This window comes from Wyeomyia smithii, chromosome 2 (assembly GCF_029784165.1).
Source record: "Wyeomyia smithii strain HCP4-BCI-WySm-NY-G18 chromosome 2, ASM2978416v1, whole genome shotgun sequence".
In the NCBI taxonomy this organism is placed as follows: domain Eukaryota; kingdom Metazoa; phylum Arthropoda; class Insecta; order Diptera; family Culicidae; genus Wyeomyia; species Wyeomyia smithii.
The window spans coordinates 135,318,623-135,462,801 of NC_073695.1; the positions used below are offsets into that span (position 1 = coordinate 135,318,623).

General features: G+C 39.6%; 5 protein-coding genes across 5 annotated transcripts in view; 1 reads left to right on the forward strand and 4 right to left on the reverse strand.

Annotated features, from left to right (window-relative positions):
* The first annotated feature begins 20,068 nt into the window (after positions 1-20,068).
* LOC129719926 (uncharacterized) lies at positions 20,069-20,644 on the forward strand. Its single transcript, XM_055671338.1, has one exon. The coding sequence runs from the start codon at positions 20,069-20,071 to the stop codon at positions 20,642-20,644; it is 576 nt and encodes a 191-aa protein (XP_055527313.1).
* Positions 20,645-44,909: 24,265 nt separating this feature from the next.
* Positions 44,910-45,674, reverse strand: LOC129719928 (uncharacterized). Its single transcript, XM_055671340.1, has one exon. The coding sequence runs from the start codon at positions 45,672-45,674 to the stop codon at positions 44,910-44,912; it is 765 nt and encodes a 254-aa protein (XP_055527315.1).
* Positions 45,675-47,653: 1,979 nt separating this feature from the next.
* Positions 47,654-48,064, reverse strand: LOC129719929 (uncharacterized). The gene has a single exon (XM_055671341.1). The coding sequence runs from the start codon at positions 48,062-48,064 to the stop codon at positions 47,654-47,656; it is 411 nt and encodes a 136-aa protein (XP_055527316.1).
* Positions 48,065-48,863: 799 nt separating this feature from the next.
* Positions 48,864-92,283, reverse strand: LOC129719930 (uncharacterized). The gene is made up of 11 exons (XM_055671342.1): positions 92,082-92,283; positions 91,948-92,022; positions 91,701-91,880; positions 91,403-91,627; positions 91,194-91,334; positions 90,838-91,128; positions 90,278-90,670; positions 90,046-90,226; positions 89,931-89,985; positions 89,318-89,872; positions 48,864-49,451 (listed from the first exon to the last, which is right to left on the reverse strand). Exons 1-11 carry the CDS (start codon positions 92,104-92,106, stop codon positions 48,864-48,866), a joined length of 2,709 nt encoding a protein of 902 aa, XP_055527317.1. The 5' UTR covers positions 92,107-92,283.
* Positions 92,284-143,254: 50,971 nt separating this feature from the next.
* LOC129719931 (uncharacterized) overlaps positions 143,255-144,179 on the reverse strand; it is a 25,146-nt gene continuing 24,221 nt past the window's right edge. The window contains exon 3 of the mRNA XM_055671343.1: positions 143,255-143,946. Within this exon, the coding sequence (XP_055527318.1) occupies positions 143,255-143,946 (692 nt within the window). The remainder of the gene's footprint in view (positions 143,947-144,179) is intronic.

Genomic DNA, 144,179 nt, shown 5'->3' on the forward strand with positions numbered 1-144,179 from the left:
AGGGCACAAGCAATAAAAATCACCCGATCGGTGGCGAACGTTAATCAAGTGTAGATAAAAAAAAAACAACTTAAAAATCTCCCGAACGTTAATCAAGTGTAGATAAAAAAAAACAACTTAAAAATCGCCCGAACGTTAAAAACAAAAAACGAAAAACAAAATAACAAACAATTTACAACAAACTCTGAAGCAACCTGGAGCGTGCATCGGCAACCTGGAGAGTGCGTCGGCAACCCGGAGAGTGCGTCGGCAACCTGGAGAGTGCGTCGGCAACCTGGAGAGTGCGTCGGGATAGAGCGCGCCCTTTTTTTCAGCAGCAGTGGTAACAACAACAACAATTTTAAAAAAATATTATAAAATTAATCCTCTAAAAATTATTATAACAATTTGTTCGCGCCAAAACTCCCGCCTCAGCTGGGCATTACTGTCATCCGTGAGTGACCAGCTGAGGCCCAAGCGACGCTCATTTGCGCGCGCTTATTTAAGCTTTGTTCTGGCTCGACAAAGCTGCCGCTCGAGAGGCAGCCTATAAAAGCGCTCTCCACAGCAGCGTTAGTGTTCATTTTCTGTTAGTCGTTAGTGGTTAGTCGATAATCGTACGGTGGCAGCGCCGTCACGCTGCCCCGTTGTAAAAATTGTACCGTCTTAAATAAATGTACAGTAAGCTAAGTGAACAAGTGCGTTGCTATCGTTCTGCACGAAAGAAACCTTCTCCCTGGACCTTAATTGCCCATCGTGGTGCCAAAGGGCGAAAATTAACACAACGTAGGGCCGTGCGCGATCACAATTATTATTATATGAACCCTCCAAAAGTTATTATGACATGAATCCTCCATGGAGCAAGTTCGATATGATGTTGAATGTCACTTAGCAGCATTAAACACCATATCAAACAATTTCGCAAAGGCTCTCCATAGAGTTTATAGGAAAAATTTCCGAATAGAAAAAAAATTAAAGCCCTCCAAATATATCAGCAAATTCAAAAATCCTTATAAGGATATATAAATGAATCACGAAACGCTGTTTACAGACTCCGAATTAACATTTTTAGTAAAAGCCTTTCGACAAAAATATAACGATATAGTGGTATTAATAAAGCTAAAACTACCATTTACGAAGAGTAGCTTAAGTATCAGATCTATTGCAATACTTTACATTTTTCACACTAAATTAAAAAAGAAAACAAACCGAAAAAAGAATATCAATTCAATTATGGCTAAAGAAGACATTAGACTGGGCACAAATATCTTAAATACCAATATAATTCACTTAGGTGAAATTATGAAGACAAATTGAAAATGACAGAAGCGTTAGTCACCTTTTCGACCGCTAGGTGCGCCACTTCTGATTTTGTTCTTCACGACATGCGAAAAAGAGAACCTTTTGACAATAATATTACCCTAATGGGTACACTGAAAAAAATGCACATATTATTGTGAAGTGGATTCGGCCGAATATTTTCTAATAATAAAGTTCGCCTATGTGTGAGGCAATCCATGGGTGGTGTTCCACGGTTTGTACGTTTGTCGACCTCCCACAACATTTTGAGTTGTAAAATGGCGACTTCCGGTGACTGGAAAACTGCCGAAAATGACCAAATACCACCTAATATGTGTGTTTCTTTAACCAGAATGACGCTCAGAGGCCAGAAATTGTCTCCAAATGCCATTTTAAAATCCAAGATGGCGACTTACGGTTTCTGAAAAATAGCCTGAATCGACCAAATACCACCCAATATGAGAATCACCGGATCCAGAATGATACAAGAAGCTAAAAATTTAACTCAGACACCAGTTTGAATTGTAAAATGGCAACTTCTGGGAAACAACGGAAATAACCGAATACTACTACATATGGATATGTCCGTAATCGAAATGATGTAACGCAGCCCAGCATTGACCCTGGACACCATTTTGAATTCGAAGATGACCACTTTCAGTTTCTGGGAAACAACGAAAATAACTGAATACCATGCAATATGAGTGTTTCCGGAATAGAGGTGATGTACTAAAGACAAAAGTCGAGTATGCTGTCATTCCGATAAAACCAATAATTTCAAACGATATAAACAAATAGCAAGAAATCAATGAATTTGGAATGTTGAAAATTATTAAATTAAACACAAAAATAGGCGGGACGAAGTTTGCCGGGTCAGCTAGTAAATACATAAATATGCTGGTTAAAGCAAAGCTCCAAGTGATGAATACGAAGATAAGAACTCGAGAGCAAAAAATTCGGAGGGATGAAAAAAACAAAAACTACTTTCAAAACGAAGAAAACTAAACATTAAATAATAGTTCTTGCATAACAGTTGTTATCACTAATTATGTTTGTTTTGTTAAATATCTTTTATATATAATAAAATAAAGCTTTTAAACCAATTACAACATTACATGTATCCATACTTAAATTGTTAAACTGATAGAACATTCAAGTGTTATCTAAACTAAAAGTTGCACAACAACCATATACGACTATTGACAACCAATGTGCGGTTTCTCCTTTTATCTTTTCCACGAGGTAATTGAAACATTCATTTGTGGCCTGATTATTGAGCTTGAGCTTGAAGTTACACAGGGAACCACGTATACAGCAACTTGGGATTAGTTTACCATTTACACGTCGTGGCCTGATTATTTGAATATTTCTTCTTCGTGCCTGGGTAAGCTACATCTATTATATTATCAATATTTAACTCCCGGAATGGCGTTAGTTTTACATACAAACAATATACGCACGAAATCTGCAACATATTTTTTATAATCAAACAATATACGTACGAAATCTGCAACAAGTAATTTTTTTCACATGATTTGAGGTTTTTTCTGTGAAAGTATGAAATTGAGTCAACTAAATCTAAATTTGAGTAAATTCAGTTTCGTGTGTGAAATTGTCGGTCACACGCTCACAGAAATTCAACAACAATGCACAGTGGTACAGTGAGGCAATGTAGGCGGACATAAGTTTTTCGATGCGATTTTGTGGTGTTAGAGTAAATTTTTTTCTAAGAACTTGTTTCTTATATTTAGTCTATTTTTATGTGCAAATGAAAATTAGGGTGGTCCTGAAATCGACTAAATAAAAAAACTAACTTTTTTATTTGCAGAAATAAATGTATGCATTCATCGGCACAGTTGTAGATCAACTAATTTTAAGCAACTTTCGGTATTTCTTCAAAATATTTATACAATATTTGTTCTTTCAAATGATACCAAAATTTATAATTTTATTTGCCCTTAACAGAGACATCAGTATTTTAAAGGGCCTATTTTTAAAATAGAAAGAGTGAAAACTTTTCATCTGTACAATATATCGACAATGTTTTTTCGTCAAAATTGGCGTATTTTTGATTAAAGTTACCGAAGAAAATTTTGTTTATAAATTTGAATTGAAAAAATAGAGCGAAAAGACTGTTTTTGGAAACCAAATTTAATGTCTACAAAAAAGTTTTTTTTTACAAAGTTACTTAGAATTAGTTGATCTACAAGTTTGCCAAAGAATGTTTACAATTATTTATGCAAATAAAAACAAGTTAGTTTGTTTTTATTTCGTTGATTTTAGGACCACCCTAAGTTTTATTTGCACATTAATAGAGGACTATGCATAGGCGTAGCCAGGGGGGGGGGGGGCAGGGGGCCGTTACCCCCCCCCCCCCCTAAACGTTGACACTGGTGCAGAATTTTGTTTTCAATAATTCTAATAGCACAAAACGACATCTTTAGCCCATAGAAACATCTGTGTAAAGTAACAGCCAGATCAAAAATAATTGATTGAAATGCTTGCGCTATATTGCGTGAAATTGCACAGGTTTTTCAGTTGATTCACCAAGGATATTGCAGCGGCAAAAGTACCGGGCAAATCCGCCTGCATCAACTAGCTTGGAGTATTGGAACCGAGCTGTGACAATTCCTTACCTTGATTCTCTTGTAACCTCACTGGAAACACGGTTCGATGAAGAAAGTGCACCTGCCTACGCGTTGTCCTTGCTCTATCCCGCTAACGTAATACGCATGTCGTTGGAAGAGTAACTTTTTATGAAGTTGACAATTTTGTTGGAGAGGTGAAAGTTTTGTATCAACATTGCAGCAATATGATAGCAGATCGTAAGAACTTGGAAGAGTTGGATCTTATAGACCTGCTAGCTAAAGCCCATTCTTTCTTCCCTGCGACTGAGAAAGCAGTTAATATTGCACTTGTTCTACCATGGAAACATGCACGATTGAACGCTCGTTCAGCACATTACGTCGGGTGAAAACCTGGCTGAGGTCAACAGTGTTTGAACAGCGGTTGAGTGCTCTCTGCTTGCTGAGTGTTCATCGGCAGATGGTCAACAACAATCGTGAAAAGACACATGAACCTCTTTCGGAACGTTTGACGTTTGATGCCCGAAGATTTTATTGAGAATATTGACTGTGTCTTCAATCTTCACGTCCTTGGGAAGCTTTGACAGGATGTAGTTGAGATAGCGGCTGTGCGAATGGGTGTCCAGCTTCCGGAGAAGTAAACGTACCTTCGCCGCATCATTCAGCTGGCCTGCATCGTTCTCGAAAAGGTTCTAGTAGCGGTTAAACAACAACGTCCGAACGTAACTCCATTTTCCTCGTCGAAGACAAACTCGATGATGTTTGAAGAGATGGACTCCAAAATCTGCTCCGGGGTTTGATACTGACGCTGCTGCTGATGGACCGCTATCCGCTGTAAAATTTGGGCCATCTTGTGAATCATATCTCGAATTCCCGGTTGCGGCTTGGACAAAGAATAATCAAATTTTCCACTCTGATGTCAAGGACAACTTTTCACTGGTTGCCTTGACGTAAGAATTCTCAAAGACTAGTATTTATTTCTATTTTTCAAAACACACTAAAGTCGCTTTTTACGCAAGGGATACGTGCCCCGTAAAAAAAACGCGTAAATTCCGGAATCCGCGTAAAAAAACGCGTAAATTTCGAAATCCGCGAAAAAAACCCACGTAAAAACAACCGCGTAAAAAGCGACCTTAGTGTACCATTTTTTTTATTTCTAAAATTTTGAAGAGCTTGTCCCCCCCCTATTTGAAATTCTGGCTACGCCCATGGGACTATGTATAAGAAACAACTTTTTACAAAAACTATGGCTTTAAACCGCAAACCAAAATCGCAACGAAAAGCTTATGTCCGCCTAAATTGCCTTACTGTACCACTGTGCAATGAGTTTAGTTACCTTTCTCACCACAAGAGAGGGTGTTCCCTGTCTGTCTTCACGGAAATATATGGGAAATTCTAGAGTGAACTATATTGTTATTATAAGATATTTGACCGAGGTATAAATAGCGATCCAGCACGTGAAATACCTTCTCTTCTACACCGTCACGGATGGTATTCAGTACTCTAAATGAGCCCCTAATAGTGCGTTGCCAATTAATACATGAATTTAAAATTAAAGTTAAAAGTTAAATATAAGATTTAAAAATGTAGTTGTAAACTGGAATAATAATAAATTAAGTGAAATTAAACTGCAAAATCAAGAAAAAAATCAATCAAGTGTAAAGCTAAATAAACGTGTTATATGAACTGAAATAAAACAAACTTAAAAGTGATCTGTGAAGAAACTAACGCAGCCACGTCTGCTGTTATCCGCTGAGATATCGACATCTATGTTACATTTGTGGTTTACTAGGAAATCTCTTCCTAATATTCCATCGGTATGAATCGGGAAATCATTTTTACTATGTGAAACATATGTGGTATTTTAAAGTCATTTAATTTCACGTTTGTTTGAGTTGTACCCATTGTCTTTACATCTCCATGACCAATACCGACTATATTGCATTTTTGGCTAGGATAGTAAATTTGGGTTTTGTTTACTAATCCGCACTTGACGACTGATATATCGGATCCGCAATCTACAATGAATGATAATTTCACATCCGACATATCAACCATAAGCTGGACGTAGTTGGTGGCAGATACATTTATTGTATATGCTGCCCCAACTGTACCCCTAAAGGGTGGATATTTTCATTATTTGGCTGTGGCATATGTTGTTGGTTTGGTGGTAGAATTGGAATTTGCTGGATTCCTTGTTGAGCAACTGGTTGGTAAACCACACCGTTATGCTGCGCAAGATACATGTTTGGATTGAATTGACCTCTGTGAGCAAATTGTCCACGTTGATGATATAATCCTCTACCTTGATGGTATCCTCTGTGAGTATTATTACCGTTTACTTGGTGGTTTCCGCGAAAATGGTTATAATTTCCATTTCTTTGGAAATTATTATAATTTCTTCTGTTGGGTCCAAAATGCCCACGACCCTGTCCACGACCGTTTGGAAAATTTCTTGAATTTTCCCCACAATTTTGTTGTTGCCAATTTCTTGTTACAAATATTTGTGCATTTGAATTGGATTGGTTTGCTTTTTCGTGAACGTCATTTTCGAGCACCTTTTGTAATGCATCACCAATCTTGATGAATGCTTCAGATTTCAAGATGGTTTTCGTTTCTGCGTATTTTATACCATTAATGAGGGCTTCGACACCTCTTTTTGTGGCCATAGCATGCGCCCTATCTACTGGAATTTGTTCCCTTATGTAGACAGATTTTAGCTGTGACGTGACTTTTTCAATCTTGTCACAGAAATTTTCCGTAGAATCTTTCTGTTTGAGTGTTTTTAATTTTGCGGTTAAATTATCGGATGTAATTTTCGATTCACAATGTTGCTTTAATGTATTTAACAGACCTTTTAGGTTGATAGCATCAGTAATCACTTGGCGAGCAACACCCGCCAGTCGCGTTTTTACGAAACGTAATACCGTAAGTTGAGCCGCCTCTTTTTGTGGGGCAGTGGCGTTGGCAAAATCGTTTGTCACAGTATCATTGAATAAATTTACAGCGTCTATAAACGCTTCTAAATTCTCTGGAGCACCGTCGTACGTTTGCACGAGTGTGGTGCCCAGCAAATATCTTAAAATAACAATATAGTTCACTCTAGAATTTCCCATATATTTCCGTGAAGACAGACAGGGAACACCCCCTCTTGTGGTGAGAAAGGTAACTAAACTCATCGCACAGTGGTACAGTAAGGCAATTTAGGCGGACATGAGCTTTTCGTTGCGATTTTGGTTTGCGGTTTAAAGCAATAGTTTTTGTAAAAAGTTGTTTCTTATACATAGTCCCATGGGCGTAACCAGAATTTCAAATAGGGGGGGGGGGCAAGCTCTTCAAAATTTTAGAAATAAAAAAAATGGTACACTAAGGTCGCTTTTTACGCGGTTGTTTTTACGTGGGTTTCTACGCGGATTTCGAAATTTACGCGTTGTTTTTACGGGGACTTCGAAATTTACGCGTTTTTTTACGCGGATTCAGGAATTTACGCGTTTTTTTTACGGGGCACGTATCCCTTGCGTAAAAAGCGACTTTAGTGTGTTTTGAAAAATAGAAATAAATACTAGTCTTTGAGAATTCTTACGTCAAGGCAACCAGTGAAAAGTTGTCCTTGACATCAGAGTGGAAAATTTGATTATTCTTTGTCCAAGCCGCAACCGGGAATTCGAGATATGATTCACAAGATGGCCCAAATTTTACAGCGGATAGCGGTTCATCAGCAGCAGCGTCAGTATCAAACCCCGGAGCAGATTTTGGAGTCCATCTCTTCGAACATCATCGAGTTTGTCTTCGACGAAGAAAACAGAGTTACGTTCGGACGTTGTTGTTTAACCGCTACTAGAACCTTTTCGAGAACGATGCAGGCCAGCTGAATGATGCGGCGAAGGTACGTTTACTTCTCCGGAAGCTGGACACCCATTCGCACAGCCGCTATCTCAATTACATCCTGTCAAAGCTTCTAAAGGACGTGAAGATTGAAGACACAGTCAATATTCTCAATAAAATCTTTGGGCATCAAACGTCAAACGTTCCGAAAGAGGTTCATGTGTCTTTTCACGATTGTTGTTGACCATCTGCCGATGAACACTCAGCAAGCAGAGAGCACTCAACCGCTGTTCAAACATTGTTGACCTCAGCCAGGTTTTCACCCGACGTAATGTGCTGAACGAGCGTTCAATCGTGCATGTTTCCATGGTAGAACAAGTGCAATATTAACTGCTTTCTCAGTCGCAGGGAAGAAAGAACGGGCTTTAGCTAGCAGGTCTATAAGATCCAACTCTTCCAAGTTCTTACGATCTGCTCTCATACTGCTGCAATGTTGATACAAAACTTTCACCTCTCCAACAAAATTGTCAACTTCATAAAAAGTTACTCTTCCAACGACATGCGTATTACGTTAGCGGGATAGAGCAAGGACAACGCGTAGGCAGGTGCACTTTCTTCATCGAACCGTGTTTCCAGTGAGGTTACAAGAGAATCAAGGTAAGGAATTGTCACAGCTCGGTTCCAATACTCCAAGCTAGTTGATGCAGGCGGATTTGCCCGGTACTTTTGCCGCTGCAATATCCTTGGTGAATCAACTGAAAAACCTGTGCAATTTCACGCAATATAGCGCAAGCATTTCAATCAATTATTTTTGATCTGGCTGTTACTTTACACAGATGTTTCTATGGGCTAAAGATGTCGTTTTGTGCTATTAGAATTATTGAAAACAAAATTCTGCACCAGTGTCAACGTTTAGGGGGGGGGGGCAACGGCCCCCCTGCCCCCCCTGGCTACGCCTATGCATAGTCCTCTATTAATGTGCAAATAAAACTTAGGGTGGTCCTAAAATCAACGAAATAAAAACAAACTAACTTGTTTTTATTTGCATAAATAATTGTAAACATTCTTTGGCAAACTTGTAGATCAACTAATTCTAAGTAACTTTGTAAAAAAAACTTTTTTGTAGACATTTAATTTGGTTTCCAAAAACAGTCTTTTCGCTCTATTTTTTCAATTCAAATTTATAAACAAAATTTTCTTCGGTAACTTTAATCAAAAATACGCCAATTTTGACGAAAAAACATTGTCGATATATTGTACAGATGAAAAGTTTTCACTCTTTCTATTTTAAAAATAGGCCCTTTAAAATACTGATGTCTCTGTTAAGGGCAAATAAAATTATAAATTTTGGTATCATTTGAAAGAACAAATATTGTATAAATATTTTGAAGAAATACCGAAAGTTGCTTAAAATTAGTTGATCTACAACTGTGCCGATGAATGCATACATTTATTTCTGCAAATAAAAAAGTTAGTTTTTTTATTTAGTCGATTTCAGGACCACCCTAATTTTCATTTGCACATAAAAATAGACTAAATATAAGAAACAAGTTCTTAGAAAAAAATTTACTCTAACACCACAAAATCGCATCGAAAAACTTATGTCCGCCTACATTGCCTCACTGTACCACTGTGCATTGTTGTTGAATTTCTGTGAGCGTGTGACCGACAATTTCACACACGAAACTGAATTTACTCAAATTTAGATTTAGTTGACTCAATTTCATACTTTCACAGAAAAAACCTCAAATCATGTGAAAAAAATTACTTGTTGCAGATTTCGTACGTATATTGTTTGTTTATAAAAAATATGTTGCAGATTTCGTGCGTATATTGTTTGTATGTAAAACTAACGCCATTCCGGGAGTTAAATATTGATAATAAAATAGATGTAGCTTATCGAGGCACGAAGAAGAAATATTCAAATAATCAGGCCACGACGTGTAAATGGTAAACTAATCCCAAGTTGCTGTATACGTGGTTCCCTGTGTAACTTCACTAGCTCAGATCCATCACGGGAAGCAACTACGAAATATGCGGCCGTCAAGCTCAAGCTCAATAATCAGGCCACAAATGAATGTTTCAATTACCTCGTGGAAAAGATAAAAGGAGAAACCGCACAATGGTTGTCAATAGTCGTATATGGTTGTTGTGCAACTTTTAGCTTAGATAATACTTGAATGTTCTATCAATTTAACAGTTTAAGTATGGATACATGTAATGTTGTAATTGGTTTAAAAGCTTTATTTTATTATGTTTAAAATAGTTTATTTGACACGGCACGATACAATTTATGTTTAACTGAGCCAAGTACATTTTTTTTAATTCTAAATTAGCAGGGAAAAGAGGGAGGCACATTTTTTATATCTCGCTGCCGACTACGAGCTAGTGGGGATTTAAGGTGAGAGGAGGGGAATTAGAATTTTGATTTTAACTATATTGAGTTACAGGATTTATTTATTTGTACATGGCTAAGCAGTGATGTTCCAGTTGAACAGTTTTGGTCTGAGGTGTCTGCGTGAACATGAAGATGCCGAGTCTTCGATTTAGTGTCTCCAGCATGGTGTATCATTTTCATTCAGTTTATAACGGGAATTGTAATCTAGCAAATAGATAAGAAAAATCAAATTTTAATTCCAGCATTTTTTATAAGCCCGTATAGCTGTGTCATGTACTGGAGATCACCGCTTCCCAGAATGTCTCTAACGGGTACGTTCGGTTGTTTTCCTTGGGCCCGAAGGGAATCTATAAGCTCGGACCTAACACCACAGTATTCGGTACACGACCAAACAACATGCTCGATGTCATGGTAGCCATCGCCACAAACGCAGTGATTACTGTCTACAAGCCCTATACGAAAGAGATGCGTGTTTAACGTGTAGTGATTGGACATAAGTCTGGACATCACGCGAATGAAGTCCCGACCTACATCCAACCCCTTGAACCATGCTTTCGTCGATACCTTAGGAAAAATGGAATGTAGCCACCGTCCCAGTTCATCTGAGTTCCATGATAATTGCCAACTGTTGAGTGTTCTCTGACGCAAAATGCTATAAAATTCATCATAAGCAATTGGTCTTTCATAAATATCGCCATCAATAGCACCCACCTTAGCTAAAGAGTCAGCCTTTTCATTACCCGGAATCGAGCAATGAGAAGGGACCCACGCTAAGGTAACCCGGTAATTTTTATCTGTTAAAGCACTTGAAAACCGCCGTATTTTCCCCAGGAAATACGGGGTGTGCTTCACAGGCTTCATCGATCGCAGAGCCTCAATGGCACTGAGACTATCTGTGAAGATGAAGTAGTGGTCTATGGGCAGGGTTTCGATGATCCCAAGAGAGTACTGAATAGCAGCAAGTTCTGTGACGTAGACGGAAGCATCCGGAGCATCGAGTTTGTAAGAGGCGGTAAAATTTTCATGATAAACACCGAAGCCAGTGGACTCATCTAGATTAGATCCGTCAGTGTAAAACCTTTTATTATAACTAACATGTTTAAACTTATTGGAAAAAATCTTAGGGATCTCTTGTGGTCGCAATTGATCCGGGATACCAATAATGTCTGTTTTCATGGTGGTGTCGAAGAATATAGCATTGTCAGAAGTACCTAAAAGTGCGACATTGGAGGACACGTATGAAGAAGGGTTATTATCTTGAGCCATATAGTCAAAATATAAAGTAATAAATCTGGATTGAGATTGAAGGTCGACAAACCTCTCGAAATTTTCAATTACTAATGGGTTCATAACTGTGCATCAGATTAGCAACCGGTAAGAGAGATTCCAAAAGCGATGTTTCAACGGGAGAATACCTGCTAGCACTTCAAGACTCATCGTATGGGTCGACTGCATGCAGCCCAAGGCAATACGCCAACAACGATATTGTATTCGCTCCAGTTTGATCAAATGTGTGTTTGCTGCGGAGCGGAAGCAGAAACACCCGTACTCAATTACAGACAATATCGTTGTTTGGTAAAGCCTTAGAAGGTCTCCTGGGTGGGCTCCCCACCAGGTTCCGGTAATCGTACGAAGAAAATTAATCCTCTGTTGGCATTTTCGTGTTAGATACCTAATATGACAAGCCCAAATGCATTTAGAGTCGAACCAGACCCCGAGATATTTAGCGACTAAAACCTGAGAGATCGTTTTACCCGTTAGTAGGATAACCCAGCTGAGCTGGGTTATGCTTCCTAGAAAAAACGACCAGCTCAGTTTTCTCCGGAGAGAATTCGATACCCAGCTTAAGAGCCCATTCAGACAAATTGTCCAAGGTATCTTGCAATGGTCCTTGCAGATCGCTAGCCTCGCTACCAGTAATGGATACAACGCTATCGTCTGCAAGTTGCCGTAGCGTGCATGAATTTGCAAGACATTCATCGATGTCATTGACGTCAAAATTATATAAGAGAGGACTTAAACATGAGCCCTAAGGGAGGGCCCATGTAACTTATTCGGGAAGTTGTCGAATCGCCATGTGAGAAATACATATGCTTTTCTGACAACAAATTGAGCAAAAAGTTATTCAAATTTGGTGAAAGTCCCTGCGATTGAAGTTTTGCGCTTAAAACTTCTACAGAGACAGAGTCAAAAGCCCCCTTAATATCCAAGAACGCAGAAGCCATTTGCTCTTTTCGAGCACATGCGAGTTGAATTTCAGTAGAAAGCAACGCTTGGCAATCGTTCGTCCCTTTGCCCCGGCGAAAGCCAAATTGAGTATCTGAAAGTAAACCGTTTGTTTCGACCCATTTGTCTAACGGTAAGAGGATCATTTTCCCCATTAATTTCCGGAGGCGAGAGAGCATCGCAATCGGCCTATATGAATTGTGATCAGAGGCAGGTTTCTCGGGTTTCCGAATAGCAATGACTTTTACCTCCCTCCAGTCGTGCGGAACAATATTTAGCTCGAGAATCTTGTTGAACAAATTCAACAAGCGTCTTTTTGCAGAGTCGGGTAGATTCTTCAACAGGTTGAATTTTATTCTATCTAACCCTTGAGCCTTATTGTTGCACGACAGGAGAGCCATTAAAATTCCAACATCGAAAATGGAGGCTCTTCCGTAGTTACTAATAACGCGTCGCGAAAGGTTTTCTGTTCCGGTACAGAGTCGACAACGCGTTTACAAACCGCCGCCAGTATCCGCGTTTTTTCGCTTTCATCAAGCTCTTCATCTGCCTGTCGAGTACCTCGTACCTTCGAAGCAGCTTAACAGAGCCGTACTTTCGGTAGTCCTTATACGCCGAGGACCTTCGTGCGTACAGTTCAGAGCACTCTTTGTCCCACCATTTGGTAGGAGGGCGCCGTCTAATCGTTACCCCGGGTATCGGTTTCGTCTGAGCTTGAGTCGCGGCGTCGATGATCAAGCCAGAAAGGAGCGCGTATTCTTCCTCCGGAGGAAGTTCCTCGTAAGTCTCGATGGATTCCACAATAATCGTCTCATAAGACTTCCAATCAATATTACGTGTAAGGTCGTATGAGATATTGATTGGATCCGGGGGAGTTGAACCATTAGCAATTGAAATAACGATTGGAAGATGATCACTACCGTGGGGATCATTGATTACTTTCCACTGGCAATCTAACGCTAGTGATGTCGAGCAGAGGGATAGGTCAAGCACGCTTTCACGTGCTGGAGGATTAGGTACACGTGTCGCTTCCCCAGTATTCAAAACTTCAATATGACAGTATTCAAAAGTGTCATATTGAAGTCGTCGATTAAGTTACAGATTAAAGAAGACCAGCGGGGGCCTAGTGTGGTTGGTAACGTCTCAGCCAACCACGCTCGATGCCTGGGTTCGAATCCCACCGCCGACATAGGTGTCGATGGTTGTGAGGTGGCGTGATCCACTCACAACCAACCAAACTGGTCTAGATTCAATCCTAGCCGACACCGGGAGATTTTCTGAGGCGAAAAATCTCTGGGATCACGCCTTCCATCGCATGAGGAAGTAAAGCCGTTGGCGCCGGTCCGTTAATTAACGGGTCGTGAGTTAGGGTCCTGGGTGTGGAGTCGCCTCCCTGGGCGTCGGTGATTGGCCACAACAGTGGCGGAGCTAGACCGACGGAAAATAAGCGAGAATAAAAAAAAAAAGATTAAAGAAGATCGGTTGTCGTCGTACAGCGACCCCCATAGCGAACAGTGAGAGTTAAAATCTCCCAATATCAAAAAAGGCGCAGGAAGCAACGCAGGAAGCTATATCAGTAAGTTGCCTCTGTTCTATCCGCGCAGACGGGGGAATATATATCGAAGCAAGGCATAGGTCTTTTCCATTCATATTCGTTTGAATGGCAACGACTTCAATATTTGAGATCGAGGGGAGGTCGATTCTAAAAAAAGAATAGCACTTTTTGATCCCTAAAAGTACCCCTCCTCCGTGTGAGTCTCGATCTCGACGAATAATGTTAAAATCGTGAAAATTAAGTTGATCGTTTGAATTGAGAAAAGTTTCACAGAGCGCAAACGCGTCACAATTGTTTGTGTTTATCAAATGAGAAAATAGATCGAATTTGGGGATGATACTTCTGCAATTCCACTGTAATACAGTTATAAAATTCCTTACCTCCTTCGACGTATTAGTCATCGAAAGATATCATAGCTGAAATGAGGGGCCAAGTTGCTGCTAGTTGCTTCAAAAAGGTTTTCACTTCAAAAAGGTTTTGCTTCAAAAAGGTTTTCACTGTGGGGAGGAGGGCAAGAAGAATATTTTGAAGGGGATCTGGTATGTTGAACGTTTTAAATATCCAATCCACAATATCAGAGAAATTTATAAACCCTGTTTCTTTTCTATTTTCTGATTGAGCAAAGGGTGCACGAGAGGTTTTTGGTGCCCCAGGAAGCGGTGGGTACTCCTGGTTTGAATTGAAATTAAAACCAGGAGGTACTTGCTTCGGTTTTTTCCACTATTTCCTTTTTGTGTTGGCTTATTGGTCATTCCGCTAGGGGTTATCTTACGACCTTTGCGAGAAAGATTAGGAGAGTTAAGCATTCTCCTCTTCTTAGATCCTTCTGGCATGGCATAAGAACACCCTTCAACGGGATCGTCAGATGTAACCTCATCGGTTGGCAAAAAGGAAAAGATGTTTCCTGTCGAGGGTGGCTCAGCCCTCTTAAGCATTTCTGCAAAAGAGCGCTTTGATCGTTCCTTGAGGGAACGCTTGATTTTTTCCTCGCGCTGTTTGTACGCGGGACACGCCGAAAGGTCATGCCGAGTTCCTTCACAGTAAAGACACTTTTCAGTATCCTCACTGCAAGCGGTCTCAGCATGATTGCCTCCGCACTTGCTGCAGCGTGCCTTGTTGCAGCAGTGGGTGGCTGTATGACCTAACTGCTTACAGTTTTGGCAATGCATGACCCGCAGTACGAACAGGCGTACAGGCAGACGAACCCTGTCCAAAGAGATGTAGTTCGGCAGTGCAGATCCGGCGAATGTTACACGGAAGGAATCCGAAGGGAGGAATTTCTTCTTCCCTTCTTCGATGGATACTGAATGCAATTGCTTGACATCCAGTATCTTTACATTTTGAATCAGGGGGTTCTTGAAGCAGCCAACCCCGTGACGCAAAATGTCATCGACCGTGAGGTTTCCTTCGGTAACCACACCGTCGATCTCCACGTCCTTGGCAGGGATGTACACGCGGTACTCTCTCGTGAAGAGCTCGTAGCTAGCAATTGCATTTGCTTGCTTCAAGCTACTCACGACAATTCGCAGTTTGTTCGGTCTAACCTTAATAATTTCGGTTACATCCGAAAACTGTTTTGTCAGGTCCTTGCCGATTTGTATTATATTAAGAGGCTTCTTAATGGGCCTGAAAAAAACTATGAACGGACCTTTCGAAGCATCTGGGTAAGCTTTCACCCGTATTTCAGGTACCCTTGGTACAGGGCTAGGTAGCGGGGATGGTACAGGGGAAGGCAGGGGGGAACTGCAGGGGGAGATTTCAATCTCTTCCCCATTTGTTTCCACATCCAGGAATAGTTCCATCTGGTTGTTGTCCATTTTTGCGGGAGCGTTACGCTCTATCGCACACAAACGATAATTATCCGAATATACGGGGGATCAAATAATTGGTATTAAATAAAAAAAAAAACAATTTTTCAAGTTAAGATGGATCAAATGAAAAAAAAGACAATCGTATTGGGGACGAAAAATAATAATAATAATTATAATAATAATAATAACAATTATAATAATAATAATAATAAAAATAAAAATTATAATTTTAAAGCGAATACTTCACCGAACGTCTAGGTCTTTTGCCTACACGGTCTTTTGCCTGATGGCTGCTAGTTGGATCAATCAGGAAGAGTGTCTCAGCAAAACAAACAATGCCGGCATCGAATGATCCCGTTCTGTGTTGTATCACGGTGGTATTATTTGCGCGCGGCCTTGTAGATGAGACTTGCAGTTGAATCCACTCACTCGGCCGTATGGAGATCCGTGATGCTAGCGGGGTACCAGCGGTGCGAGGGAATGTTTTTGCTGCTATGATTCCAGCTGCGTGACCGGACCGGCCACTGGCGGAGTAGCCTGCCAGTGCGCAAAAGATGCTTCTGCTGATAAACTGCAGGCTATTGTTGTCGCACAGGGCACTGCACAAGAACGAACCGATAAAACAATACCCGTCGAACGACAACTCGTGTGCCGTATTGTTATATTTCGAATCAACCGGAGTAAAACAATTTGCGTCTGTTCGAAACGAAAGCAAGACAACGAATGCTTTATTTCATTATATATAAAAGATATTTAACAAAACAAACATAATTAGTGATAACAACTTTTATGCAAGAACTATTATTTAATGTTCAGTTTTCTTCGTTTTGAAAGTTTTTTTTTGTTTTTTTCATCCCTCCGAATTTTTTGCTCTCGAGTTCTAATCTTCGTATTCATCACTTGGAGCTTTGCCTTCACCAGCATATTTATGTATTTACTAGCTGGCCCGGCAAACTTCGTCCCGCCTATTTTTGTGTTTAATTTAATAATTTTCAACATTCCAAATTCATTGATTTCTTGCTATTTGTTTATATCGTTTGAAATTATTGGTTTTATCGGAATGACAGCATACTCGACTTTTGTCTTTAGTACATCACCTCTATTCCGGAAACACTCATATTGCATGGTATTCAGTTATTTTCGTTGTTTCCCAGAAACTGAAAGTGGTCATCTTCGAATTCAAAATGGTGTCCAGGGTCAATGCTTGGCTTCGTTACATCATTTCGATTACAGACATATCCATATGTAGTAGTATTCGGTTATTTCCGTTGTTTCCCAGAAGTTGCCATTTTACAATTCAAACTGGTGTCTGAGTTAAATTTTTAGCTTCTTGTATCATTCTGGATCCGGTGATTCTCATATTGGGTGGTATTTGGTCAATTCAGGCTATTTTTCAGAAACCGTAAGTCGCCATCTTGGATTTTAAAATGGCATTTAGAGACAATTTCTGGCCTCTGAACCTCGAACTGGCCTCGAACTTTATTATAAAATATTCGGCCGAATCCACTTCACAATAATATGTGCATTTTTTTCAGTGTACCCATTAGGGTAATATTATTGTCAAAAGTTACTCTTTTTCGCATGTCGTGTAGAACAAAATCAGAAGTGGCGCACCTAGCGGTCGAAAAGGTGACTAACGCTTCTGTCATTTTCAATTTGTCTTCATAATTTCACCTAAGTGAACTATATTGGTATTTAAGATATTTGCCTCGGTGATTATTCTACACTTAGAATAATTTTCACGTCAATATTACCGGAAAAGTTATGTGAATATTTTCCACTGTCATTTTCACGTAGATTTTACGTGATTGTCATTTGAGTTCATCATGATCTGGTGAGATGATTTATCCTATGAATCTTATACAGCATCAACTACCGGTAAAATGGAAAGCATTCGATTATCTGCATGTACTACGTTTGATACAACGTAAAATTCCAAATTTTGTTTCCCCAATTCTTAAAAGACGGCAAATAGTTTTTAGAAATTATAGAAATATGTTGCTTGATAAATCGCACGGCCATGCAAAATCGGCGATTCGTAAATGAATCAAACGACATAAAAACCGGACAAATATTACGACATTTGCCGGCGATAACTAGTGTAAGCTGCAACTGTTTATGTATAGGAAATTCCTCGACCTTTGAACTAAATCTGTGTGAAACCTGTAAGCTCAAGGCTCGATGTCAAATTCGTACGGTTTTTCGATAGCTCACTATTGGCAAGCCGTAGAGAAATTCTATTTTATTGTCAGAGACTGAATTAGACAACAGCTTGATTTCTGTGTATTTTCACATAGAGAGTTCACGCGATACTTCTTCTATGACATTCTGTTTGACGTTGCCAAGTTTACGTAGATACTACGTGATAAAACATAGTATGCATATGATTTTCACGTAGATGTTATGTTTGTCACATAAATCATGTAAAATGACAGAAAATGAATAAGTACAGGAAATTTCACGTAACAATAATGTGAAAAATATTTTGAGTGTAGCTGGCGGAACTAGTGATGTCCGATTACTTCTCGATTAATCGAGTTAATCGATTATTTGCGGAAATATTCGATTAATTTTTAATCGAATAACTGACTTTTCGATTATTGAATAATCGAATAGTTGACCCCGATTATTGTTCGATCTTAGTTCAACTTTGTTCAAAAATGGGAAAATTGGTGATGCCAGCGGTGAAGAAAACACAAGAGGTTTCGAAACCTCTGTTCTCACTTATTTTATATAATCCATTTAGTTGAAAATTGTAGTTGTCGACTGGCGACAATTGATTTTACTCGCATGCCGCACATTATACATTGTACCTTACGTCGCAAATAGTACGCTGTATAGCGCATTACATCCCACGTAAGGATATTTAAAGTCGCGATTTCGATTTAGTGCTGCGACGTTGATATTTCATTCAAAATTATAAAAATGCGCGCACGAACGAAAACTAAACTTTTTTTTTTGCGTGTTCACAAACAAAACTCTTGGCGTCGCACAGTGGCGGGTCTCCGAACAAAAGTCGGACAAAACCCAAAATGTTCATATAAAAAGCAGAAAATCCATATCAGGTTGATTTTTTTTCTGGAAAATTCAATTTTGGTGTCAAAAATTCAAAAAGTTGGAAAAATATCTCCCTAAAAAAAAAATAAAAAAATAAAATAACTAACATTATTAAAATTACGGCTAAATTACGTCGGTTAAAATTACGGCTAAAATTACGTCGCAGTGTTTTTATGTATATCATTATTTATTCATACTCCCATCTTTTGTTATGTTCGAGGAATCCGTAGTCATCAGCGAAACTGAGGATAGTATATATAATATAAAATATATAATAATAATGATTACGGTGTACCCTGGGCTTGGTGGCTAGCCTATAGGGCGCGTACTCCCGAGTGGCGGATGGGAGTGGGAGATGAAAAGAGTTAGTCATATTTGTTATTATTATTGTTTTTTATTTTATTTTATTTATTAATTTTTTTTTCTTTCTTTTTAATTTATTTATTCATTCTACATGTATTAAGACTACTTTGGCTATCTCCTATGTGGGGAAGATTCTTCTTGGGGCATCCTTAGCGGTGCGCTACCATTTGAGTTGTTATGGCGGCTGTGTATATCGCGGCTGTTGTGTTTATTCACGCGGGTATGGGGGCGCGCCGATGGGGATGCCCTTAGTCATTTAGGCTAAAGACACCAGTTTTGAGAAATGTTCCTCACACGTGGACCAAACCACCGTTTTATTTATCTATTATGTTTTATTTTATTCATTTATTTATACTCTATTATCTTCTAATCAAATCTATACGTTTTTATCTTCGATTATCTATATGAGTATGAGTGTAAAAAGCAAGTTGTGATAGGAAATATTTGCAGCGTGCAAGTGTCGAATCGTCACACAGTGTATGATGCATTTTGAACACATCGTGCCGGCACGGCTCTTTGTCCTCAAAGTAGCATAGTGATGTACCGAGTAAGTGTGAAACGTCAGCTGCGGTAGAAAATATTTAGCATGTAAACCCATGCAGCGTACGGGTGTCGATTTGCACTGTATGTAACGCATTTCGAAGAGAGTTTGCAAGCACTGTTTTTAATTCCCTCTTAAAGTTAGCATAGCATTGTGGCATGTGGTTTAGGAGATTATTATATATTTGAAGTAAAGTGAAAATAGTTGAAAAACAGAATAATTGAGGCGTTCTTGAATAATTACAAACTTATTTCGGCGGTACAGTGGTCAGCTATTACTATATATTTAGCAATATACATAGTTAACACTGGTAGGTAAATGCACATCTAGTCATCACTGTTATGTTTTTTTTCTTTATGATTCTGTTGAAATATTAAGTATGACTGAATTATGTCAACATGTTATCATGCTTGCCCGATTAGGTTCGAGATGGAGATTATGCGCTACAATGGTGGAGCGGTTTCGGTACGTGTCATACCGGGCGATGGACATTGTTTGTTCGCAGCATTGGTTCACCAATACCACAGAATGGAAATAAACTCAAAAGAACATAGAGATGCCACGCTAGATATACGGAAACGTATAGAAAATCATATAAGAGAAAACCTTGAAAGATATGCACCCAGTCTGACGTACGCTGCAGGATTGGATTACGGAGATGCTAATCAAGGACTGTCAGATTTCTTATCTCGATTGGGTAATGGAAAAGAATGGGGAGGCGAGGAGTCTATCACAGCAATGACTGAAATATACAATTGCAGGATTGATGTATATTGCGAACAAGGAGCCAGGATTAGCTTCAATGAAAGCGGAGCAGCCAACCGAACCCTACGTGTCGCGTATCGGATTGGTGGGCGAACATCAAAAAGTGTGGAGCGATCTCATTATGACAGCGTTGTGCAGTTACTGCGGAATGACGCTACAGCAGAAATACTATCGACAAACGGAGCGGAGGAAAATCGTAACATCGGGACGGGAACCTTACAACAGTTACTAGAGAAGTGAACCCTGGTGACAACATAACGTTATTTGGTACAGGAAATACTTGCAGGGAAGATAAGATTAGACATGATGGACATGATGGTGAAGCGGAATACACACATACAGTGAACGATTCAGATAAAGGGCTGAATCCAAGAATGAATCGTATAGGTAGTAGTGTGCGAGTTGAGCATGGTTCGGGTGGCACTGAAATTTCAAAATCAACTCCAGGCTTATATCAGCAACCGCTCCAGGACATTATAAACTGGAATCGCAACGCAGTACCTGAAAGCTCACAAATATCCGCTCGTTCTGAACCAATCTCCGGATTACCGCAATTTGCTGCTCCCGACGTCGGAAATAAAATCATGGTCATCAACTGGAATGTAAGAGGTGCAGCTGATCCGCAAAAGCAACACGATTTGGATAGACATTTCGCAGCTAGTGGATATGCGATCATAGCATTGCAAGAAACGCGCATGGCGTCATGTGTGATAGACACGGCTCACTACAGATGGTACAATGTCAACGACGATAATGATATGCGTGCTCGTATGGGAGGTGGCACGGCAATACTAATACACCGCACACTGAGTATTGATAACAATTTCCGGAGAATCAGCGCAAATTCATGCTCATATGTATGCGAATTTTTTGGACAAGCGGTGGTAATAATATCCACATATATAAGAAATGCAACGTCCGTCCCTGCACATGAGTTCGCGATACTCACGGGGTATATTATTGCTCTACCTAGATCTCTGCAGCAGAAAGTTATGATACTGGGTGACCTAAACGCAAGAATAGGTTCTGCGGAACTGACTGATGATGATCGACAAACAATCTTCTGCACGCATCTAGTAATTTAAATGGCCATTCTTTAAAGACCTTCCTACACTCTTTTGGTATGCGGGATTATACCACAATGAGTAAATCACAATCAGTACAAATCACTTGGGCCAACCGTCACACGTTCTCACAAATCGATCACGTATTAATGCATTATATGGAACACGTAACACGCCCCGATGTTGTTGCTTATTTTCACCCATCAATTATTAGCGATCATAAAATTTTAAAGTGCACCCTTAAGCGAGCCAAACCTATACAACCAGCACCAGTAACAAGAAGCGCTCCCCACCCTACTAAGCGTATGAAACTTGATTTAGACCAGCTTAAGAACGATGAGGATACGAGAGAAAAGTACCAAAATGTCTTGGATAATTGTTTACAAACCACTAATTCATCAGCAACCGTTGACTCACAGTGGAAGCGAATTGAGACAGCAACGCGCAATTCTGCACAACGATGCCTACAAACACCTCAATCGCCACTCACTCCTCGACGCCTTGCTAAGTCGAAACAATATTTTTTAGCACGACAACGTCTGATGGCAAACCGGGATAACGTGGAGTTGAAAAAACAGTGTGTTGAGGCCCGGAAAGCGAAACAAAAGGCATATGAGGATCATTTTCATGAGAAAGTTGAAAAATTCTTGGATTCCATTTCGAATGGAAACCCGTTGGCGCAAATGTCACAAACTTTCCGTTTTATCAAGCAACATAAACAGACCAGCTGTAGTCGCAAAAGGAAGTACATAAGTATTCAAGAATGGAGTACCAAACTAAAGAAAATTGAGTCCACTACATATTCTCCGATGTTACTGGATGAACGTGGCGCTTGCCCAGGACCTGCACCGACACAACAGGAAATTGATAACATTCTTTTCAAAATGCGTAACAATTCAGTACCAGGACTGGATGGATTGGCTATTGAGCTGTTCAAATATGGCTCCGCAGATCTAAAAAAGCGCTAGAGAACTATTGTCAGAAGTGTTTCGCAGCAATATAGTTCCCGAATCTTGGCTCTCAACGTTGCAGGTTCCAATCCCGAAGGTATCTACGCCCCGATCAGTCGACGACTATAGGCGGATAACACTGTGCGCATCGATCTACAAGGTACACACTAGTATACTACTACAACGGCTAACTGCGGAATTGCCACCGATGATGTCATATCAAATGGGATTCCAGCGTGCGCGTAGTGCATCGGATCAACTGTTTGTGTTGCGCCGTATATTGGATGAACGATGGCGAAAAGGAACCGCTACGCTGTTGATATCGATTGACATCAAACAAGCGTTCGATTTGGTTGATATCAGCAAACTGGGCACCATCCTTCTCGACCTAGGAGTAAACCCTGCATTGGTTAATCGGATATTGACGGCATGTACGGTGGAAAGGACATCCATACAGTGGTTCAACCAGAGAACCCCAGTAGTGAACAAAGGCAGAGGTATCAAGCAAGGTTGCCCTATCAGCCCAACACTTTTCGTTTTGATTCTGCATCATGTCTTAATGACGCTGAAGGAATTTATCCCAGAGTTGAACTTTGAACATCTGGAACGGATACGTCTGCCCTGCGTTTTAGCATATGCAGATGATATTCTTTTGATATGCGAATGTGAAGAAGATGTGGAACGGATGATGGCAATTCTAGAGCCCCTTTTACAATCTGTGGGACTGGAAATTAATATGACCAAAACGAAAATCTTGTATCGGGATCCGTACTTTACGAACAACGTGTCACCCCCGTGTACCAAAGTCTATGGACGATTTTCATTGTGCTGTGTCACGAAGCTTACATATCTGGGAGGGGTTATCACAAGCAGCTTATCCAGAAAGGAAACCACTGCAGATCGCATTAAAAAAGCTAATAAAGCGTTCCATCGTCTATGCCGATTTCTGAAGAAGCACAAATTGAGTTGGGAGGTGGTGCGACGTTTATATCATAGCCTGATCGCCCCAGTATGCACTTACTCTATGGAAGTAGCAACTATACTTAAACAGAACAGAAATGCACTACGAGAAATGGAAAGTACCATGCTAACGATTCTAAGATCTTTATGCTCGGAGACCAAGAGTAGTTCTGATAATGATCAATTAGCCCCACAAATCTTGGAAGGACACACGGTAAACAATAAAATTCGCGTCAATAGACTAAATTTCTATGGCCATCTCATTCGCGTCAGCCAACAAGGGGTTTTAAAAAAAGCTCTTAGATATCACATAAATGGCCCTAAGAAAATGGGACGACCGGCTTACACGTGGAAAACCTGCATCCAACAAGATATAGAACGAAGCGGCGTATCAATCGAAATGTGGCAAGAATGGGCTATGGATAAAGAAAAGATGAAGACCGAAACAAAAAAACTATATGCAAGCTTGATCGAATCGGAATATGATGACAGCAGTGAATCCGAATCGAATGATTCGTGCGAAATTCTACCAACACCATTTGAGGGATATATTGATGATAACGACTCGCCGTTTGAGGGCTTTGAAGAAGAACCCGGTCATATGTAAATAACCTGTTTTTCATTTTATTCGTCTTTTTTTTTTTACGTAAAATTACGTCTTACTTTAGTAGGGTGCGATTCCGAAAAATCGAAAATAGAGTGAAACGGCAGAATGAAAGATTTCAAATGCTTACAACTTTGTTACCACTGAACGGATTTTAGTCATTGATGTGTCGTTGGATAGAGAAAAAATTTCTCTAGTTTATGAAATCAATTCCTGAAACATTTTTGCATAGTAAGTGGTTCAAATTCATAACCATTTTGATAATAATTTAACCAATCGCGTGCCCGCAATTATGAAATCCATCCACTTCCCCAGCACAGCCGACACTAAAGTTGTTGTTGTTGCTTTGTTCGCACGAGTACCAAAGACACACCAGCATGTAGAAATTTAGTCTTCACTGTCTATTCGAGCGCTGCGGATGGACCAACAGAGGAATCTGGCGGACTGCATTGGAGGTGGAGAAGCTTTGAACAAGCTTCTATCCAGCGTCATACAATTGCTCAAGAAGGTGTTCTGTCGAATGTCCAAGCTGTTCTGCTCCCGAAGAAAACAATTCAAAAATCAATTGGAAAAGTAGCGGCTGTCCAATCACGAGCTCGCTTTCAATTCCGCACCGGATAGTTTTCTCACAAACGCAACAATATTCCCGCTCCCGTTCTCGTGTTGGATGGAAGCAGACACCAAGAGTGCAATTGTTGCGTGATTGATATTGCCGATAGCAGACATGAGTCTGAAGGTCGAAATTCCACTGTGATGTCAAACTATAACCGTCTTTTGAAGATGTTACATCCTTGTTAATGAAGTGTTGTGAATTTTCTTAAATGGATCCAGCATTGTCAGCAGAACGTGCCGAACTTTTCTGTTCACAACCGGATTAGTTTCGTTTATACCGCTGGCTGTACACAGTATCAAAGAATTGTGGTGAACATCAAACTACTGCGCATTTGCAGCGGCTTCTAATCACAGTTGTAGTTGAATTGAAACCAATTATGCTCTTCCAAATACATATAGTAGCCTTTAGAAAGGCCGTTTAATGCAATTGCAAATTTCATTCGCTTATCGCATAAATGCGTCAAGATCAAATCGCGTACAATATCAACTCTGACATAATCGAATGGGTAACGATTTTTCTTTTTTCATGAACTCATGAGCACTGTGTCTATAATAGTATTTATATTATCAAGAAAAAATTTTCATTAACTTTCCAATTGCTTATTAGTCCTGATAAAGACTGTTTAGATACTTTTAAAGCAATCAATGCCAAAATAATAAAGAGCAAACAAATATCGAAGCCAGCATCCACTTCCATTTCCTGCCGCTCCCGGTTGCCGTTTGCTTTTTACGCCACCACAGCAAGCCACCTGCACACCGTCCGTGTGCGAGCTGTATAGCACTATCCTCTGCTGTTACTTCTGCAGCACATTGAATCGACGAACAAAAATGACACCATCCGCTTCCCTGCCGCCTGCCATCGAATGACCGAGTCTGCCGCTTGCTGTCCGCTTCCTCTCCATCCTCTGCTGCTGCTGGTGCTTCTGCTTCAGAAGTTAGATTCGAAATGAACGCGCGCCGCGTGTCTGTACTGCTTTTATGCATGAAAACACGATGTTCCCCCACCATGCGTCAGGGTCAGATCGCGTACAATATCAACTCTGACATAATCGAATGGGTAAGCCTTTCTTTTAAGCTCTCTCATTCTATAACCTACGTGAAATTTTTTTCGCATTCCTTTATTCTGTCATCTGCGTAGCCCAACCCTCTCTTCATTATTTATCCAGTGAGGGTATATAAGAAAATTTCAACCTGTTTTCGGTATCAGCTTATCACTAACTCTTGTTGAGATAGTATTAGTCAACTTTAACTAAAGCTCTTTCACAACATATCTGGACGCGGTAGAGGTGCCAACGTGAAGGGAAAGGCAAAGTCCCGTTCGTCTGTGCTGGTCTTCAGATCCTGGTAGACCATATTCACTATCTGTTGCGAAATTAAACTATGCCGAAGACGTCGGTACATGTACTACCGCAGCAGTGGTGGAATATGTGGCTGCTGAAGTATTGGAATTTTGGAATTGGCAGGAAATGCTGTCCGTGACTATAAGAAGACCCGAATTTTTCCGCGTCATCTGTAATTGGCCATCCGTAACGATGAGGCGTTGAACAAACTTCCGTCTGGTGTCACCATTGCTCAGGGAGATGTTCTTCCGAATAACCAAGCTGTTCTGCTTTCGAAGAAAACAGGAATGTAGCCATCATAATAAGAATAAAATCCTAGCTTTGCTCAAATTACAACCAACCCGTCCTTTTAAGGGCGACCACATGTTTTCAAATGAAGCAGTGAATGAATTTTCAACATTCCAGTGCTACTACAGTACATGAAAGTTTACTATCAATAGAAAAATCAACGCAAAGAAATCTATTGACAGCTGCGTGATGTGTGAACTGTTGTGAAATTGGCATTAGTGCAATTTTGAATTACACAAATTCGAACCCATATGGGATATTTAAGAGATGGTGTTATGAGTACTTTATTCATTAACAGTTAAACCGTAGAGGTGACAAGTATATCGTCTATACAAGCGTGTTTAGAAAAAGTTTTTTTTGTAATGTCTCGAGGGCTACAATCATTACACTTGCGGAATCATCGCAAGCGAGTTCGCGAGCAAGCGAAAGCGGAAGCTGGCGTGAATAAGCGAGCCATGACGGCAACGGAGCGCACAAGGCTGCATCGCAAAAAGAAGAGGGAAGCAGGGGGTACTTCGGCACATGAAGTGGTCGATCCTTTGGCCGAAATGGTCCGTCGGACGAGGTGGCCAGACCTTCGCGTGAAGTGAGTTCTTCGTCGCTTGAAGCCCAATTAACTTAAATTTTTAGAACGAAGCAAAATAGGTTATACCTGTAGGTTGGAGCTAGGTTTGTTTTTTGATTTATAAAACATTTTTGGCGTGGGACTTACTTTAGTAGAATGGCATGCTGTGGAAAGAGTAACGAAAACGTGCCCTCTTGAAATACTATAGCGGTAACAGATGTTGTGATATCATTTTCAAAGGCTTACAGTGTCAGAGCCACCACCCTTTTACATGATTTAAACAAACAATAGTAGACCTTATGATTAATGATTTGTTGCTGCATTGTTAATACAAACTGTGCGTAATTTTACGTCAGTTACACGGTCGTATCTGGGATACAACCTCCTACTATTACTTTTTCGTCTTCTGTTTCTTATCTTCTTTATTTAATTTGACCATGTCTGTCCGAATAATATAAAACGATTTGCAGAGCAAATTTTTCGTATTCTATTATTTTACACTCTGGATTATAACATGTTCAAATATCTAATTAGTACGTGAGGGTACTGGGCATATAACATAATAACAAGGATTCTCTAGCACAATTCACTGATGTTCAAATATCTTGTTTTCTCTCTTTGCATGGATATATACATCTCACATCATTGCGCCCCAATGAGAATAATTACAAAAGCGACCTAGAGACAAGAAATTGAAGAGATATGATTCCGGCAGAAGAAAACATATAAAATATAAAAAACAGGAGGAAATGGAGAGGAAATGAAACAAATGTATGTGAAGGTAACATTCAATATCGAAGGGTAAGTGCAGTGAAAAATATCAGCTCCAGCAGGTAAGAACATTAACAAAAAGCTTAACATGTTTCAGATACTGCCTTTCACACTACATGCACATATATACATACATACATCACACTACATAAGAACTCATACGCAATTTAATTGCGTTAATTAAATGATGTAAGGGGGTATTACATCCTTGTCTCTATCCAGTGATGTGCGCTTGGGTTGCAACACCTGGCACGGTCATCTCCTTTTTCTGAAAATATGGAGATTGGATAGACTTTTGGCCCTAGCAGCCCCACCATGATCCCAAGATTAAGATTAAGATTAAGAATAATAATGATTACGGTGTACGGTGTCAGTATAGTCAGTTTCTGGCGAAGTGAATATGGGAAACCAGTATAAACTGTCAAAATGTGAACCAGCAGATTGTGTGCCAAATTTCGCAGATGGAAAACTGCTCGGCATAATCAATAACCATAAACGAATGATAATCCATATGGTTTAACGATAACCCATACAGTTGTGACTATATCCCGAACTAGTTGTTAACCCTCTAGTGCCCAATGCCGCCATTTGGCGGGCTTCAGTCGAACCTCTAAAAAGCTTCAATGAATACTTGAAAAGTGTTTATAATGATTCATAGTGATTTTACCGAAGCCCGTCTAGAAATTAACTTGGGCACTAGAGGGTTAAGCACGTTTTGTGGTTATTGATTAGTTATGCGGGGCGATCATGTAGTACTTAAATAGATATCGATTTTAGCTAAATTAATACGTCGCATTAATTTAGGAAATAAAATGTTTAATACGTTAAACTAGAATACGTGAGTAGAAAACAAAGAATTTTTCATTCATATAAGATCAATGTTGTGTGTAATAAGCAGTCTTTAAAAAAATCCACTGCCATTAAGCATCTGTTCTGCCTTTTTTCACGCTATACTATTATAAGAGAAATGTGCATTCGAAACGAACTATACAGTATATTATATGTTGAAATATGCAAAATGGTCCCATTTTAATAGATTTAAAAAACTTGAGTCTAAGTAAAAATTTGTCGTTTAACATGGTCAAAAGGGGGTTGTTCATGTGTTTTCATACTAGTAAAAATACAGTGTCTATATACGTGAGTGAATAATTTGTGACGTGTCACCATCGTATTATTGTAATCAGGGATACCAGATATGCAAATTTATCTGAAAATGAAGATTTTTAGAATCCGTGTGCAGACTTTTTTTGATTTGTCGATATTTGCAGTTTTTTCAGAGAGCAGATTTCATATTGAATTCAAATTTAATTTTGAATATTGAACTTAAATTTCATAATAAATTTTCGGAGTAGAATTAAATGGAAATATTACCTATTCTCAATATTTAAAAACAGGTAACATCGATCAGCTCAATAGCATCACACAGCAAATTCAAGAAGATTTTTTTGTCAAACTTGGTCTACATGTCGACAAACCGCACGCTGGCTTCGGCAGTAGCAATAACGGTGTTACAGCAAGACGTTTTTTCCAATGCAGAATTTTCTTTGGAGATAACAGGAGTCGATATTAATTTAATCTAGCGATTTCAGACGCTGCTAGCAACGATTTCGAGTGGTGAAAGAATTGATGCATCAAAATTTAAGTCCAACGCTACCGTTTATTATTACCTACGTAAAATTGTATGGATGTTCAACAACAGTACACAAATTACTAATTCAAGGATGTGAAATAATCGTTTAATCTTCGAGTCTCATTGACAAACTTTCGGAAGGATCCCAGGAATGCATGAATAAAGCAATCCGGAAAACACGAGAAAATAAATGCCTAGAAAGGATCACGTGAGAGAACTATCGGTGACATGTTTCGTGAGCTGCTAATTGCGTCAGATCCGGTAGTTCCGAGTTTTAGACACAATAACAAATCGAAAAGCACTTTCACATAAGAGGTGGAAGATTTATTAATTTTCAGTCATGATGATACTGACGATGACGAGTAAAATGTTAAAACCTAATGCAATGGTTTGAAAAATTAATATTCATGTCAATTTAATATAAATATATGTGTTATTTTACCTTGTTTGCACACCTGAACGTAAGCCAATGAAGTTCTTCTAGAACAATTGAATGAAACTACCAACTACTTCTGTAAAACAACGTAACTTTCACAAATCACCATGCGCCTTCATTCAAACTATTTTATTTTCAATTAAAATTTTTGTTCAGCGTGGCAGAAAGGGGCAAAATGGGACCTTAATATTCGAAAAGTAGAGAAAATTTCCTATGAAATGCATACTATGCGACCTGTGGGAACCGATGGGTCAGATCGTACAGCACACGTTTGCGCAAAAAAAAAGTTTTTTTCAGACCACTCAATAGGTATTTCAAACATTTTACAAAAGTTATGATGAATTATATAAAAACATTCAACACGAAATACAATTCTGATTATTAATCTTCAAAATTCAACCTATCGCATGGAATTCGAATAAGAATTAGGTGAGTATTTACTAGTCGAAGTAAACCCCAATATGTGAGCGAAAAAAATCATTAAAATAACATGACTTAACAACGTTTAAAGTGCTCACAAAAATTCAAATTCAATCTAATTGCCTTGATATTTGGAAAACACGTTTTTCAATACATTAGAACTTTTAAAAAAATATAGAATATCAATAATTAGAACTTGGGTTTTGTCCGGCTTCCGGCCATTGTGCGTCGCGACTACGAAGTTAAAAAAGATTTAAAGGGCTGTTCGCACTTACGCAAACTCACATAAGCGATTGTTGAAATATGTGTGAGTGCCAGAGATAAAATATTTCCTTCCCTCTTTTTCGCATGCAAGAACCGAACGAATTCGCGTTGACCCAATTATAGTATGGAACCGAATTCAAGGACAGATTCCAACACTTCATAAGATACCGATGAAATACATGCCAGTTCTAGGAGCATCCGTTCCTTCAGAAGTCTATTCAGCAAAGCCGGTCAAACGATTACAAAGCTGCGAAATCGGCTCCCTAGACCCCAACTAGAAATGTTCCTAATCTAACACTTGATAGGAGAGGATGCATGGTTCTACTGACGGCACCTACTCACGTCACAGGATGTCTAGGGAGTAGGGACATTCATTGTCATTCGAATGTTTAGCATTTTTGAGATAAATGTTTCTTTTCTAGCTTTTCAAACGTTAACAAGTAAATTTATACGGTGGTTCCTATTTATTGATTCGTTTGCCTAATGTTTAGGATGTAGGATTCGATCACTTAAATCTAGTGTAAAGTTTTTCGTACAGCAAAATCACTTGCAAACAAATGCACAATTGCAAAACTGAAGAATTAAATGAATCGGATAAATACTTTCTCGAAAATTCATAAAGATAACTAATTTAATTTATTTCGTCAATTAATGTAGACTACAATTCTAATGTATACGTTAATCTTAAGCTATCGAGTTCTAGCACGTAATGCGCTTTTTAATGCGTTCCGGGACATGGTAACGTCTATAATCTCGCAGTGTTTGTTGTATGCGTTCATGATGCTGTTAATTGGTCCATGTTTGGCGTACAGTGACCGGTAATTATTGTTAGTAAAAATATTGCGCGTTCTTAAAGGACGAGAAGGAGCATAAAAGTTAAGAGTTTCCAGCAGATTTGGTGAATTAACACGTTGTGAGATCATATCGTTTACAAACCTTGTGTTCTGTTCGTCAAATAAGATTCAATCCATTTCACGAGTTGGTTATCTAGTCCAATGCGTTTTAGTTTGAAAATCAGTAATGTTATATCGACTCTATCGAAAGCTTTACTATAATCGGTATATAATGTTTCAACGTAGTTACCTCTATCCATTGCAGCGAGTGTGAAATTAACGAATTCTAATAGATTAGTAGCTGTGGACCTTCCTTTGAAAAAACCATGTTGGTTGATTGTAATACTATTTTTCACCTGTTCGAAAATTCGTTTATTAACGATTGATTAAAATAGTTTCGGAATACAAGAGATGATTGCTATGCCGCGATAATTTTTTATATCAGAGCGTTTACCTGACTTAAAGATCGGGATGAGAAATGATTTTTTCCACATGGAAGGAAATTCACCTGTTTTGATTGAAAGATTGAAAAGCCAAAACAGTGGTTTTACAAAAGAAGAAGCAAATGTTTTAAGCATAGATGGTGGAATTCCATCTGGCCCAGCACCCTTAGTTGCATCTAGGGATTCTAATGATGTTAATATTTCTTGAACAGTTATATTTTGAACTGATACACTATTGGTACAATCAGGTAAATGCGTGAAGTAGTTAAAATCTCTATTTTCATCCGGGTTTTTGTAAACGGTCTGGAAAAATTTCGCAAATTGGTTGCAAATAAGCTGAGATTCGGTACTTTCGTTACCTTCAAAATGCATGCGTGATGGAAAATTATTAGTTTTCATTTTTTCCTTTGCAAAACGGTAAAACTGCTTTGGATCAGATTTGATATTACTTTCAACCCTAGAGTTATAATTCTCATAAGCTAATGAGATTTCTGCATCTAGTTCGCTGCATATGTTCTTGTATCGTTCCAGATTGGTCTCACATTCATGGTGTTTGTACATTTTATGGGCTTTCTGTTTTTTGTTTTTCAAGTTTTTGATCTGTTGCGTGTACCATACGGGATCTTTGAAACAAAAGTTAGTGCGTTTTTTCGTCCTAGGAACTGTATCATTTATAATTTCGTATAATAGAGAGAGAAACGTATTCGCGGCTTTTTCAATATCCTCTTTGCCTCGCAAAAGTGATTGCCAGTCGACTGCACTGAGTTTACGGTCGATTTCTGTTATATTAGCTTTTTTAAAGTCATACACATACTCAAATTCACTATCATTGGGACGTGATCTAGTGCTATCTATGTTCAATGAATACTCAATGGCTGTATGAAATTTCTCATTTTTCCATAGAGGATCAACGGCTTTATCTACGCTTAAATCTTCAGTGCAGTTTGTGAACAAGAGATCTAAAAAACAGTTTAGTTCATTTCGTATTGCGTTTACTTGATATAATCCTAACTGACTGGTCGTGTCGAAAATTTGCTGCAGTGCCTCGTTATCTCCTACTATAGGAAGCAACAGTGATTCGTTATCGCAGTCCTTGATGAAGTCTGCACCTTTTTGATTGAAATCGCCGTATATATAAATTTTAATTTCCGGGTCAGAGTTACAAATTACTGAGTTGGCGGTTTCTAAAAATAATTCATAATATTGTTTTTTTGCAAATTGTGGAGGGAAGTATACTGATGCAAAAATGTGGCATTGACCGTTTAATACAGTTTTGACCCAAACATCGTCAAATTCTTTATACTTCATCGTTGGGACCAACTCTGCATCGAACTTTGTCTTGACGGCTACTAGTACACCGCCACCAGATTTTTTATCAGTTAACAAAAGATCACGATCGCTTCTGAATACTTGATAACTGTTTCCAAAAACCTCCTCACTCTTTATACTTTCAGACCAACTTGTTTCCGTTCCTATAATGATTGAATACATACAACCACTAATCTTTTTACTAAGAATATCAATTTTTTTTGAACTACTCATTCTGTTAAAATTCTGGCAATAGATTACAAACTCTTCAGAGCCACGTCTTGAATTACTCTCTTTCTCATCGAAAGGGGTCATTATTTCCGAAAAATCGGTCTATAAAATTTGTCGGCACTTTCCCTTGCGCGTTGCAGGGATTGAATCCTCTGGTTGTTCAAGTGTCTACTATAAGAATTAAGGTCTTCGGAAGCCGCTTGTTTCGAAGAAAAATTTCCTGAGCTCCTCCGCAGCTACTGGTAGTCCCTCTGATGCCAAAGTAATTTGTATGCTGGTTTTCGTCATACCGTCGTAGCAAACCGTTGGGTCTTTGTCATGCATGTACGCAAGGTAAAGACGTACAAGGTGCATAATTTTTGGATCTCGTAAACGCGCCTTCAGAAAACGCCCGTCTCCAACAGCTGATTGTTGTGTTAGGTTGACAACAGGAGGCCGCATGGGATCGAGCGACCACGATGTTGGGTGCGATTCTAATGTTGCTTTCGAAGTAGTGTTCTCATTTGGTGGCGATTCAATATTATGTTGGTTCTGGTTGTCTGAACGGTAAGGGTTTATGGTTTCACCCTTCCGGAAGTTGATGAAATTTGGAACTGCGAGGCCTGCTATAGGGTGGTCAATAGTTGATGGTGGTCTGGCAAATTTAACTTTGGCGGTTGCCAGTAATTGTTTATCCGATCCATTGACACGGATCTGGTCGTTTTGGTAAGTGTGTGTGAACTTGTGGTTGTTGTTGATATAGTTACTATTCGTTGTCTTGTTACTGTTGCTGTTGGTGGTATGGTTTCGATTGTTGTTGAAGTTTTTCGATTCAATATTTTGTCGCCTCCTGCGTTTCCTGTTTCGTCTAGATTTTTCGGCAGCCTTTTCTTGGAGCCTACGAGTCCGTTGTCTAGCATCATAATCCGACCAGTCTGGCATCCAGCGCCATTTATTGCCCAAAAATCGCCATCCTGGCGAAGAATGGTCCGTTATGGGCTTCGTAGCTTTATTGTTAGCTGCCAAAGTTTGATTTAATTCTTCATGCAGTGACTTGTGTTGTTGTGATGCGCTAGTTTGATTAATTTGGAGACTAGTAATAGCTCCAGAGACAAATTTTACCTCGTCGAGAATTTCACGAAGAGCAGAATCAGCATTAGACTGCGCTGAACCGGTTTCAATTGTAGCGAGTAGTTTGTTTATTGACCCTGTCGTTGAGTTTGTAGCTGCTGCTGCTGCTGCTGTCGCTGCTGACTTAGCCATCGCTTCAACAGCTGCTGAGGTGTCCGAATGTGTATCAAGAAGTGTTGACATTTTGTTTTTTATTTCTGCGGCACTGGCTTTGTTGCTGCTCGCGGCGTTGGTGATGGTAAGTTTAATTTCATTCAGGCTTTTTTCAATATGCTCCAGCAAGTTATCATGAGTCGCGCTGAGATTTTTATAATTTGAAAGCAGCTTATGGTTTACTTCAAGCGTCTTTCCGATATTTTCTGAGATGTTTCTGAGATGAGATGTCAGAGCCTTAAGATTTAGGTCGGTCACGAACTTTTCCTGGCAGTCCTGACATAGCGGCAGCATAAAAGTCCGCAGGATTTCCTCGTGATTTCTTTGTGCACCTATGCACGCAGCATGAAATGTTCGGTTACAGATTCCGTGACAACGCCAGAGGTAGCGATTGTCACCTTGCGCACAGTTTACGATACCGCACTTCATTGCACTCGCGACGTTAACAAATGACCGTATCAAGTAAAAACAAATAAACTACTTTTGAATGCTTGCGCGCGTTCCACACGTCGTCGGTTGGATGAAAAAAAAATGTATATATATACTATAGCGCAGCACGCGCGTCCGAACTCGACGACGGTCCGACAAAAATTCCAGCGTGCGCGTAGTGGATCGGATCAACTGTTTGTGTTGCGCCGTATATTGGATGAACGATGGCGAAAAGGAACCGCTACGCTGTTGATATCGATTGACATCAAACAAGCGTTCGATTTGGTTGATATCAGCAAACTGGGCACCATCCTTCTCGACCTAGGAGTAAACCCTGCATTGGTTAATCGGATATTGACGTCATGTACGGTGGAAAGGACATCCATACAGTGGTTCAACCAGAGAACCCCAGTAGTGAACAAAGGCAGAGGTATCAAGCAAGGTTGCCCTATCAGCCCAACACTTTTCGTTTTGATTCTGCATCATGTCTTAATGACGCTGAAGGAATTTATCCCAGAGTTGAACTTTGAACATCTGGAACGGATACGTCTGCCCTGCGTTTTAGCATATGCAGATGATATTCTTTTGATATGCGAATGTGAAGAAGATGTGGAACGGATGATGGCAATTCTAGATCCCCTTTTACAATCTGTGGGACTGGAAATTAATATGACCAAAACGAAAATCTTGTATCGGGATCCGTACTTTACGAACAACGTGTCACCCCCGTGTACCAAAGTCTATGGACGATTTTCATTGTGCTGTGTCACGAAGCTTACATATCTGGGAGGGGTTATCACAAGCAGCTTATCCAGAAAGGAAACCACTGCAGATCGCATTAAAAAAGCTAATAAAGCGTTCCATTGTCTATGCCGATTTCTGAAGAAGCACAAATTGAGTTGGGAGGTGGTGCGACGTTTATATCATAGCCTGATCGCCCCAGTATGCACTTACTCTATGGAAGTAGCAACTATACTTATACAGAACAGAAATGCACTACGAGAAATGGAAAGTACCATGCTAACGATTCTAAGATCTTTATGCTCGGAGACCAAGAGTAGTTCTGATAATGATCAATTAGCCCCACAAATCTTGGAAGGACACACGGTAAACAATAAAATTCGCGTCAATAGACTAAATTTCTATGGCCATCTCATTCGCGTCAGCGAACAAGGGGTTTTAAAAAAAGCTCTTAGATATCACATAAATGGCCCTAAGAAAATGGGACGACCGGCTTACACGTGGAAAACCTGCATCCAACAAGATATAGAACGAAGCGGCGTATCAATCGAAATGTGGCAAGAATGGGCTATGGATAAAGAAAAGATGAAGACCGAAACAAAAAAACTATATGCAAGCTTGATCGAATCGGAATATGATGACAGCAGTGAATCCGAATCGAATGATTCGTGCGAAATTCTACCAACATCATTTGAGGGATATATTGATGATAACGACTCGCCGTTTGAGGGCTTTGAAGAAGAACCCGGTCATATGTAAATAACCTGTTTTTCATTTTATTCGTCTTTTTTTTTTACGTAAAATTACGTCTTACTTTAGTAGGGTGCGATTCCGAAAAATCGAAAATAGAGTGAAACGGCAGAATGAAAGATTTCAAATGCTTACAACTTTGTTACCACTGAACGGATTTTAGTCATTGATGTGTCGTTGGATAGAGAAAAAATTTCTCTAGTTTATGAAATCAATTCCTGAAACATTTTTGCATAGTAAGTGGTTCAAATTCATAACCATTTTGATAATAATTTAACCAATCGCGTGCCCGCAATTATGAAATCCATCCACTTCCCCAGCACAGCCGACACTAAAGTTGTTGTTGTTGCTTTGTTCGCACGAGTACCAAAGACACACCAGCATGTAGAAATTTAGTCTTCACTGTCTATTCGAGCGCTGCGGATGGACCAACAGAGGAATCTGGCGGACTGCATTGGAGGTGGAGAAGCTTTGAACAAGCTTCTATCCAGCGTCATACAATTGCTCAAGAAGGTGTTCTGTCGAATGTCCAAGCTGTTCTGCTCCCGAAGAAAACAATTCAAAAATCAATTGGAAAAGTAGCGGCTGTCCAATCACGAGCTCGCTTTCAATTCCGCACCGGATAGTTTTCTCACAAACGCAACAATATTCCCGCTCCCGTTCTCGTGTTGGATGGAAGCAGACACCAAGAGTGCAATTGTTGCGTGATTGATATTGCCGATAGCAGACATGAGTCTGAAGGTCGAAATTCCACTGTGATGTCAAACTATAACCGTCTTTTTAAAGATGTTACATCCTTGTTAATGAAGTGTTGTGAATTTTCTTAAATGGATCCAGCATTGTCAGCAGAACGTGCCGAACTTTTCTGTTCACAACCGGATTAGTTTCGTTTATACCGCTGGCTGTACACAGTATCAAAGAATTGTGGTGAACATCAAACTACTGCGCATTTGCAGCGGCTTCTAATCACAGTTGTAGTTGAATTGAAACCAATTATGCTCTTCCAAATACATATAGTAGCCTTTAGAAAGGCCGTTTAATGCAATTGCAAATTTCATTCGATTATCGCATAAATGCGTCAAGATCAAATCGCGTACAATATCAACTCTGACATAATCGAATGGGTAACGACCTTTCTTTTTTCATGAACTCATGAGCACTGTGTCTATAATAGTATTTATATTATCAAGAAAAAATTTTCATTAACTTTCCAATTGCTTATTAGTCCTGATAAGGACTGTTTAGATACTTTTAAAGCAATCAATGCCAAAATAATAAAGAGCAAACAAATATCGAAGCCAGCATCCACCTTCATTTCCTGCCGCTCCCGGTTGCCGTTTGCTTTTTACGCCACCACAGCAAGCCACCTGCACACCGTCCGTGTGCGAGCTGTATAGCACTATCCTCTGCTGTTACTTCTGCAGCACATTGAATCGACGAACAAAAATGACACCATCCGCTTCCCTGCCGCCTGCCATCGAATGACCGAGTCTGCCGCTTGCTGTCCACTTCCTCTCCATCCTCTGCTGTTGCTGGTGCTTCTGCTTCAGAAGTTAGATTCGAAATGAACGCGCGCCGCGTGTCTGTACTGCTTTTATGCATGAAAACACGATGTTCCCCCACCATGTGTCAGGGTCAGATCGCGTACAATATCAACTCTGACATAATCGAATGGGTAAGCCTTTCTTTTAAGCTCTCTCATTCTATAACCTACGTGAAATTTTTTTCGCATTCCTTTATTCTGTCATCTGCGTAGCCCAACCCTCTCTTCATTATTTATCCAGTGAGGGTATATAAGAAAATTTCAACCTGTTTTCGGTATCAGCTTATCACTAACTCTTGTTGAGATAGTATTAGTCAACTTTAACTAAAGCTCTTTTACAACATATCTGGACGCGGTAGAGGTGCCAACGTGAAGGGAAAGGCAAAGTCCCGTTCGTCTGTGCTGGTCTTCAGATCCCGGTAGACCATATTCACTATCTGTTGCGAAATTAAACTATGCCGAAGACGTCGGTACATGTACTACCGCAGCAGTGGTGGAATATGTGGCTGCTGAAGTATTGGAATTTTGGAATTGGCAGGAAATGCTGTCCGTGACTATAAGAAGACCCGAATTTTTCCGCGTCATCTGTAATTGGCCATCCGTAACGATGAGGCGTTGAACAAACTTCCGTCTGGTGTCACCATTGCTCAGGGAGATGTTCTTCCGAATAACCAAGCTGTTCTGCTTTCGAAGAAAACAGGAATGTAGCCATCATAATAAGAATAAAATCCTAGCTTTGCTCAAATTACAACCAACCCGTCCTTTTAAGGGCGACCACATGTTTTCAAATGAAGCAGTGAATGAATTTTCAACATTCCAGTGCTACTACAGTACATGAAAGTTTACTATCAATAGAAAAATCAACGCAAAGAAATCTATTGACAGCTGCGTGATGTGTGAACTGTTGTGAAATTGGCATTAGTGCAATTTCGAATTACACAAATTCGAACCCATATGGGATATTTAAGAGATGGTGTTATGAGTACCTTATTCATTAACAGTTCAACCGTAGAGGTGACAAGTATATCGTCTATACAAGCGTGTTTAGAAAAAGTTTTTTTTGTAATGTCTCGAGGGCTACAATCATTACACTTGCGGAATCATCGCAAGCGAGTTCGCGAGCAAGCGAAAGCGGAAGCTGGCGTGAATAAGCGAGCCATGACGGCAACGGAGCGCACCAGGCTGCATCGCAAAAAGAAGAGGAAAGCAGGGGGTACTTCGGCACATGAAGTGGTCGATCCTTTGGCCGAAATGGTCCGTCGGACGAGGTGGCCAGACCTTCGCGTGAAGTGAGTTCTTCGTCGCTTGAAGCCCCAGGTAGGCCTTGCTCAAAATACTAAAGGAAAAAGTTTTGTGAAAAGAGTCGTGGAGGTAATTACTAATTTACTATCCAATGAACTTAAATTTTTAGAACGAAGCAAAATAGGTTATACCTGTAGGTTGGAGCTAGGTTTGTTTTTTGATTTATAAAACATTTTTGGCGTGGGACTTACTTTAGTTGAGTGGCATGCTGTGGAAAGAGTAACGAAAACGTGCCCTCTTGAAATACTATAGCGGTAACAGATGTTGTGATATCATTTTCAAAGGCTTACAGTGTCAGAGCCACCACCCTTTTACATGATTTAAACAAACAATAGTAGACCTTATGATTAATGATTTGTTGCTGCATTGTTAATACAAACTGTGCGTAATTTTACGTCAGTTACACGGTCGTATCTGGGATACAACCTCCTACTATTACTTTTTCGTCTTCTGTTTCTTATCTTCTTTATTTTATTTGACCATGTCTGTCCGAATAATATAAAACGATTTGCAGAGCAAATTTTTCGTATTCAATTATTTTACACTCTGGATTATAACATGTTCAAATATCTAATTAGTACGTGAGGGTACTGGGCATATAACATAATAACAAGGATTCTCTAGCACAATTCACTGATGTTCAAATATCTTGTTTTCTCTCTTTGCATGGATATATACCTCTCACATCATTGCGCCCCAATGAGAATAATTACAAAAGCGACCTAGAGACAAGAAATTGAAGAGATATGATTCCGGCAGAAGAAAACATATAAAATATAAAAAACAGGAGGAAATGGAGAGGAAATGAAACAAATGTATGTGAAGGTAACATTCAATATCGAAGGGTAAGTGCAGTGAAAAATATCAGCTCCAGCAGGTAAGAACATTAACAAAAAGCTTAACATGTTTCAGATACTGCCTTTCACACTACATGCACATATATACATACATACATCACACTACATAAGAACTCATACGCAATTTAATTGCCCTACCCCCTTACATCCTTGTCTCTATCCAGTGATGTGCGCTTGGGTTGCAACACCTGGCACGGTCATCTCCTTTTTCTGAAAATATGGAGATTGGATAGACTTTTGGCCCTAGCAGCCCCACCATGATCCCAAGATTAAGATTAAGATTAAGAATAATAATGATTACGGTGTACGGTGTCAGTATAGTCAGTTTCTGGCGAAGTGAATATGGGAAACCAGTATAAACTGTCAAAATGTGAACCAGCAGATTGTGTGCCAAATTTCGCAGATGGAAAACTGCTCGGCATAATCAATAACCATAAACGAATGATAATCCATATGGTTTAACGATAACCCATACAGTCGTGACTATATCCCGAACTAGTTGTTAACCCTCTAGTGCCCAATGCCGCCATTTGGCGGGCTTCAGTCGAACCTCTAAAAAGCTTCAATGAATACTTAAAAAGTGTTTATAATGATTCATAGTGATTTTACCGAAGCCCGTCTAGAAATTAACTTGGGCACTAGAGGGTTAAGCACGTTTTGTGGTTATTGATTAGTTATGCGGGGCGATCATGTAGTACTTAAATAGATATCGATTTTAGCTAAATTAATACGTCGCATTAATTTAGGAAATAAAATGTTTAATACGTTAAACTAGAATACGTGAGTAGAAAACAAAGAATTTTTCATTCATATAAGATCAATGTTGTGTGTAATAAGCAGTCTTTAAAAAAATCCACTGCCATTAAGCATCTGTTCTGCCTTTTTTCACGCTATACTATTATAAGAGAAATGTGCATTCGAAACGAACTATACAGTATATTATATGTTGAAATATGCAAAATGGTCCCATTTTAATAGATTTAAAAAACTTGAGTCTAAGTAAAAATTTGTCGTTTAACATGGTCAAAAGGGGGTTGTTCATGTGTTTTCATACTAGTAAAAATACAGTGTCTATATACGTGAGTGAATAATTTGTGACGTGTCACCATCGTATTATTGTAATCAGGGATACCAGATATGCAAATTTATCTGAAAATGAAGATTTTTAGAATCCGTGTGCAGACTTTTTTTGATTTGTCGATATTTGCAGTTTTTTCAGAGAGCAGATTTCATATTGAATTTAAATTTAATTTTGAATATTGAGCTTAAATTTCATAATAAATTTTCGGAGTAGAATTAAATGGAAATATTACCTATTCTCAATATTTAAAAACAGGTAACATCGATCAGCTCAATAGCATCACACAGCAAATTCAAGAAGATTTTTTTGTCAAACTTGGTCTACATGTCGACAAACCGCACGCTGGCTTCGGCAGTAGCAATAACGGTGTTACAGCAAGACGTTTTTTCCAATGCAGAATTTTCTTTGGAGATAACAGGAGTCGATATTAATTTAATCTAGCGATTTCAGACGCTGCTAGCAACGATTTCGAGTGGTGAAAGAATTGATGCATCAAAATTTAAGTCCAACGCTACCGTTCATTATTACCTACGTAAAATTGTATGGATGTTCAACAACAGTACACAAATTACTAATTCAAGGATGTGAAATAATCGTTTAATCTTCGAGTCTCATTGACAAACTTTCGGAAGGATCCCAGGAATGCATGAATAAAGCAATCCGGAAAACACGAGAAAATAAATGCCTAGAAAGGATCACGTGAGAGAACTATCGGTGACATGTTTCGTGAGTTGCTAATTGCGTCAGATCCGGTAGTTCCGAGTTTTAGACACAATAACAAATCGAAAAGCACTTTCACATAAGAGGTGGAAGATTTATTAATTTTCAGTCATGATGATACTGACGATGACGAGTAAAATGTTAAAACCTAATGCAATGGTTTGAAAAATTAATATTCATGTCAATTTAATATAAATATATGTGTTATTTTACCTTGTTTGCACACCTGAACGTAAGCCAATGAAGTTCTTCTAGAACAATTGAATGAAACTACCAACTACTTCTGTAAAACAACGTAACTTTCACAAATCACCATGCGCCTTCATTCAAACTATTTTATTTTCAATTAAAATTTTTGTTCAGCGTGGCAGAAAGGGGCAAAATGGGACCTTAATATTCGAAAAGTAGAGAAAATTTCCTATGAAATGCATACTATGCGACTTGTGGGAACCGATGGGTCAGATCGTACAGCACACGTTTGCGCAAAAAAAAAGTTTTTTTCAGACCACTCGATAGGTATTTCAAACATTTTACAAAAGTTATGATGAATTATATAAAAACATTCAACACGAAATACAATTCTGATTATTAATCTTCAAAATGCAACCTATCGCATGGAACTCGAATAAGAATTAGGTGAGTATTTACTAGTCGAAGTAAACCCCAATATGTGCTTTCTGAGCGAAAAAAATCATTAAAATAACATGACTTAACAACGTTTAAAGTGCTCTCAAAAATTCAAATTCAATCTAATTGCCTTGATATTTGGAAAACACGTTTTTCAATACATTAGAACTTTTAAAAAAATATAGAATATCAATAATTAGAACTTGGGTTTTGTCCGGCTTCCGGCCATTGTGCGTCGCGACTACGAAGTTAAAAAAGATTTAAAGGGCTGTTCGCACTTACGCAAACTCACATAAGCGATTGTTAAAATATGTGTGAGTGCCAGAGATAAAATATTTCCTTCCCTCTTTTTCGCATGCAAGAACCGAACGAATTCGCGTTGACCCAATTATAGTATGGAACCGAATTCAAGGACAGATTCCAACACTTCATAAGATACCGATGAAATACATGCCAGTTCTAGGAACATCCGTTCCTTCAGAAGTCTATTCAGCAAAGCCGGTCAAACGATTACAAAGCTGCGAAATCGGCTCCCTAGACCCCAACTAGAAATGTTCCTAATCTAACACTTGATAGGAGAGGATGCATGGTTCTACTGACGGCACCTACTCACGTCACAGGATGTCTAGGGAGTAGGGACATTCATTGTCATTCGAATGTTTAGCATTTTTGAGATAAATGTTTCTTTTCTAGCTTTTCAAACGTTAACAAGTAAATTTATACGGTGGTTCCTATTTATTGATTCGTTTGCCTAATGTTTAGGATGTAGGATTCGATCACTTAAATCTAGTGTAAAGTTTTTCGTACAGCAAAATCACTTGCAAACAAATGCACAATTGCAAAACTGAAAAATTAAATGAATCGGATAAATACTTTCTCGAAATTAGGCTAATTGAATTATTAAATATATTAAATAATGTGATTTCAAACCGAATAGTCAAAAAGTGTCTTAAAAAAGTTTTAAAATGTTGTAAAATTGTACAATATGTTTTGCTGCGAAAAAGCAAAGTTTAGGTGTTACACTATTTAACACAGAATTTGCAGTAGAGATTCGATCCTAGGCTTGTTCGATGAACCAGCTTCGTACATCGAAATCAAGAGGTAGGCCACGGAATATTTCTAGAGCTTTCTGCCAGATTTGTCAGTAAAATCTAGAGATCAAGTTTATTGGTAACTGACTGTTGGTCAGCACTAACATTTTATTTTTGAACGTAGGGCTAACGCAATCAAATAATTGATTATCTCGATTAATCGAATATCTTGTGTCAGTTAATCGAGTCCGATTCGATTAATCGAAATCGATTAACAATTAATCGATTAGTTGAAAAAATCGGACATCACTAGGCGGAACAAGGAAGTCAACAAATGACAATCGGCATTCTGCATCGATGACAGTTTGATGGGATGACTTCGAAAATTCGATGACCGAGGGATCTTCGCACAAGGTTGTTTATAATTTTGACAACCAGGCCGCGCTGGTTTATTCGTATGCGAACATCCTGGCCCCTTCAGAAATCACCATTTCTGATGACTATTGGTTGCTGTTCCCGTGATGACAGACGTTGACTGTTGACGTTTCCGCTTCTGCTCGAAGTGGTTATTGTTATCGGCGATCGAACGTGGTTCTTCCAGGGCATCATTTTTGCATTGTTTTTTCTCATTTCAGGTAGTTCAAATGTTGAATATGCATCGGGATGAAATTAGCAACGAAATTGGTAGATGAGATGACTCATTGCTGTTGTTTTGCTTAGGTTTCTGGTCGACTTTCGGTTGGTGTTGGTGATTCATTAGACGGTGCGATTGGCAGCAGGCAAATTTTGCTTACAGGACGAGTGTAATTACCTTGGGCGGTGTGGAGTGTGACCACTCGTATGATTCCATCGGCTCCTGGATGTAATTGATCCTAGCGGTCGGCCAGAGCATTGGTGGCGATCTTTCGTCCATAAGCAGGACCAGTTGACCCGTTTGTAGGTTGATAGGTGGGTCGCACCACTTTGTTCTTGGCTGTAGAGTGGCTAAATATTCCAGATGCCATCGCTTCCATATTATCTGGAATTTCTTTTGAACTAGCTGCCAATTGTTGTATTTTCGGGTAGTTTGCCGTCCCCATAGAGATCAGCGCTGTTTTTATTGAGACTGCTAAGCCGAAACAAAATCAAATTTAGTGTCACAGTCGAATCCCCGTATACAATTTCAACATGGCACATACTGCACGCACCACTTTCTACACACAGGTCGAACAACAATACGATTATTCGACCGTTCAACTGTTCAAATCATTTGCTAACAACATTTCGAAGCTTGGTAACATGCAAAGCCGGAAAGAATTCCTTCTGCAATGTCGGCGCTCTGGTGTTATACCAACGCACATCGTACAATCTCTACACTCTCTGTGTGCACGAATTGCTAGCATCACGCAGCCCATACAGCCGTAAGTTGTCTAGGCAAATCGGACGTTTCCAGAAGTCGCTACTTAATATCGAGATCCAAGACTCGTTCCATCGTATAGATACCCTACGGAAAGAGCTGTTACACACCAAACAACAGATTGTGAGATTGGCAGAGCCGGACACTTATGCCAATTGGTTAGTCGATTACAAGGAGCTTCCGCAAGGTCAAAATCAGGAATGGATTTGAGTGCGGAACCAACCAAAAAATGACCAGGAGTAAGGACCTCGTCGTCCGTTGGGTCATCGGTTAGGGGTGTAAGAGGACGTGAATTCAAGCAGCATTCGATCTGCGTCAATAGTGTTTCCAAATCGTCGTGGGCGATTAGAGTAGTGCCGAGAACCCGCACAAAATGCTTCTGAGCGGAGTGGATGGCTGCCTCCCACAGGCCGCCAAAGTGTGAGGCCTTGGGAGGGTTGAAGATCCACCGTATGTTGTTGGCTGCACATTCGATGGCTAGTGCTTGGTGGTGTTGCTTGTCTTTGATTAGGTTGCGCAGCTCGTTAGCTGCACCGATGAAATTTCGTCCGTTGTCCGAGTAGATTGTGTGGCATAGTCCTCTTCGTGCCACAAATCTTCTCAAAGCCTGCAGGAATTTGGCCGTAGTTAAGTCGGTAACCAGCTCTAGATGAGCCGCACGGGTAGCGAAGCAGATGAACACTGCAACAAAAGCTTTTTTGGGACCGGCGCGACGGTGGGATGGTTTTAGCAGAATAGGGCCCCAGTAATCTATACCGGTGGTGGAGAACGGTCTGCTTGCTGTGACTCGGGAGGACGGTAATTCCGACATAAATTGCTCCAGCAGTTTGGGACGTGCTTTTACACAGGTAATGCAGTCTCGAACAACGATTTTCGCCAAGTTTCTGGCCCTGTGATCCAGTATCGCAGGCGGAGAACATTCACCAGTAGCTGAGGGGCGGCGTGCAAATGGTTGTGGTGTAGCGAACGAAGCAAAAGAGTGGATAGTGGATGTTTTCCTAGTAAAATAATTTGATGTTTACTATCGTAAGGTTGGGGCGCTTGAGTTAGACGGCCCCCGATTCTCATCAGCTGATCACTGCCAATAAAGGGTTGAAACCAACAAAGTTTGGATTTAGATGTGATTGGTCGTGAGTTTTGCAGTGCAGTTCATTCCTCATTGTACGACTGTTGTTGTACCAGACGAATGACGACGGCTTCGGCTTCTTGTAGCTCTTTTGAGCTAAGGAACGGATGTGCTGGTGATGTAGACAGCTCGGAAGTTGGTTTGTATCTTCGAAAGAAACGGCGACAATATGCAATGATGCGTAGTAGTTTATTGTAGTTCGAAAACTTGCTCACTAGCGAATTGATAAATGAAGGTGCGGTGACGGCTGCTGTTGCGTTCACTGGTACCTGGCGTGCTTCAAGAAAAACATCCTCGTTTTGTGTAGATGTCGATTGGTTTGGCCAGAAACAAGGGTCGAGCTGCAACCATGGTGGCCCGTGCCACCACAGGTCGTCGTTCAGAATTTTTTCTGCTTCTGTTCCGCGGGAGATGCAATCCGCGGGGTTGACTTGGCCAGCAACGTGATTCCAAGTGCAGTGTGACGTTGCCTGTTGAATTTTTGATACGCGGTTGGCAACGAAGGTGACCCATGTGGTAGGAGGTGCTTTCAACCAGTTGAGGATAATTGTTGAGTCCACCCAAAAGTAGACTTTGCCAGAATGATTAAGAGATTTGTGGACCTGTGGGAACAGCTCCGTAGCTAGGCGGGCGCCACACAATTCCAAGCGGGGAATAGTCTGCTGCTGAAGAGGGGCAACGCGAGATTTAGCTGTTAGGAGTGCAACTTTGATTGTGCCGTAAGCGTGGACAGAGCGAAAATAGCAACATGTGCCGTATGCATGCTGTGAAGCGTCTGAGAAGAAATGGAGTTCAATCGATGACGGAGTTTCGGAGAGAAACCATCGCTCGATTTTCAAATCGTTCAGTCGCGGAAGTTGATTGCAGGAGGTCAGCCATCGCTCCTTGATGGCCGTTGGTAATTGATCGTCCCAGCCCCACATCTCTCCAGCGTCATTTATTAAAGTCCACAGCTCTTGCATGAATAGTTTTGCAGTCATGATTACGGGCCCCACTAGTCCAATGGGGTCGAAAAGTCGGGCAATTTTCGAAAGAACATTTCTTTTGGTGCTAATAATTTCCGCAGAATCAGATGTTAATGAGACACGGTAGCGATAATGGTCGGTGGCAGGTTCCCAATTTAATCCGAGTGTCCTTATGCATTGGTCACGAGAGAGATTTACTGATGGTTCTAGAGCCAGCTTATCAGGGGAGACGTCACGAAGAACTGCAGGTTCGTTAGATGCCCATTTACGTAGGACGAATCCTCCTCTTTCAAGAAGTGAGGTAAGTTGTTCTCGAAGTTCGATGGCGTTCTGTATGCTTTCTGCTCCGGAGAAAAGGTCATCCACATAAAAATCCTTGCGCAGGACTTGAGCAGCTTCTGGAAAGTCGTGTTGTTCGTCGTCGGCCAGTTATATTAAAACTCTTGTAGCTTGGAAAGGTGCACAGGCTGTCCCATAGGTAACCGTTTTGAGCTCGTACGTGTCCAGTGGTAAATCAGGTGAGCTTCTCCATAGGATTCTCAGCAAAGCGGTGCCGCGGTCATCAACCAAGACCTGGCGGAACATTTGTTTAGCATCAGCAACTAGCATAACGCGATGAGTTCTGCAGCGAATGATGATGGATCTCATATCATCTTGGACGATGGGCCTCACCATGAGTGCATCGTTCAGGGAAGGGCCTTAGCTCGTTTTCCACGACGCATTATAAACGACGCGATCTTTGGTGGTCGTGCTTTCTTCTCTGATAACAGCCTGGTGCGGAAGATGGTAGCAAGGGTTGGGCGGTGTTTCGTAGTCGTCGACTTTTTTCATATATCCCAAGGTGGCGTATTCGGTCATAAAGTCGACGTATTGTTCACGAAGGTGCAGATTCTGAGCCATTCGCGTTTCCATGGCTCGAAACATTCGGAATGTGGCGCGACGGTTGTCGCCAAGCCGGGCCAGGACATCAGGTTTTACGGGTAAGCGAACAATGTATCGTTCTTGTTCGTTACGAGAGATGATTTCTTTGAAGTGAGCTTCACAGGCGGCTTCCTCGACAGAGTGGCATGACGACGGATTTCTTTCTTCAATAGTCCAGAATCGTTCCATCATTTGCGTCAAATCGCCGATGGTGGAAACATTTGCGACGAACGGTCTGTTAGATTTTGGGCTGGAAATTCTTCCTGAAACTACCCCACCGAACGTAGAATTAATGAGAGGCGGAAGATCATCGCCAATTCGAATTCGACCCGTGACGTTAAAGACCTCGAGAGAGACATCTGCCCCTAGAGCTAGATCGATTACTTTGCGACTGAAGAAAGCTGGATCTGCAAGCTGGATCCCGGGCGGAATGTTCCAAGTAGAAGCATCGATGGAGGTGGAGGGTAAGTCCAATGTCAACCGGGGTAAAACTAAACATTCAACTGTAGTAGAGTAATTGCAGACTCGTGATCGGATTTGTGGGAGAACTGCAAACTTAGCGTTGACGGTAGCTTGACCGATTCCAGAAATAGGGACGATAACCTTTCTGCGTTTGATTTTTACTGTTTGGAGAAATCTTTCCGACACGAAACAGCACTCACTGCCAGAATCGAGGAGTGCTCTAACTACATGCTCAGTCCCATTATCATCGACGAAAAGGACCACGGCGGTGGCGAGAAGTACACTAGTATGTTTAGTTTCAGTAGCGGCGCAGCTGGGAATCTCGTTAACAGTCACTGTGGCTGATGTTCGTGGTTAGGTTTCAGAAGTGAGATTTACTGTTGACTTCGACGACGCTGTATGATGTTGGCTCGCAGCCATAGCGGGTTCAGTGGAACAAAGTTGAGTATGGTGACGGTTTTTGCATTTGCGACACGAGCTGGAAGACTGGCAGTCACGAACGACGTGTCCTTTACGCAGGCAATTTCTACATAGTTGTAGACGACGAATGGAGAGGAGCGAACTCGAAAAGGGCGTTAAGGTACGACTGTTTCAACCGTGGCTTGTTCTTATAATGCTCTTCCAATAAATTCCATGCAACGGAATAATTTGAAGCTGTGATGGGAATCGTTTGAACAAGTTTAAGAGCATCACCGGAGAGCGAAGAGCAAAGATAGTAAAATTTCTGTATATTAGACAGATCGTTAGATGAGTGCACCAGAGAGATATAGAGGTTATGGAAATTCAGCCAATTATACAGACTTCCATTGAAAACCGGAAGTTTTATGCCTGGTAGACGAACGTGGGATGGCGTAGGGCCTTGCTGGTTTGAAGTAGAAGTCGAAGCGGGAGGTGTTGAAGACGACTGTGGCGATTTATTTACGGACAGGAGAAACCCTTTAACCCTGTAGTACGCCGATTCGTAGGTGGCTCGATCCTTCAGATGCTGTTCCATACCGGCTTCATCTAGAGTTTCTAGTTCCGACTGAACAGTAGAGAAGTCGGTCCACACTTTGTTCAGGTTCTCCAGGCGAACCGGTACTTCTGGAGCGTGTTTGATCCTCTTGGTAGTTATCTGCAAACGTTGTGATGTGCGAGAAAAACGTCTGCAGACTCTGCATTCGATTTTTAAGGGCCTTCACTCGTCGCTCGTTAGACATGATGGCGGGAGGTCAGACGAAGGCCAGAACGTAAGCGAGAACGTAGATCGATCTGTGAAATCAAAAGAAACGCGGATCACAAACGTGACAGGTTGTAAAGATTTGGAAATATAATCACCTTCTCAAGGCAATTTATATGCCTTGTATTAGAAATTTCAGCAGCAACTCGAACTTATGCCGGACTACTTCAGGTAGTGGCCAAATCCACGGATAGCAAGTTCACGAGATTAAGGGGTGTTCCAGATGACCGATGTAGCGAAGCAGACGAACACTTCAACAAAAGCTTTTTTGGGACCGGCGCGACGGTGGGATGGTTTTAGCAGAATAGGGCCCCAGTAATCTATACCGGTGGTGGAGAACGGTCTGCTTACTGTGACTCGGGAGGACGGTAATTCCGACATAAATTGCTCCAGCAGTTTGGGACGTGCTTTTACACAGGTAATGCAGTCTCGAACAACGATTTTCGCCAAGTTTCTGGCCCTGTGATCCAGTATCGCAGGCGGAGAACATTCACCAGTAGCTGAGGGGCGGCGTGCAAATGGTTGTGGTGTAGCGAACGAAGCAAAAGAGTGGATAGTGGGTGTTTTCCTAGTAAAATAATTTGATGTTTACTATCGTAAGGTTGGGGCGCTTGAGTTAGACGGCCCCCGATTCTCATCAGCTGATCACTGCCAATAAAGGGTTGAAACCAACAAAGTTTGGATTTAGATGCGATTGGTCGTGAGTTTTGCAGTGCAGTTCATTCCTCATTGTACGACTGTTGTTGTACCAGACGAATGACGACGGCTTCGGCTTCTTGTAGCTCTTTTGAGCTATGGAACGGATGTGCTGGTGATGTAGACAGCTCGGAAGTTGATTTGTATCTTCGAAAGAAACGGCGACAATATGCAATGATGCGTAGTAGTTTATGGTAGTTCGAAAACTTGCTCACTAGCGAATCGATAAATGAAGGTGCGGTGACGGCTGCTGTTGCGTTCACTGGTACCTGGCGTGCTTCAAGAAAAACATCCTCGTTTTGTGTAGATGTCGATTGGTTTGGCCAGAAACAAGGGTCGAGCTGCAACCATGGTGGCCCGGACTACTTCAGGTAGTGGCCAAATCCACGGATAGCAAGTTCACGAGATTAAGGGGTGTTCCAGATGACCGGAGTGCGCGGCCCATCCGGCTCGAAGGACCAGATGTCGATATCTCAGTGGATAACAGCAGACGTGGCTGCGTTGGTTTCTTCACAGATCACTTTTACGTTTGTTTTATTTCAGTTCATATAACACGTTTATTTAGCTTTACACTTGATTGATTTTTCTCTTGATTTTGCAGTTTAATTTCACTTAATTTATTAATATTCCAGTTTACAACTACATTTTCAAATCTTAGATTTAACTTTTAACTTTAATTTTAAATTCATGTATTAATTGGAAACGCACTATTAGGGGCTCATTTAGAGTCCTGAAAACCATCCGTGACGGAGTAGAAGAGAAGGTATTTCACGTGCTGGATCGCTATTTATACCTCGGTGATTATTCTAGCTGGCGGAGCAAGGAAGTCAACAAATGACAATCGGCATTCTGCATCGACGACAGTTTGATGGGATGACTTCGAAAATTCGATGACCGAGGGATCTTCGCACAAGGTTGTTTTTAAGTTTGACAACCAGGCCGCGCTGGTTTATTCGTATGCGAACAATAGATTATGACTCTTGGTTTCTCAATCTGACTCAAAATTTTGAAACAATTTCTATTCCCATAATGAACAGGCAAGTCAAGTCAAGTATCCTACCAGCTAGGTGTGAGATAATTAAACAACTCGACAACATGAATATTCAGGAAGACAGTGTAATTTTCTCTGAAGAAATATACCCCGGAGTAATTTGCAATAATACTCTGGTAAACAAAAACAACTGTCACGTTAAAATTATAAATACTACAACTAAGGAAATTCAATTACCAGAAAACTTTTGCCCTGAATATGAATCCTTAGCAAATTTCTATTTTTGTTCTATTCGAAACAAAACGAACGAAGAAAATCTTAATGAACGAGCAAAGAAATTAAATAAGGAGCTTAAACTCGAAAGCAGTGAGCCTCTCATAAAAAAAAAATTGGAAAAACTTTGCAATGAATTTAATGACATATTTTCACTTCAAGGTGACTTGCTTTCAGAAAACAATTTTTACAAACAAAGTATAACCCTCAATAACCCAAAACCAACTTATAACAAAAATTACAGATTACCGGAGTCTCAAAAACATGAAATAAATGAACAAGTACAAAAAATGCTAAATGAAGGGATAATTCAAAATTCGACCTCACCTTACAACTCGCCCATCTTACTTGTGCCAAAGAAAACAGATTCAAACGGAAGTAAGAAATGGCGACTTGTAATCGAATAGCGACAGTTGAACAAAAAAATAACTCCAGACAAGTTTCCACTCCCACGGATAGATGAAATCCTAGATCAATTAGGTCGAGCAAGATACTTTTCTACACTTGACTTGATGTCTGGATTTCACCAAATCCCGTTGGACCGAAATTCTAACAATACACAGCCTTCTCCTCTGATAAAGGTCATTTCGAATTTAATAGGCTACCTTTCGGTTTAAACCAGGGAGATTTACCGCTGTCAAATTTCATATATGTGTGCGTTATCGCAGATCAACTCTGGTCCATGAAGTTTGTTGGTCCATGACATTTGATATATTACCAATGTGACGATAAAACATCACCAATTTTCGTTAAAAACTTGTTGCTGTCTTAAAATTTCACTACGGAACGCATTATTAATAAAAGTTTTCCGCGATTTCTCGAGTTTTGTTAAAAGAGAACGTTCCATTCAACTTCGATCAAAACGACAAAAACCAAAACATACAGACGCTTTGTTGCCAAATGTGTTGGTCACGGTTTCACGATATTTGACAGATAGATTCCCCCTGGTTTTAACATAAGTCCTAACTCTTTTCAACGCATGATGTTGAGCGGTTCACCACCACATTGTGCATTCCTCTACATTGACGATATCATCGTAGTGGGAGGCTCAATTAATCACCATATCGAAAATTTACGTGAAGTGTTTCAACACCTAAAGCGTGGTACGCAGTTGAAAAGAAAAGAGGTTCACGAAATTTTGCCCTTTTTACCAAACGGAATTTTGACAGCTGAGAATGCTTCACAGTAACGATATCTGACGTGAGCGAGCGCATGATTTTTCTTTTTTCTAGAACACTCGAACACACTTGTTTACCGCGATCTGGTGTGACAACAGGGATGCCAGGTAATTTTTTCAAAAGTCTGGTCCGCGAAAAAATGACTTCCTACCCGAAGCCCGAAGGCTGAAAAAACTTTCCGGTAAATCGAAAACTGTCGAGCAAAAAAAATACAGGTCACCACTAATGCACTAATGCAAAATTCGGGTCGTTCACATATTTTTCAATGTCTTCACATGTTTTCTCCAATGTCACAAAAATAGATGTCTTCATCGTACACTCAAAATATTTTTCACGTTATTGTTACGTGGAAGTTCCTATACTTGTTCATTTCCTGTCATTTTGCATGATTTATGTGACAAACATAACATCTTCGTGCAAGAAATATTTATCTAAGGTAGTCTAGAATTGGCATTGCATTAGTAGTGGTAAATCAGTGACGACTTAGCTTCTCAAATTGATATCACGTATATGAAATTTCGAAGAATTTCAGTTTCGATAACAATCTTGGTAGATAAACTTTACCAATTACTAAAATATTTAATGTAGGTTATATACGAGCAGACTCTTTGATGTTATTATTCCTGGATAAAGCAAGCGAAATTATCAATTGTATACGCAATTTTGACTAAAAACGTTTTCCGTATGCAACATGAAATTGATACGTTTCGTACCACTATAACTACATTGTTGATACTTCTATTGAAATTTTATTAAATAAATGACACAATTACATTACATACTTTCTCATTTTTTTTGTTGAGAAGTGAGCGGAGTTGATTCTCGCTTTGTTAGGCGCCTAATGCTAGCTTTTTGAGTTTTTTTTAGTTTCAAATTTCTGTATTTATTCTGATAAATGTTCTGTGACGAACAAAATGCTTCACAAGTACTTGTGGAATGTCAGGATTACTTAACATTAGTGTTATCGAAAGAGTCTGATACACTTTACTGACATTAGCGATGGATGTTCCGTGAAATGACTTAAAACCTATCTCAAGTTTTTTCGCCTGTCCCAACCAAATAGCCGATGGTTTTGTCAAACTACCTAAAGATAAATGTTCAACATACGATGATGAGAACGCATAATCGTGGTCCAAAATAGAATCGAGCCCTGGTGTGAGATATGTGAAATATCCTACGTACGGAAAATCACTTTTAAATTTGCGGCCCATCGCTCCAGTTAGTTTGCGGCATGACTTTGGAGACACTTTGCAGTTGGTAGCGAAAACATTAACTTGTCAATAACAAAACTTAATGCCGGTTTGCTTAAAGACTTCAATGTGAATCCCATCGCTAATTCCTCTGCCGTCCATCTATCTACTTTCTTTTTGCGTCCCAGCATTATTTTAATTTGATTTTGCGTATACCGTTCTGCCAATACAGAATGTGCTCCTCGCATTACTTGTTCATTATGTACCGTTTTTAATTCTCCTTGAAAATCATTACGAAGCTCATTTAGCTCTTTAGTGGCTTGCCTCAATTTTGAATAGATATCCGATAGCTCTTGGGTAGGAATGAAATTGCTGTCTAACACAGTATCATTATTGTTAATATCAATATTCTCTTCATAGGTCGTTTCAGAAGTATGGGACATTGGCACTTGTAGTGTCGAAAGGTTTTCCATTTCCTTTCGAAATTTCATCAGTGCAGCTCGTTTCATTCTTTTGGATGGCTGAATAATAGTTGGCGTTCTAATGCTGGGAACCGCTGGAACGAAGTGAATTGTATTAAGCCCCGAATGTTCAACCGCAATATTTATTTACCTGTCGGAAGCAGTTTCGCTCGCCAGAATGTGTAAAACAATCAGTCCTGAAGTGTTGGGAACAAACATATAAATTTTTTGTTTCCATTTTTATATCCTGCTGCCATTCGGATCCATTTCTGCCGTAGTTTCGCATTCCTAGGAAACCTATGGAACGAAATTGGTTGCGGTGTATTTTCCAACCCCGACGACCGAGTGTTTCTGCACTTCGGAACAACCCACTTCGTCATTTAATCTAGAATAATACACTGCACAATTGCAAAGTTCGAAAATTTTCCGTTATTTACCTTTCTGCAGTTGATATTTTGCATGCGAATGAAACTGCTTTTTGATAAATTAAACCGATACTATTAGCCGAAAATATTAAAATTTGCGTAAACTTGAGCGATTCTCTATTAGCCAAGAATAAATACCGAAGCTAATATGTCATATGTGTGAATGTGTTGGTTAATTTTACTGTATACATGAAATTCAATATGGCAGTCTAGGCTACCTTTGATAGACGTTTCTTGATCTTCGTGAAAATCTCATGCATACCATGGTTAATCACGTACCATCTACGTGAACTTAACAACGTCAAACAGGTTGTATCGCGTGAATTCTCTGTGCGAAATGAACCAGAAATCAAAATGGCGAAGCTGTTGTCTGATTCTCAACATAGAACAGAATTTCTGGATGGCTTGCAAATAAGTGAATTTTCGAAAAATCCTAATAAACTCGAGACTTGAGCTTAAAGGTTTCACACAGCTTCAGTTCAAAGGTGGAAGAGTTACCTGAACGAAAACAGCTGCAGCGGATAATAACAAACCCCGGGAAAGTCGTAATAATTATCAGTTTTTTCGTTGTTTTATTTATTTACGAATTTGCATACCTGAGTGATATCTGATAGCAATAACGTTTCACGAAATGTACAATTTTCATTTATTTCTCTAATTTTTATAAGCCAGGAAACGGGTTTTAGAAATTATCAAAACATGTTGCGTAATAAATCAGGTATGCAAATTCGTCGGAAACCGATAATTATTTCTTTTGATTTCATGAACTCAAATGAAAATCACGTAGAATCTACTAGAAAACGATGGTGGAAAATATTCACGTAACTTCCCATGTAAAATTCAGGCACTGAATCAGACAATGAAATTTCTTCTGGTAGCTAGTACGCAGCTAAAAAGAAATCATAAACCGAAATGGAAAACAAAGTTCTCTTGCTGTGAACACTGCTGTGAAGCAAAATGTCACTTGTTTTTGCACGGAATAATGACCACTGACATTATTCAGGTACTGAAAGTATCCGGCAGTTGGTTGGTCGTCTCACACCCAGCGATGCCAGATTGGAAGACATTCTGGTGGGTTCCACGCATGGGCGCAACTACGGGGGGGCTAGAAAGTGTTTAGCCCCCCCTAGAATTTCCCAGAGAATGATTGTATTCAATATATCTTCATTCCATATTACTTATCAGAGCATCAAAATCAACACAAATTGAGATGTCGTCATTCATTGGCTAAGAACTAGTTCTGCACCCAGAATCGATTCTCAACCCTTGCTCTCTTACTCACCTTACCAGTCAGACGAGAGCTGTAATAACTCGTGATGTATCAAGAAGTCGCCATTTTACTTGGTTTTGGGCTGTGTTTCACCCGTTCCCCAGACGTCTCATCACTCGCAAGTCTCTTTCGATCTGGTCGAGCCATCATGCACGCTGCGCCCTTCAATTTCTTGTGCCGGTAGGGTTGCTGAAGAGAAGTGATTTCACAGGGTTGTCGTCCGGCGTTCTTACGATGTGACCGGCCCACCGCAACCTGTTGTCTTTCGCCAGGTGAGCAATGGGGTTCTCTCCAAGCAGCGCTTGTAGCTCATGGTTCATGCGCTGTCGCCATTATCCGTCGTCCGCTTGTGCTCCTCCGTAGTTAGTTACCTTCTGTTCGCCGATAGGCACCTTCTGTTCGAAAACACGCCGTCGTTGAGAACGTGGTCAATTTGTTTTGCTGCACGTTGGTCGAGGAAAGAAAGGACTTTGGACTGCTAATCCGCGGGAAGCTGCGAAGTTGGTGCATAGCAGGCTGTGCGGGCCGATAACCGGCTTATATAAGTCTTTCCTTCCGTTCATGTCCCCAACGACGATCTTAATGTCTCTACGCGAGCAGCTATCGTGCCTTGCGGCCACAAATCCACCGTACCTATTTCCTTTCCGTCAAAGCTCCTGGAGCGCAACGATCCGGGATCCGGGTCGTTAAGCGATCTACTGTTACATGTACTGAGCTTCTAATCGTCGTCCTTAAGCAGGTATTAGACGACGCAAATATTTGCTATTTTTGGTACGATTTTTATTTGCACAAAAAAAAATTCTGTATTAAAAAATAGCAAATATTTGCTTCGACTAATGCCTGCTTTATTTCGTCGGCTGGGTTTTGAATTCTTGATTCTCCGTAGTATGTTGATTTTAGTATGCTGCCTTACTAGGGCTGCGATGTCTAGTCTCGCGACGGAGCTGCCGCCATAGATGTAGCTGGCGAGACACCGCATTTCATAGTTCAACCGTCCGGTCCGGATCAGTCGCTGTTTGAGCCGCCCCTAGCCTGTGGGGTAGACGCGCAGACAAGCTGCTCTCTAAGGAGAACAACTACCCCTTCCTGTCAGCATACGACCAAGTTCCCACCGGTTCACCGGTTTTTCCTTGGTTGCTCGTATCCCAGTCGGTACCACGTGGAGGTAGGAATGGGGCATTATGCCTTGAACCACACTGGGCTCTATTTTAATCTAACTAGTACGGGTGAACTGTTAAAAAACACTGCCCAGCCGTTTACCAAATCTGGCTCTCCTCAATAACGAATCAGTGTTGCTGAAAGAGCTTGGCGTTGACGATGTGTTCAAGATATTCAGTACATCTTCGGAGATTCTATCCCTAAGTGATTTGTTTCTGCTTTTGCTTATTAAATAAGCATATACAAACTCTTTTTTCTCTTTTTTAAAATGACATACATGAAAACTAGCCCCCCCTAGAAATTTTCCTCAGTTGCGCCCATGATTCTACGTGATTGTAGATGCATACATTTCATGTAAGTTTCACGTAGAATTTATCTACTGGTAAACGACGAATTTGCATACCTGAGTGATTCATTACGCAACATATTTTGATAATTTCAAAAACCCGTTTCCTAGCTCATTAAAATTAGAGAAATAAATGAAAATTGTACATTTCGTAAAACGTGATTGCTATCAGATATCATACAGGTATGCAAATTCGTCAATTCGTAAATGAGTAAAACAACATAAAAACTGATAAATATTACGACATTCCCGGAGATTGTTATTGTCCACTGCAGCTGTTTTTGTTCAGGTAACTCTTCCTCCTTTGAACTGAAGCTGTGTGAAACCTGTAAGCTCAAGTCTCGAGTTAATAATGATTTTTAGAAAATTCACTTATTTGCAAGCCATTCAGAAAATCTGTTTTATGTTCAGAATCAGACAACAGCTTCGCCATTTTGATTTCTGGTTCGTTTCGCACAGAGAATTCACGCGATACATCCTGTTTGCCGTTGTCAACTTCACGTAGATGGTACGTGAGTAACCATGGTATGCATGAGATTTTCACGTAGATGTTATGTTTGTCCCATTAGTCATGCAAAGTGACAGAAAATGAACAATTATAGGAACTTTCACGTAACAATAACGTGAAAAATATTTTGAGTCTACGATGAAGACATTAGTTTTTGTGACGACAACGTGAAGACATTGGAGAAAACATGTGAAGACATAGAAAAATATGTAAACGACCCGAATTTTGCATTAGTGCATTAGCGGTTTTTTTTGCTCGACAGTTTTCCTTTTGCCGGAAAGGTACGGAGACATTTTTTCGCGGACCGTGGAGACTTTTGAAAAAATTACCTGGCATCCTTGCTCTCACACCAGATCGCGGTAAACAAGTTTGTTCGAGTTATAGAAAAAAAGCAAAAATCATGCGCTCACTGACGTCAGATATCGTTACTGTGAAGCATTCTCAGCTGTCAAAATTCCGTTTGGTAAAAAGGGCAAAACTTCGTGAACCTCTTTTCTTTTCAACTGCGTACCATGCTTAATGTCAGTGCTAATTATTCCGTGCTAGAAAAAGTGACATTTTACTTCACAGCAGTGTTCACAGCGAGTGAACTTTGTTTTCCATTTCGGTTTATGATTTCTTTTTAGCTGCGTACTAGCTACCAGAAGAAATTTCATTGCCTGATTCAGTGCCTGAATTTTACATGGGATTGAGATAGGAAAATGGATTCCTTTTTGAAGTGCATACTGCGCTTAAGGAAATACAATCTCAAACTAAATCCAGCTAAATGTCATTTTTTTTTTAAATGAAGTAACCTATCTAGGACATCATATCTCAAGAGATGGCATACAACCGGATAATAACAAATATTCGACAATTATGAATTACCCAGTATCGAAAAATGCTGATGAAGTTAGACGATTTGTTGCTTTTTGCAATTATTATCGTCGCTTCATTAAAAATTTTGCCGATATCACCAACCCACTCAACAAACTATTACGTAAGGAAACAGTGTTCGAATGGAATGACAAATGCCAATCTTCATTTGAAATACTGAAGAAAAATTTGCTGTCCCCTCAGATTCTGCAATTTCCAGATTACTCCAAAGAATTCATTATTACTACCGATGCGTCAAAAGTAGCCTGTGGAGCAGTTCTAGCTCAGTTGCACGATGGCATCGAATTACCAATTGCATTCGCTAGCAAAGCTTTTACAAAAGGTGAATCGAACAAATCAACAATTGAACAAGAACTAACTGCTATACATTGGGCCATCGACTATTTTAGACCGTATATATATGGTCGCAAATTTATTATACGAACTTACCATAGACCACTTATATATCTATTCTCGCTTAAAACCCTACATCTAAACTCACACGAATGAGATGGGATTTGGAGGAATATGATTTTAAAGTGGAATATATAAAAGGCAAACGTAGTATCTGACGCGTTATCAAGAATTCAAATAACGTCAGATACTCTAAAAAATATGTACATAGTAACTAGATATATGACAAAAACATCACAGGAGGGTTGTGTGCAAAGCCACGACCGCAAGGTTGAAGTAGAATACATTTACAAGAAAGATAACCCGGCTGCTTGCGTGTCAGTCATTTCTAAATCGGATTTGTTTCGTATATACCGCTTGTTAAGCACAGTATCAACAAATCGTAATAAACATCATACTGCTGTGCATTTGCAGCAGCATTAAACCTCAGTTGCAGTTTATTATTAAGCATTCATTATGCTCTCCCAAATACATTTAGTAGCCTTGAAAAAGGGCGTTTGCTGCAATTACAACTTTCATTCAACTATTGCATAAATGCTTCATGGTCAGATATACCAGCTGCAACTACTACGCTATCCATAGCCATGCCACAGTTGTGGCCGCTATACGCTACCATTGGTATCCGCTGCCCCTGCATCAGCTGGCCTAGCTGCTATCGATGCTGAGATCCGCTGCAACTGCTGCGCTATCCATTGCTATGCACAGTGGGGAATCGCTGGCCATCAGCCAAAAAAATTTTTTTTTCGTTAGCTGTTTCATAATATTTTTCCTTTATTGCTATAACATTCAAGTGTCTAAATCCAAAATTTGGGCGCAATATAATGAAATCTGAATTTTTTATGACTTTTCAAAGCTTGGCGAACTGACGTTTTTTGTCTTTTTTTTTTGGAAAAAAGTACATTACTTTGAAACGCTCTGTAGCTTCAAGGATAGCTTGGATTTTTTTGACGTCAGAGGAAAAGTTGTTGTAAATATTGTGCAAAACAAACCCTTTTCATTAGATATTGTAAAATTTGGTTATGGTAGGCCTGACACTAAAAAAAATTTAAATAAACCTGATTTTTGGTAGAAAAGTAGCTTAAAAGTTTAGTTGCCGCAGTTTGCCACGGTTGTGACTACATTCAAAATTTAGGTAAAACAAAGAACAGTCGTCGTACTCCGCATCTTTTCGTATTCATTTAGAACGTTGCGTCATTCCAGTGTCTTGGTTTTCAAATTCATACATTTGTTGAATTTTATTATGGAGCCTCCAATTTCAGCGGCACCACCTAATTCACTGTCTAGTAAGTTGTCAAGTCATGGTGTTATACATGTATTTAAATGTCCTCTTTCAACCATAGAACCCTGATTAGGAAGATAACATATATATGAAACAATGAAACATCGAAAATCACTAGAAGAAATGAAAATTGCAGCGAAAGACATTTTTCTTGCTGATAAGTATAATGAATTTCAAATTTTCTGGAAACAGAAGATTCTAGCGATCACAGCGGAAGATGATGATGATGATGACTTTTTCAATTTGTAATTAGTTTGTATTACTTATGTTGTTTTAGTTTATTTAAAAAAATATTTATATTTAAAATTTGTTTAGTTCGATGGGTCGTCCATAAATAACGTTTTTTTTTTAATGGGGAAGACGCCCGGTGGCACTACTTGTGGTCAAAGATCATATAATTCTATAAAAGGAAGAAAGTGCCAAAAAATATTAAAAATTGGGTTTCGTGCTTTATGGACGGCCCCAAACAAAAAATGGATGCCAAATTCGTGTTCAGCGCCCCAAAATTGTGTAAATACCAAGTTTTTGTCGCATTTATCGAAACTTTTTTTGCTTTGCCAGCCTTTGTATGGAGTCGCCCCACTGTGCTATGCCACAGCTGTGGCCGCTATCCACTTTCGCTGGTATCCACTGCACTGCTAGTGCTGCTGCTAAGGATGGACGACTACTGTTGTCGCTTTCTAGAACTTTTATGAGCGGCTTCGGCTGAAACAGGCTCTTATATAGGCCAAATAGCATATTTTAAACTGCAAGGTATATGATTATTTCGACCGTGCTTGGGAAGCAATCATATAACGACCAATCAGAGGTCTATTTTTCCGTTTTGACAAGGCTTAACTATTTTCAATAGTACAATAGTTTGAATAATAAAATTACAATTATCTTCATTTTGGAAGAATCTTAGAAGATTTTCCAATCTATTGCTGCAAGAAAGAAGGAAATCCATCGAATACTAACCGATTTATTAGCATTTGAAATTGGACATATTTTTCACTTTTTTCGGTTTAAGATTTTCATTTCACATCCCTATGTAGCCGAACTTCCTGAGAGAAGTATTCTACTTCAAAAAACTTCTACCACTACTGACAGCCAGACACAGAAGCCTGATCAACTTCACGTGTACGAAGCAGTCAGCGGCTTAGAAGCTTTTGATTTTCCAAAATTAACATTTAATTTCAACGATAATACATCATGCATAGACATAATTATATATGATAAGAGATTTAGAAAGAGGCTAACTCCAACGGTTACCCTCGCAGTAAATTCTAACCTAATAAACGATTTACAATTTACATTACAACATATAGACGGCAGGCCTGCCCTAACAAAAGCGAAAACAAACGAACAGTTAAATGCGCAAAGTCGTCGAAATTAACTCAAAAGCGAAAAAGCTAGCAATTCAATCGAACGATGTAATTTTCTCATACATCGACATGAATACATTTAAACAGAAAGGCAACGCTATTCTTCGGAATACTGCCATAATAATTTATAAGAAACCTGTTCAAGTTTCTACAGAGACAGATAAGCAGCATATTAAAACAGTACCATGACTCTGCAACTGGAGGTCATATCGGTATAAATAGATTATATAAGAAACTCAAGTCCCTTTACACCTGGCCAAAAATGAAGCAAACAATTTCAGATTACGTCGGAAATTGCAAGCTTTGCAAAATAAACAAACATGCAATACCTGTAAGAACACTCGTTGTAGTTACTACTACACCTAACACAGCCTTTGATGTCGTGTCCATTGACACCATCGGTCCGTTTGCACTCACTGAAAATGGAAACCGCTATGCAGTTACACTGCAATGTGATCTCTCCAAGTAAATTATTGCAATTCCCGTACCGGACAAATCAGCTGTTTCCATAGCTAAAGCAGTCGTGGAAAAATGTATACTTGTATTCGGACCAATGAAATGTATTAAAACGGATCGAGGTACCGAATACAAGGGAGTGTTTGATGAAGTATGCAAACTACTCCAAGTAAACCACAAATGTTCGACGGCCCACAAACTATCGGCGCTCTAGAACGAAACCATAAATGTTTAAATGAATTTTTGCGAATATTTGTGAACGAGCAAAAAAACAATTGGGATGAGTGGTTACCATTCTATTGTTTTTGCTACAATACCACCCCAAACATACAACATGATTTCACACCATGTGAATTAATATTTGGAAAAAAATGTAATACTTTTGAATTTTGCAACAATAACATAGATCCTTTGTGCAATCTCGAGTCATACCAAAAAGAACTGAAATTTAGATTACAAGTAATTCACAACAACGTCACGCAAACACTAAACAGAATTTTTCAGCAGAACAAATATGGTCAACAATAAAATAATCCACACAGACATAAGAGTAGGTGAAACGGTATATTTACAAAAAGAAAATAGACACAAGCTAGACCCAGTCTATTGTGGACCATTTAAAATCACAAAATTAAATTTACCAAATGCAACAATAGTTGACGAAGAAAATAAACAGCAGGAAGTTCATATCTCAAGATTAATAAAACATCGTTTCACCAACAAGTAATAAAGATTCCTTTCCCAGTAGGGGGAAGGGGCGAGTAGAAAATTGAAAAAAAAAGAAGATTAGGATCAGCAAAACAATAATGTCTGTTGTAACAATAACAATTAAAAATTGTGAGAGACACTTGAAGCAAGCCGAATAACTGTTAATCAATTTTGGCCCTTAGGGGAATGGTGTGAATTGTGCATTCCACATGTCATTAACTTCATTAACATTAACTTACTTCCAGCAGACCACCCCAGTGGAAAATATGCTGAGAAGGTCAATTCTACCCGGCATCGAACCTTCAGTTCAATGCCTGGAATTTGGAGCGACACAAAAAACAGAAGTGTCGCATTTCTGATCGACTGAACCATGCTGTTACCAAGAGTACAGTCATGGAGTTTCAGTGAATATATCTTTCTCTCTTTCGCATGTACACGATCATTGATTATGTGATCGTGTACATAGTATATATAGATATCGGTGCTTCAAGTGTCTCCAGTAGGAGACTTGTAAGAACATTAGGAAAAAATAAAGTATTCATTCTTCTCTAAACCGTCTCTGGTGCAACTTATTCAACCGAACCTCCAAGTTTGCTTATTGAACTGTTATGAACCGTAACACTTCTCCATGGCGCCTTCCGACCCATTCGGGTACGTCCGGAATAAGTCGATGCGTCCATCTACCCTTCGTGGAGTTGGACCATTCCTGCTGCCATCTGATCATCGATAATAATCTTCTAATGCCACGTATGCCCATTGTGTCACGTTGATCGAAGCATTCTACGTCTTCCTTAATGGCTATGCTGATTCGCATCATGCCGGACAGAACGCAGATTGCGTCGTATGACACTGTGCGATACGCGCTCGCAACCCTCAGGCACATGAGCCTGTAGGCACTTTCCAGTTTACCACGATAACTGTTGGTACCTAGCGCTTTGGACCACACTGGCCCACCATACCTAAGTATGGACGAAACCACGCATGCAAGAACTTTATGCTTGCTACCATACACCGCTGAGCTATTAGACATCATTCGAGATAGACCTGCAACGGCCGTTGAAGCCCTCTTACAGGCATAATGAACGTGACTCTTGAACGTGAGCTTATCGTCAACCATAACCCCTAAGAGCTTCAAAGATCGCTTTGAGGTAATGGTGCAGTCTCCGACTCTGACCACCGCCTGTTGCGCTGATTTACGGTTATTCACAACCGTGACGTCCGTCTTATGATGCGCTAACTTCAGTTTCCTAGAGTGCATCCAATCCTCAACCTTGCGTATGCAGTGCGCGGCCGTCAACTCGACCTCTTCGATCGACTCGCCGTAGACCTCTAGCGTTATGATGATGATGATGACTTTTTCAATTTGTAATTAGTTTGTATTACTTATGTTAAGTTTATTTAAAAAAATATATTTATTTAAAATTTGTTTAGTTCTATGGGTCGTCCATAAATAAGGTTTTTTTTCAATGGGGAAGACGCCCGGTGGCACTACTTGTGGTCAAAGATCAAAAATTGGGTTTCGTGCTTTATGGACGGCCCCAAACAAAAAATGGATGCCAAATTCGTGTTCAGCGCCCCAAAATTATATAAATACCAAGTTTTTGTCGCATTTATCGAAACTTTTTTTGCTTTGCCAGCCTTTGTATGGAGTCGCCCCACTGTGCTATGCCACAGCTGTGGCCGCTATCCACTTTCGCTGGTATCCACTGCACTGCTAGTACTGCTGCTAAGGATGGACGGCTACTGTTGTCGCTTTCTAGAACTTTTATGAGCGGCTTCGGCTGAAACAGGCTCTTATATAGGCCAAATAGCATATTTTAAACTGCAAGGTATATGATTATGTCGACCGTGCTTGGGAAGCAATCATATAACGACCAATCAGAGGTCTAATTTACCGTTTTGACAAGGCTTAACTATTTTCAATAGTACAATAGTTTGAATAATAAAATTATAATTATCTTCATTTTGGAAGAATCTTAGAAGATTTTCCAATCTATTGCTGCAAAAACGAAGGAAATCCATCGAACACTAACCGATTTATTAGCATTTGAAATTGGACATATTTTTCACTTTTTTCGGTTTTAGATTTTCATTTCACATCCCTATGTAGCCGAACTTCCTGAGAGAAGTATTCTACTTCAAAAAACTGCTACCACTACTGACAGCCAGACACAGAAGCCTGATCAACTTCACGTGTACGAAGCAGTCAGCGGCTTAGAAGCTTTTGATTTGCCAAAATTAACATTTAATTTCAACGATAATACATCATGCATAGACATGATTATATATGATAAGAGATTTAGAAAGAGGCTAACTCCAACGGTTACCCTCGCAGTAAATTCTAACCTAATTAACGATTTACAATTTACATTACAACATATAGACGGCAGGCCTGCCCTAACAAAAGCGAAAACAAACGAACAGTTAAATGCGCAAAGTCGTCGAAATTAACTCAAAAGCGAAAAAGCTAGCAATTCAATCGAACGATGTAATTTTCTCATACATCGACATGAATACATTTAAACAGAAAGGCAACGCTATTCTTCGGAATACTGCCATAATAATTTATAAGAAACCTGTTCAAGTTTCTACAGAGACAGATAAGCAGCATATTAAAACAGTACCATGACTCTGCAACTGGAGGTCATATCGGTATAAATAGATTATATAAGAAACTCAAGTCCCTTTACACCTGGCCAAAAATGAAGCAAACAATTTCAGATTACGTCGGAAATTGCAAGCTTTGCAAAATAAACAAACATGCAATACCTGTAAGAACACTCGTTGTAGTTACTACTACACCTAACACAGCCTTTGATGTCGTGTCCATTGACACCATCGGTCCGTTTGCACTCACTGAAAATGGAAACCGCTATGCAGTTACACTGCAATGTGATCTCTCCAAGTATATTATTGCAATTCCCGTACCGGACAAATCAGCTGTTTCCATATAAAGCAGTCGTGGAAAAATGTATACTTGTATTCGGACCAATGAAATGTATTAAAACGGATCAAGGTACCGAATACAAGGGAGTGTTTGATGAAGTATGCAAACTACTCCAAGTAAACCACAAATGTTCGACGGCCCACAAACTATCGGCGCTCTAGAACGAAACCATAAATGTTTAAATGAATTTTTGCGAATATTTGTGAACGAGCAAAAAAACAATTGGGATGAGTGGTTACCATTCTATTGTTTTTGCTACAATACCACCCCAAACATACAACATGATTTCACACCATTTGAATTAATATTTGGAAAAAAATGTAATACTTTTGAATTTTGCAACAATAACATAGATCCTTTGTGCAATCTCGAGTCATACCAAAAAGAACTGAAATTTAGATTACAAGTAATTCACAACAACGTCACGCAAACACTAAACAGAATTTTTCAGCAGAACAAATATGGTCAACAATAGAATAATCCACACAGACATAAGAGTAGGTGAAACGGTATATTTACAAAAAGAAAATAGACACAAGCTAGACCCAGTCTATTGTGGACCATTTAAAATCACAAAATTAAATTTACCAAATGCAACAATAGTTGACGAAGAAAATAAACAGCAGGAAGTTCATATCTCAAGATTAATAAAACATCGTTTCACCAACAAGTAATAAAGATTCCTTTCCCAGTAGGGGGAAGGGGCGAGTAGAAAATTGAAAAAAAAAGAAGATTAGGATCAACAAAACAATAATGTCTGTTGTAACAATAACAAATCAAAATTGTGAGAGACACTTGAAGCAAGCCGAACAACTGTTAATCAATTTCGGCCCTTAGGGGAATGGTGTGAAATGTGCATTCCACATGTCATTAACTTCATTAACATTAACTTACTTCCAGCAGATCATCCCAGTGGAAAACATGCTGAGAAGGTCAATTCTACCCGGCATCGAACCTTCAGTTCAATGCCTGGAATTTGGAGCGACACAAAAAACAGAAGTGTCGCATTTCTGATTGACTGAACCATGCTGTTACCAAGAGTACAGTCATGAAGTTTCAGTGAATATATTTTTCTCTCTTTCGCATGTACACGATCATCGATTATGTGATCGTGTACATAGTATACATAGATATCGGTGCTTCAAGTGTCTCCAGTAGGAGACTTGTAAGAACATTAGGAAAAATAAAGTATTCATTCTTCTCCAAACCGTCTCTGGTGCAACTTATTCAACCGAACCTCCAAGTCCGCTAATTGAACTGTTATGAACCGTAACACTTCTCCATGGCGCCTTCCGACCCATTCGGATACGTCCAGGATAAATCAATGCGTCCATCTACCCTCCGTGGAGTTGGACCATTCCTGCTGCCATCTGATCATCGATAATGATCTTCTAATGTCTCGTATGCCCATTGTGTCACGTTGATCGAAGCATTCTACGTCTTCCTTAATGGCTATGCTGATTCGCATCATGCCGGACAGAACGCAGATTGCGTCGTATGACGCTGTGCGATACGCGCTCGCAACCCTCAGGCACATGAGCCTGTAGGCACTTTCCAGTTTACCACGATAACTGTTAGTACCTAGCGCTTTGGACCACACTGGCCCACCATACCTAAGTATGGACGAAACCACGCATGCAAGAACTTTACGCTTGCTACCATATACCGCTGAGCTATTAGACATCATTCGAGATAGACCTGCAACGGCCGTTACAGGCCCTCTTACAGGCATAGTGAACGTGACTCTTGAACGTGAGCTTATCGTCAACCATAACCCCTAAGAGCTTCAAAGATCGCTTTGAGGTAATGGTGCAGTCTCCGACTCTGACCACCGCCTGTTGCGCTGATTTACGGTTATTCACAACCGTGACGTCCGTCTTATGATGCGCTAACTCCAGTTTCCTAGAGTGCATCCAATCTTCAACTTTGCGTATGCAGTGCGCGGCCGTCAACTCGACCTCTTCGATCGACTCGCCGTAGACCTCTAGCGTTATGTCGTCTGCGAAACCGACGATCGCAACCCCTGCAGGGAACTTTAGTTTCAACACTTCGTCATACATAACATTCCACAGCACCGGACCCAGGATGGAACCTTGCGGCACCCCTGCGGTGATTGGGACGCACTTCTGACCCTCCTCCGTGTTGTAATCTAGTACTCGATTTTGGAAATAATTTTCCAAAATCTTGTACCACGACACCGGTACGTGGATGCTCCTGACGCGAGCGCTATGGAGTCCCAACTGGCACTGTTGAACGCATTCCTCACGTCGAGCGTGACAAGTGCGCAGTAGCGAATGCCCCATCTTTTACGCTGGAGTGCTACCTCTACCGTCTTGGTGACAGAGAGAATAGCATCCAGCGTGGACCTACCTTTCCGGAAGCCGAGCTGGTTACTTGCCAGACCGTTTACACCCTCTGTGAACTTCACCAGTCTGTTGAGGATGATCCTCTCAAGCACCTTGCCCGCAGTGTCCAGCAGACAGATAGGTCTGTATGGCGATGGGTTCCCTGGCGGTTTCCCCGCCTTCGGTAACAGCACCAACCTCTGTCCTTTTCACCTGTCCGGAAAGAGGCAGTCATCCAGGCACTTCTGCATGACTGCTCGAAATAGGTCGGGGGCCACTTTTATGGCCGTCTTGATGGCCAAGTTCGGGATTCAATCTGGTCCCGGTGCCTTGCTCACCTTTAGGGAGTTGGCGATCACGATGAGTTCCTCATTCGTAACCCTTACCTCCTCCTCAACCTCGACGCGCGGCTGCTGTCGCTCACGGATTGGATGTCCGGCGGGTTGACCGACCATCCCTGGTCTGTGTCTGAGATACTGGAATGTCGGACGTGAGACTCGGCAGCCGGAGGCCAAGGATTTGGCTCGTGGCGTGGAAAGAGTCCCTGGATGATGCGCTCCAGCATCGCTGGTGATCGCTCCGCAGGCGCCGACACGCCTATGGTCTTTGCCATTACGACCCTGTAGGCGTTACCCCACGGATTCGTATTGGCACTCGCACATAGCCTATCGAAGTAGGCCCTCTTGCTCGCGTTTATCGCACGCTTGAGCGCCAATCTTGCAGATCCGAGTTCTGCATGCGCTCTACTCTTTGTGCATCAGTACGTGCACATTGCAACATACGTCTTGCACGGAGGCACACACTGCGAAGGTCAGCTATCGCGTCAGTCCACCAGTATACCGGTGACTTACCATTCCTAGGCTGTCGAGTCCTAGGCATGGTGGCGTCGCACGCCCGCGATAATGTGGCAACTAATTGGTCAGCACTCGGGTGGAGCCAACTGCCCTCCTCGCGCTCTCTTCTCATCGCCTCTACAAATACCTCGGCATCGAAGTGCGATGTCTTCCACCCGCGGACGGTCGGAGTATTGGCTCTACCCGTCGCCTGCCGCCTCGCGTTATGGACTACGCTATAGCAGACCGACTGGTGGTCGCTATAGGTGTAGCCATCGTCTACCCTCCAGTTCACCATCAGTCCTGGGCTGGAGAACGTCACGTCGATGATCAACTCCGCACCATTGCTGCTGAATGTACACTTGGTTCCAAGGTTGGCCAGATCTAGGTTGAGCTTTGCCAAAGCTTCCAACAAGATCTGACCCCTCCGGTTCGTGCGGCGGCTTCCCCACTCAACAGCCCAAGCGTTGAAATCGCCTGCCACTACTAAGGGTGTTAGTCCCGTCAGCTCCATAGATAACAAGTCGACCATCTGGGTGAACCTTTCGATAGACCAACGCGGCGGAGCATAACAACTGCAGTAGAACACTCCGTCCACCTTGACAACCGCGTATCCTTCATTTGAGGTTGACACAACCTCCTGAACGGGGAACTTGCTGGTCGTGCATATGGCCGCCGTACTAGACTTATCTGCAACCCAATTACCGTTTCCGGGAGGCATGCAGTCCGATACGATTGCGATGTCCGACCGCGACTCAGACGCTGCTTGGTATAGCAGCTGCTGTGCCGCATAGCAATTGTTGCGAACGCAAAGAAAGGAAACAATTTTTCGAATTTGTAATCTCCTGTATTTTCTGTAGGACGATTAAAAATTTCCTATAAACGAAAATTTTATTATTCCTGATCTGGCATACATTATTATTTACTTACGATTGTAGGTTTCCTACTATTAAACTGATTCGAAAGCCAGGTTACTGCTAATGTGAATGCTTATACACGTGAAATGTTCCCGAAAATCTGTTCAGTTAGGTTAGGTTAAGCATATGTTTCAATATTAGTTTTAAGGCTTTTGCCGTTAATTGTACTCACAAATTCAAATAATTTTAAGCTGTGTATATCCGTGCTTAATTTCTCGCGCACTAAACTTTTTCCGTACTATTACTTTTATGCGTACTATTGTTTTTGAACTAGTAACTAATAATATAAATGTACATTTGATACATAATTATGCAATCTAATAGCTGGTAGGTATAGTCACCGCTTCGATGGAAATTTGCAAATGAAGCCTCATTCAGGGTGACAGCTCAGTTTTGCTTTCAATGGAGTTTGCCTCAGTACAACTCGAATGTGAGTAAGGGCAGTTCAGCGGCCAAGATGTTTGAGAGTAGGTGTGGCGTCATACGGTATGTATGACGTTCAGGTTCAATTGTGGCACCCTCACGCCCGTGGTTTCGTGGCCGCCTTACCGGCTGGGCACCGTGGGCCTCCCATAAAGTGTTTGGCGTCCCGTTTTCCAGTACATACCAGGTACTTGGGAGGCTCCTCGCAGTCTTTAGCTTTATGGCCAGCACCACCACACCGCCTACCAGCGATGGAAGAAAATCGTTTCTAGCGATTTTTGAATACATATAAATCTCCTTTGTGATGCATTAACATCGCTGTCAGTGTGCGATATACATTAGAGATGGTGGGGTATGGGGAATTTGTTACCCGTACCCGACTTATCGAGAATTTTCAAACCCGTACCCGACCCGAACCCGAAGTCGGGATTGTTTAAAATACCCGTACCCGACCCGATCCCGAAATTTTTTTTCCAACTACCCGTACCCGACCCGTACCCGAAAGAAAAATACCTCGAAATTGCCGGTACCCGACCCGTACCCGACCCGTCCTGGATTTTTTTTATTTATTTTTTTTTCCAAAAACCTGGTTACCTCGCACATTTTATGCACTAATTGTCATATGTGGTTTCTCGAGATGATGGCCGAAGTTAGGCTAGAACCGATTGTTCATGTGAACGAACGTTGATGAACCCAGAGTTCCAGGCGACATATTGGTTCTCCTTGAATCCAGCGTAGCACCTGTCATTGAGAACGTCCGCTCGTCTGATGTTGAAAAATTTGACCATATTTATCACGCAGCAAAATATCTATTCATAACTGTGTACGGAGTATTTGGGTTCCATTTTTCGTGTTAGTTACCTCATATTAAAATTGATCAAGGATTTCAATTATTTATTTCGTATATATACGTATGATTCATATAAAATGCTGGAAATTTTTATTCTGTTTTCGAGTGATCAATAAAAATTCAATAGAATTTTTTTGAAAGATTGATAATAACTTTATAATGAACCAGATCGAAACAACTAGAGGATCAGGATAAATTAACCTATAGTGGACCCCTTTATTTTATTAATTTGTGTTTGTGATGCAGACTGACTGGACAAGATGTTTCCAGATGGAAGTTTTCTGAAAATCACTCGAGTTTTCACATACAATGAATTAATCTGGCGGGTGGTCCACTATAAGGAAGGGATCCACTATATGTTAATTTACCCTACTAGAACAAGACGGAGAATGATGAGAAATGCATGTTTGGTAGAGTTTAAAATAAACGACAAGTTTTATGTGCACATCGTAGCAACCTGGAATCTAAAATTCGGTATAACACAGATATTTCTGTACATGCGGCATCCCTGATCATAGTGCAAACCAAGACCTGGGAGGAAGAAACGAATACTACACTAAAAACCTGTCGAAACAGATGAAACGGACATTTTTCGTTTTTTGATAGCGTGCAACTATCTTCCTGCTGTTACCCGAGCATGACTCGAACTAAGTTTCTAGTAACATCAGGAATACTAAATGTGCAAACTTGTCTGTTAAACACAAAATTTTTCAGTCAGTTTCTTCAGATTTTTAGGTTTATATATATTTACGCAGACTTTTTTTTATTGTTCACACATTTATTTGACACGATTTCGCAGACTTGCGCAGAGTTGTAATACTTTTACAATTTTATACCTCACTATTTTGTGGAAAGAAAATCAACATTCAACCGTGATGGTGTGTATAGATCGAAATTCTTACCAAACGACAGTTTTTTTGATATCCGAGTAATAATTACGGAGGAGGTATTCCACATATAACACGTTTTAACCACTAAAATGCCTTAAAAAAACGGCAAAAATCTAATCTCTAAACCCCATTGAATTTAATATTTTAAATTTCGGAAAACGGCTTGATGAAGATGACGAAGTAAAAATTTTTATTAATTAAACACGCTGGGCAACCGCCCAAGTAACAAAAGTGGTTTTATCAAGGTTTTATAGCGCTGTTTTGGCTGTATTGAGCGCTATAGAACTTTGATAAAACCAATATTGTTACTAGGGCGGATAAGTCCACGATAGTGAGAGTGCACCGGCGAAAACTTATTGGTGGGATGATTAAACTATGTACACTAGAGGCCAATCATCGTATGGAAACCGAAAAATCACCCAAGGTACCTGAAATTTCGGTTTTTGAATTTTTTTTTGATGCCAAATGACTTAAAAACGCATGAAACGTCGAGAATTGGTGTCATCTGAAAAAAAAATTATTTTTTTTTGCAAAAATCGACTCTGGGACTTTGTCGTTTTTCCAATTGTGGAAGGCGGAGTTTAAAATATTTAGAACTTATTCAATGAAATTGATCGCTAGTCTCTCGAAATAGCCTTTATAATGATATACACTATACCTAGCAGCGAATACATTATGTTTCATTAGGGTGGTTCATTTATTCGGCATAGGGTGGTTCATAATATTGTGTAAAAATGAGTATAAAATGAAAAAAATCACTTTGTACTCAATACCAAGAGAAAAATTCCTGAAAATATAATATTTGTTACATCATTGTCCTTAGGGTGTCAATGTTGGATTGGAAAAAATACCATGTAAAATGGCAAGATATTACGAAACAAATTTACAAAATGTTTCAAAAAACCAGTCTGCGCAAAAAAAAACTATCTCAACCCAAAATTAAGATTGTGTCTCGCGAAAAATGTTGAATGCTTCCATGTCATTTGCAAAATCACACACGAGGGGTACATGGAAATTGAATATTTAAAAAATGTTTTCGATTACAAATGTCTTAAAAGTACATGAAACGGTGGAAACTGATGGAATGTTTTTTATTTATTTTGTTTGAAAAATCTAATCTCTAGAACACTTGTACTTGTTTTTACGAATGTTGTACCAGACAAGTTATTCGTTTTATTTACCACAATAATTTCTTTTGCCAACACTTGATCGAACACACAGTGCTCTGGCTTATATTATCGGACAATAGACTGTATCGATGTTATTCAGTAATAATGAGAGTGTGGGAATCTCAATCAGATCAGAACACAATTGACTCGTTGTTTCTGGGTTTTCGTCGTTTTGACAGTTCGACCATACATTTTCTGTCGTTCATCATCAGAACGTGAACGTGCCCATTGGCTGAAACTTTACATAGACGTTTTTATAGGCAAAAGATGCCTATAAAATTGTGTTAATGGTTCAATTTTTTATTGTGTTAATGGTTCAATTTTTTGAAACACAACTCATTTTTGAAAAACTATTGAAAATGCTATTTCGGATGGGTATTGATGATTAGGGTAGAGCGGGGCTAGTTGGTCATTTTTGGTCAAAATGTTCTGTAACTTTTTGTAGGAAATATTATGGCAAAAACTCATTACATGGAAATGTTGTGTTAAGTCTATAGCATCTAGGAAAAATATAAACTGTACAAAATAGTTTATGATTTTGCGGATATTCTATGTTTTTTGAGTGGATGTCAAAGTGGCCAACTAGCCCCTCAGCTGGGGTAAGTTGGTCAGGGTGTGGGGTAAATTGACCATTTATATTGCGGAAGGACAATTCAGTTTTCCTTCCTCATTGTATTTGCGGCAGCCTGTAAACCGCATCCGGTTTTTTGTTTATATGTTTGCTTTCCGAAATCCCAAACCATGAGAAAAGTAGCTCATAATAGCAAGAAAAAAATCGTGTTACTCTTTCATACCTGACGAGAAGTAGGTATATGTTGAAATCTCTCTGATAGTTTGGTTGGGAACTAAATCAAAGACAATAAGGATTAAATTTAGAACCGGAGCCAAATTCTAGATTCGCATCTGTAATCACAAGCACAAAACTATAGCTACATTAGTTTTTTTTGTTGTTAAAAGCTTGCTTTCGCCAAATTTTTCATCAGGTAGATGGCATTTGTCGATGCATTAGTGTACGTTATCGTTATTTTAAATCAATGACTCAGCATTTATAGCGTGCAATAAAATATATATCAAAATGACGATAAAATGGAGATAACTTTTACCAAATAGTTTCTCGCTTCAAATAAATGGTTTTGCTAAACACAGCACTTGCTGTTTTCGCTTGGATTAGGTTTGCATCACGAAATGCACTGTTCCTGAAATTGTATTTACTTGGTTACTTGAATTCATTTATGATGTGCATATGACCAACCAGCCCCGCTAGTATGTGACCAACTAGCCCCTCACGTATCAAATATGAAAATTACTTGAAATATATGAAAATAAAATTTTGGCGAAAGTTTGCTATACACAACTTAAAATTAACGAGAATGACTTTCATAATACGTTGAGCCATGTTCATTTCAATTTCACTAGCTTTGTTTAGACAACAAATTTCAACTTGAAAACCGAGTAGAATTGATGGCCAATTTGGCACCGACCTGTATTTATTATATGTCCTAATTAAAACTGTACTTCATTTTGTCATTTAATTTCTCTGGTTATCCACTACGTATCACCCATATAACACGATTTTTTAGATACGTAGATTCGAAGATATTCTCATTGACCAACTTACCCCGTAACCAACTAGCCCCGCTCTACCCTACAAATATTTTTAGAGCCAACACGGTTCGTTTGAGCGGTGTGACGTCTTCGGCAAAATTGTAACTGATAGATTTGTCTTTCAAAAAAAAAATATACACTCTAAAAACATGTTATTGATTTTTTGAAAAAAAGTTGAAGAGGTTGTTTATAAGACACGACCTCAGAGGTAACGTAGAATACGACAGCCTGTCTTATGCCAATGTATTTCTTGGAATAGGTTTGGAAATACACTGAATTGGGGTTAATTCTTCAGATAAACTTTATTTGACACGATTTCGCAGACTTGCGCAGAGTTGTAATACTTTTACAATTTTATACCTCACTATTTTGTGGAAAGAAAATCAACATTCAACCGTGATGATGTGTATAGATCGAAATTGTTACCAAACGACAGTTTTTTTGATATCCGAGTAATAATTACGGAGGAGGTATTCCACATATAACACGTTTTAACCACTAAAATGCCTTACAAAATCGGCAAAATCTAATCTCTAAACCCCATTGAATTTAATATTTTAAATTTCGGAAAACGGCTTGATGAAGATGACGAAGTAAAAAACCTTTTGCGCCGCAAAAGAATTAAACACGCTGGGCAACCGCCCAAGTAACAAAAGTGGTTTTATCAAGGTTTTATAGCACTGTTTTGGCTGTATTGAGCGCTATAGAACTTTGATAAAACAATATTGTTACTAGGGCGGATAAGTCCACGATAGTGAGAGTGCACCGGCGAAAACTTATTGGTGGGATGATTAAACTATGTACACTAGAGGCCAAACATCGTATGGAAACCGAAAAATCACCCAAGGAAGGGGTACCTGAAATTTCGGTTTTTGAATTTTTTTTTTGATGCCAAATGACTTAAAAACGCATGAAACGTCGAGAATTGGTGTCATCTGAAAAAAAAAATTATTTTTTTTTGCAAAAATCGACTCTGGGACTTTGTCGTTTTTCCAATTGTGGAAGGCGGAGTTTAAAATATTTAGAATTTATTCAATGAAATTGATCGCTAGTCTCTCGAAATAGCCTGTATAATGATATACACTATACCTAGCAGCGAATACATTATGTTTCATTAGGGTGGTTCATTTATTCGGCATAGGGTGGTTCATAATATTGTGTAAAAATTAGTATAAAATGAAAAAAATCACTTTTTACTCAATACCAAGAGAAAAATTCCTGAAAATATAATATTTGTTACATCATTGTCCTTAGGGTGTCAATGTTGGATTGGAAAAAATACCATGTAAATGGCAAGATATTACGAAACAAATTTACAAAATGTTTCAAAAAACCAGTCTGCGCAAAAAAAAACTATCTCAACTCAAAATTAGGATTGTGACTCGCGAAAAATGTTGAATGCTTCCATGTCATTTGCAAAATCACACACGAGGGGTACATGGAAATTGAATATTTGAAAAATGTTTTCGATTACAAATGTCTTAAAAGTACATGAAACGGTGGAAACTGATGGAATGTTTTTTATTTATTTTGTTTGAAAAATCTAATCTCTAGAACACTTGTACTTGTTTTTACGAATGTTGTACCAGACAAGTTATTCGTTTTATTTACCACAATAATTTCTTTTGCCAACACTTGATCGAACACACAGTGCTCTGGCTTATATTATCGGACAATAGACTGTATCGATGTTATTCAGTGATAATGAGAGTGTAGGGATCTCAATCAGATACGGAACACAATTGACTCGTTGTTTCTGGGTTTTCGTCGTTTTGACAGTTCGACCATACATTTTCTGTCGTTCATCATCAGAACGTGAACGTGCCCATTGGCTGAAACTTTACATAGACGTTTTTATAGGCAAAAGATGCCTATAAAATTGTGTTAATGGTTCAATTTTTTATTGTGTTAATGGTTCAATTTTTTGAAACACAACTCATTTTTGAAAAACTATTGAAAATGCTATTTCGGATGGGTATTGATGATTAGGGTAGAGCGGGGCTAGTTGGTCATTTTTGGTCAAAATGTTCTGTAACTTTTTGTAGGAAATATTATGGCAAAAACTCATTACATGGAAATGTTGTGTTAAGTCTATAGCATCTAGGAAAAATATAAACTGTACAAAATAGTTTATGATTTTGCGGATATTCTATGTTTTTTGAGTGGATGTCAAAGTGGCCAACTAGCCCCTCAGCTGGGGTAAGTTGGTCAGGGTGTGGGGTAAATTGACCATTTATATTGCGGAAGGACAATTCAGTTTTCCTTCCTCACTGTATTTGCGGCAGCCTGTAAACCGCATCCGGTTTTTTGTTTATATGTTTGCTTTCCGAAATCCCAAACCATGAGAAAAGTAGCTCATAATTGCAAGAAAAAAATCGTGTTACTCTTTCATACCTGACGAGAAGTAGGTATATGTTGAAATCTCTCTGATAGTTTGGTTGGGAACTAAATCAAAGACAATAAGGATTAAATTTAGAACCGGAGCCAAATTCTAGATTCGCATCTGCAATCACAAGCACAAAACTATAGCTACATTAGTTTTTTTTTGTTGTTAAAAGCTTGCTTTCGCCGAATTTTGCATCAGGTAGATGGCAATTGTCGATGCATTAGTGTACGTTATAGTTATTTTAAATCAATGACTCAGCATTTATAGCGTGCAATAAAATATTTATCAAAATGACGATAAAATGGAGATAACTTTTACCAAATAGTTTCTCGCTTCAAATAAATGGTTTTGCTAAACACAGCACTTGCTGTTTTCGCTTGGATTAGGTTTGCATCACGAAATGCACTGTTCCTGAAATTGCATTTACTTGGTTACTTGAATTCATTTATGATGTGCATATGACCAACCAGCCCCGCTAGTATGTGACCAACTAGCCCCTCACGTATCAAATATGAAAATTACTTGAAATATATGAAAATAAAATTTTGGCGAAAGTTTGCTATACACAACTTAAAATTAACGAGAATGACTTTCATAATACGTTGAGCCATGTTCATTTCAATTTCACTAGCTTTGTTTAGACAACAAATTTCAACTTGAAAACCGAGTAGAATTGATGGCTAATTTGGCACCGACCTGTATTTATTATATGTCCTAATTAAAACTGTACTTCATTTTGTCATTTAATTTCTCTGGTTATCTACTACGTATCACCCATATAACACGATTTTTTAGATACGTAGATTCGAAGATATTCTCATTGACCAACTTACCCCGTAACCAACTAGCCCCGCTCTACCCTACAAATATTTTTAGAGCCAACACGGTTCGTTTGAGCGGTGTGACGTCTTCCGCCGCGAACACACACATTATAAATTTAGAGAGAATACAATATCGTTGTTTGCGTATTGCCTTGGGTTGCATGCAGTCGACCCATACGATGAGTCTTGAAATGTTAGCGGGAATACCCGCTCCGTTGAAACATCGTTTTTGAAATCTGTCTTACCGGTTGCTAATTCGATGCACAGTTATGAACCCATTAGTAATTGAAAATTTCGAGAGGTTGGTCGACCTTCAATCTCAATCCAGATTTATGACTTTATATTTTGACTATATGGCTCAAGATATTCATCTTTCTTCATACGATTCCTCCAATGTCGCACTTTTAGCTACTTCTAATAATGCTATATTCTTCGACACCACCATGAAACAAGACATTTCTTATATCCCGGATCAATTGCGACCCCAAGAGATCCCTAAGATTTTTTCCAATAAGTTTAAACATGTTAGTTATGATAAAAGGTTTTACACTGATGGATCTAATCTAGATGAGTCCACTGGCTTCGGTGTTTTCCACGAAAATTTTACCGCCTCCTACAAACTCGATGCTCCTGCTTCCGTGTATGTCGCAGAACTTGCTGCTATTCAGTACTCTCTTGGAATCATCGAAACCCTACCCATAGACCACTACTCATCTTCACAGATAGTCTCAGTGCCATTGAGGCTCTGCGATCGATGAAGCCTGTGAAGCACACCCCGTATTTCCTGGGGAAAATACGGTGGTTTTTAAGTGCTTTAACAGATAAAAATTACCGGGTTACCTTAGCGTGGGTCCCTTCTCATTGCTTGATTCCGGGTAACGAAAAGGCTGACTCTTTAGCTAAGGTGGGTGCTATTGACGGCGATATTTATGAAAGACCAATTGCTTATGATGAATTTTATAGCATTTTGCGTCAGAGAACACTCAACAGTTGGCAATCATCATGGAACTCAGATGAACTGGGACGGTGGCTACATTCCATTTTTCCTAAGGTATCGACGAAAGCATGGTTCAAGGGGTTGGATGTAGGTCGGGACTTCATTCGCGTGATGTCCAGACTTATGTCCAATCACTATACGTTAAACACGCATCTCTTTCGTATAGGGCTTGTAGACAGTAATCACTGCGTTTGTGGCGATGGCTACCATGACATCGAGCATGTTGTTTGGTCGTGTACCGAATACTGTGGTGTTAGGTCTGAGCTTATAGATTCCCTCCGGGCCCGAGGAAAACAACCGAACGTACCCGTTAGAGACATTCTGGGAAGCGGTGATCTCCAGTACATGACACAGCTATACGTGTTCATCAAACACGCTGGTATTAAAATATGAAACTCTTCTATCTATTTGTTAGATTACTATTCCCGCTACACGCTGAAAGAAGATGATACACTAAGCTGGAGACACTCAAACGAAGACTCGGCATCTTTATGTTCACGCAGACACCTCAGTCCAAACTGCTCAAATAGAACATCACTGCTTAGCCATGTACAAATATATAAATCCTGTAACTCAATATAGTTGAAATCAAAATTGTAACTCCCCTTCTCTCACCCTAAATCCCCACTAGCTCGTAGTCGGCCGCGAGAATAAAGAAAAGGCCTCCCTCTTTTCCCTGCTAATTTAGAATTTAAAAAAAATGTACTTGGCTCAGTTAAACATAAATTGTATCGTGCCGTGTCAAATAAACTATTTAAAAAAAAAACACTATGACAAACAACTAAACCTTTTTTTGACTGAACAAATATTCTTAATTCCTCATACAGTGCTCTATTGGAAATTAAAAATATGTCTACAGTCGAAACGGTTTGTTTGATTGACATAGTGTCTTCGGCAAAGTTGTAGATAATATTTTGTCCTTCCAAAAGAAAAACATTCCTTTTAAAAAAATAATTGAAAGGATATTTTTTTTTCAATTTCTAAAAGATCGGACTGGTTTTATTTTTTTGGTAATTTTTTGTAGGTTTTATAAAAAAAAACAAATTTAAAAAAATGAGCTCATTTGAATAATTATTTTTAATTTTTCTTCTAACTTTATTTTTCAATAAATAATTTTTTTAATTGTAATTTTTTTGGAAAGACAGAATTATTATCTACAACTTTGTCGAAGACGTAACACCAATCAAACGAACCGAAGTGCTTTTTGCCTTTCTCCTAGAAAGGTATAGTAATCACTTGCAAAACCGAAAGTATAAAAGTGCTCCAAAGGGCCGAATGGCATATATCACTCGACTTAGCTCGACGAGCTGAGCATTTTCTGTATGTGTGTGTGTGTATGTGTGTGTGTATGTGTGTGTGTGTATGTGCAGATTTTTATTCTCACCCACTTTTCTCAGAGATGGCTGAACCGATTTTCATGCAATTAATTGCAAATGAAAGGTCTCGTTGTCCCATAAGACACTTTTCAATTTTATTGTAATCGGATTTTTAGTTTAAAGGTTGTGTATCGAAATGTAAAAATCATGAAACATCATTATCTCAAAAACTACACAACCTACCTGAAATACCTTTAAGTTTTGAATTTCATAAAAATTAAACTTGTGGTTCAAAAGTTATGACAAGAAACGTGTTTTGAAGACTACTTAATCTCACTCATTTTTCTCAGAGACGGCTGAATCGATTTTCATAAAATCAGTGTCAAATGGTAGGTCTAGTTGCCCCATAAGAGCCTATTGATTTGTTCTGCAATCTGACTATTACTTTGCCTGTTATGTTTAAAAATGTGAAATCCCGCTATGAAAAGGAACATATTCCGAAGACTACTTGAACTCATTCACTTTTCTCAGAGATGGCTGACCCGATTTCCACAAAATAAGTGTCTAGCTGCCTCGTAACACCCTATTGAATTTTTCTGTAATCGGACTGTAACTTCGTCTGTAAAGTACCAAAATGTGAAAATCACGAAACTTCATTATCTCAGAAACTACACAACCGATTTGATCAATATTATTATCAGTTGAGCGCGCTAGTTAAGGGTTAACTGATGAATTATGATTGAACACGTGGTATCGAATTCTGGCTGCCCTATACGTTCCCATTTCATTTCTAGAGAAACATTTCAGAAGGTCCTATCTGACATCGATGCTAATCAGAGAAAAATGAACTTGAAGTTTTGTAGATCTTTTTCAAATGCCAATTTCTACAGAAATAAAATTTAATCTTTTTTATGGTCTTAAGTGTAAAGAAAGAATGTTGTCTGCACCTTCAATGCTTTTTCTAACGTTTAAAACCCTTTTTCCAGGTTTTATTGATGGTTTTGTTACATAGGACCTATGTTGTTTTCCTTATCACATAGGACCTTTCTGATTGGTCTCTTAGTAAATATTAGCGACACATTGGACCTTTGAGACAATGGCTCCAAAGGCTTAATACGAACTAATATATTTTTATGATTGAGGTATGATATTTGAAATCGAAATTTATTTTCATAAAAACATTTTTTAGCTTTTTTATGTTTTTTTTTTTTTTATTTGACCAACATTATTCTAACATGATCTTATTCTGTGTGGATCAAAATAAATAGGAATCCAGTACCCACTTAATCATGAAGGCAGGCGGGGTCAGTGAAGTGGTCTATGAAATGACCGCAAAAAATGAAGTGGGGATTTTTTTTAGTTTTAAATTAGTTTATTTGACACGGCACGATACATTTTCTGTTTTACTGAGCCAAGTACAATTCGTTTTAATTCTACGTTAGCAGGGAAAAGAGGGAGGCCTTTTCTTTATTCTCGCGGCCGACTACGAGCTAGTGGGGATTTAAGGTGAGAGGAGGGGAGATACAATTTTGACTTAAAACTATTTTGGAACTTTGTTTTTCAACTGGTAGAGCAATTGTATTCTTGTTTGTTGTGGGTTCAAAATATTTGTGTAAGCATAGTTGCGGGCTCTTCGTTTCCGTGTCTTCAGCATAGCATATTTGTATCCTTAATCTGACAAATAGACAAAGAAAATTTTAAATTTTAATGTCAGCGTTTTTCAGAAAGCAGTATAACTGTGTCATGTACTGGAGATCACCGCTTCCCAGAATGTCTCTAACGGGTACGTTCGGTTGTTTTCCTCGGGCCCGAAGGGAATCTATAAGCTCGGACCTAACACCACAGTATTCGGTACACGACCAAACAACATGCTCGATGTCATGGTAGCCATCGCCACAAACGCAGTGATTACTGTCTACAAGCCCTATACGAAAGAGATGCGTGTTTAACGTGTAGTGATTGGACATAAGTCTAGACATCACGCGAATGAAGTCCCGACCTACATCCAACCCCTTGAACCATGCTTTCGTCGATACCTTAGGAAAAATGGAATGTAGCCACCGTCCCAGTTCATCTGAGTTCCATGATGATTGCCAACTGTTGAGTGTTCTCTGACGCAAAATGCTATAAAATTCATCATAAGCAATTGGTCTTTCATAAATATCGCCATCAATAGCACCCACCTTAGCTAAAGAGTCAGCCTTTTCGTTACCCGGAATCGAGCAATGAGAAGGGACCCACGCTAAGGTAACCCGGTAATTTTTATCTGTTAAAGCACTTAAAAACCACCGTATTTTCCCCAGGAAATACGGGGTGTGCTTCACAGGCTTCATCGATCGCAGAGCCTCAATGGCACTGAGACTGTCTGTGAAGATGAAGTAGTGGTCTGTGGGTAGGGTTTCGATGATTCCAAGAGAGTACTGAATAGCAGCAAGTTCTGCGACGTACACGGAAGCAGGAGCATCGAGTTTGTAGGAGGCGGTAAAATTTTCGTGGAAAACACCGAAGCCAGTGGACTCATCTAGATTAGATCCGTCAGTGTAAAACCTTTTATCATAACTAACATGTTTGAACTTATTCGAAAAAATCTTAGGGATCTCTTGGGGTCGCAATTGATCCGGGATACCAGAAATGTCTTGTTTCATGGTGGTGTCGAAAAATATAGCATTATTAGAAGTATCTAAAAGTGCGACATTGGAGGAATCGTATGAAGAAGGATTAATATCTTGAGCCATATAGTCAAAATATAAAGTCATAAATCTGGATTGAAATTGAAGGTCGACCAACCTCTCGAAATTTTCAATTACTAATGGGTTCCTAACTGTGCATCGAATTAGCAACCGGTAAGAGAGATTCCAAAAACGATGTTTCAACGGAAGAATACCCGCTAACACTTCAAGACTCATCGTATGGGTCGACTGCATGCAACCCAAGGCAATACGCAAACAACGATATTGTATTCTCTCTAATTTTATAATGTGCGTGTTCGCGGCGGAGCGGAAGCAGAAACAGCCGTACTCAAGAACTGACAATATCGTTGTTTGGTAAAGCCTTAGAAGGTCTCCTGGGTGGGCTCCCCACCAGGTTCCGGTAATCGTACGAAGAAAATTAATCCTCTGTTGGCATTTTCGTGTCAGATACCTAATATGACAAGCCCAGGTGCATTTAGAGTCGAACCAGACCCCGAGATATTTAGCGACTAAAACCTGAGAGATCGTTTTACCCGTTAGTAGGAGCTGCAGCTGAGCTGGGTTATGCTTCCTAGAAAAAACGACCAACTCAGTTTTCTCCGGAGAGAATTCGATACCCAGCTTAAGAGCCCATTCAGACAAATTGTCTAAGGTATCTTGCAATGGTCCTTGCAGATCGCTAGCCTCGCTACCAGTAATGGATACAACGCTATCGTCTGCAAGTTGCCTTAGCGTGCATGAATTTGCAAGACATTCATCGATGTCATTGACGTAAAAATTATATAAGAGAGGACTTAAACATGAGCCCTGGGGAAGGCCCATGTAACTAATTCGGGAAGTTGTCGAATCGCCATGTGAGAAATACATATGCTTTTCTGACAACAGATTGAGCAAAAAGTTATTCAAATTTAGTGAAAGTCCCTGCGAATGAAATTTCGCGCTTAAAACTTCTACAGAGACAGAGTCAAAAGCCCCCTTAATATCCAAGAACGCAGAAGCCATTTGCTCTTTTCGAGCAAATGCGAGTTGAATTTCAGTAGAAAGCAACGCTAGGCAATCGTTCGTCCCTTTGCCCCGGCGAAAGCCAAATTGAGTATCTGAAAGTAAACCGTTTGTTTCGACCCATTTGTCTAACCGTAAGAGGATCATTTTCTCCATTAATTTCCGGAGGCAAGAGAGCATTGCAATCGGCCTATATGAATTGTGATCAGAGGCAGGTTTCCCGGGTTTCCGAATAGCAATGACTTTTACCTCCCTCCAGTCATGCGGAACAATATTTAGCTCAAGAAACTTGTTGAACAAGTCCAACAAGCGTCTTTTTGCAGAGTCGGGTAGATTCTTCAACAGGTTGAATTTTATTCTATCTAACCCTGGAGCCTTATTGTTGCACGACAGGAGAGCCATTGAAAATTCCAACATCGAAAATGGAGGCTCTTCCGTAGTTACTATAAACGCGTCGCGAAAGGTTTTCTGTTCCGGTACAGAGTCCGGACAGACCTTTTTGGCAAAATCGAGTATCCAGCGATCTGAATACTCCTCACTCTCATTCGAAACGTCACGGTTCCGCATGCGCCTGGCGGTATCCCAAAGAGTGCTCATCGCTGTTTCCCTCGACAACGCGTTTACGAACCGCCGCCAGTACCCGCGTTTTTTCGCCTTTACTAAGCTCTTCATCTGCCTGCCCAGTGCCTCGTACTTTCGTAGTAGGTTGACAGTGCCGTACTCCCGGTAGTCCTTATACGCCGCGGACCTTCGCGCGTACAGCTCAGAGCACTCTTTGTCCCACCATTTGTTGGGAGGGCGTTGTCTAATCGTTACCCCGGGTATCGGTTTCGTCTGAGCTTGCGTCGCGGCGTCGATTATCAAGCCAGCTAAGAACGCGTATTCTTCCTCCGGAGGAAGTTCCTCGTGAGTCTCGATAGATTCCGCTATAATAGACTCATAACGCTTCCAATCAATATTACGTGTAAGGTCGTAGGAAATATTGATTGGGTTCGGGGGAGTTGAACCATTAGCAATTGATATAACGATTGGAAGATGATCACTACCGTGGGGATCGTTGATTACTTTCCACTGGCAATCTAACGCTAGTGATGTCGAGCAGAGGGATAGGTCAAGCACGCTTTCACGTGCCGGAGGATTAGGTACGCGTGTCGCTTCCCCAGTATTCAAAACTGTCATATTGAAGTCGTCGATCAAGTTACAGATTAAAGAAGATCGGTTGTCGTCGTACAGCGACCCCCATAGCGAACAGTGAGAGTTAAAATCTCCCAAAATCAAAAAAGGTGCGGGAAGCAATTCTGCTATATCAAGGAGTTGCTTCTGTTCAATCCGCGCGGATGGGGGAATATATAACGAAACAAGGCAAAGGTCTTTTCCATTCATATTCGTTTGAATGGCAACAACTTCAATATTCGAGATCGAGGGGAGGTCAATTCTGAAAAAAGAATAGCACTTTTTGATCCCTAAAAGTACCCCTCCACCGTGTGAGTCTCGATCTCGACGAATGATGTTAAAATCGTGGAAATTAAGTTGGTCATTTGAATTGAGAAAAGTTTCACAAAGCGCGAACGCATCACAATTGTATGTGTTTATCAAATGTGAAAATAAATCAAATTTGGGGATGATACTTCTGCAGTTCCACTGTAACACAGTGACAAAATTCCTAACCTCTTTCAACGAATTAGTCATCGAAAGATACGATAGCTGAAATGAGGGGCCAAGTTGCTGTGAGTTGCTTCAAAAAGGTTTTCACTGTTGGGAGAAGGGCAAGAAGAATGTTTTGAAGGGGATCTGGTATGTTGAATGTTTTAAATATCCAGTCCACAATATCAGAGAATTTTATGAACCCTGTTTCTTTTATGTCTTCTGATCGAGAAATGGGTGCCCGAGGGGTTTTTGGTGCCCCAGGAAGCGGTGGGTACTCCTGGTTTGATTTGAAATTAAAACCGGGGGGTACTTGCTTCGGTTTTTCTTCACCGCTTCCTTTTTGTGTTGTCTTATTGGTCATTCCGCTAGGGGTTATCTTACGACCTTTACGAGAAAGATTAGGAGAGTTGAGCATTCTCCTCTTCCTAGATCCCTCTGGCAAGGCATAGGAACACCCTTCGACGGGATCGTCAGATGTACCCTCATCGGTTGGCAAAAAGGAAAAGATGTTTCCTGTCGAGGGTGGCTCAGCCCTCTTAAGCATTTCTGCAAAAGAGCGCTTTGATCGTTCCTTAAGGGAACGCTTAATTTTTTCCTCGCGCTGTTTGTACGCGGGACATGCCGGAAGGTCATGCCGAGTTCCCTCGCAATAAAGACACTTTTCAGTATCCCCACTGCAAGCGTTCTCAGCATGATTGCCTCCGCACTTGCTACAGCGTGCCTTGTTGCAGCAGTAGGTGGCTGTGTGACCTAACTGCTTACAGTTTTGGCAATGCATGACCCGCGGTACGAACAGGCGTACAGGTAGACGAACCCTGTCCAAGCGGACGTAGTTCGGCAGCGCGGATCCGGCGAATGTTACTCGGAAGGAATCCGAAGGGAGGAATTTCTTCTTCCCTTCTTCGATGGATACTGAATGCAATTGCTTGCAATCCAGTATCTTTACACTTTGCATCAAGGGGTTTTTAAAGCAGCCAACTCCATGACGCAAAATGTCATCGACAGTGAGATTCCCCTCGGTAACCACACCGTCGATTTCTACATCCTTGGCAGGGATGTACACGCGATACTCTCTCGTGAAGAGCTCGTAGCCAGCAATTTCGTTTGCTTGCTTCAAGCTACTCACGACAACTCGCAGTTTGTTCGGCCTCACCTTCGTAATCTCGGTTACGGCCGAAAAATGTTTTGCCAGGTCTTTGCCAATTTGGATAATATTCAATGGCTTCTTTATGGGCCGGAAAAAAACAACGTAGGGACCGCCAGCGGCATCTGGGTAAGCTTTTACCCGTACTTCCGGTACTCTTGGTACAGGACTTGGCAAAGGGGAGGGCACAGGGGAAGGTAGGGGTGTGCTGATGGGAGAAATTTCAATTTCTTCCCCGTTTGTTTCCACCTCCAGGAAAAGTTGCACCTGCATGTCGTCCATTTTGCGGGAGCGTTACGCTCTACCGCACACAAACGATAAATATTCGAATATGGGGGGGGGTTCAAGTAGTTGATGTTAAATTTTAAAAACAATTTTTCAATCTACAATGGATCAAATAAAAATAAAGACAGTAATACTAATACTAATAACAATAGTAATAATAATAATAATAATAATAATTATAGTAATAGTATTAATAATAACAATAATAATATCAATAATAATATTAATAATAATATTATAACATAGTAATAATATTGATAATAATAGTAAAAATTCTAAAGGTAATACTTCACCGAACGTCTAAGTCACGACCTCACGGCTGATAGTAGGATTAATCGAGCGTCTCCGCAGAACAAACAATGACGATCCAGCTTCGTGTTGAGACACAGTGGCCGTGTCCTACACGCGACCTTGTAGATGCCACTTGTAGTTGACTTCCACTCGCTCGATCGTATGATGGTCCGTGCTGCTAGCGGGGTAACAGCGGTGCGGGAGAATTATTCTTGCTGATATATCAGCTGCGTATCGAATCACTGGCGGGGTAGCCTGCCCCTACCAGTGTGCAGATGTTTCTGCCGATATATAACAGTCTATTGTTATTGCGCAGCACGAGAACTAATCGACAAAAAAACACCCGTACGATAACTCGTGTATTGTTATTTTGCGAACTCAAACGGAGATAAACAATTTGCGTCTAATCGAGACGAAAGCAAAACAACGAATGTGAAGTGGGGAATCAAATAGAAATTAAAAATGTTAAACTCAATCAAGAAAGGAAATGTGATATGTCATGCGATGTGAAAATATCTAATACAGTTTCTTTAAAAAAAAACTAACAATAAAACGGAAACAACTCAAACATTTTATGGTATATTTATTTTTATTTATTATAATTAATTCAAGGAAATTTAATTATGAACATTATTTTAATTATTTATTGCTGCTCATCATTGTCTTCAGGATCCAGATCAGCCTCAAAGTGGTCAGGTATGTTATTTCTAGCCCTTCTGCCTCTTTTGGCAGGAGCTAACGTCTTTAAAAATGTAGCATAGTACTCTTTTTGTTTGACATAGAGCATGAGTTTTCTTAAGTCTTCTAGTTTCGCGCTTGGTAGTTCCAGAGGTTCACATGCTTTTGGCTTTAAACCTACTGTACCCACATTAGGTGCCAAATCAGGAAGAATTCGAATCTTATCAAATGTCACATCATTGATATTTTCTTTAAGTTCGACAAATCCCGGAAATTCAGTCGAAAATTTAAAAACCATCGTGTTTCTCAAGCGGAACGGCTTATCTGCGAAAGTGTTTTTTGGAAGTTTGTATCTTTGTTCCAAACATTTCAAATTGAGAATTTGTGTTTGTTCCAGTTCAACTACGTTGAATGGTACTCTTCGGCGGATATTTCCTATAAGAATTGCCCAATCATGAGGAATTTCTATGTTCATTGTATTCTTCTTCTTCGCTTTCTCAATGGCCCCGTGGATTGTGTCGACTTCCATATGCGAATGTCCACTCGCCATGAACTTATGGAAGATTTGTAGTTTCCGCCCACTTTCCGCAACGGTTTCGATGAAATACGCTAATAAGAAGATTATCGTTCGGTTGTTGTTTTGGCCAGAGCATCGATCGCTGTAATATATTACCGTTTCAACGGTAGCTGGCAACTTATTTAGGTCGTGGAGTAGGCAAGAACCTATTTCTTGGGACCCCCTTCGGCCCTTAGTTTCATCCTATAAGAAACAATCCGCTGAGTTATTCCCAAATAACGTTGAAAAAATCGTCAGATTGTATGTATACAATTGTCTGCAATAAAAGGCTTCACCGTTGTTCAAAAATGGAGTCGGGAGCTGTTTTTGAAGATCAAATGATGCTGTTCTTACAGATGGATCAACTTTTGCCATAGCTACATCTTTTTTCTTTTACATATACTTTTGTCGCAGCAGATTGATGATTTTGCAGAATAAGCTCAAGCTCTTCTTTTTTACTGGGATCTAACTCCAGTTTAATTTCCATCCTCAGTCGATCGCATTTTCCGCATGTGTCTACCTTCGGTTTTCTGAAGCTTAGATTCATTGAATTTAACACTAGGCGATAGCTGTTATAATGCACTGGTGTAACATTCTCAACAGCACATTTATCCGTGTAGAATTCATACATTTTCCGAATATTCAAGTCACTAGACAAATACAGTTTACTCGATTTTTCTCGCGAGTAATGGCTAGAATACGCAGGAAACGACAGAATGTGTTTCTTTATACACTGCAAATGATCCTCGCTAATCGGTTGACGGTTGCTGTTTCCTTGACGGCCATCGTCCGCAGCGAAACCTAAACCGGTGACATTTTTTTCGGCTAGTACTCGGATTTTTCTGTTCCCGATATCATACGTTGCTTGAAACATTATTTTGCAGACCTTCATTGATCCCTTGATGCTTGGCAACTTGTACGTTCGGCTGTATGCGCGTCTCGGATTGATGACCTGTTAAATCAAAAAGTCAAATAAGAAATGAAATACCACGCCGATTAACGCAACAAACCTGGGGTCTGGCGGTGTTCTTTACTTCGATATGGTTTGCCAAAAACTGATTTTGACTGTGGACGTTTAAACGCAAAAGATTGCGGAGAAGTTTTTTTCTAATTTCTAAGGAGTACTTCTCGAAACACTTCAGTTTGCAGTTACACGGTGGTTTCACGACTCGTGCTGGCACTTTCGTTCCGTCTTTTCGAGTATATGACAAACCTTTTTCTCGTTTTTTGAAATTTTGCTCTCGCATATTTGTTTTTTTCTCTTTTAATGTTCTTTCTTTATCAAGTAGATTGACGCTGTCACCATCTATAGAGAGAAACGTTTTATCCGGTACAATCTAAGTATTCAAACACTTACCACTTTCGTCACTCTCTTCAACATTGATAAGTTCATTATACTTCTCAAAATATTCGTATATAGTTAAGTCGTTCAAAAACATAAGATCGTCCTTCTCCAGGTCATCGTCTACCAAAAAGTTTTCTGAGTTTGCTGGCAATGTACAGCTGTCGTCATAATCTTCCCTGCGCACTGCGCGGGGAGTTGATGTTACAACCTCAGCGAAGGAAGGTGCAATCGTTATATCTAATGTATTCAATGGTGTCACGTTTATAACATCCTGAAGAGAGTCAGGATTCACAGCAGGATTCTGTACAGAATCTGTGACTTGAATATCTTCTAGTATTATTATTCTGGAACCTTCATTCCTCAGGTTTGTGCATTTGTCAACCTGCGACATCTGAAATTGACTATCTGTAATCAAAAATATTGCCCTTGATATGATAAAAAATCGAACGAAAATTCACAGAATTACGAGCTCATTAGTCAACATTATCAGCTTAAACTTTATGAAAAAGTCAAGCTACTTCCATTGTTGAGAATGAGATGAATATAGAGTCAAGAGGCAGTTACTCACTTACCTTTAAATGCTGAAACTAGTCCCAATGGAGTAGTTCTCCCTGAAAGGCACGTTGGACTTGTACTTGCATTTTTCATTATTTTTTGTGATGTTCCTTGGCTGGCATAGGAGTGATCCAATGAACACTTGTGACAATACGAGAGCGTCCTGGAACTATTACTGTTCGAGTGAGCCCATGAAATGTCTGTTTTTCCTTCCGAAAAACTCACGAGGGAAGCATCGTTAGGGAAACAGCAACGGTGACGGCAAGATGTTCGATATCTGTGCCTTGTTTCCAATGCCACATTTCCATCTAAAATTATTATGAACAATAATGTAGTATCTAAGCATAACTGTACATTTTTCATTAAGATTAACCAGTTTCGTCCAAGGCGCTACGTTTTCGACGTAATCTGCTATATTCGCGGCAATTTAAACAGTTACAAGAGCGGTCGACACTGGTGGGACGATTGTGAGTTGGTTGCGGGCCGCACAACACTGGAAACGACGAATTGCCACCTGAAGTTGTATAACAAACACTAACATAGTATATAAGCAAAATAACTCTATATGCATCAAATGAAAACCTTTAACAACAGAAGCTTGGACAGGAAGCTCACGGCTTTCATCTATGCTGCTTAACGTAAAGGGCTGATCGCGACGTGAACGATGACAATGACATGGTTGAGGATATCGACCACTAACGACAGAAGCTTGATCAGCACGGCCACGGTCTGTTCTGCTTGACGTAAAGGACTGATTGCGGCGTGAAACATCATGATGAAGAGGAAAACGATTACGGTGCGATGGATCTGACAAAATCGTGTTATAGAGAAAATTAGTATGCCATCCAAACATGATAGAAACTTTCGCATGAAATTTTACCGCATATAAAAGAAGAACCATGGGGTGTTGAACGTCTATTCTCTAGGCTGTTGGAGTGGTGACACCGACTACCGATAGCAGAGACTTGGAAAGAAGGGCCAGGACGAGGTGAACCTCCGTCAGTAGAACGGTAGTGGCATGGCCGGGGATAGTATTGACTGTCGAATGACGAATTAACATCTGAAATTGGTTTTTTAGTTTAAAAATTTAGTTAAATTTTCACAGAAATTATGGCATTAAACTTTACCTTCACACAAATGGCCATAAAAGATTTTCATTTGATTTATATTTCTTGGACTTCGGCTGGCGTTATCTGCGGCATCTAGCATAACAAAATATACAAAATTACTCAAGGAATTCCAAAATAATTCTTCAACTTACCGAGATTAGACGAAACGGATTCCATTTTCTGGTTTTTTCACTACGTTTTACGGATAAAAAAAACATTCACTCAGTATTGCAATATTGAATCTTCGAGGTCCAATCTGTTTCTGTCAAAGTTTTCGTTTGAATAACATATTGGCCTACTAGTAGGTAAAAAGGTCCAATCAGAAAGCTGTGCGATATTGTGATACTTTTCAAATTGGACGTTTTTTTCGCACACTCAGAAATTTTTATGATAATCAAAAACCAATTTTTTTTTCAATTAGCTTAAAGACAAGAAGCTCTTTTAAACGAATACGCATAAATTGAGTTTTGTTTACAAATGTCAGATAGGACCTTTTGAAATGTTCCTCGAGATTTGATTATAATTGAACTTAAGCCACCGTTATGTATTAAATTGTTAATAAAACAACGAAAGCCTATTATTTCAAAGATTACATGACTTATTGGAACATAACTAGTGTCATACGAACGAGTCATCTCTCAAACTTACAAACAACAAACTTCATAACAATTTGATATGTGGCTCAAAAGTTATGAGAGGAAAAGAAATTCAAAGGCTATTTAAAACTATACCTGCTTTGATTGATATATGTGGTCTCAACATAATTTAAATGTGGTTTTGTAGTATTTGAACGTTCCAAATTCATTGATTCCTTGCGATGTGTTCAAAGTTTGCAAATGTACGACGAATCGGCCATAGGATATGATCAAAGTCAAATAACAAATCGTTTGAAATGATTGGTTTTATCAAAATGACAACATCCTCGACTTTTGGCTTCTGTACATCGCCTTAATTCTGAATATATTCATATTGGGTGGTATTCGGTCATTTTCAGCAGATTTTCTGGCATCAATCGGACAACGGAAATACCCATATTGGGAGGAATTTTCTTGTTTTGGTTGTTTTCCAGAAACTAAAAGTGGTCGTCTTTAAATTCAAATGGTGTCCAGGGTCAATGTTTGGTTTCTATGCGTCATCTCGATTACGGAAATATCCATATTGAGTATTATTCGGTCATTTTCGACTGTTTCCTAGAAGTTGCCATTTAGCAATTCAAAATGGTGCCTAAGGTCAATTGTTAGCTCATTGCATCATTCTGGTTCCAAAGATACTCATATTGGATGGTATTTGGTTATTTTAGGCTATTTTTCATGAACAGGAAGTTGCCATCTTACAATCCAAAATGTTGCCTGAGGTCGATTATGGAACATATTTGTTACCCCGCAAAACATTCACATGCTAAATTTGGTTCCCTTTACCTTAGATTATTGAAACATAGATATCCAACTCAACCAACAATACGGGCAACAAAAATGTGGCGCCCCTCCGAGTATGATGGCGGTTGGGTGAACTACATTTAATGAGCACACACAGAAAAATATTAAGGTAATTGCTATCTTTTTAGGCTTGGTCAGATTTGTGTGGTGTCTTGAACAAACTAATCTATATGGTCTAGATAATATTAATAGTTTATTACAACAGGAGAAAAATAAATGTCAATGTCTGAGATGACCATGATATGAATTATTTATTTTGATGATAGTATGACTAGTCGTTCATAGTCGTTTCAACAATATGTTTTTAAGCATAACCAAAGATGACTAGTACACAATACGTCACTCTTGCAGTATGCAGCGGACACGAGTTTCGCTGCGCGTGAACGAAATTTGAACTAATTTGTATACTGTAATTTTGGTGATGACGACAAGGTGGTGAAAGGTGAAGCATGTTTTTCAATATCATTATATGGTCCTGTCATCTAATTTCAATATCCTCATGCAGTATTGCCATCTTGTTTTCGTTTTCATCTAGCGGATTGACCATGATAAATCGATTTTGCTAATAATCACAGTTTTAAGGTTATCAGATGGCACCGTTATAAAGGTGTTGCGAGCAAAATGTATGAAGTCAGGTATCTTGCTCTAGTCATCATTTGTTGTTTGTACCAATTTTAATAGTCGGTTGCGAACCACTTTATAGCTTTAATCCCTTTGCGGAACTGGTTGGGTTAACAATTCTGCCTCAGCCGTCAAATAATGCTGTAGAATGTTCTCCTATTCGGTTTGTAGCTTCCGTTGCAGATTATTTTTTTTTTCTTCATCTATAGTTTATTTGACACGGCACAAATACAATTCAATGTTTAACGGCGCCAATTATATCTGGTAGCTTACTTTCTAAAGTATCTTAATAACTAAAAGCAAATTTTTTATCCTCGCTGCCGACTACGAGCTGAAACTAAATCTAACTTAAAGCTAGAATATTTTGCATTAAAAGCACAGGATTGCTGTTTGATGGTTTACATTGCCATAGGTAAGCAGCATATTAAATTTGTTCCGCTGCTGGGCCAAGATATTACGGACTGGCATATTGGGTTGTTTCCATCGGGCCTTGAGAGTATCGTGCGGGTCTGATTGCTGTTTTCGGATCCGGGGTCTTAACGTGTTCTTGTCGTTTGGTTGGATGTAGGCGGAAGGGGATAGGACTTAACTGGGGCGTGGATGGATTTCAGGAAAACGTATATAAGGGACATGTAGGATAGGTCACGGCTCGCCAAGACATCACGAACAGGAACAGCCGGCTGCCTACCTTCGGCCTGCAGGGAAGCTATTAATCTAGACCTGGCGTCACGGTGTACAGGGCATGACCAAACAACGTGCTCTATGTCGTGATAACCTTCACCACAGGCACAGATACCACTCTCCCCGAGCCCAACACGACGGAGATGCGCGTCAAATCTATAGTGATTGGACATAAGCCGGGACATCACGCAAATGAAATCCCGACCTACATCCAACCCCTTGAACCACGGGTTCGTCGATACCTTGGGGATTATGGAATGTAAAAACCTTCCCTGTTCCCCCTTGGTCCAAGAATTTTGCCAACTGATGATCGTATTCTGACGTACAAATGCGAAAAATTCATTAAAGGCAATTGGTCTTTCATAAATATCACCGTTTGTTGCGCCCACCTTAGCCAAAGAGTCCGCTTTCTCATTACCCGGTATCGAGCAGTGAGAAGGGACTCACGCTAAGGTAATCTGAGTAGATTTTTCGGATAAAGCACTCAGGTGTTCCCGTATTTTCCCCAGGAAATACGGAGAGTGCTTAACATCTTTCATCGATCGGAGAGCCTCAATGGAACTGAGACTGTCCGTAAAGATGAAATAATGGTCCGTGGGCATTTTTTCGATAATCCCTAGGGTGTACTGAATTGCAGCTAATTCTGCGACGTAAACAGATACAGGATTATCGAGCTTATGGGAGACGGTTAAATTGTTATTGAAGATACCGAAGCCAGTGGACCCATCAAGAAGTGATCCGTCAGTGTAGTACATATTGTCACAGTTGATGTTTCGATATTTATTGGAAAAAATTTTAGGGATCTGCTGCACGCGTAAATGATCCGGGATTCCACGAGTTTCTTCTATCATGGATGTATCGAAAAACACAGTAGAATCAGAAGTATTTGATAAGTCGACACGATTTGGAATATTCGAAGAAGGGTTAATATTTTGGGACATATGATTGAAATACAATGTCATAAAACGGGTTTGAGAATTAAGTTCGATTAACCTTTCAAAATTTTCAATCACGGGACGGTTCAAGACCTCACATTTGATTAGAATACGAGAAGACAGGCTCCAGAAGCGGGTTTTCAATGGTAGTACTCCAGCTAAGATCTCCAAACTCATCGTATGGGTCGATTGCATGTAACCCAAGGCGATACGCAAACAACGATATTGTATTCGCTCCAGTTTGATCAAATGTGTGTTTGCTGCGGAGCGGGAGCAGAAACACCCGTACTCAATGACAGACAATATCGTTGTTTGGTAAAGCCTTATAAGGTCTCCTGGGTGAGCTCCCCACCATTGTCCGGTTATTGTACGAAAAAAATTCACTCTTTGTTGACATTTTTTCATCAGATACTTCACGTGACAACCCCAGGTGCTTTTAGAGTCGAACCAGACACCAAGATATTTGTGTACCAAAACCTGAGAAATCGTTTTACCCATTAATTGTGTTTGAAGCTGAGCAGGTTCATGCTTCCTAGAAAAAACTACTATCTCAGTCTTCTCCGGAGAGAATTCGATACCTAGCTGTAAAGCCCAAGCAGACAAATTGTCCAAGGTATCTTGCAATGATCCTTGCAAATCGGCAGCTTTGGCTCCTGTAACAGAGATTACACTGTCGTCTGCAAGTTGTCTTATCGTGCATGAATTTGCCAGACATTCGTCGATGTCATTTACATAAAAGTTGTAAAGAAGGGGGCTTAAACATGAGCCCTGGGGAAGACCCATGTAGCTAATGCGAAAAGTTGCCAAATCGCCGTGCGTAAAATGCATGTGCTTTTCGGACAACAAATTGTGCAAAAAATTGTTCAAAATTGGAGAAAATCCTTGTCGGTGAAGTTTACCCGAAAGAATGTCAATAGAAACGGAATCAAAAGCCCCCTTAATGTCCAAGAACGCAGACGCCATTTGTTCTTTGCGAGCATACGCCAGCTGAATATCTGTTGAAAGCAACGCAAGACAATCATTCGTCCCTTTGGCACGGCGGAAGTCAAATTGAGTATCTGATAGTAGACCATTTGATTCGACCCAATGGTCTAAACGACGGAGTATCATTTTTTCCATCAATTTCCGGATACAGGATAGCATTGCAATCGGCCTATAAGAGTTGTGATCAGAAGCTGGTTTCCCTGGTTTTTGGATGGCGATCACCTTCACTTGCCTCCAATCCTGCGGTACAATGTTTTGCTCCAGGAACTTATTGAACAAGTTCAACAAGCGCCTCTTGGCATTGCCGGGTAGATTCTTCAACAAGTTGAATTTGATTCTATCTAACCCAGGCGCGTTATTGTTACTGGACAGGAGGGCAACTGAAAATTCTGCCATCGTAAAAGGTGATTCTATCGCGTCGTGGCCCGGAGACGCATCGCGAACAATGTTTTGCTCAGGAACAGAGTCCGGACATACTTTCCTGGCAAAATCAAATATCCACCGACTTGAAGACTCCTCGCTTTCGTTGACCGTTACGCGATTCCGCATTCTTCGGGCTGTGTTCCAGAGAGTGCTCATCGATGTCTCCCTCGACGTCTCGTTCACGAGCCGACGCCAATATCCGCGTTTCCTTGCTTTAGCCAAACTTTTAAGCTTGGTATTAAGCTCCGAATACCGTAAATAGTCGCCAGGTATACCTCCCTTCTGGTAGGCCTTAAACGCGTCGGATCTTTGCGTGTAGACATCGGAGCACTCTTGGTCCCACCACGGAGTGGGAGGCCGTTCTTTGATCGTTACGCCGGGATATTTCTTCGTTTGGGCTTGCAACACGGCGTCGAGAATCAAGCCCGCGAGTAGGTTGTATTCTTCAAGTGGTGGATGATGTTGAATCGACTCGACCGCTTTTGAAATCATTTCCTCGTATAACTTCCAATCGACATTCCGTGTGAGGTCATACGGAATGTCAATTGGTCGCATGCGAGTCGACCCGTTATTAATTGAAATAAGAATAGGCAAATGGTCGCTACCGTGAGGATCAAGGATTACCTTCCATGTGCAATCCAACCGTAGCGACGTCGAACATAAGGATAGATCCAAAGCGCTTGGGCGCGCTGGAGGTTTCGGGATACGTGTCATTTCACCGTTGTTTAAAATAGTCATGTCGAAGTCATCGCAAAGGTTATAGATTAAAGAGGAGCGGTTATCATTGTATGGGGAACCCCAAGCCACGCCATGAGAGTTGAAGTCTCCCAAAATCAAACGTGGCGAGGGAAGAAGTTCTATTAAATCAAAGAGCAGCCGTTGCCCAACCTGTGCTCTGGGAGGAATATATATTGAGGCGATACAAAGCTCTTTACCTTGTATTGTCATTTGACATGCGACAACTTCGATGCCTGGAATCGAGGGGAGGTTAATACGATAGAAAGAATAGCACTTTTTAATCCCTAAAAGTACTCCTCCATATGGGGTGTCTCGATCAAGGCGAATAATATTAAAATCATGGAAGTTGAGATCAATATTTGAAGTAAGCCAAGTTTCACAAAGGGAAAATGCATCGCATTTGTTTTTATTTATCAAAACTTTAAACGAATCAATTTTTGGTAAAATACTTCTACAATTCCACTGTAAGACAGAGATAGAATCCTTCATATACGCAGTTGAATTAGGCATCGAAGGATACAATCGCTGCAAGGAGGGGCCATTGGGCAGTCAACTGCTTCAAAAATGATCTAACTGTTGGGAGGAATGCTGTAAGAAAAATTTTAATTGGATCGGGTATATTGAAATTTTCAAAAATCCAGTCCACAATGTCAGAAAATTTCACTAATCCAGAGTTTGTTTCATCAACTGGATGTGCAAAAGGAAAAACTGGGGTTTTAGATGTTCCTGGCAGTGCTGGGAACTCCTTCTGGGACTTTAAATTTGCAAGCCCAGGAGGAGTTTGCTTCGGTTTTTCCGCAGCACTGTTTGGTTTGTTCGTACTTTTCATTACACTTTGGGAAATCTTAGGACCTTTACGGGGAAGTTTAGGAGAAGAAACATTTTTCCTCTTCCTAGACTCCCCAGGATTGGCATAAGATGTTCTCGCTGATGAATCGTCAGAATCGGTTTCATCGGAGGGCAACAGATCAAAGGAGTTCGATGTTATGGTAGAAGTGGTCACGGTCTTCTTCAGCATCTCAGCGTAAGAACGCTTTGAACGCTCCTTAAGTGACCGCTTGATTTTATCTCTGCGCTGCATGTACACCGGGCATGTGGACTGCTTGCAATTGGTGCAATTCATAACACCGGGTTCATACAATCGCACAGGCAGACGAACCCGGTCGATCGAGACGTGGCTAGGGAGTGCAGATCCGGCAAACGTAACGCGAAACGAGTCTGACGGAGTGTAAACTTTTTTACCGCCGACGAGAGACATGGACCGCAATTGCTTACAATCCAAAATCTTCGCCTGTGTTTCGGTATTTTTGAAGCAACCGGTTGCGCTTTTTAGGATACACTCGACAGACAGACTCGAATCGGTTATGACACCGTCGATCTCCACGTCTCGTGCGGGTATGTAAACGCGATACTCGCGTGTGAAGAGCTCAGAGCAAGCGATAGCATTGGCCTGTGCCAGATCACTGACCACGACACGGAGCTTGTTAGGTCGGACCTTGGAAATTTCGGTCACGGCCTTGTACCCCTTCGTCAGGCCTTTTGAAATTTGCAGTATGTTTAATCGCTTTGAATTCACTCCTGCCTTTGGACGAAAATAAACAGTATAGCTGCCCTGTTGAGATCCGTCCGGGTAAAGTCTGGGGCGAGGGGGGACTGGAGAATGAACAGGGGAGGGGGTAACAGAAGGGTCAGGGTCAGGGGGGTTCGGGGATGGTGGCACGGGAGGCGAGGGATCTATATCCATCGCGCTAAATGTAGCGCACTAGCGAACTAGCGCCGACAAGAACACGTACCTCTTTACTTCTTCCTTCCAGCAGTGGTTGTCCGATCGTTCGAAGCTGCACCCAAAGCAGCCAGCAGCACCAGTACAGCAGCACCAATACAGCCACCAGCAGTGAGCCGGGTGTGAGATCACTCAGCACAGCGACATGGACTCGACTGTCAACTGATGGCCTTGAATAATACACTCTTTTGTTTGGCTATTCGTACACACGGACCGGATTGTAATAGAACGACCACTTTGCACGTCCGTTTCTGTCGAGTGTTCGACGCGGAATGTTGCAGATTATTGTTTGTGATCTCATTCATTATCAATTTCACTATTCCTTGGTTGAATGTTTAAATCGATTTATTAATATTTGCAAAGAACGGAGAAAATCAAATTTGGAAATTTTCACTCATCCTTTTAAGTTCTATTTAAAAACCAGAATTAATCCAACTAGTGGTGCAGAAACCTTTGTTATACTAACTACCTATTACTTTATACTTATTAGACCAGTAAACCACAAATCGTATACCAACGTAAGTCCAATTCCAATAATGAATAAAACGAATTTAAAAGATAGTTTTCAGAGGGTGAACCAAATACGATCATTGAATTAAAGCTTGACGTGGGTTTCACAAATATTATGGATGTTGTCACTGGAGTATATGAGTGTTATTTTTTCGATTACAAACCAATTTTTAAATGCTAGCTAAAAGCAACTCAAATTTTTTCTTGAAATAATCGAATTTGAGGAAACAGTAATAGATAACAATCATGCTGATTTCATCCTAGAACAGCAAATATGTATATTAGTTTAATGCAGTTCTTTTTTAAATCCCCATAAACAAGGTTTGAATATCGCTTTTGCTTTATAAATCGCAGAACCTAGAATTATGAATCAGCATCTTATATTTTTTACGAATTGAAGCAAATTTCTACAAACTCGTTTCTACAACTCGAAAAGTTATAGTTCAGAATTATACAGGAAAAGGTCTAGGCTGTATGATAAAAATTTAAATGAAGACTTTATAAAACTTGCTGCGATAACGAGGAGCGAATAAGATGGATACTCTGTTTGCACTTAGTCTTAAATTAGAAAGCAATATTTATATCTTACATGAGCATAGTGTATCATATCATACAGATAAGTAACTTTTCACCTGCGCACAATAGTAAACGTGTATAGCCATGTTAAGTTGCTTCAGTTTCATCCAAACTGTAAATCATCGCATCTCGTTGTTCACAATTTCTCAAAACTTTTTCCTTATTTTGCCAATTACGTTCACCACCAACTGTAGATTCCTGGTCACGAGCAAGAAGTATATTCAGAACTGAATTCAAACATAGAATAAGTGTACAACTGAAAAGTTTTCCAGCAAATGTAGCATTGTAAACGGGTGGCACTCGTACGTAAATAGGTCTATACATTTTTGGTAAAACTTTTTAAAATATCTGTATCGCTAGTTATGTTACATTTGAACACTTTGAGATCAGATTTTGCTACAATGTTTGGCTCCCGAAAGCTGTAGAAGATTCTTATTTTTGAATCTGGGTTCAACGTACAATTTTATATATATATATATATATATATATATATATATATATATATATATATATATATATATATATATATATATACATATATATATATATATTTATATATATATATATATATATATATATATATATATATATATATATATATATATATATATATATATATATATATATATATATATATATATATATAAATTTCAAAAAAGTAAGGACGGAAGCTTCGCAAGGCAAAAAAGGAGCTAAAAGCTAAAAGTTGCCATTTAGCAATTCAAAATGGTGCCTAAGGTCAATTGTTAGCTCATTGCATCATTCTGGTTCCAAAGATACTCATATTGGATGGTATTTGGTTATTTTAGGCTATTTTTCATGAACAGGAAGTTGCCATCTTACAATCCAAAATGTTGCCTGAGGTCGATTATGGAACATATTTGTTACCCCGCAAAACATTCACATGCTAAATTTGGTTCCCTTTACCTTAGATTATTGAAACATAGATATCCAACTCAACCAACAATACGGGCAACAAAAATGTGGCGCCCCTCCGAGTATGATGGCGGTTGGGTGAACTACATTTAATGAGCACACACAGAAAAATATTAAGGTAATTGCTATCTTTTTAGGCTTGGTCAGATTTGTGTGGTGTCTTGAACAAACTAATCTATATGGTCTAGATAATAATAATAGTTTATTACAACAGGAGAAAAATAAATGTCAATGTCTGAGATGACCATGATATGAATTATTTATTTTGATGATAGTATGACTAGTCGTTCATAGTCGTTTCAACAATATGTTTTTAAGCATAACCAAAGATGACTAGTACACAATACGTCACTCTTGCAGTATGCAGCGGACACGAGTTTCGCTGCGCGTGAACGAAATTTGAACTAATTTGTATACTGTAATTTTGGTGATGACGACAAGGTGGTGAAAGGTGAAGCATGTTTTTCAATATCATTATATGGTCCTGTCATCTAATTTTCAATATCCTCATGCAGTATTGCCATCTTGTTTTTGTTTTCATCTAGCGGATTGACCATGATAAATCGATTTTGCTAATAATCACAGTTTTAAGGTTATCAGATGGCACCGTTATAAAGGTGTTGCGAGCAAAATGTATGAAGTCAGGTATCTTGCTCTAGTCATCATTTGTTGTTTGTACCAATTTTAATAGTCGGTTGCGAACCACTTTATAGCTTTAATCCCTTCGCGGAACTGGTTGGGTTAACAATTCTGCCTCAGCCGTCAAATAATGCTGTAGAATGTTCTCCTATTCAGTTTGTAGCTTCCGTTGCAGATTATTTTTTTTTTCTTCATCTATAGTTTATTTGACACGGCACAAATACAATTTAATGTTTAACGGCGCCAATTATATCTGGTAGCTTACTTTCAAAAGTATCTTAATAACTAAAAACAAATTTTTTATCCTCGCTGCCGACTACGAGCTGAAACTAAATCTAACTTAAAGCTAGAATATTTTGCATTAAAAGCACAGGATTACTGTTTGATGGTTTACATTGCCATAGGTAAGCAGCATATTAAATTTGTTCCGCTGCTGGGCCAAGATATTACGGACTGGCATATTGGGTTGTTTCCATCGGGCCTTGAGAGTATCGTGCGGGTCTGATTGCTTTTTTCGGATCCGGGGTCTTAACGTGTTCTTGTCGTTTGGTTGGATGTAGGCGGAAGGGGATAGGACTAAACTGGGGCGTGGATAGATTTCAGGAAAACGTATATAAGGGACATGTAGGATAGGTCACGGCTCGCCAAGACATCACGAACAGGAACAGCCGGCTGCCTACCTTCGGCCTGCAGGGAAGCTATTAATCTAGACCTGGCGTCACGGTGTACAGGGCATGACCAAACAACGTGCTCTACGTCGTGATAACCTTCACCACAGGCACAGATACCACTCTCCCCGAGCCCAACACGACGGAGATGCGCGTCAAATCTATAGTGATTGGACATAAGCCGGGACATCACGCAAATGAAATCCCGACCTACATCCAACCCCTTGAACCACGGGTTCGTCGATACCTTGGGGATGATAGAATGTAACCACCTTCCCAGTTCCCCCTTGGTCCAAGAATTTTGCCAACTGATGATCGTATTCTGACGCACAAATGCGAAAAATTCATTAAAGGCAATTGGTCTTTCATAAATATCACCGTTTGTTGCGCCCACCTTAGCCAAAGAGTCCGCTTTCTCATTACCCGGTATCGAGCAGTGAGAAGGGACTCACGCTAAGGTAATCTGAGTAGATTTTTCGGATAAAGCACTCAGGTGTTCCCGTATTTTCCCCAGGAAATACGGAGAGTGCTTAACATCTTTCATCGATCGGAGAGCCTCAATGGAACTGAGACTGTCCGTAAAGATGAAATAATGGTCCGTGGGCATTTTTTCGATAATCCCTAGGGTGTACTGAATTGCAGCTAATTCTGCGACGTAAACAGAAGCAGGATTATCGAGCTTATGGGAGACGGTTAAATTGTTATTGAAGATACCGAAGCCAGTGGACCCATCAAGAAGTGATCCGTCAGTGTAGTACATATTGTCACAGTTGATGTTTCGATATTTATTGGAAAAAATTTTAGGGATCTGCTGCACGCGTAAATGATCCGGGATTCCACGAGTTTCTTCTATCATGGATGTATCGAAAAACACAGTAGAATCATAAGTATTTGATAAGTCGACACGATTTGGAATATTCGATGAAGGGTTAATATTTTGGGACATATGATTGAAATACAATGTCATAAAACGGGTTTGAGAATTAAGTTCGATTAACCTTTCAAAATTTTCAATCACGGGACGGTTCAAGACCTCACATTTGATTAGAATACGAGAAGACAGGCTCCAGAAGCGGGTTTTCAATGGTAGTACTACAGCTAAGATCTCCAAACTCATCGTATGGGTCGATTGCATGCAACCCAAGGCGATACGCAAACAACGATATTGTATTCGCTCCAGTTTGATCAAATGTGTGTTTGCTGCGGAGCGGAAGCAGAAACACCCGTACTCAATGACAGACAATATCGTTGTTTGGTAAAGCCTTATAAGGTCTCCTGGGTGAGCTCCCCACCATTGTCCGGTTATTGTACGAAGAAAATTCACTCTTTGTTGACATTTTTTCATCAGATACCTCACGTGACAACCCCAGGTGCTTTTAGAGTCGAACCAGACACCAAGATATTTGTGTACCAAAACCTGAGAAATCGTTTTACCCATTAATTGTGTTTGAAGCTGAGCAGGTTCATGCTTCCAAGAAAAAACTACTATCTCAGTCTTCTCCGGAGAGAATTCGATACCTAGCTGTAAAGCCCAAGCAGACAAATTGTCCAAGGTATCTTGCAATGATCCTTGCTAATCGGCAGCTTTGGCTCCTGTAACAGAGATTACACTGTCGTCTGCAAGTTGTCTTATCGTGCATGAATTTGCCAGACATTCGTCGATGTCATTTACATAAAAGTAGTAAAGAAGGGGGCTTAAACATGTGCCCTGGGGAAGACCCATGTAGCTAATGCGAAAAGTTGCCAAATCGCCGTGCGTAAAATGCATGTGCTTTTCGGACAACAAATTGTGCAAAAAATTGTTCAAAATTGGAGAAAATCCTTGTCGGTGAAGTTTACCCGAAAGAATGTCAATAGAAACGGAATCAAAAGCCCCCTTAATGTCCAAGAACGCAGACGCCATTTGTTCTTTGCGAGCATACGCCAGCTGAATATCTGTTGAAAGCAACGCAAGACAATCATTCGTCCCTTTGGCACGGCGGAAGTCAAATTGAGTATCTGAAAGTAGACCATTTGATTCGACCCAATGGTCTAAACGACGGAGTATCATTTTTTCCATCAATTTCCGGATACAGGATAGCATTGCAATCGGCCTATAAGAGTTGTGATCAGAAGCTGGTTTCCCTGGTTTTTGGATGGCGATCACCTTCACTTGCCTCCAATCCTGCGGTACAATGTTTTGCTCCAGGAACTTATTGAACAAGTTCAACAAGCGCCTCTTGGCATTGCCGGGTAGATTCTTCAACAAGTTGAATTTGATTCTATCGAGCCCAGGCGCGTTATTGTTACAGGACAGGAGGGCAACTGAAAATTCTGCCATCGTAAAAGGTGATTCTATCGCGTCGTGGCCCGGAGACGCATCGCGAACAATGTTTTGCTCAGGAACAGAGTCCGGACATACTTTCCTGGCAAAATCAAATATCCACCGACTTGAAGACTCCTCGCTTTCGTTGACCGTTACGCGATTCCGCATTCTTCGGGCTGTGTTCCAGAGAGTGCTCATCGATGTCTCCCTCGACGTCTCGTTCACGAGCCGACGCCAATATCCGCGTTTCTTTGCTTTAGCCAAACTTTTAAGCTTGGTATTAAGCTCCGAATACCGTAAATAGTCGCCAGGTATACCTCCCTTCTGGTAGGCCTTAAACGCGTCGGATCTTTGCGTGTAGACATCGGAGCACTCTTGGTCCCACCACGGAGTGGGAGGCCGTTCTTTGATCGTTACGCCGGGATATTTCTTCGTTTGGGCTTGCAACACGGCGTCGAGAATCAAGCCCGCGAGTAGGTTGTATTCTTCAAGTGGTGGATGATGTTGAATCGACTCGACCGCTTTTGAAATCATTTCCTCGTATAACTTCCAATCGACATTCCGTGTGAGGTCATACGGAATGTCAATTGGTCGCATGCGAGTCGACCCGTTATTAATTGAAATAAGAATAGGCAAATGGTCGCTACCGTGAGGATCAAGGATTACCTTCCATGTGCAATCCAACCGTAGCGACGTCGAACATAAGGATAGATCCAAAGCGCTTGGGCGCGCTGGAGGTTTCGGGATACGTGTTATTTCACCGTTGTTTAAAATAGTCATGTCGAAGTCATCGCAAAGGTTATAGATTAAAGAGGAGCGGTTATCATTGTATGGGGAACCCCAAGCCACGCCATGAGAGTTGAAGTCTCCCAAAATCAAACGTGGCGAGGGAAGAAGTTCTATTAAATCAAAGAGCAGCCGTTGCCCAACCTGTGCTCTGGGAGGAATATATATTGAGGCAATACAAAGCTCTTTACCTTGTATTGTCATTTGACATGCGACAACTTCGATGCCTGGAATCGAGGGGAGGTTAATACGATAGAAAGAATAGCACTTTTTAATCCCTAAAAGTACTCCTCCATATGGGGTGTCTCGATCAAGGCGAATAATATTAAAATCATGGAAGTTGAGATCAATATTTGAAGTAAGCCAAGTTTCACAAAGGGAAAATGCATCGCATTTGTTTTTATTTATCAAAACTTTAAACGAATCAATTTTTGGTAAAATACTTCTACAATTCCACTGTAAGACAGAGATAGAATCCTTCATATACGCAGTTGAATTAGGCATCGAAGGATACAATCGCTGCAAGGAGGGGCCATTGGGCAGTCAACTGCTTCAAAAATGATCTAACTGTTGGGAGGAATGCTGTAAGAAAAATTTTAATTGGATCGGGTATATTGAAATTTTCAAAAATCCAGTCCACAATGTCAGAAAATTTCACTAATCCAGAGTTTGTTTCATCAACTGGATGTGCAAAAGGAACAACTGGGGTTTTACATGTTCCTGGCAGTGCTGGGAACTCCTTCTGGGACTTTAAATTTGCAAGCCCAGGAGGAGTTTGCTTCGGTTTTTCCGCAGCACTGTTTGGTTTGTTCGTACTTTTCATTATACTTTGGGAAATCTTAGGACCTTTACGGGGAAGTTTAGGAGAAGAAACATTTTTCCTCTTCCTAGACTCCCCAGGATTGGCATAAGATGTTCCCGCTGATGAATCGTCAGAATCGGTTTCATCGGAGGGCAACAGATCAAAGGAGTTCGATGTTATGGTAGAAGTGGTCACGGTCTTCTTCAGCATCTCAGCGTAAGAACGCTTTGAACGCTCCTTAAGTGACCGCTTGATTTTATCTCTGCGCTGCATGTACACCGGGCATGTGGACTGCTTGCAATTGGTGCAATTCATAACACGGGGTACATACAATCGCACAGGCAGACGAACCCGGTCGATCGAGACGTGGCTAGGGAGTGCAGATCCGGCAAACGTAACGCGAAACGAGTCTGACGGAGTGTAAACTTTTTTACCGCCGACGAGAGACATGGACCGCTATTGCTTACAATCCAAAATCTTCGCCTGTGTTTCGGTATTTTTGAAGCAACCGGTTGCGCTTTTTAGGATACACTCGACAGACAGACTCGAATCGGTTATGACACCGTCGATCTCCACGTCTCGTGCGGGTATGTAAACGCGATACTCGCGTGTGAAGAGCTCAGAGCAAGCGATAGCATTGGCCTGTGCCAGATCACTGACCACGACACGGAGCTTGTTAGGTCGGACCTTGGAGATTTCGGTCACGGCCTTGTACCCCTTCGTCAGGTCTTTTGAAATTTGCAGTATGTTTAATCGCTTTGAATTCACTCCTGCCTTTGGACGAAAATAAACAGTATAGCTGCCCTGTTGAGATCCGTCCGGGTAAAGCCTGGGGCGAGGGGGGACTGGAGAATGAACAGGGGAGGGGGTAACAGAAGGGTCAGGGTCAGGGGGGTTCGGGGATGGTGGCACGGGAGGCGAGGGATCTATATCCATCGCGCTAAATGTAGCGCACTAGCGAACTAGCGCCGACAAGAACACGTACCTCTTCACTTCTTCCTTCCAGCAGTGGTTGTCCGATCGTTCGAAGCTGCACCCAAAGCAGCCAGCAGCACCAGTACAGCAGCACCAATACAGCCACCAGCAGTGAGCCGGGTGTGAGATCACTCAGCACAGCGACACGGACTCGACTGTCAACTGATGGCCTTGAATAATACACTCTTTTGTTTGGCTATTCGTACACACGGACCGGATTGTAATAGAACGACCACTTTGCACGTCCGTTTCTGTCGAGTGTTCGACGCGGAATGTTGCAGATTATTGTTTGTGATCTCATTCATTATCAATTTCACTATTCCTTGGTTGAATGTTTAAATCGATTTATTAATATTTGCAAAGAACGGAGAAAATCAAATTTGGAAATTTTCACTCATCCTTTTAAGTTCTATTTAAAAACCAGAATTAATCCACCTAGTGGTGCAGAAACCTTTGTTATACTAACTACCTATTACTTTATACTTATTAGACCAGTAAACCACAAATCGTATACCAACGTAAGTCCAATTCCAATAATGAATAAAACGAATTTAAAAGATAGTTTTCAGAGGGTGAACCAAATACGATCATTGAATTAAAGCTTGACGTGGGTTTCACAAATATTATGGATGTTGTCACTGGAGTATATGAGTGTTATTTTTTCGATTACAAACCAATTTTTAAATGCTAGCTAAAAGCAACTCAAATTTTTTCTTGAAATAATCGAATTTGAGGAAACAGTAATAGATAACAATCATGCTGATTTCATCCTAGAACAGCAAATATGTATATTAGTTTAATGCAGTTCTTTTTTAAATCCCCATAAACAAGGTTTGAATATCGCTTTTGCTTTATAAATCGCAGAACCTAGAATTATGAATCAGCATCTTATATTTTTTACGAATTGAAGCAAATTTCTACAAACTCGTTCTCGAAAAGTTATAGTTCAGAATTATACAGGAAAAGGTCTAGGCTGTATGATAAAAATTTAAATGAAGACCTTATAAAACTTGCTGCGATAACGAGGAGCGAATAAGATGGATACTCTGTTTGCACTTAGTCTTAAATTAGAAAGCAATATTTATATCTTACATGAGCATAGTGTATCATATCATACAGATAAGTAACTTTTCACCTGCGCACAATAGTAAACGTGTATAGCCATGTTAAGTTGCTTCAGTTTCATCTAAACTGTAAATCATCGCATCTCGTTGTTCACAATTTCTCAAAACTTTTTCCTTATTTTGCCAATTACGTTCACCATCAACTGTAGATTCCTGGTCACGAGCAAGAAGTATATTCAGAACTGAATTCAAACATAGAATAAGTGTACAACTGAAAAGTTTTCCAGCTGTTCAAAATGTAGCATTGTAAACGGGTGGCACTAACATATTCGTACGTAAATAGGTCTATACATTTTTGGTAAAACTTTTTAAAATATCTGTATCGCTAGTTATGTTACATTTGAACACTTTGAGATCAGATTTTGCTACAATGTTTGGCTCCCGAAAGCTGTAGAAGATTCTTTTTTTTGAATCTGGGTTCAACGTACAATTTTATATATATATATATATATATATATATATATATATATATATATATATATATATATATATATATAAATTTCAAAAAAAGTAAGGACGGAAGCTTCGCAAGGCAGAAAAGGAGCTAAGTGAGCATTGCAGTTTCCTCTAAAATCTAATTCAAATTTAAAAAAAAAAGCTAAAGGGTTATTTATTTACATCAGTTAAGACGCACTACGAAGAGTGTAAAAATTATGCATTGTTGTCGATGATTGTTGTTTTCTTTTAAGGAATGAATAGCGATACGAAAAAAAAAGAAATAGAGGGATAGAGGAGAAGAGAAAGCAGGGAGATGAATTATCCAGAAAGTAAAATATCCCATGTCTGAAATACACTTCGATCAAATTTTTACAGTTCAAGCTGCCAATAAAAATTCGCACTTAGTATGATTTTCAAAGTACTGTAGGGCGTTCATTTGAGCATGCGAACATCAAAACCGGAATATGCGTTCTGTAAAATGAGTGTTTATTTTGTAATTTTTTTGTTTCGATTCTGATATACTATACATATAAACAACATATTTACACATACATACATACAAGCACACATACACATACATACAGAAATTGTTCAGTTCGTCGATCTGAGTCGATTGGTGTATAACACATGGCTCTCCATGCCATTCATTTTGCCTTAAAAGTTATATATCTTATGTAAAAAATACTCTTTGATCAATATTTTGAGAACTAAGCCACTAATCAAAAATCCACTCGGTAGCATTCTGGGGGAGAACAGTAGCTTTCGTTTGCGTATAAGATCATCAAAATCGGATATTGCGTTCTGTAAGAAAGGTGCCTTAGTATTTTGCGGCACATACATACAGACAACATACATACACACACACATACACACGAACAGACTCAGTTCGTCGAGCTGAGTCGAATGGTATATAAGGTTCGGCTCTCCGGGCCTTGGATCTATTTTGCGTTTTTCGACCGATTTTATAACCTTTGTTTAGTATAACAAAGGTAATAGTATAACAAAGGTAAAACGATGCAATATTTATTTTGGTGAATCTTGGATCAAACCGAATTACCAAGGGTTGAACAAAATCGACCCAACATAAACTGGAGGAGAATATGGGGGAATATTTCTTCAAGCAGACTATCCTCACACTACCGTAGCGATCTCTACATGCTGGTCAACGAAAAAATGGAACATCGCCGCCTGATGCATGTAATCGGTCGGGCCAACGATCCGCATTGTCAACACTGCACGATGGGCATCGAAGACATCAAACACAAATTCTCCGATTGCACTCGAGTGGCTGCAACGTGCAACGAAGAATGACAACATTGCTAGGAGGATGGTATAGACCATCATTCGACGATCTACTGCGACCAATTTTGAACAACATATCAGTAACTAGAAAAAATGATATTTTAAAAACCTTAGTGAAATACATCAACTTTATTAATTCAAATGTTAATAGCAGAATCGATGTAGGAGAATTGGATTTTACGCTGAGGTTAAATAACTGATTGTTTTTTCAATATTTGATGAATATTTATAAACAAAGATGAAAAAACTAAATTTTATATTAAAATAAAATTAAAAAAAAAATACCGCTAAACGGTATTTTTAACTAAGGTTTTACATTACTGTGTGAAAATCGTTGTTATATACGTCTCTTAATATCCTCTTAATTCACTTACAAGGAGTAGCAAAGCCTAGCATAACTTATTCACCAACGTTAACACCAACATAAACAACGTTAAAATAATTTAAGTGAATAGGGTAACGGGGGTATTTTGGCCAGCTTTGGGAAGTGTTCGCACAGTTAATTAAAAACAAATACAATTTTTCAACATAAATACCAACTCTATTATACCATTGTTAAAAGCTATGTGTCTATTTTAATATACACCGTTCAACAATGTAATACATTGAAAAATATCCTAGAAATATCAAAATTTCTACGAAGTACTAAAAACATATTTTGGTCCACCAAATTTTTACTTTAGCCCTCCTTTGTATCTACAGACATATATGGAAATAATTCGGACTAATTATATTAAAGATAATCATCGGTATTTTTAGAGCAAAAATAGTGGGTTTGAGGAGAACATCCTTCTGCTGTGAATTTTTGTAAATTTTAGGAATCTGAAAATGAAATGATTTGGCTTATAGCGGTTTGACAGGCATTCTCATCAAATTTCATTCGTTAAATGTGATAAATAAAGAAGTAATTACCTGTAAATTGTCACAAACTGCTTCTTTGTTCACGTGCAACGGCCGAACGGTAATCAAGGGAGATGTCAAAACTTGGCATGGCCAAAATATGTTTGCCTCAGAAAGAGGCAAACATATTTCGGCCATGCGTTTAACCACATTTTCAACTTTTTCCAGCATGTTAGAGTATACAAACTGTTTTTATGACATTTTATTGATGTTACTACAACAACGAATTGTTTCAAAAGCATACATGTTTGTTACAATAGCTTCCGGACGTTGACTTGTATATTACCACTTCCTTTTGACTTTGGATTGACTCAGCCATGACTTTGAATATGTATGAACTAATTCCAAAATAACACTACCTAGAGCCAGTTTTTCGCCGAAAATTATAGTGTAGTATGATTCTTAGGTGTGTTATTCAATGTTGCATGCATAGTTTTCTAATATTCATTGAATTTATTAGATAAAATGCGTAAAATGTTACCGGGTGGGCCAAAATATGCATGTGGGCCAAAATACCCCCGTTACCCTATGAAGCTTTTTTTGTCTTTTCGTCACCTTTGACAATTCGATGAGAGTATCTATGAGATGTTTCCATTTTGTGACTCATGCTAATTTGTAAAATTACGCGAGGTTTCATTGCAGTGTTGTTGTAATAAATTGAAATTGAAAAGTCGATTGAAAACCGCCGTACAAATCTGATTGAAAGTAACATGATATTTTTCTGGGTGTGAGAATCTGGTCAAGCTCACCACTGAAATGATAAGGAGTGCGATGATATTTTTCCGAGTGGATATGCTTCAGTTCACCCAACGGCCTACAGATGGCAAGTTCATAGGGTTGCCTTGAGATTATATGCAGCGTAGCCCAACTTGGATATCTATGTCTCTTTAGTCTATGCCTTTACTCAGTTAGTTTTCTTGATGTGCAGAAATTTGTGTTTCATTTGTATGGCACCTTCCAAAAAAGGAGGGGTGTCATAATATTATGGACATATTTTTTACCACTAAAAACAAATTTGGCCAAATTTGGTTCCATTTAGTTGATTAGTTCTCGAGATGTGCAAAAATTTGTGTTTCATTTGTATGGAACTCCTCCTTTCCAGAAGAGGAAGGGGCGTTCAACTATTATGGACATATTTGTTACCTCTTAAAACATCCACATGCCAAATTCGGTTTGATTTGCTTAGTTTGTTCTTGAGTTGTGCAGAAATTTATGTTTCATTTGTATGGGACCGCTCCCTTCCAGAAGAGGGAGGGGTCTCAAACTATCATAGGAACTTTTATCGGCACCAAAAACTCCTACATACAAATTTTCACGTCGATCGGTTCGGTAGTTTTCGAGCCTATATGGATCAGACAGACAGACCGGACTGCATTTTTATATGTATACTAGCTGACCCGGCAAACTTCGTCCCGCCTATTTTAGTGTTCAATTTAATAATTTTAAACATTTCAATTTCATTGATTCCTTGCGATTTGTTTATATCATTTGAAATGATTGGTTTTATCGGAATGACAACATCCTCGACTTTTGGCTTTTGTACATCACCTCTATTCCGGAAATATATTGAATGCATTTCAGTTATTTTCGTTGTTTTTTAGAAACTGAAAGTGGTCATCTTCAAATTCAAAATGGTGTAAAGGGTCAATGCTCGGCTTCTATACATCATTTCGATTACGGACATATCCATATGTAGTAGTATTCGGTTATTTTCAGCTGTTTCCCAGAAGTTGCCATTTTTTGGTGTCTGAGGACAATTTTTAGTTACTTGCATCATTCTGGATCCGGTGATACACATATTGGGTGGTATTTGATCACTTCAGGCTATTTTTCAGAAACCGTAAGTCACCATCTTGGATTTCAAAATGGTATTAGGAAACAGTTTTTGGCCTCTGAGCGTCATTCTGGTTAAGAAAACACTCATACACTGCTGGAAATAAGTATAAAGACAAGCGACGTTTGGGCAAATTTGTACTGAATGGTCAATATTGAACAGAACACATATACACTGCTGATTTATAGTGTAAACTCTCACGCAAAAATGTATTTGTTTTCTGGATTGTATATGTATTAAAATAAATAAGTGCTATATTCGAATTTTCGACGTGGAAATAAGTATAAAGACACTAACTGGTTTTTTAAAGAAACATTTTTTAATGAGCAAATTATAACAAATTAGTAATGCGTAGCATCACCTTTGTTATGTATGACCTCTTGCAGTCTTCGTGGCATAGAAGTTATTAGATTTTTCAAAATATTAGAATCAAGTTTAGACCATTCTTCTTGTATCGCGCGTTTCAGTTGTCCAGCCGTTTCATACTTCCGTCCATGCTTGAAAATGTTACGCGATAGTAAGCCCCACACGTTTTCTATCGGACTCAAATCGGGACTGCAGGCTGGCCACTCCAAAACAGGGATTTCGTGTAGCCTTAAAAACTTTTTGGTAGCTTTCGACGCATGACAAGCAGCATTATCCTGTTGAAAAATCATGTTTTCGTTCATAACATTTTCGGAAAATGGAATTAGAACTTCATTTAACAGCTCGCAATACATTTTTTAATTCATCCGTGATGCAATAAAACAAATAGGCGTTTTCCCAACCATGCTAAAACCGGCCCATATTATTACAATTCCTCCACCGAAGTTTCGTTTCTCTCTTGCTGGTCTTTTTTCCTTTTATCGTGCCAGCGACTAGTGAAACCATCTGGTCCATCAAGGTTGGGGGGGGTCTCAAACTATCATAGGAACCTTTCTCGGTCCCTAAAACCCCTACATACAAATTTTCACGTCGATCGGTTCGGTAGTTTCCGAGCCTATATGGATCAGACAGACAGACAGGCAGACCGACAGACAGACAGACAGACCGGACTGCATTTTTATAGGTATAGATTTTTTTTTCTTCATATATATTTTTATATGTATAGATATGTCAATATTTTAGATCCTATAGAGTGAATACACATTTATTGGATTGAAGCGTTCATGTAAATCTATTTTTACAAATAAAAGTTTGAATGAGAAAGGCTGGCTCTGACCGCTAGGTGGATTTATTTGGGTTTTTTATTTTATACTCATTTTTCCCAATATTATGAACCACCCTAATGAAACATAATAGGGGTCTTCACATCGAGCTCGTATACGAATACCCAGCCGTAAACTGCGTATCTTCCATTACTCGTCAATGGAGGTGAGTATTTTTTCGGCTGGGTATTTGTTTACGAGCTCGACATGAATACCCATAATGTATTCCATGCTAGTTATAGTGTATATCATTATATAGGCTATTTCGAGGGACTAGCGATCAATTTCATTGAATAAATTCTGAATATTTTAAACTCCGCCTTCCACAATTGAAAAAACGACTAAGTCCCAGAGTCGAAAAAAAAAAAATTTTCAGATGACACCAATTCTCGACGTTTCATGCGTTTTTAAGACATTTGGCATCAAACATTTTTTTTCAAAAACCGAAATTTCACGTTGAAACCGAAAAATCATGTTGGGTGATTTTTCGGTTTTCAAAAAGGCCAAACTCCAATCGCTTTGCGCCACCCCATTTTAAGTCTGATTGAGCTGAAATTTTGCACAGGGTGTTTTTTTGAGCAGATGAACATTTTGTATGGTTTTTTTTAAACCCGAAATGACCATTTTGGCTGGCACCCTAGTATAATCGATATCTCCATGATCGGACAGTTCTCACAGTGTTTAGGTAATCTTTCGTTTTTTGACGTTGACTAACGTCTATATCGAAGTTAGGCCCCTGAATTTAAAAATCTAGTAATTCAACCAGGGAAAACCAGAGAAAAGTGGTCAGGTTTTGAGCGCTTATTTTGCAGTCATCTATAATCAGGTTTTCGAGGTTTTGGCATCAATCGATCAGAAATTCTTTTACGGTTAAATTTATGTAACAAAAACAAACTATTGTTTGAGATACACTATTGAAAAATTGGTAATTAATATCGATTGTCTAAATCATACCGCGCAGCCAATCACTACCTCTCTTCTGATTCCAAAACCGCACCAGTGGCATGCGGACGCTAGGTGATAGCAGCTGAAAGGAGGAAATACAAAATAGTACCGGTCATCTCGTGCCGGTTTCACCCGTAATGCTGGTGGCTTTAGTAGTAAATGGCTACTGCAAAACACTTAAATGGCTGGAATTCTGGACGGACTAACCAGGAAATTATAATCGGCAACTGGCACCTTTTGGTGCCTCGAAATTTTGGTACAGAAGCGGCTAATTGAATTTTCTGTTTTACCAAATGCTGCTGCTAGCGGAAAAAACCTTGCAAAAATGCATGTTTGTGTTGGTGTTAATATTATGACAGCGGCCGGCGCAGCTTTCAAGAAACATTTGTCTCTACCATTCCATCATCTATGTAGCCCATCCCTCTTTCTATTTATCTGACGAAGCCTTGGTATAAAACGTATCGTTCGAACATTTCACCCCATCAGTTTCATTATTAAACCGTACCGGATACATACGGACGCTCGGTGTTAGCAGCTAAAAGGAGGAAAAACAAAATAGTACCGGTCATCTCGTGCCGGTTTGACCCGTGATGCTGGTGGCTACTGCAAAGTACTAAAATGGCTGGAATTCTGGACGGAAACCAGTAAACAAGAAATCGGCAACTGGCACCTTTTGGTGCCTCGCAGTTTTATAATAGAAGCGGTTAGTTGAATTTTATGTTTTACAATTGCTGTTGCTAGCGGAAAAAAACCTTGCAAAAATGCATGTTTATGTTGATGTTGATTTCACGACAGCGCTAGGTGTTAGCAGCTGAAAGGAGGAAAGACAAAATAGTACCGGTCATCTCGTGCCGGTTGCACCCGTTATGCTGGTGGCTTTTAGTAGATTAACCAGAAAACAACAATGTAATCGGCAACTGGCACCTTTTGGTGCCTCTAAATTTTGTTACAGAAGCGGCAAATTGAATTTTCTGTTTTACCAAATGCTGCTGCTAGCGGAAAAAACCTTGCAAAAATGCATGTTTGTGTTGGTGTTAATATTATGACAGCGGCCGGCGCAGCTTTCAAGAAACATTTGTCTCTACCATTCCATCATCTATGTAGCCCATCCCTCTTTCTATTTATCTGACGAAGCCTTGGTATAAAACGTATCGTTCGAACATTTCACCCCATCAGTTTCATTATTAAACCGTACCGGATACATACGGACGCTCGGTGTTAGCAGCTAAAAGGAGGAAAGACAAAATAGTACCGGTCATCTCGTGCCGGTTTGACCCGTGATGCTGGTGGCTACTGCAAAGTACTAAAATGGCTGGAATTCTGGACGGAAACCAGTAAACAAGAAATCGGCAACTGGCACCTTTTGGTGCCTCGCAGTTTTATAATAGAAGCGGTTAGTTGAATTTTATGTTTTACAATTGCTGTTGCTAGCGGAAAAAAACCTTGCAAAGATGCATGTTTATGTTGATGTTAATTTCACGACAGCGCTAGGTGTTAGCAGCTAAAAGGAGGAAAGACAAAATAGTACCGGTCATCTCGTGCCGGTTGCACCCGTTATGCTGGTGGCTTCTAGTAGATTAACCAGAAAACAACAATGTAATCGGCAACTGGCACCTTTTGGTGCCTCTAAATTTTGTTACAGAAGCGGAAAATTGAATTTTCTGTTTTACCAAATGCTGCTGCTAGCGGAAAAAACCTTGCAAAAATGCATGTTTGTGTTGGTGTTAATATTATGACAGCGGCCGGCGCAGCTTTCAAGAAACATTTGTCTCTACCATTCCATCATCTATGTAGCCCATCCCTCTTTCTATTTATCTGACGAAGCCTTGGTATAAAACGTATCGTTCGAACATTTCACCCCATCAGTTTCATTATTAAACCGTACCGGATACATACGGACGCTCGGTGTTAGCAGCTAAAAGGAGGAAAAACAAAATAGTACCGGTCATCTCGTGCCGGTTTGACCCGTGATGCTGGTGGCTACTGCAAAGTACTAAAATGGCTGGAATTCTGGACGGAAACCAGTAAACAAGAAATCGGCAACTGGCACCTTTTGGTGCCTCGCAGTTTTATAAAAGAAGCGGTTAGTTGAATTTTATGTTTTACAATTGCTGTTGCTAGCGGAAAAAAACCTTGCAAAAATGCATGTTTGTGTTGGTGTTAATATTATGACAGCGGCCGGCGCAGCTTTCAAGAAACATTTGTCTCTACCATTCCATCATCTATGTAGCCCATCCCTCTTTCTATTTATCTGACGAAGCCTTGGTATAAAACGTATCGTTCGAACATTTCACCCCATCAGTTTCATTATTAAACCGTACCGGATACATACGGACGCTCGGTGTTAGCAGCTAAAAGGAGGAAAAACAAAATAGTACCGGTCATCTCGTGCCGGTTTGACCCGTGATGCTGGTGGCTACTGCAAAGTACTAAAATGGCTGGAATTCTGGACGGAAACCAGTAAACAAGAAATCGGCAACTGGCACCTTTTGGTGCCTCGCAGTTTTATAATAGAAGCGGTTAGTTGAATTTTATGTTTTACAATTGCTGTTGCTAGCGGAAAAAAAACCTTGCAAAAATGCATGTTTATGTTGATGTTAATTTCACGACAGCGCTAGGTGTTAGCAGCTAAAAGGAGGAAAGACAAAATAGTACCGGTCATCTCGTGCCGGTTTCACCCGTTATGCTGGTGGCTCTTAGTAGATTAACCAGAAAACAACAATGTAATCGGCAACTGGCACCTTTTGGTGCCTCTAAATTTTGTTACAGAAGCGGCAAATTGAATTTTCTGTTTTACCAAATGCTGCTGCTAGCGGAAAAAACCTTGCAAAAATGCATGTTTGTGTTGGTGTTAATATTATGACAGCGGCCGGCGCAGCTTTCAAGAAACATTTGTCTCTACCATTCCATCATCTATGTAGCCCATCCTTCTTTCTATTTATCTGACGAAGCCTTGGTATAAAACGTATCGTTCGAACATTCCACCCCATCAGTTTCATTATTAAACCGTACCGGGTACATACGGACGCTCGGTGTTAGCAGCTAAAAGGAGGAAAAACAAAATAGTACCGGTCATCTCGTGCCGGTTTGACCCGTGATGCTGGTGGCTACTGCAAAATACTAAAATGGCTGGAATTCTGGACGGAAACCAGTAAACAAGAAATCGGCAACTGGCACCTTTTGGTGCCTCGCAGTTTTATAAAAGAAGCGGTTAGTTGAATTTTATGTTTTACAATTGCTGTTGCTAGCGGAAAAAAACCTTGCAAAAATGCATGTTTGTGTTGGTGTTAATATTATGACAGCGGCCGGCGCAGCTTTCAAGAAACATTTGTCTCTACCATTCCATCATCTATGTAGCCCATCCCTCTTTCTATTTATCTGACGAAGCCTTGGTATAAAACGTATCGTTCGAACATTTCACCCCATCAGTTTCATTATTAAACCGTACCGGATACATACGGACGCTCGGTGTTAGCAGCTAAAAGGAGGAAAAACAAAATAGTACCGGTCATCTCGTGCCGGTTTGACCCGTGATGCTGGTGGCTACTGCAAAGTACTAAAATGGCTGGAATTCTGGACGGAAACCAGTAAACAAGAAATCGGCAACTGGCACCTTTTGGTGCCTCGCAGTTTTATAATAGAAGCGGCAAATTGAATTTTCTGTTTTACCAAATGCTGCTGCTAGCGGAAAAAAACCTTGCAAAAATGCATGTTTGTGTTGGTGTTAATATTATGACAGCGGCCGGCGCAGCTTTCAAGAAACATTTGTCTCTACCATTCCATCATCTATGTAGCCCATCCCTCTTTCTATTTATCTGACGAAGCCTTGGTATAAAACGTATCGTTCGAACATTTCACCCCATCAGTTTCATTATTAAACCGTACCGGATACATACGGACGCTCGGTGTTAGCAGCTAAAAGGAGGAAAAACAAAATAGTACCGGTCATCTCGTGCCGGTTTGACCCGTGATGCTGGTGGCTACTGCAAAGTACTAAAATGGCTGGAATTCTGGACGGAAACCAGTAAACAAGAAATCGGCAACTGGCACCTTTTGGTGCCTCGCAGTTTTATAATAGAAGCGGTTAGTTGAATTTTATGTTTTACAATTGCTGTTGCTAGCGGTAAAAAAACCTTGCAAAAATGCATGTTTATGTTGATGTTAATTTCACGACAGCGCTAGGTGTTAGCAGCTAAAAGGAGGAAAGACAAAATAGTACCGGTCATCTCGTGCCGGTTTCACCCGTTATGCTGGTGGCTCTTAGTAGATTAACCAGAAAACAACAATGTAATCGGCAACTGGCACCTTTTGGTGCCTCTAAATTTTGTTACAGAAGCGGCAAATTGAATTTTCTGTTTTACCAAATGCTGCTGCTAGCGGAAAAAACCTTGCAAAAATGCATGTTTGTGTTGGTGTTAATATTATGACAGCGGCCGGCGCAGCTTTCAAGAAACATTTGTCTCTACCATTCCATCATCTATGTAGCCCATCCTTCTTTCTATTTATCTGACGAAGCCTTGGTATAAAACGTATCGTTCGAACATTCCACCCCATCAGTTTCATTATTAAACCGTACCGGGTACATACGGACGCTCGGTGTTAGCAGCTAAAAGGAGGAAAAACAAAATAGTACCGGTCATCTCGTGCCGGTTTGACCCGTGATGCTGGTGGCTACTGCAAAATACTAAAATGGCTGGAATTCTGGACGGAAACCAGTAAACAAGAAATCGGCAACTGGCACCTTTTGGTGCCTCGCAGTTTTATAAAAGAAGCGGTTAGTTGAATTTTATGTTTTACAATTGCTGTTGCTAGCGGAAAAAAACCTTGCAAAAATGCATGTTTGTGTTGGTGTTAATATTATGACAGCGGCCGGCGCAGCTTTCAAGAAACATTTGTCTCTACCATTCCATCATCTATGTAGCCCATCCCTCTTTCTATTTATCTGACGAAGCCTTGGTATAAAACGTATCGTTCGAACATTTCACCCCATCAGTTTCATTATTAAACCGTACCGGATACATACGGACGCTCGGTGTTAGCAGCTAAAAGGAGGAAAAACAAAATAGTACCGGTCATCTCGTGCCGGTTTGACCCGTGATGCTGGTGGCTACTGCAAAGTACTAAAATGGCTGGAATTCTGGACGGAAACCAGTAAACAAGAAATCGGCAACTGGCACCTTTTGGTGCCTCGCAGTTTTATAATAGAAGCGGCAAATTGAATTTTCTGTTTTACAAAATGCTGCCGCTAGCGGAAAAAAACCTTGCAAAAATGCATGTTTGTGTTGGTGTTAATATTATGACAGCGGCCGGCGCAGCTTTCAAGAAACATTTGTCTCTACCATTCCATCATCTATGTAGCCCATCCCTCTTTCTATTTATCTGACGAAGCCTTGGTATAAAACGTATCGTTCGAACATTTCACCCCATCAGTTTCATTATTAAACCGTACCGGATACATACGGACGCTCGGTGTTAGCAGCTAAAAGGAGGAAAAACAAAATAGTACCGGTCATCTCGTGCCGGTTTGACCCGTGATGCTGGTGGCTACTGCAAAGTACTAAAATGGCTGGAATTCTGGACGGAAACCAGTAAACAAGAAATCGGCAACTGGCACCTTTTGGTGCCTCGCAGTTTTATAATAGAAGCGGCAAATTGAATTTTCTGTTTTACCAAATGCTGCTGCTAGCGGAAAAAAACCTTGCAAAAATGCATGTTTGTGTTGGTGTTAATATTATGACAGCGGCCGGCGCAGCTTTCAAGAAACATTTGTCTCTACCATTCCATCATCTATGTAGCCCATCCCTCTTTCTATTTATCTGACGAAGCCTTGGTATAAAACGTATCGTTCGAACATTTCACCCCATCAGTTTCATTATTAAACCGTACCGGATACATACGGACGCTCGGTGTTAGCAGCTAAAAGGAGGAAAAACAAAATAGTACCGGTCATCTCGTGCCGGTTTGACCCGTGATGCTGGTGGCTACTGCAAAGTACTAAAATGGCTGGAATTCTGGACGGAAACCAGTAAACAAGAAATCGGCAACTGGCACCTTTTGGTGCTTCGCAGTTTTATAATAGAAGCGGTTAGTTGAATTTTATGTTTTACAATTGCTGTTGCTAGCGGAAAAAAAACCTTGCAAAAATGCATGTTTATGTTGATGTTAATTCCACGACAGCGCTAGGTGTTAGCAGCTGAAAGGAGGAAAGACAAAATAGTACCGGTCATCTCGTGCCGGTTTCACCCGTTATGCTGGTGGCTTTTAGTAGATTAACCAGAAAACAACAATGTTGGTGTTAATATTATGACAGCGGCCGGCGCAGCTTCAAGAAACATTTGTCTCTACCATTCCATCATCTATGTAGCCCATCCCTCTTTCTAATTATCTGACGAAGCCTTGGTATAAAACGTATCGTTCGAACATTTCACCCCATCAGTTTCATTATTAAACCGTACCGGGTACATACGGACGCTCGGTGTTAGCAGCTAAAAGGAGGAAAAACAAAATAGTACCAGTCATCTCGTGCCGGTTTGACCCGTAATGCTGGTGGCTACTGCAAAATACTAAAATGGCTGGAATTCTGGACGGAAACCAGTAAACAAGAAATCGGCAACTGGCACCTTTTGGTGCCTCGCAGTTTTATAATAGAAGCGGTTAGTTGAATTTTATGTTTTACAACTGCTGTTGCTAGCGGAAAAAAACCTTGCAAAAATGCATGTTTATGTTGATGTTAATTTCACGACAGCGCTAGGTGTTAGCAGCTGAAAGGAGGAAAGACAAAATAGTACCGGTCATCTCGTGCCGGTTTCACCCGTTATGCTGGTGGCTGTTAGTAATAAATGGCTACTGCAAAATACTAAAATGGCTGGAATTCTGGACGAGAATAATCGGAAACTGGTACCTTTTGGAGCCTCGAAATTTTGTTACAGAAGTTTTGTAAAAGAAGCGTTGCAATTCCCTCTACTATTTGCTTCAATGGAATATTTTTTTTTTTTAAGAATACGGTAGTCAACGTCATGCGGTCGTGTCTTGAATACCACCCTCCTACTTTTTTTTAAATAGTTTATTTGACACGGCACGATACAATTTATGTTTAACTGAGCCAAGTACATTTTTTTTAATTCTAAATTAGCAGGGAAAAGAGGGAGGCACATTTTTTTATATCTCGCGGCCGACTACGAGCTAGTGGGGGTTTAAGGTGAGAGGAGGGGAGTTACAATTTTGTTTTTAACTATTTTATATTACAGAATGTACTCATTTGTACGTGGCTAACCAGTGATGTTCTATTTGAGCAGTTTTGGTCTGAGGTGTCTGCGTAAACGAAGAGATGCCGAGTCTTCGTTTTAGTGTCTCCAGCCTGGTGTATCATTTTCTTTCAGTTTGTGACGGGAATTGTATTCTAACAAATAGATACAAAAATCAAATTTTAATGCCAGCATTTTTTATAAACCCGTATAGCTGTGTCATGTACTGCAGATCACCGCTTTCCAGAATGTCTCTAACGGGTACGTTCGGTTGTTTTCCTTGGGCCCGAAGGGAATCTATAAGCTCGGACCTAACACCACAGTATTCGGTACACGACCAAACAACATGCTCGATGTCATGGTAGCCATCGCCACAAACGCAGTGATTACTGTCTACAAGCCCTATACGAAAGAGATGCGTGTTTAACGTGTAGTGATTGGACATAAGTCTGGACATCACGCGAATGAAGTCCCGACCTACATCCAACCCCTTGAACCATGCTTTCGTCGATACTTTAGGAAAAATGGAATGTAGCCACCGTCCCAGTTCATCTGAGTTCCATGATGATTGCCAACTGTTGAGTGTTTTCTGACGCAAAATGCTATAAAATTCGATCGTGTAGGTCATGACTTTCTGTTCCAAACTTTGCGAAGAATGGGAATTAATAAAGCATTTGTAAATTTTCTAACAATAACGATGAGAAACGCAAAATCACAATTATCACTGAACGGTAAACTTTCAGAATTCTTCGATGTACAGCGCTCTGTGAGACAAGGAGATCCTTTAAGTATGATTCTTTTTGCCTTGTATATACAGCCGCTCATTGACCATTTGGTAGCCATTTGCAATGGAGACGGAGAAGCAGTTACAGTCTATGCAGATGATGTGTCCATAATATTAAAAGATCCATCTAAAACACAAAGAGTTATAAATGCATTCAGAGAGTTTGAACTGGAGTCAGGTGCAAAACTGAATATGAGAAAAACTATTGCACTGAAACTGGGAGCACAATTTGAGACACCTGAAGAGTTAGCAGTTAGTGATCAGATTAATATCCTCGGAGTCACATACAAAAGAACCTTGCAAGAAACCATACAGCATAACTGGGACAATCTATGGAGGCACATGAACGCTCTCCTATGGATGAATCGCTCAAGAAAAATTGATGTCAAACAACGGGTATGGCTGATAAACACATTTATATGTTCAAAACTGTGGTGCATGTCATCTATTTTCCCACTTCCTGAATCCGTTGGGAAGCAAATTAAGCAGCAGATTTCACTTTTTATATGGCATGGAATACAACATCGAGTTAAGTATGGACAAATTATTAAAAACAAACGGAATGGCGGCTTGGGACTACAATGTCCGATTATAAAAAGCAAATCGCTACTGCTAAACCGATTTTTGCAAACCAAAAGACAGCTTCCATACCAGGAAGGATACCTTCGCAATGTCAATAACAGAAGGGAAACCGCCAGCTTAATACGAGACTTACCGCACATCAAAGACATACTGAAGCTATATTCGCGAATGCCAACACAAATCATGACAAACCCGACAGCAAATGCAGTTTACAACGATCTCCTTAATCGTCTGCCTGATAATAGAATTGAAAATATCATCGATCGAGATTGGAGGAGAGTTTGGAGAAATATAAGTCACAAGAAATTGTCTTCAGAAGAAAAAACAGCGTATTATTTGATTTTTAATGAGAAGATGGGACACAACGCATTATTATTCACTGAAAATCGCCGTGCTAATCCAAATTGTAGGGTGTGCGCCACCGAAGAAACATTTTTTCACAAATTTGCAGCGTGTGCAGAGGTAGAAATTCTATGGCAACATGTTAAACGTCAAATAACAACTCTGCGAGGAAGAACTACAGCATTTGTCACTCTACAATACCCTGAACTACAAGGCACACGGAGAACAGCAATGGGCAATATTTTGAAACTATTCATAAGATACATCATGTACATTAGAGATACAATTCCTGAAAATTTAAATTTGATAAGTTTAAATAATTATTTGACTATACACATATAAATTAGAAATTGAACAATAAAGCAAAGAGGTTTAATAAAAATAAAAAAAAACACACCACAGTATTCGGTACACGACCAAACAACATGCTCGATGTCATGGTAGCCATCGCCACAAACGCAGTGATTACTGTCTACAAGCCCTATACGAAAGAGATGCGTGTTTAACGTGTAGTGATTGGACATAAGTCTGGACATCACGCGAATGAAGTCCCGACCTACATCCAACCCCTTGAACCATGCTTTCGTCGATACCTTAGGAAAAATGGAATGTAGCCACCGTCCCAGTTCATCTGAGTTTCATGATGATTGCCAACTGTTGACTGTTCTCTGACGCAAAATGCTATAAAATTCATCATAAGCAATTGGTCCTACATAAATATCGCCATCAATAGCACCCACCTTAGCTAAAGCGTCAGCCTTTTCATTGCCCGGAATGGAACAATGAAAAGGGACCCACGCTAAGGTAACCCGGTAATTTTTATCTGTTAAAGCACTTAAAAACCGCCGTATTTTCCCCAGAAAATACGGGGTGTGCTTCACAGTCTTCATCGATCGTAGAGCCTCAATGGCACTGAGACTGTCTGTGAAGATGAAGTAGTGGTCTATGGGCAGGGTTTCGATGATCCGAAGAGAGTACTGAATAGCAGCAAGTTCTGCGACGTACACGGAAGCAGGAGCATCGAGTTTGTAGGAGGCGGTAAAATTTTCGTGGAAAACACCGAAGCCAGTGGATTCATCTAGATTAGATCCGTCAGTATAAAACATTTTATCACAACTCACATGTTTAAACTTATTTGAAAAAATCTTAGGGATCTCTTGTGGGCGTTATTGATCCGGGATACCAATAATGTCTTCTTTCATGGTGGTGTCGAAGAATATAGCATTGTTAGAAGTATCTAACGGTGCGACATTGAAGGGAACGTATGAAGAAGGGTTAATATCTTGAGCCATGTAGTCAAAACATAAAGTCATAAATCTGGTTTGGAATTGAAGGTCGACCAACCTCTCGAAATTTTCAATTACTAATGTGTTCATGACCGTACATCGAATTAGTAACCGGTAAGAGAGATTCCAAAAACGATGTTTCAACGGAAGAATACCCGCTAGCACTTCAAGACTCATCGTATGGGTCGACTGCATGCAACCCAAGGCAATACGCAAACAACGATATTGTATTCTCTCTAATTTTATAATGTGCGTGTTCGCGGCGGAGCGAAAGCAGAAACAGCCGTACTCAAGAACTGACAATATCGTTGTTTGGTATAACCTTAGAAGGTCTCCTGGGTGAGCACCCCACCAAGTTCCGGTAATCGTACGAAGAAAATTAATCCTCTGTTGGCATTTTTGTGTCAGATACCTAAAATGACAAGCCCAGGTGCATTTAGAGTCGAACCAGACCCCGAGATTTTTAGCGACTAAAACCTGAGAGATCGTTTTACCCGTTTTTTTTCCGTGTTGGGTATTTTCGTCACTGCGACCAATTTTTTGATATTTTGTGACACCCGTTAGTAGGAGCTGCAGCTGAGCTGGCTTATGCTTCCTAGAAAAAACGACCAGCTCAGTTTTCTCCGGAGAGAATTCGATACCCAGCTTAAGAGCCCATTCAGACAAATTGTCTAAGGTATCTTGCAATGGTCCTTGCAGATCGCTAGCCTCGCTACCAGTAATGGATACAACGCTATCGTCTGCAAGTTGCCGTAGCGTGCATGAATTTGCAAGACATTCATCGATGTCATTGACGTAAAAATTATATAAGAGATGACTTAAACGTGAGCCCTGGGGAAGGCCCATGTAACTAATTCGGGAAGTTGTCGAATCGCCGTGTGAGAAATACATATGCTTTTCTGACAACAAATTGAGCAAAAAGTTATTCAGATTTGGTGGAAGTCCCTGCGATTGAAGTTTCGCGCTTAAAACTTCTACAGAGACAGAGTCAAAAGCCCCCTTAATATCCAAGAACGCAGAAGCCATTTGCTCTTTTCGAGCAGAGGCTAGTTGAATTTCAGTAGAAAGCAACGCTAGGCATTCGTTCGTCCCTTTGCCCCGGCGAAAGCCAAATTGAGTATCTGAAAGTAACCCGTTTGTTTCGACCCATTTGTCTAACCGTAAGAGGATCATTTTCTCCATTAATTTCCGGAGGCAAGAGAGCATCGCAATCGGCCTATATGAATTGTGATCAGAGGCAGGTTTCCCGGGTTTCCCAATAGCAATGACTTTTACTTCCCTCCAGTCATGCGGAACAATATTTAGCTCAAGAAACTTGTTGAACAAATTCAACAAGCGTCATTTTGCAGAGTCGGGTAGCGTCGCGAAAGGTTTTCTGTTCCGGTACAGAGTCCGGACAGACCTTTTTGGCAAAATCGAGTATCCAGCGATCTGAATACTCCTCACTTTCATTCGAAACGTTACGGTTCCGCATGCGCCTGGCGGTATCCCAAAGAGTGCTCATCGCTGTTTCCCTCGACAACGCGTTTACTAACCGCCGCCAGAACCCGCGTTTTATCGCCTTTACTAAGCTCTTCATCTGCCTGCCCTGTGCCTCGTACTTTCGAAGCAGGTTGACAGTGCCGTACTCCCGGTAGTCCTTATACGCCGCGGACCTTCGCGCGTACAGCTCAGAGCACTCTTTGTCCCACCATTTGTTGGGAGGGCGCTGTCTAATCGTTACCCCGGGTATCGGTTTCGTCTGAGCTTGAGTCGCGGCGTCGATTAACAAGCCAGCTAAGAACCGTATTCTTTCTCCGGAGGAAGTTCCTCGTGAGTCTCGATAGATTGCGCTATAATAAACTCAAAACGCTTCCAATCAATATTACGTGTAAGGTCGTAGGAAATATTGATTGGGTTCGGGGGAGTTGAACCATTAGCAATTGATATAACGATTGGAAGATGATCACTACCGTGGGGATTGTTGATTACTTTCCACTGGCAATCTAACGCTAGTGATGTCAAGCAGAGGGATAGGTCAAGCACGCTTTCACGTGCTGGAGGATTAGATACACGTGTCGCTTCCCCAATATTCAAAACTGTCATATTGAAGTCGTCGATCAAGTTACAGATTAAAGAAGATCGGTTGTCGTCGTACAGCGACCCCCTTAGCGAACAGTGAGAGTTAAAATCTCCCAAAATCAAAAAAAGGTGCGGGAAGCAATTCTGCTATATCAATAAGTTGCTTCTGTTCAATCCGCGCGGATGGGGGAATTTAAAACGAAACAAGGCAAAGGTATTTTCCATTCATATTCGTTTGAATGGCAACAACTTCAATATTCGAGATCAAGGGGAGGTCGATTCTGAAAAAAGAATAGCACTTTTTGATCCCTAAAAGTACCCCTCCACCGTGTGAGTCTCGATCTCGACGAATAATGTTGAAATCGTGGAAATTAAGTTGGTCATTTGAATTGAGAAAAGTTTCACAGAGCGCGAACACATCACAATTGTATGTGTTTATCAAATGTGAAAATAAATCGAATTTGGGGATGATACTTCTGCAGTTCCACTGTAACACAGTGACAAAATTTCTAACCTCTTTCGACGTATTAGTCATCGAAAGATACGATAGCTGAAATGGAGGGCCAAGTTGCTGTGAGTTACTTCAAATAGGTTTTCACTGTAGGGAGAACGGCAAGAAGAATGTTTTGAAGGGGATCTGGTATGTTGAATGTTTTAAATATCCAGTCCACAATATCAGAGAATTTTATGGACCCTGTTTCTTTTATGTCTTCTGATCGAAAAATGGGTGCACGAGGGGTTTTTGGTGCCCCAGGAAGCGGTGGGTACTCCTGGTTTGATTTGAAATTTAAACCGGGGGGCACTTGCTTCGGTTTTTCTTCACCGCTTCCTTTTTGTGTTGTATTATTGGTCATTCCGCTAGGGGTTATCTTACGACCTTTGCGAGAAAGATTAGGAGAGTTGAGCATTCTTCTCTTCCTAGATCCCTCTGGCAAGGCATAAGAACACCCTTCGATGGGATCGTCAGATGTACCCTCATCGGTTGGCAAAAAGGAAAAGATGTTTCCTGTCGAGGGTGGCTCAGCCCTCTTAAGCATTTCTGCAAAAGAGCGCTTTGATCGTTCCTTAAGGGAACGCTTAATTTTTTCCTCGCGCTGTTTGTACGCGGGACACGCCGAAAGGTCATGCCGAGTTCCCTCGCAGTAAAGACACTTTTCAGTATCCTCACTGCAAGCGGTCTCAGCATGATTGCCTCCGCACTTGCTGCAGCGTGCCTTGTTGCAGCAGTAGGTGGCTGTATGACCTAACTGCTTGCAGTTTTGACAATGCATGACCCGCGGTACGAACAGGTGTACAGGCAGACGAACCCTGTCCAAAGAGATGTAGTTCGGCAGTGCGGATCCAGCGAATGTTACACGGAAGGAATCAGAAGGGAGGAATTTCTTTTACCCTTCTTCGATGGATACTGAATGCAATTGCTTGACATCCAGTATCTTTACATCTTGAATCAGGAAGTTCTTGAAGCAGCCAACCCCGTGACGCAAAATGTCATCGACCGTGAGGCTTCCTTCGGTAACCACACCGTCGATCTCCACGTCCTTGGCAGGGATGTACACGCGGTACTCTCTCGTGAAGAGCTCGTAGCTAGCAATTGCGTTTGCTTGCTTCAAGCTACTCACGACAGCTCGCAGTTTGTTCGGTCTAACCTTTGTAATTTCGGTTACGTCCGAAAACTGTTTTGCCAGGTCCTCGCCTATTTGTATAATGTTAGGAGGCTTCTTTATGGGCCTAAAGAAAACTACGAACGGACCTTTCGAAGCATCTGGGTAAGCTTTCACCCGTGTTGCTGGTACCCTTGGTACGGGGCTAGGTAGCGGGGAAGGTAGAGGGGAATTGATGGGGGAGATCTCAATTTCTTCCCCATTTGTTTCCACATCCAGGAATAGTTGCACCTGCATGTCGTCCATTTTGCGGGAGCGTTACGCTCTACCGCACACAAACGATGAATATTCGAATGTGGGGGGGGGGTCATCAAGTTGTTGATATTAAATTTTAAAAACAATTTTTCAAACTACAATGAATCAAAATAAAAAAAGACTAAAAAAAGACTATACTAATACTAATAACAATAGTAATAATAGTACAACACATCCACTTACCAAATTTGGTTTTATTTGCTTGGTTAGTTCTAGAGATGTGGAGGAATTTGTGTTTCATTTGTATGGAACCCCTCCCTTTCAGAAGAGGGAGGGGTGTAGAATCAATATGGACATATTTGTTACTCCTAAAAACATCCACATGCCAAATTTGGTTCCATTTGCTTGATTAGTTTTTGAGATGTGCTGAAATTTGTATTTCGTTTGTATGGGACCCCTCTCTTCCAGAAGAGGGAGGGGTCTCAAACTATCATAGGAACCTTTCTCGGTCCCTTAAACCCCTACATACAAATTTTCACGTCGATCGGTTCGGTAGTTTCCGAGCCTATATGGATCAGACAGACAGACAGGCAGACCGACAGACAGACAGACAGACCGGACTGCATCTTTATAGGTATAGATTTTTTTTTCTTCATATATATTTTTATATGTATAGATATGTCAATATTTTAGATCCTATAGAGTGAATATACAATTATTGGATTGAAGCGTTCATGTAAATCTATTTTTACAAATAAAAGTTTGAATGAGAAAGGCTGGCTCTGACCGCTAGGTGGATTAATTTAGGTTTTTTATTTTATACTCATTTTTCACAATATTATGAACCACCCTAATGAAACATAATAGGGGTCTTCACATCGAGCTCGTATACGAATACCCAGCCGTTAACTGCGTATCTTCCATTACTCGTCAATGGAGGTGAGTATTTTTTCGGCTGGGTATTTGTTTACGAGCTCGACATGAATACCCATAATGTATTCCATGCTAGTTATAGTGTATATCATTATACAGGCTATTTCGAGGGACTAGCGATCAATTTCATTGAATAAATTCTAAATATTTTAAACTCCGCCTTCCACAATTGAAAAAACGACTAAGTCCCAGAGTCGAAAAAAAAATTTTTCAGATGACACCAATTCCCGACGTTTCATGCGTTTTTAAGACATTTGGCATCAAACATTTTTTTTCAAAAACCGAAATTTCACGTTGAAATCGAAAAATCATGTTGGGTGATTTTTCGGTTTTCAAAAAGGCCAAACTCCAATCGCTTTGCGCCACCCCATTTAAAGTCTTATTGAGCTGAAATTTTGCACAGGGTGTTTTTTTGACCAGATGAACATTTTGTATGGTTTTTTTTTAAACCCGAAATGACCATTTTGGCTGGCACCCTAGTATAATCGATCGGACAGTTCTCAAGGTGTTTAGGTAATCTTTCGTTTTTGTTTTAAATAGTTTATTTGACACGGCACGATACAATTTATGTTTAACTGAGCCAAGTACATTTTCTTAAATTCTAAATTAGCAGGGAAAAGAGGGAGGCACATTTTTTCATATCTCGCGGCCGACTACGAGCTAGTGGGGATTTAAGGTGAGAGGAGGGGAGTTACAATTTTGTTTTTAACTATTTTATATTACAGAATGCACTCATTTGTACGTGGCTAACCAGTGATGTTCTATTTGAGTAGTTTTGGTCTGAGGTGTCTGCGTAAACGAAGAGATGCCGAGTCTTCGTTTTAGTGTCTCCAGCCTGGTGTATCATTTTCTTTCAGTTTGTGACGGGAATTGTATTCTAACAAATAGATACAAAAATCAAATTTTAATGCCAGCATTTTTTATAAACCCGTATAGCTGTGTCATGTACTGCAGATCACCGCTTTCCAGAATGTCTCTAACGGGTACGTTCGGTTGTTTTCCTCGGGCCCGAAGGGAATCTATAAGCTCGGACCTAACACCACAGTATTCGGTACACGACCAAACAACATGCTCGATGTCATGGTAGCCATCGCCACAAACGCAGTGATTACTGTCTACAAGCCCTATACGAAAGAGATGCGTGTTTAACGTGTAGTGATTGGACATAAGTCTGGACATCACGCGAATGAAGTCCCGACCTACATCCAACCCCTTGAACCATGCTTTCGTCGATACCTTAGGAAAAATAGAATGTAGCCACCGTCCCAGTTCATCTGAGTTCCATGATGATTGCCAACTGTTGAATGTTTTCTGACGCAAAATGCTATAAAATTCGATCGTGTAAGTCATGACTTTCTGTTCCAAACTTTGCGAAAAATGGGAATTAATAAAGCCTTTGTAAATTTTCTAACAATAACGATGAGAAACGCAAAATCACAATTATCACTGAACGGTAAACTTTCAGAATTCTTCGATGTACAGCGCTCTGTGAGACAAGGAGATCCTTTAAGTATGATTCTTTTTGCCTTGTATATACAGCCGCTCATTGACCATTTGGTAGCCATTTGCAATGGAGACGGAGAAGCAGTTACAGTCTATGCAGATGATGTGTCCATAATATTAAAAGATCCATCTAAAACACAAAGAGTTATAAATGCATTCAGAGAGTTTGAACTGGAGTTAGGTGCAAAACTGAATATGAGAAAAACTATAGCAATGAAACTGGGAGCACGATTTGAGACACCTGAAGAGTTAGCAGTTAGTGATCAGATTAATATCCTCGGAGTCACATACAAAAGAACCTTGCAAGAAACCATACAGCATAACTGGGACAATCTATGGAGGCACATGAACGCTCTCCTATGGATGAATCGCTCAAGAAAAATTGATGTCAAACAACGGGTATGGCTGATAAACACATTTATATATGTTCAAAACTGTGGTACATGTCATCTATTTTCCCACTTCCTGAATCCGTTGGGAAGCAAATTAAGCAGCAGATTTCACTTTTTATATGGCATGGAATACAACATCGAGTTAAGTATGAACAAATTATTAAAAACAAACGGAATGGCGGCTTGGGACTACATTTGTAGCGGCGGCTGGGGCACTGGCTTTTTCCCTATTAATGTGATATTGCACTCGGCGTTTCACTAACAACTTCTTCCGATTTACTTGGTGTTTATTCACACATCAACTTACACTACTTATAACTACACTCTACCTTTACACCTTCCTTTTTTGTTTTTTCTTCGGTGGGACTCCGTGGTTTCTCCTCACCGGCTTGATCTCTACTCCCCTGACTCAATTCAATTATCCAATTATATCCCTCTGGCCGCAGAACAGACCAGATAGCTCCTCAACCGCGGTCCAACTTTTTCTTTTATTTTGTAAACCTAAACATAAACTTTAAACAAAACATTGCTACCGTTGCGCATAAACCTAAACATTAACTTGACACAAACCTTGCTGCTCTGCTGCGCATGACTAAGGTCAATAACTGTTTACCTAATGTGTTGTTCTTGAACTTCTTGCGACTGTGTTGCTTGTCGCAGCTTATGTAAGTAAAAGGTTAGGTCATTGCAAGAAAGCTAAACAATTGTTGAACCGAGTTCCTCTAGCTGACCAACCTACTGAGATGTTTTTTTTTCTTTTTTTTTTTTTTTTTTTTATTTATTTATAATTTCTCTTCTACGTAATACTACAGGAATCGAAACGTTACATATCCCCATAATTATTGAGCTTGATAATGATAGTTATCAAGATGATAGCGCGGGAAGTTCTAGTGGGGTATATGGTGGTACTTAAAATTCCCTATATTACACTTTAAATTTTCTACATTCCCTAACCTTACGATGATCCTCAAGCGTACTCCATTCCGTGTCTTCCTTCCGGGCTTTCCCATTTCTTGCCGCCGGGCTCTCCACCGCCTTCCTGTATTCTGACTTACCATTTGGTCGATGTTCAATATTGGGTGTGGGTGGTTTAGGTGCTTCGTGCCTATATATTGGGTTTTCGTTGCATCCTGGTTTTCACGGTTGATTATAGTGACGGTGATCGGTTGCTACGTGATATGATTTAGCCCTCGCAAGTTGTTTTCGGTGACTGAAACTGTATCCTGTTGTGATCTTCTCATGCGTCATGTGTTGATTATTTTGCGAAGTGAAGTATAATTACTCCAATCTTTAGCTCCATTTCTTCCGGGTTTCTTAAACCGGCAAAGACTTGGCACTGCTGCCGAAACTCAACGCGATGTGCTGTTGGACGTATTTCATAACTTCAGAAACTTTCATACGAGTAATTACCTTGTGGTAAAGATTTTCTTGATCAATATGAAAAATGCTTATGCAAACTTTTGTGTATAAGTCACAACTTGAACATTCTATTCTCTGAGTTTAATATTTGTGTGTCGGCAAACCTCTAATATTGCAACCAGGTTCAACCATGTATTTGATTTTCCTACTATCAATCTCTGCTCGCTGACATTTCTTTCTTGATGACCACCGACCCACCACCGTCAATTGATTATCTTCCGCATGGTTCGTCTTTCGATTCGATTGTTGCTTATCTCTCGCCATCTCGTACTTCGCTTGTTGCTCATCTCTCGCCATCTCGTATTTCGCTTGTTGCTCATCTCTCGCCATCTCGTACTTCGAGGATATTGAAAAATCTGATCTTATTTTTTTTAGGTTTTTTGTTTTTTGTTTTAAATTCGTTATTTCTCTTTACTATTTTTCCTAATTCTGAATCGTATATATATATATATATATATATATATATATATATATATATATATATATATATATATATATATATATATATATATATATATATATATATATATATATATATATATATATATATATTTTTTTTTTTTTTTGCGCTTCAAAACCTGGTTCTAGTACTTCTGCTTCTTTTTTTTCCAAAACATTTGATTTGAAACTCGGTTCTAGTACTTCAGATTTTGCTTCTTTTTTTTTTTCAAAATATTTGATTTGAAACTTTTCAGACCTTTGACGTCTTGGAAAAAAATACAAATTATATTTTTTTGGTTTATTTTTTTCGAGACATAGCAATATTATATTTTTTTTTTCGAGACACAGCAATATAAGCTAAATAAAATATCGGGCATTACTTACATTCCCATGTATCATCATTTATACATACCATATCCATTAGTGTTTTTTTTTTTTTTAAGGGTTTCGCAGCGCTCGAAATTGTTGTGTCTCTTGCCCCTTTTTTGTTTCCTGATTGTAGGTGGGTTCTGTAATTAGTCTCATAAAAAGGTTATATATTTGTAAATACATGATGTACCCCTACCACCTGATTTTGTTGATACTTTTCTTGTTACTAACTGCTATTTTATCTGATTTATCTTCCTTAGGAGCTCCTTGCGGCTCTTTGTTTATTACCTGTGCTTCTATTATGTCTCGTAGTGGGAGTATTTCCGACTTATTTGCTTCCTTTATTTCTGTAATTTCTGCTACGTGGATATTTTTCGTAAATTCATCCTGCCGTGGTTCCAAATAGTTTTCTATTTGTAATAATTCATCCTCCATTTCCACCACAGTTTGGTAGTTACGAGGGTCGTTTTTCAAAAGTATATCACCAAATCGTACTAAATTCGGATTTTCGAAAACTTCCTGGATGTCATTGTTTCGGTTTGCTACTGTTTTCTGAGTTGGTGTATGATGTATTATCTCGATATCTTTTATATTTACTACCGGTCTTTGAGAGCTATCTTTGAATGAATTGTTTCTTCTGCATGCAAAAATATACAAACTTCTCAACACTATTACTCCTACTGTTGTTAAACCACCAATTGTCCACCCCGAGGACAAAGGTGAGTATAGCATGTTCTCTAAAAATGGTCTTTCTCTTTTCAAATCCTCTATGTCCACTCCTAAATCAAACAACTTTTTCCTATCATAAACCGATAGTACAGAAGTGTTTTTATCTAAAGATGGGATAAATTTCATTCGCCAGCTATCTAAAGTAAAGTTCAATATGTTATAGTGTACGTTAGTATACACGGCCAGTTTATCTGACAATGATACATTCGTGAACGATATTTTAACACTATCCGTTTTAATTCTCATACCCGGCGTCATTCTGTTTTTACCAGATCCTCTAATAATCATATGAGACCGATTCATTCCATGAAAAATGACAATCTCCATTTCGTCCGGGGTCACATATTCCCATACGTTAGGTTCCTCACTAGCAAACCAGACATCATGATTTATTTTCAAAATTCTTATACTACAACTTTCCGTAGAGTTCCTGAAGTACAAATTAAGTAAACACTTGTTTTCTGAAGATAGTTTTACTTCGACTGCACTTAAATTGCATATTTTATTTTGTGCAAAACTTAGACACTCTTCGTACTGTGCACTTGATATTACAAAGTCCCAGTTCTTTTCAACTTCCTTGATTAATATATCATCATCCATCTTAATTGCTACCACATATGTTCCATTCACTTGTGGGACAAACACCCCCCTGAAAGCCACGAGTTTTTGTTTAGACACTAAAGGGATATTCAACTTTAACATTAAAATTTGATTATTCAAAGGCTCATAAGATATTTCAATGATTGAGAGGAGTCCAGAAAGGATATCGCTCTTACCATCTCCCGGAAACGCCAACCCATTCGGCAGTTTATCTTCGGCTTCATGCAACAGCGATACTAGCTCCGATATTTCAACTAATTGCATCATTTCGGACACCCCTTTTGTGTTCCCCAGTTGAATTTCAATAATAATATGTTGTTGATCTTTTAAATTATTTATTAGAGTTTGAAGTTGAAACCCAATTTCCATCAATTCTGATTCCAAGTATAATATATTCTGAATAGTACTAGTGAAATTCAAGTCATCCTGTACCATTTTTCTAATCGTGTTGAAATTGTTCATGATTTTTTTAATTTTATCATCAACGTGATACATCGAACTATCAACAAATTTATACATGGCATCTAGTGTTCCAGTTTGATGAGTAATTGACGTTCTTAGAGACTCCTCATTTTTCCTAAGCCTGTCTATGTTTGTGTCAATCCTAACCCTGTCGTCAGAATCCATGCCTCCGACAGCCGTAATGATTCCCTTTTTGTTCCGATTTGGAAAAACGCTCTTTATAAACTCGCCTGAACTTTTACGTTTACTCAGCGCTGACCACAACTCGCTAGTAATTTGATTGCACCTGGTTTTTGAAATTCTTTGTGTTAGCAACTCACAGGTGAAATTGAAATTTTGCGCTGTTTTTTCTAAAGCCATAATACCATTTTCTAATTCATTTATAGGGACTCTTACCTCCTACGTATAGGTTCCCATTCTCAATAGTGGGTCATTTAACTGCTCCATGACCAATCCCCCATGAACTGGTACTAGTGTTACCAGCAAAACGACCCTGTAATCCAAAGAGAAGCACGTCTTTTAATGTATTGTCTATGTATTGCACGCGGTCATAATCTTGTCTTGGATTAAATTCTTTACTCACGTCTTTACCCTACTGTACCAATTGTCCTATAAAAATCTAAAACCACTCACACAAATCCGCCTCAAACACGCCTCAAACACTCTGGGTAGCGATCCCTTATTATTATCTTTCATTCCGGGTTGCGATCCCTTGACCACCCATTCTATTTCTTCTCATACTTTAATTTTGAATACTTTTCCATTTTGCTATTTCCCATGTCATGTCATTTAGATTTTTTTTTTTTTTTTTAAATTGAATATCAATAAAACATTATGATATTGTTCATTATTTTTAAGCCTTTATCGCGCTCTTCTTCCGGTGTCGAACATTAAGAATCTTTGTCTGGATTCTTTTGCCGATACTCTTCATACTTTCTTTTCAGCTTCAGTATCTTTTACAAGTCTTACATTTTCTCACTTTCTAATCTATATTTATTCCCACATTGATTTTTTTCTTTGTCACATTAAAATTTTCTTCTTCATATATATATATTTTTTTCCCCTGTATATAATAAATCTCTTTATTCCTTTACAAATGGATTGCTTGAATCTCATTGCCACATAACTTTTCTTCCGTCTTACTTCACAAATGGATTGCTTGAATCTCATTGTCATATTAATCTTCTTTCGTCTTACTTCATTTTATTTTGCTTATCATTTCCCCGTTTTATAATTACTTTATTACTTATTTTTACTTCATTGTCTATTTCATATCCTTTCGTTTTTTGTAATACTTGGTTTTCTGCCGGGGGTTATTTCTCCCAACACCGGACTTACTCTGCCGGGGGTTATTTCTCCCAACACCGGACTGATTTTTTCAGTTTTATTTACACTTTTTATTCTTCAGAACCTTTTTTTTTTTAAAAATTGTCAACCGGGGGTTATTTCTCCCAACACCGGATTAACATATTTCGGTTTCAATTAATTTGATGTCCCCTTTTCATCGATCGCCTCCAAAGAGTTGAACTGCTTAATTTAAATATTTTTTTTTCATTCTAAACTATCGCTTATTTAGATACTTCATCACTCTGTCACTCATTTTATAATCATAATTATTTTGTTGCTATTCATAAGGGCTTATAAAATTTACACTCTGTATAAAATAGTGAAATTTTTCATAAATTCAATATCACTTTCTTGCTTGGTTTGGATTAAACCTGTTTTTTTTTTTTTTTTTGCTCGTTATACTCTTTCCTTGGTTTAACTAATTTTGGAACTGTACCAAAATTGAATCCCAAAACTACCGATGAGCTAGTACATAACATGGAACTTGAATTTACTCGAAATATTTTCGGAGGCGATTATTGTGTATCTTCTCTAACTTCTTTCCGTTTTTTATAATAGTAGTTTGTTCACTTGGTAGATCGACGACCTCATAGGGTCCTCTCCATAGCGTTTGTAATTTTTGGCCTGTTCCTATTGAGACTGCCTTAACCAGTACCAACTCTCCCCACATCGGTTGCCATTCTTTAGATGTCTTATCGTATATTTCTTTCCGTTTTTGTTTCGATACTATTAGATTTTCTTTCGCAGTATCATGAAGCCTTTTAAAACTGGCTTTCATTTCGTAGATGTAATCCCCATAAGTCAATTCCATATCCTGTAGTTTATATACGGAATTTGGAATCCGAGCACTTCTTCCGTAAACTAACTCAAACGGTGTAAATCCCGTAGATGAGTTCATTGTTGTATTGTATTCGAACATAAAATAGGGAAGAAGTTGATCCCAAGAACCTCGATCACTTCCCACATACTGTCTAAGATATGTCTTTAGCTCTCTGTTTGATCGTTCAACTAAATTAGCTTGCGGATGATACGCAGAAGTTGTTATCTTCTTTATTTTTAATATTTTACAAACATTTTTCATTAAATTACTAACAAAATTTGCTCCTTGATCTGTAACTACTTCCATTGGTGTGCCAAATTTGCAAATGAAATTTTCTACAAAGGTTTTAGCTACAGTATAGCTTTCCTGATTTTCCATTGCCGCGACTGTAAGATATCTTGTTAAGTCATCTTGAATCACCAGACCGTATCTATTCCCAGAGTTGGATTCGGGGAGTACGACAATATCCATAAAAATCTTTTGAAAGGGTTCAGACGAAGTTGTTGTAATTTTTATTGGAATTTTGTTCGCCATCCATATTTTATTCTTTTGGCACGATTCGCATTGTTTGACATAATTTTCTACGTCTTTCCTCATATTGTCCCACTGAAACATAGGGCTTACACGTTTCAGCATACGTTTACTTCCTACATGTCCTCCTAATGGACAATCATGAAACTCCTTTAAAACTGTTTCTCTATCCTCTGGTCTTACCCACATACGATCTTTATTCGGAGCATATAGGGTGAAAACTTTGTCAAATTTTTCTGCTATAAATTTTAAAACGTTTGCTTCTGGTGGAACTTGTAAATTTCTGAAAGCTATTATTTGAATATTTCTTGCTTCTTTCACGTATTCTGGGCAGTTTTGGAATGCATCCACCAGTCCTTCGAATAAGACTGCTGTATCTATTCCTGAACGTTTAGTACCATTTAAAATTAAACCCCATAACTTGCGGTTTGGTATTGAAAATATTCTACCGTTCAAATAGTCTTTCAGCCCATGAGGCAGATCTACAAAATCACTCAGTTCTTTGTAAGCCAATCTACTATTGACGATCATGAAGGTAGCATCAACTTTGTCTACATCGATTTTCTCTTTGGAAAAAATCAATCTCTTAAAATCAAGTAGATTATGATTCAAAGCTTCTGCAAAGTCATCGTAACTCAATCCCTTTGTTTTTTCGGGATAGTCATCGAAGCTAAAGTCAATGTTTTCCAACCCATCCATGTGTGGGTTCCAACTAGTTTCTTGCTTTCTTTTGAACAGAGTAAATCTACCTGACTCGTCGATGATTTGTTGGCTTTGATTTGCTTCATTAACTTGCTGCTGCTGTAGTTGTTGTTTTTCTTCCTCTCGTTTTTGTTTTCTAGTAATAAATGCAACACATGATACATCTGGATTAAGACGTGATAAAAAATCTGTGATAAAAATATCTTTTCCTTGCTTATACCGTATGTCACATTCGAGACCTTGTAATTTTAGTCTCAATCTGGTTAGCGTTGGTGAAGTTTCCTTCAGCCGCCAAATCGAAACCAAAGGTCTGTGATCAGTATAAACTATGAATTTTTGATTGTATATGTAATGTTTGAATCTGTTTACCGCCCAAACGATGGCGAGCAGTTCTTTTTCAATTGTGTGATACTTAATTTCAGCACCTGTTAGCCCACGACTGGCGTACGCTATAGGTTTATCTAAAGTTTTTTCATTTGATAATACCGCTCCAATTGCATAATCACTTGCATCCGTAGTTAGAACAAAAGTGTCCTTATAATTTGGCCTAACTAAAAGAGAATCCGATGTCAAAAATCTCTCAATTTTTCAAACGCTTTCTGACATTCATCTGTCCAGACGAAACGTACGTTTTTCTTCAACAATTCGTTTAAAGGTTTTCTGATTTCTGCAATTTTTGGTATGAATTTGCCATAAAAATTTACCGTACCTAAGAATGATCGCACTCCCTTTACTGTTTTAGGAATAGGCATATTTCTTACAGCTGTTATGTTATCCTTCATTGGGCGTATGCCTTTTTCGTCAACTATGTGTCCTAAATAATTAATTTCGGTGCGCAGAACTTGACATTTGGTTGACTCAATTTTTAAATTATGTTTTCGTAACGCTTTCAGAACCCTTACTAATTCTCGGTTGTGTTCTTCAATTGTTCTACCATATACAATTATGTCATCAAAGTAAACAATAGCTTGAATGTCCCCAAGTTCATAAAGTACTGTGTTCATCAATCTTTGAAATGTTGATGGACTGTTCCTTAGCCCCATAGGCATTCTAGTGAATTCATAATGGCCTTTTGGGGTTGAAAATGCCGTTTTAGCTGCATCTTTTGGGTTAATAGGCACCTGATAAAAGCCTGATTTTAAATCCACTGTAGTAAAATATTTGCTATGTCCAAGGTTATCGAGAATTTTATCGATTAGTGGTATAGGATAAACAAAAGGTTTAGTAATCAAATTAAGTTCTCTGAAATCTATCACAATTCTATATTTCTTTCTTCCGTCGGCATCTAAGTCTTTCTTAGATATGCACAGTACTGGTGCATTCCATGGACTCGTACTAGGCCTTATTATACCTTGACGGTACATTTCATCAATTTCTTCGTTTATTAATTTCTTTGTACTTTCTGGGAATCTATACTGTCTTTTATTTATTGGTATATTAGTAGTTGTTTCTATATTGTGAATTGCTGCATCTGTAATGGTCAATTTATCTCCCTTTAAATAGAATACGTCACTGTATTCTGACATGATAGCCTTCATTACCGTATAATCATGTTGTTCTAAATGATTCATGTTAAGTGAGTCTATTACTTTAGAAATTCTTTCTACTCCTATCAGTTCACTTAGGTTTCTACTCTCTACTAGACTATAGTCTTGTCTGAAATCTATATCTTCAGCATCAACTGCTTCCGTGTATAACTTCACATCATTGTTCGAGTAATCTGCACTCATTTGTTCATAAGTATCAAATTCTTGTTCCATCCTATTAAAATCATCTTGTTCATTTCCTACAGATATTCCTATGTGCTTATCTGTTAGATCGAAATATGTGTCCTCTTAACAATCAGTTTGACATTCTTTTTCGTTATTATTTTTAACTCCAATATATTCTTCAATGCATTCAGTTTGACATGATTTTTCATTTGATAATGTATATTTATGTTCAGCACGTTTCTGAAGCTCAGAATCTTTGCAATGCGGCTTTACCTTGCACTCAATTAACCCTCTGTTTTCATTAAATACCTCAGTATATGTGCTTCCCATATTTAGCTCTTTGTTACACCCATTGTCATTTTCACATGGCTTGCGCAAAATAATTGAAGTAAACTGTTCGCTCATATATATTGTATATTGTTTTAAAAATTGAGCCCCAATGATTGCCGGGACACATAAATCTTTCATTATAAAAAATTTAACCATGTAACATGAATTCCCTATTAATAATCCTACTTTTACTGATCCTAATGTTTCTTCTTGAGTTAGATTAAACCCTGTTAGCAATACCTTATCTGTGTAATCTACATTTTCCAATTCCATATTGATAACAGTATTCCATCTAATTAGATTATTGTACGCTCCTGTGTCTAGCATGTACCGTTCTGTTTTTCTCGGGTTATCGACCGTAGCAATGTTTAAAATGAATTGATTATTCGCAGTAAATTCGATACTTAACTTCTCGTGTGCTGGGATGTAAGTGTTAAACTTTTCCCATAAGTTAGTAGTACTTTGACACATTTTGCTCTGATAATTTTCCGTCACGCTTGCTGAAATATAATTGCATTCGGTCGTATCCCTCTGAATGCGTCTCTGTTCGTTATTTTCTATATGTCGGAGTGTTTGGACGCCATATTTGACACCCCCAGAATTCAGTTTTTTTGTTGGTTGTAGTTTCTTCCTTCATTGTATCCTCTATCGGTTGTATCCTGTCTAGGAAATTGATTTTGATTTCTATCGTAATTGTTGTTTGGATAACAAGTGCCACCCCTATTTTCAGTGTATACTCTATTTTGATTAAACGCTTGATAGGTATGAGGTTGTGAAGGCTGATTGAAATTGCTTCTATTATAAGAACCATTAGACTGGTACCGATTGTTCGTATAACCATTTTGAAATCCGTTATCTCTAAAATTTTGCTGATTCAAGTTTCTAGAATTGCATGAATTATTATTGTTCCCTCTATAATGATTATTGCTTCCACGAAAATTATTATTGTAGTTATATTGCTGATTATTGTTTCCTAGAATAATTATTGTTAGTTCCACGGATGTTATTGTTGTAGTTCTGATGCTGATTATTGTTTCCTCTAGAATGATTATTGTTAGTTCCACGGATGTTATTGTTGTAGTTCTGATGCTGATTATTGTTTCCTCTAGAATGATTATTATTAGGGTTTTGTCGTGTGCTGCCTACCATTCTCGTAGGGTGAAGTCTGTTATGAAAGTCTTTCAGTTCTTCTTCATCGTCATATTCTTTTTGGAGCCACTCTAATAAATCTAGAAATGATTTTTCCCTCTGTGATTTTCCTGCAAACGCTAATGCTCGACTGTTCAGACCTGCTAAAAAGTGTCTTCTTAATGACGCTCCTACAAAACATTCGTCATCGTTATCATGGTTTTTCAATTGGGTTGTTTGGTGGTAAAGTTTTGCAGCCCTACTTCTGTATTTTCAAAACTTTCGGTATCTCCTTGAACTAAAGTTTCGATTTGTTTGATTAGAGATCCTATCGTCGATTCTCCATTGAAAGCGCTTTCTAAATTCGTTTTAACTTTCTCCCAGTTGTCGTCTTCTATTTCTGTGAGTCGCGTTAGCGCTTCTCCTCTTAGCTTTGTGTATACAACATTCAAGAGCGGTGTCTGATCTTCTTTTTCTGGTATTTTTTCTGCGAAGTAGTCGATTAATATCAGAAATGGACGAAGTTGTTCGTGCTTCCCATGAAACTCCGGAATCGATTGCATAGCCATGACCATTGGAAATTCGTAAGGTGCTGGGTCTGCCATCATGAATTTTGGTTTCAACGTCCGATTGAAGTAGAAACTGTCTCTCGAAAATCGATCTTTCAATTTCTCTATAACTACGCAAAAACTGGTTTCGTCTAAGTCTAAATCTTCAATTTGCTTTAGACTTATTTGGTTGATGGAAATATTATTTTCCACAAATTCTTCTTCTAGATCTTTGATATGATCTAGGAATTTACTTTCTATGTAGCTACCACTTTTTTCTTTTTCTACTTGCTTGAATGACGAAGTAAAAGGAAGATCCTCCCAAGCTTGTGATATCTCTAAAACAGATATGTCGTTCTGTTCGTATGCTGGAATGACAATTTCCAGACAATATTCCGAATTTCGGCGTTGTTTTCGTTCCTTTTCAGGGATTAAAACTGTGCTATTCAAAATTTTCAAAGATAATTCGACTTTTGTCTTAACGAACTCAAAGTCATCTGTTAATTTATTCCAATCTCTTGTCGGAATTTTATCTTCATATTTCTTTAGGATAGATTCAAACTCTTCTAAATGCTCTTCTAGCAACCGCCTCTTTGTATTA

Coding starts and splice junctions, on each gene's coding strand:
- LOC129719926 (XM_055671338.1), top strand. CDS start 20,069: ATGGAGATTATGCGCTACAATGGTGGAGCGGTTTCGGTACGTGTCATA.
- LOC129719928 (XM_055671340.1), bottom strand. CDS start 45,674: ATGTCGGAATTACCGTCCTCCCGAGTCACAGCAAGCAGACCGTTCTCC.
- LOC129719929 (XM_055671341.1), bottom strand. CDS start 48,064: ATGGAACGATTCTGGACTATTGAAGAAAGAAATCCGTCGTCATGCCAC.
- LOC129719930 (XM_055671342.1), bottom strand. CDS start 92,106: ATGGAATCCGTTTCGTCTAATCTCG. Junction 91,129..91,193: donor TAGCGCCTTGGACGAAACTG/GTTAATCTTAAT, acceptor TAATAATTTTAG/ATGGAAATGTGGCATTGGAA. Junction 89,986..90,045: donor AAACTGAAGTGTTTCGAGAA/GTACTCCTTAGA, acceptor AAACGTCCACAG/TCAAAATCAGTTTTTGGCAA.